General features: G+C 42.9%; 1 protein-coding gene across 1 annotated transcript; it reads left to right on the top strand.

Annotated features, from left to right (window-relative positions):
• The first annotated feature begins 34,576 nt into the window (after positions 1–34,576).
• Positions 34,577–91,740, top strand: LOC124775969. Its single transcript, XM_047250810.1, has 4 exons — positions 34,577–36,679; positions 68,232–68,358; positions 86,489–87,059; positions 91,568–91,740. The coding sequence occupies exons 1-4, from the start codon at positions 35,055–35,057 to the stop codon at positions 91,738–91,740; spliced, it is 2,496 nt and encodes an 831-aa protein (XP_047106766.1). The 5' UTR covers positions 34,577–35,054.
• The last annotated feature ends 52,439 nt before the right edge of the window (positions 91,741–144,179 follow it).

Consider the following 144,179-nt stretch of genomic DNA (forward strand, 5'->3'; position numbering starts at 1 on the left):
GAAATCGCTGCGGCCGGTAAAAGATCCTGCAAGAACGGGACCAACGACGACGGAAGAGAATCGTTCAGCTTGGCAGAAATGCAACCCTTCCGTAAATTGCTGCAGATTTCAATGCTGGGCCATCAACAAGCGTCAGTGTGCGGAACATTCAACCAAACATCAACGATAAGGGCTTTCGGAGCAGAAGGCCCACTTGCGTATCCTTGATGACTGCACGATACAAAATTGTACGCTTCGCATGGGCCCGTCAACACCAACATTGGACTGTAGATGACTGGAAACATACTGTCTGGTCGGACGAGTCACGTTTAAAATTGTTTCGAACGAGGTGTACAGGTATGCAGACAACATCATGAATCCATGGACCCTGCATGTAAGCAGGGGATTGTTCAAGCTGGTGGAGGCTCTGTAACGGTGTGTCCCGTGTGCAGTTGGAGTGATATGGGACCTATGATACGGCTAGATACGACCCTGACGGTTGACACGCACGTACGCATCGTGCCTGATCACCTGCATCGATTCCTGTCGATTGTGCATTCCAGCATGACAATGCGACACCCCATGAGTGCAGAACTGCTACATAGTGGCTCCAGGTAACACTCTTCTGAGTTTAAATACTTCCGCTGTTCACCAAATTCCCCAGACATGGACATAATTGAGCATATCTGAGATGCCTTGCAACGTGCTGTAGAGAAGAGATCTCCACCCCTCGTACTCTTAAGGATTTACGGACATTCCTGCAGGATTTACGGTGTCAGTTCCCTCTACCACTACTTCACACATTAGTCGAGTCAGTGCCACGTCGTGCTGAGTAACTTTTGTGTTCTCGCGGGGGCCCTACACGATATTAGGCAGGTGTATCAGTTTCTTTGGCTATTCCGAGTAGATCTTACGACGTTATAACTTAAAATAATGTCTAGTATGAACTGTCAAACCCAACTGTTAGCATTTCCTGTGTTAGAATGGCTGTGTGGACAAGTTCCGAAAGCCAATGAGTAAAAAAAAAAAAAAAAAAAAGCGATGACTCGGGGTTCGACCCAAAATCCGGTTTGCAGTGTCATACCTGTCCCAAATACTTGTGACAGTGTCGGCTTCTATCTAAATAATGAGTCCGCGTTTGGGTGTCCCACTTGGGACGCGCGATAGCTCCCGCAGCTAGTGCCGGAGCCTCCCGTCGTCCTAACGGCGCGGCGGCCCGTGGCCACCATGCGGGATGTACTCCGGCCCGGTCTGCCCACAGAACCACCTGCCGACACACACCGACACGCCCGCAGCTCGCGCCTAACTACCGCTGTTCAGTTCGTTGCCTGTGTGCCGAGGTGAAGGAGCACCCGCTCACACCTGTCACAGCTCCTGTGGTAGAACAGTCGCGGAGCACAGGCCGCGCTCAACCATCACCGTTCTCAAGTTTCGCCCTGATGGCTTCCTTCCCTGAAGAGCACCTATAGGCTTACACGGTAAGGCAAAGTGGCTTTTTCTTTTTTAAGAGAGAAACGCGTAAGAGCTACGTTTCCTGAAGGAATATTTATTGTGTGAAGAATCTGTTTTCGGATTATTACGGCAACATCAGCTAACAAATGGGTCAAATGGCTCTGAGCACTATGGGACTTAAAATCTGTGGTCATCACTTACAACTACTTAAAGCTAACTAACCTAAGAACATCACACACATCCATGCCCGAGGCAGGATTCGAACCTGCGACCGTAGCGGTCACACGGTTCCAGACTGAAGCGCCTAGAACCGCACGGCCACACCGGCCGGCATCAGCTAACAACTGACCGAGATCCACAGAGAATCTAACTTGCACGTCAGCAAAATCTCGACCTTTTTCGTTCGTACCTCTAGCGGTAAATGCTACACTATAGAGTAGTTAATACTATTTTACTAAAAACAGGTAAAATGAGATCGCGACTAATGAAATTCAGTTGTATTCTTAATAGAAATAAGTACAGCAATCGGCCACTACCAGTAGTTCTACTTATTAAGAAAATGCGCCACACCATCAGATGGCTGTGTGTATTTATTTCATTGCAATTATGTAGTGCTGTCTACAAGAAATCGGAGGATATGAGGTGTGGATGAAATTATGTGGGTGGAGACGCCGTCAAAGAAGCGTTGTCGAGAAAATCATTCATACTAATAATATGCATAAATTGACTTTTTCCGGACCATGTAGTTAGTATTTCAATATTCTCCACATGCTTTACTCTGAACAGATCACCAAGACCAGACAGCAGTCATATCCAGTTGATAATTCCTCGGGAAACGAAACATTTCCACACCAGAAAACAGACCCAGGCGTTACGACGGTACCACCATCGCTGTATATAATAAACCCCTTATAGTCAGGGATCCGTAAGTGAAATGAAATAACTTAAGCAATTCTTTGATGAAACTAGTAAATTCGGAGCGTTTTGAAAGATAAAATATTTAACCTTTGTGCCACAAGATAAGATATCAGTACACATTTCATAGGCCCATTTCGTATACGAGAGTTAGCTGAAAAACTCTTTTTACTCTGGCAAACCAGATTCATTTGGTTTACATACATATCACACATCAGCGCACACTGGCGCTGTTTCTTGTGCTAACAAAATAAACAAGGCATGTCAGACTCGACACCGCCTTGTGGTAGGAGGGTTAAAAGTGGTTGGTTGTCATTTTCGTTTCCAGTAAGCACATACCAGTCCTCATAAACATTCATTTATTTAAAACTATTTATAAATGAAATTCATTTCTATATGTAATCACTAAGCGTACGTACTACAGTATAGTAAAAATATGCAGTATAGTGTGCTCCATTTATCTTGAACACCCCAAATAACTTCTCCTCCAGATGCTACATAAGAAACGTATAGAACAGATGTTGTTTAGCCACTAGAGGGACGTTAAAGAGAGTGACTGTCTTTCCTGAATCTTTGTCCGTTAAGAAGACTTAAACAGCAGTAGGACTTTTTAAAATAGAATCCTATACTTTTTATTCGGTAGTCCCCTTATTTTTCTCAAGACTTCTTCAAAAAGGTAGCACGATGCACCATTTGCGCACGATTCACTTAAAGATGATGTTATAGAAACGTAATACAAAAACTGACCTTGTTTCTCCTATTCTAACACATAACTGAGGGATTCAGTTTGAACTAACTCGTCCACATGATGGTGTTGCCAGTGAGCAAATGACAACACGGGGAAGATACACACCGTGGTATTCAGTCAACGGTCTGCTTGTTAATAATATTTCTCTAGTACTCGATTAATACTACTTCTTTCAGCTTTATACATTGGCTTCCGAGGCGAAGCTGTCGTCAGGCACGTTCCAATTCAAGTTCCCAGTGTTATCGTAACAGTCTCCTGTGATTTAGATAAACCTTTCGTCATTCCTGCTGCGCTTCTTTGTATACACGTCATATGTTCTGTTAATCGCACGATTGTCTCGTGAGCAGCCTCCGTCTCACAGTATCCTACTAAACACACGAAGTCTGTCACATGATTTCTTTATAAATTAGTTTATTTGATCCTTACATTTCATTTCCCGACAATATATTACACTCAGGTGTGTGTACGAGTTGGAAGATTTTTACTGTAACTCGTAGTGTATTTAAGTCACACGGTACTACTTTGCCATGTTTTTCGAATGGTGCAGGTTAATATTTTTGGTAATTTAAGGCATACTGCCTATTTTTGAATCTTTTCGAAATGTTATGAATGCCCGACTACTTATTTGTGCAGTTTTTCAGATAGTATTTCATAATGGATGACTGCTTCATCTTCTGATTGTCGGACGTTTCCATTAATATTATCTGCCAGATCACTAATGTGCAGCATTAACATCACATATCATAAAAATTTCCTTGGCGCACGCCTGAAGTATATGACTTTTCATCTAACGTCATATGCAGCGCCATTTCTGTCAAGAAATTCTCACTCGAGTCACGGTTTTCGATTGCTACCGCATATTATAGTACTTTTTCTACATTGTTCCTGAGTAGCGCAGTGCTGTTCGCTGAGTAGAACATGCCAGTAACAAGGTGTTCTCTGCAATGAAATATTTCTCAAATGCAGGTAATATCCATATGATTAAATCAAGGGACTACCGACCTGTACCGAAAGAGGAACGTGAGGTTCGGTATTCTTCTCGTTCCTATGCCCATTAACCACACAATCATTATGCGATAATCAAGCTTTAGGGACCGGGATAATACGAATGAAATTGTATGTATCTCTTGTTTATACGAACATAGGGACACACACATGTTTGACGACTGCAAGGGCATCCTTAGTATGTTAACTTGACTAACTGTTAACTGCAATCTTCCTACATGACAGTTTCTAATGGTGTAAATGTTGTCAGTCTAAGTAATTAAATAAGTACATGTATATGGAGCAAAAATACGCTAGTCCATCTGATGGAAAGAGAGAAACAGCGCTGACAGTTAAGAAACCGAATACGATCAATAGCAGGATGCTAAAGTTTAATTTGGGCTGTCCATATATTGCGCTTATGCAGGTCAGCGATGTATCATAAAGTCATCTGGGAGACAGTAATTGGGAGAACGGTGTAGGGCAACCAGTAACAAGCTATTAGCCGGGTGACATCCATATGCCGTAAAACACAAATTACTCGTAATTTATGGACGGACCATCCTTCAATATCTGCGTTTGCCTCATAATGACGTTTTTGCTATCGTTGTACGTACAGTACTTTCGCACTTGCATTGCGAAATCAGTATTTAATAATTTCATCTGAATTAAAAAGAAATTGCTTGTGCTGGAAGATAATCTGCGGTTTAGTCCAAGGTTTAGATTATGTTGGAACTGATAGTTTTGTTGTAAGTTCACAAAAGCACGGAATATGGTAAGGAAATCTAATGTCAGTGTGAAATCTTGACTGTGGTGACACTGTAGCGTAGCATGACATGAAAGTAAGTTGGAAATTGATTTACTGCCGTCAGCGCAATGAGCTGTGCGGTTAAGCTGCCAAATATGAATTTTTAGATCTGTAGGGGCTAAACATTACTACAGGTCGTCCACGAACTAAAATTCTATTTATATATTATAATTTTCCCTAAGAGCGACGCTTTTATCCCGACGATACGTTTTGCTTACCCTCTGACCTGCACTAATTGGAGGCGTTAGTCACTACTATTTACTCTTTCAATGACTGGAAAGAAAATCACGTCACTGGCTTCCCAAAATCAACTGCTATTACTTCATATTAATTACCATGATTGCTCGCGACATACGTTGCCAGCAAAGGAGTCAAGGTAACTGCTTGTACGTCCCTTTCGTTACTTTTACCATTTGTGATGAAAACTGATATTAGTTGATGAAACCTGATATTAAAATATTGTGATCGCTAGTCGAAACAGTACCAGGTGATCATAATTAAAGTGCAGCGTGGGTTATAATTATTGAATGGAAGTGAAACTTGGTAAATATTCTAATGCGTTGACACGGAACCGATTTACGCCACAAAAAAATTAGTTACGCTTTTGACTACAGGCTGCAAATCTCGCTATGTGAATACAAGAAAGAGGTATATAAATGTTTCCTTACATAACGGACTGAGAACGGGATGTATGCAGACAAGGCCAAACAAGTGAGAAATATATAATGTTTATTTTCTTAACCGATGTTTTCACAATTTGGTCAATATGAGCACTCGAGATGCTGTACAATGCCAGATTTGCATCTAGTGGCCAAGATTGGAACCGATTTTTTTCCACCGTAAATCGGCAACTCGTTAACGCATTAGTGAATATACCAAGTTTCGCTCCCGTACGATAATTACAACCAACAACTGACTTCCATGAGTAGCTGCTGTTAAATTAAGACCACCCCCTACATGGTCAAGAGAAATAAATAATGAGACACCATCATCAGAGGGAATCAAAGTCTTGAACCCCTATAGTTGTAGGCAGCTGTAATTGTAGGCAGCTGGGAAAAGGCTCATATTCTGGAGTAAGTCGGTTCAAAAAATTCGAAATTTTTGGTAAGGTCTTATGGGACCAAATTGCTGAGGTCATCGGTGCCTAAGCCCACACACTACTTAATCTAGCTTACGCTACGGACAACTCACATACCCATGCCCGATGGAGGTCTCGAACCTCCGACGGAGCGAGTCGCACGGACTGCGACAAGGCCCTTCAGACCGCGCGGCTACCCCGCGTGGCTAAGTCGGTTCAGTGTCCCGTTCACCCATCAAGATTTAAATTTCCCTTCTTAACTAAATCAGATGCCTGTATGCGTCCTTTGAAACGGCCACTGTCAGTGTCCTCCCCATCGTTCCCACTTCTGACCTCGACATCGACGGGTTCAAATGGCTCAAATGGCTCTCTGAGCACTATGGGACTTAACTGCTGTGGTTATCAGTCCCCTAGAACTTAGAACTACTTAAACATAACTAACCTAAAGACATTACACACATCCACACCCGAGGCAGGATTCGAACTTGCGACCGTAGCGGTCACGCGGTTCCAGGCTGTAGCGCCTAGAACCGCACGGCCACTTCGGCCGGCCGACGTCGATGGGAGCTGAAACCATAATCTTTATTCCTTCGCTCTATGCAACGTCTCGTGGGATCGACAAGTGACTGTTAACGATGATCCATTCATCGTACTGGAGTGTTTAGCTCGGCGATCTTTCTGGTGCCACTCGAGTGGGACAAGGTACATAACGGCACCGGGTTCCACTCTCTGAGTTTTCACAGCTTGATTAGCATCGTCATCATCAACCTTAACAACAGAAACAGCTACACAATACTTTACCAATCAGCCGCATTAAAAATTTCGGAAAGACACCTGACATTCAAGACTCGAAAGAGGCGTCAAACTAGAAGAGTTTCTTCCAGGAAATTACTCAATCCAACTTTTTACGGTAGTAATGCTGCACAAAACGTCTTTCCTAGACTAGTAAATTGGGGTATTTAGCTAAATGTAAAACTAATGAGGATGCAACACAAACGTTTCAGTAGTCACGATCTAGTGAAAAATGTAAAAAGCTGGTAAACATCAGTAGTTAAGTTAGTAGAAAGATGTAAAAGATGAGATGAAATGCAGATTTTTGTCCATATTCATTAGGACACAACATAAAAGTGGACAGAGCTAAACTAGTATAAGCTACGACATCTGCAAAAACAGTTGTCACGTAGACAATTTTCCCGTCCAAGCGTTGGTGAAATGTACAATGGCGCGCTGAATCGTAATGCCTCCGAAATATTTTATGTGAAACCTCGTGACGCTTTTCAGATAAAAGAAGTGCATTTAAGATTATGCATGGTTATTCTTTATGTTTACAATTTTGCAGCCCTCTACCGCTAGACGGCTCCGAATTGTAGCTTGTAAACTGGCGATATGTAGCTATGTCGGTACGCGTGGAACAGTCTGCTGTAATCCAGTTTCGAATTCGAAGAATTCGTCCACACGTTGAACACCTTCTCCTTCATCATGACACTGCCAAACCACGCACAAGGACTATGACATCTGCAATAATCAGGCGTTCTGGGTTCACTGTAATCGATCATCCTCCACAAAGTACTGACTTGGCACCATCCGATTTTAATCTACTTCAGTCTTAAAGAACACCCCCGGTGACTCTACTTTGATGGTGATGAAGCGGTGCAAGCAGAGATGTGGTTATGGCTCCGTTAACGAAGCCAATCATTCTACAGCGACGGTGCCAACAAACTGGTCTGTTGTTGGGAGAAATGTGTTCTTCGCCCGGGTGACTATGTTGAGAAATAAATATGTAGGCATGAAGAATAAAGATGTATAATGTTAATAACATCTGTTTTATTTAGAAAGCTAATGAAAAATTAGGAGGCATTAATTTTCAGCACCCCCTCTCATTTGGAAGATGGAAAAATTTTATTATGCATAAAACGCTTAACATGTCACGAAGACCAAGAAAAGACCCATTGATTAGTATAACACTGATAGAAAATAAAGCTTTTACAAAGCTACTGATCGGTGCACGAAGTGTCAAAAGGGTGGCATTGAAAAAGACACCGTTCGACCGTCAAACAAAAGCAGAATCTGCTGAAACGCGAAAGAAATAAGTTCTAGGATTACCAATAAGGACGATGCGGTATTAGCTCATTCTTAGATTGCATTAATCACCAGGCTATTGGAGGTAAGATAGTCCCAAGAGGCTGCAGAAAGAGAACGTAAATTAACATGTTATACCGTACTTACGGCGTGCACTGTACGGCAGGTAAATGCCGATGCACCTAAAGAAACAAAAATCCTTTTTCGTTTAGGACGCATCACAAGTGTAAAGCGTAGCTGCCTCTATTCATAAACGACGTCTACAATAAATTTGATACGTGCGAGCAGAGAACTTCTAACTTTCAGTCATTCTCGCCACGATCGCTGACTGTCGACCAAGTATACGATGAAACTGAATGCTGATCCGGCGAATACTTAAAGAATGGTTTATAGCTGCTTCTGAACGATGAATGTTCATAGTAAGCAGACCAAATGTGGTAGATTCCATACTTGATATTCTCGACTTCTCAGGATACAGGAAGTTTCAAAAATACTTGGACAAGCTCTGGAGGCATTTTCGTGACATCAAGCCAAGTAGCAAAATGAAGTAAAAACATGTAGATGTATCATGCTGAGAGAGTGAAACTTCACTTCCAACGTGCACAGCATTTCCGCAAAAGACTATCATTTCATAGTAATCTGTAGGCTGCTGTGGCATAACCATTCGACGGGAATTGTTTCCTCATCACCATCGCCTGGAGTAACTAATGAAATATAAGCTATTATGAGAAGAAAATTGTACAATGACCCATTAAAATGCTCAGAAGTGTAAGACATATATTGCTGGAAATATATGATCACTTTCCAGCGAATGTGCGAAATCGTCGTTACTTGGACCATGGATGGTTGCATCCTTACAGTCATCCCCAAAGGTCATTCGTCAGTTTCACGAATTTCCATCACACGTTAACGATGTGTCTCTGCATTTGGGATATCGATTAACCAGTAATTCCAAGTCTACTTAATGGGGAAGTCCATTTAATCCGGTCAGAGGCGGATGCCATATTCATCTTCGCAGCTCGTGCATTCAAGTTACTGACAAGAATAATATACAGAAGAATGGAAAAGAAAACTGAGGACGCGTTAGATGACTATAAATTTGGCTTTAGGGAAGGTCATGAACCAGGGAGGTAGTTCTGATGTTGCTGTTGTTAATGAAAACAAATGGCTCTGAGCACTATGGGACTTAACTTCTAAGGTCATCTGTCCCCTAGAACGTAGAACTACTTAAACCTAACTAACCTAAGGACGTCACACACATCCATGCCCGAGGCAGGATTCGAACCTGCGACCGTAGCGGTCGCGCAGTTCCAGACTATAGTGCCTAGAACCGCTCTTCCACCCCGGCCGGCAATGAAAAGAAGACTGATGAAAAACCAAGGCACTTTCATAGGAGTTGTCTACCTGGAAAAAGCATTCGACAATGTAAATTCCTACAAGATGTTCGAAATTCTAAGGAAAACGGGGGTTAACTCTAAGGAAAGACGGGGAATATACAATACGTAAAAGAACGATATGTGAGAGAACCAAGAGGGAACAATAAGACAGAAGGATCAGGAACGAAATATTTGGATTAAATGGTGATAGACTGGCACGTACTCTGTCGCCTCTACTGCTGAATCTGTACTTCGAAGAAGCAATGACGGAAATAAAAGAAAGGGTTTGGAGTGGGGTTAAAATTCTGTGACGATATTGCCTTCCTCAATGAGCGTAAAGAGGTATTACACATTATGTTGAATGAATGAATAGTCTGGTGAGTACAGTGTATGGATTGAGAGTAGATCGGAGGAAGAGGAAATTAATGAGAATTATCAGAAATGAGAACAGCGAGAAACTTAAAATCAGAATTTGTGACCACGAAGTAGACGAAGTTAAGGAATTCTGCTACTTATGCAAGAAAATAATCCCCGATGGGCAGAACAAGAAAGATATAAAAATCGGATTATGGCTGGTAATAGAGGCATTCCTGGCCAAGAGATGTCTACTAGTATCAAAAGAAGGCCTTACTTTGAGGAAGAAATTTCTGGGAATGTACATTTTGAGCACATCCTTATATGATAGTGAAACGTTGACTGTGGGGAAACTGGATCAAAAGAGAATCGAAGCATTTGTGATTTAGCGTTGCAGAAGAATGTTGAAAATTAGGTGGAATTATTAGGTAAGGAATGAAGAAGTTCTCTAAATACTGAGCAAGGAAAGGAACATACTCGTAGGGAAAACACGGACAAGAAGGTGGGACTGCACGCTAGGATACCTGTTACGACATCAGAGAATAAATTCCATAGTACTGGAGAGAACTAAATAGGGTAAAAGCTGTAGAGGAAGATGGAGACTGGAATACATCCAGTAAATAATTGAGTACGTGGGTTACAAGTGCTACTCTGACAGGAAGACGTTGGTGCAGGATTGGAATTCGTGACGGGCCGCATCATATCAGTCAGAAGAAGACTGATCACTGTTGATCAAACCTGTCAGAAGGCTAATGGAAGCTAATACCTAAAAAAAACTTATATTGCAGTGATTGTAGTGGAGAACAAAAACTCACAATTTAAATGAGAAAGCAAAGGAAGACAGGAAAATAGAGGGAGAGAAAGTTGTACAGAATTTCACGGTTATTGAAAACCAAGGGTATTCTACAGTTATATTAACAGACAAAAGAATAGGTAATGTAGAGATTAAAGTGTTTTTCTTGAATGTACGAAAACAACTTTCACCAAGTGTCAAAAGGAAACAGTCCTTTTGTTTCTAGAAAAGGAGATAGTACACTCTAAGGCAAAAATTGCCAAGCACGACGAAGGAATTTTCCGAATAGGGGGGAAAACGTAGATACGATGTACATGAACAGACCAACAAATGATTATAATTTCAAAAAAATTGGATTCTTTATTCAAGAGAGGATGATACAAAGTTCTGCCCATCTGGCGCTTTAAATCCTGAGCTCGTTGATGGGGCCTTCGCTTAATGTTAGAAACGTTTTTAATTATGGGGGACGGATCCGGCGAACTTGTAGCGTAAGGTAGGGTTTGACAAGCACTAAGATAAGCAGTAGAAACACTCACCATGGGCGAAATGTAATTATCTTGCCGAAGCGAAAGCGCAGGATGGCTTCCCATGAAGGGCAACAAAACGGGACGAAGAATATAGTCGCTGTACCGCCGTGTGGTAAGGGTGCCCGGTATGACAACGTCAGGGGTTTTGCTATGAAAAGAAATGGCACTCCAGACCATCGCCCCTGGTTGCCTGCTGTACGGCGAGCGACAGTCAAGTTTTCAACCCATCGTTGTCTGGGCCGTCTCCAGACACTCCTCCCCTTGTCAATGAGATTAAAAGCAGATGCCAGACTGAGATTCATAGGAAGTACGAGAAGAAAATACAAGCTATCCACGAATGAAGCTGTTTATAAAGCGCTTCTTCGATCGCTTCTTGAGTATTGTTCATCAATATTAGATCCTTAACAGGTACGCGACAGGACGAGATAGCATCTAACGAAAAGTGGCGTGGTTCGTCATGGGGTCGTTTAAACGGCGTGAGAGCCTTACCGATGTGCGCAACAAACTCCGTTGGAAGACGGTACAAGAGATTCTTTGTGCATCACGGAGAGATTTATTATTGAAGTCTCGATTGAGCATTTTCCGGGAAAAGACAACGTATTACTTTACCCCACATACATATCTCGTAATGACAACGACGATAAAATTAGAAAAATTAGAGCCAATACAGAGACTTGCCGACAATCATTCTTCCCACGCGCATTCGCGAGCGGAACAGGGTAAAAAAGAAGGGAGCGGCGAAGGAGGAAGGGGCGTCAGCTAGTGGTACGAGAAGTACCCTCCATCGCATTGGCTTGCGGAGTATGATGTAGATGTAGACAAATTTCCAATTGGCTTTTGTCTAAGGATCTTAAGCCGAAGTTAGTTAAAACTGTTTTCCAAACGTTTCGCCAACGGGAGTACTGGAATGCTCAAAGATTCAGCATCAAATGCTACATCAACATCTACCTAACTTCTACGCAATTCACACTTAGGTGCTTGGCCGAGGGTGCATGAAGCCACATCCGTTTTACACACATCAAAAAACGTTTTGCACCACCCCGGTTCCCAGAACACCTGACGATAGACGTAGGCTGTGGATATTTTATCACAGACACAGTCCCTTTGACTTTTCAGAGATGTTACGAAGCCCGCCCAAAGACGTAAACAACCATGCTTGAGCAGCGCCTATTAGAAGGAGGGGGACCGACAGCCGATCATTCCAGTCGTTCCACCAGGAAGAAGGTACGCGGCTCGTGTTGTCTGCAGTTCAACTATATCTAGACGGTCAATACCGCGGTTTGATCGCGTCGGCACTGTTACTTTGTACTAGGAAGGGCTCTCAAGAAGGGAAGTGTCCTGGCGTCTCGGAGTGAACCAAAGCGATGTTTTCGGTCGTGGAGGACATACAGAGAGCCCAAGGGCTACTACTGCAGTGTATGACCGCTACCTATGGATTATGGCTCGGAGGAAACCTGACAGCAGCGCCACCATGTTGAACAATGCTTTTCGTGCAGCCGCAGGAAGTCGTGTTACGACTCAAACTGTGCGCAATAGGCTGCAAGATGCGCAACTTCACTCTCGACGTCCATGTCGAAGTCCATCTTTGCAACCATGACCCCATGCAGCGCGGTACAGATGGGCCCAACAGCATGCCGAATGGATCACTCAGGATTAGCATCACGTTCTCTTCACCGATGAGTATCGCATATGCCTTCAACCAGACAATCGTCGGAGACGTGTTTGGAGGCAACCCGGCCAGGCTGAACGCCTTAGACACACTGTCTAGCGAGTGCAGCACGGTGGAGGTTCCCTGCTGTTTTGGGATTGCATTATGTGGGGCCGAAGTACGCCGCTGGTGGAAAGCGTCGTAACGGCTGTACGATACGTGAATGTCATCCTCCGACCGATAGTGCATCCATATCGGCAGCAAATCGGCGAGGCATTCGTCTTCATGACAATTCGCGTCCCCATCGTGCACATCTTGTGAATGACTTTCATCAGGATAACGACATCGCTCGAGTAGAGTGGCCATCATGTTCTCCAGACATGAACCCAATCTAACATGTCTGGGATAGATTGAAAAGGGCTGGTTATGGACTACGTGACCCACCAACCACTCTGAGGGATCAACGCTGAATCGCCGTTGAGTGGGATAATCTGGACCAACTATGCCTTAATGAACTTGTGGATAGTATGCCACGTCAAATACAGGCATGCATTATTGCAAGAGGACGTGCTACAGGGTATTAGAGGTACCGGTGTGTACAGCAATCTGGACCACCAACTCTGAAGGTCTCGATGTATGGTGGTACAACATGCAATGTGTGGTTTTCATGAGCAATAAAAGGTGCGGAAATGATGTTTATGTTGATCTCTATTCCAATTTTCTGTACAGGTTCCAGAACTGTCGGAACCGTGGTGATTCAAAACTTTTTGTGTGTGTATAACCTACTTTCTTGCATCAGTTATGCTTCCTCCTTATTATTTTTATGCGAAAATATTTCATTATAAATATACCCTTTGCGAAGCATCTCACTTTATCGTTTCATTAATCTTGCCCTCGGTCCTCTTCTCTCATTCCCGAAGCGTCTTACCCAACCGAGATGACGCAAAATTTTTTTTTGATGTGTGTATAATCTCTGAGGAGAAAGTTTGCGATTGAAATTTCGTGGAGAAATCTCGCAGCAACGTTTTAATGATTACCACTTCAACTCGTCATTAATATCGGTCACATTTTCTAGACGGTTTCAAGAGAAAAAATGAGCTGTCCTTCTTGTACCATATTCATATTCTCTGTCTGTCCAATCTGGTAAGGATATCGTGCGGCAACAGTCTAGAACGGCACGGACAGACGGAGAGTACTCATTCTTTGTAGTAGATTTGTTGCATTGTCTAAGCGTTCTGTCAGTAAAGCTCACTCTTGGGTTTCCGTAACAAATTTCATGTGATTTTTTGAATTTAAGTTGTTCGTGTTTGGTGGAATCGACAACCTTTTAATTTGTATGACTTACTGTGTAACCGTAATTTAACGGATTTCTTTAGTACTCACGTGGTGGTCCTGGTCCTTCTCATTGTTTGCGCTAAACGGCCACTTTCACGTAGTACAAATTTTTTTTTCTTTCGTTGTTTTCGGTCACAGTCCCCTGACTGGTCTGATGCGGACTGTTATGACTTCCTCTCCTATGACAACCTCTTACTTCTGTAGTAGCACGTACACTCTAGTCCTCAGTTATTTGTTGAACGTATTCCAGCCTCTGTCTTCCACTGCAGTTTTTATCCTATGTAGCTGTTTTAGTACCATGCTAGTTATTCCATGAGGTCGTAATACATCTCCTGTCATCCGCCGAGCGGAGTAGCAGCGCGATCTGAGGCACCTTGCCACGTTTCGCTTGGCTCCCCCCGTCGGAGTTTCGAGTCCTCCCTCGGGCATGGGTGTGTGTGTTGCCCTTAGCGTAAGTTAGTTTAAGTTAGATTATGTAGTGTGCAAGCCTAGGGACCTATGACCTCAGCAGTTAGGTCCCATAGGAACTTACCACAAATTTACAAATTCCTTTCGTCCGTTCCTTTATTTTTATCAATGTTTTCTGTGTGTCCCTTTCTTCGGCAGATCTGCGAAAAACCTCTTCATTTATTAAGAGTCAATGTAATTATCCACATACTTTGGTAGTTTATTTATTTAGCGCATTGCTTACAGGAATGTTTCATAAGTACATACAGTTAAGTTGATACAAGATAAGACGAAATGTTATAGAAAATACACCTACATACATATGTAAGTATAGGTGAAAGCTGAAGAACCGGCAGTACCTAGATAATATGTGTATATTGAACAGTAGAAGAGAAACACTGCATCCCTTTAATATCCAGTAGCTTAAGAGTAATTTCCTGAGAACTGCGAACATCTTGCCCCATTTTAGATTTTCCAACACTTTTACTAGGTTATCAGATCCTGTGAACGTGTCTCGATTTTTCCGTTGTCAGTCGCCATATCAGAACTGTCTTTCAGTTGCCTTCATCTTTCTGAACATCTGGAATCTACTTTCCATTTCTTGTGTGTAATATTCTTCCCTGAAGCTTCGTCGCCTAAATTGTTAAGCTGACTTTACGATAGTAGTCCCACATAACTCCTCTCACTATCGTCAGAACTGTGTGGATGACATTTTTCCGAAAGTTTGGTGGTAGTCTGTAGTTTGATAGGTTCCCCACACTTAGCGGAATAACAGTTTGAGTCCATTTTTCCGCACCGATTACCGTCTAGTAAATTCACGAGAAGATCAAAAAAGAGTTGTAAAGTGATTTGCACAAGATATCTGTACGGTTATTTCTAGAAGAATCATTTAGATATTTCGTATAAATAATTTTGCAATCTTTTTTCATGATGCGCTTGCTGGTCAGGGAACGACAGAACCACCTGGAAAAAAAAGACGGCTGCTCAGATTATCTCCGAAACGTATATACAGCGTAGGAACAGCAGAGGGCCTATAACTCTTCCTTGGGGTCCCCAGATATCACTTCCGTTTCACTCCATGACTTCAAGTCACTTACTACCAAACGTATCCAACGGTTTCTGGAAATCTAGAAATGTGGACTCTACTTGAAATCCCATGTCGATGAAACTCATTTCTTCGTCTCAATAAGCAGCCAATTGTGTTTCATGAGAGTAATACTTTCTGTGTCCCTATTATTTATGTGTCAATAGAGCGTACCCATCGAAGTTTTTCGTGATATTCGAGCACAATATTCGAAACAGAATATGACTCCAAATCTGTATCAGTGATATGAGTTGGTAATTCGGCAGATTACTTCTGTTTCCCTTCTTGTGTACTTGTGTGACCTTAGCATCTTTCCAGTGTTAGATACGGATCTTTCGTCGAGCGAACCCTCCACCAGCAGTTGACAGTCAGTGGTGGCGGCAGTCCGTCACCAGCAATAGAGGATGAATATTGACAGCAGTCCGCCACCACAGTGAAGGGTGAGTCCTTGACAACGCACCGACTTGCGCTGGCTATCCCCTGGGATAATCAGATAATCAGAATCCGAGACTAAAACCAATAGGCAATAGGTCAACAAGTGGCTATGAACGCCTCAAAAATTTTTATTTGCGAATATATGATTGCAAAGAAGAGCTTCGGTAGTATAATGAGCACAAAACCTCAAGTACGTACACCAAGCAAGACGATGGCGTGACGAGACAGTCGTAGCCGGAAGGACAGCGTTTCAGATCGCTGTCGACCCATCCATATTAACTTTATGGATATCGTGTTTGTTCCTTCGGACATGACCAAAAAGAACAGACACCATTGAGGACCTGCAGCCGTCTAGAAATAAATCAGAATTATATATTCATATCTTCAGCTGCTGACGGGCGTTGATATATATCAACCGGGACCGGTGAAAATGTGTGCCCGACTAGGACTCGAACCCGGAATCTCCTGCTTACATGGCAGACACTGTATCCACGTGAGCCATTGAGGGCACATAGTGCGACTACAGGGACTATCTCGCGCACGCCTCCCGCGAGACCCACATTCTCACTTTATATGTCTACACACTACATTCGTAGTGTCCCTACCCAACACACTCATTACTCGAGGAAGACATTCTTACCAAGTCCCGTAAGAGTTCGGATAATATGTGTGCATCCGTACAGAAGAAGAAGGTCATGGCCGGTATTGCCAGAACTATATACTTATATGGTTATGGTTTTGTTCTTTCGGACATGTGCGTTCGGTGGCTCAGCTGGATAGAGCTTCTGCCTTGTAAGCAGGAGAACCCGGATTCGATTCCCAGTCGGGACACACATTTTCACCTGTCCCCGTTGATGTATATCAACGCCCGTCTGCAGCCGGAGATATTAATATATAGCTCTAATTTCATCGATATTAAGCTTTCTGTGATTTCCATATATCACTTTTCCACATATCACTCAAGGCAGACACCGGAAACTCGACTTTGTCCTTTCCCATTCCGAGCTTGTGGTATTCTCTCATGCCCTTGTCGTCTGTTGGATGCCAAACGGTAATTTTCCTTTTACTTCTGAACAATGTCCCAAAGAACACCACAATGATTTCCAACGATTTCATTTTCACGCTGTTCTTCGCCACTTGTTATCGTATGGTGAACACCAGTTAAAATATAGCATCCAGACAAACGTCCTCTAATCACAGTGCACGATGCACGTTTTTGTTATTGTCTTCGGCAGTGTCGGCTGTTGTATAAGAGCACAAGATCACATAAACACCCTAAGTTTTGACACCTTGCGGATTTATTGGTTATTTTGTTTGAATGCTGTTAAACGTAATGTAGACGTGGTAACCTGAAATGCACAGCACTAAACCTATCACGCTGTGCTACATTTCTTCCATAGATCAGTGAAACTTGACATCATGGACGCGATCACATTTTCACTTGGGCACGTTTTATGGAGCTTCTGAATATGCCTAACTGGCGTGACGTATTTGGCTTATGGGCCAAATAGATACAGATTTGATAAACGATGTGCACAGTTCATGGCGTGCACTGCTAGCTCTAACCACTCAATTACAAGTTTACGTCAATGCCACCGGGTGGTAGCACACTGCAACAAACTTGAACTCTGTTTTAAGTGCTACCACAAAAGAAAATTACCAGGAAAAACTAGCCGCAAAGGAACTAAGGCCTCACAGATCAGATCTGTTGATAGACAAGGTGACGAAATCCAAGAAACATGTCTGCAAGCGAACATTTAACAAAGAAGTGTCTAATAAGTATAAGTTGTTGTGTGGATGCAAAGTGAGATCGCCTGATTTTCAGCCCAGAAGTTAATTCGTTAATAACACATGAATTAGGAATCTTGTACATTTGTCCGAAAAAACAAAAAGCGCGAAAACTTCTTCTTACACAAAAACGAATTGGCAACGGGTTAACCGAGCGAGGTGGCGCAGTGGTTAGACACTGGACTCGCATTCGGGAGGACGACGGTTCAATCCCGCGTCCGGCCATCCTGATTTAGGTTTTCCGTGATTTCCCTAAATCACTCCAGGCAAATGCCGGGATGGTTCCTCTGAAAGGGCACGGCCGACTTCCTTCCACATCCTTCCCTAAACCGATGAGACCGATGACCACGCAGTCTGGTCTCCTTGCCCAAACAACCAACCAACCAACCAACGGGTTAAAGTTGTATAAAAATGTTGATAAGTATAACTGTTAACACAGCAGCTGCTGTTAATTTCCCATTCTCTTATTTTTGTCTGAATTTCAAAATTTGTGAACAGCCAGAATGTACACCTACGAACAGCCACTGGTTTCGGCTATTATGTTTTGGTCTGTCGATCGGTACGATGGTCACACTGGAAGAAAATTTAAACAGCTTGGGGAGCGAAATCACTTAAGAAGCCTAACTTCGTTTGAACCTTAAGCGGTATGCCCAGCAAGGAACTACTTCTTCCAAGATGACACCCCTATTCAGAAGACTAGAGCTGTTCAAAAATGGCTCTGAGCACTATGAGACTTAACTTCTGAGGTCATCAGTCGCCTAGAATTTAGAACTAATTAAACCTAACTAAACTAATCACATCACACACACCCATGCCCGAGGCACGATTCGAACCTGCGACCGTAGCGGTCCCTCGGTTCCAGACTGTAGCACCTAGAGACGCACGGAGACTCCGGCCGGCACTAGAGCTGTCCTATACTGGTTTTGTAATGATAATGATAGATAAATTCGACATCACTAATACAGTCGTTGTATTTCAATATTGTGGAGTCATTTTGGAATGAATCTAAAAGTAATGAATGGCTTACTGCCTCCCCAGGATCTGTCAAGCAACGGGAACTGTTTATATGTAAGTAACAGTATACAACGTTTTAAATAGTCATCATGTGGAAACGAGGGCAACATATTGGACAGGGATTCGCGCAGCTGTGCAGAAATTGTCGTCGTTCTGCTGACAGCATGTGTGCTGATATAGTCTCTTGTTTCACACGGCAGATAAAAAAGCGCGCAGTACCGAAAAACAGCGGTAAACACAGTTTTAAACAGGCAATTAAACACGAACAGAACGGCTCTGTTGCAAACAAAGCGTTCAGAGAGGGATCGTTGCGCGTATCGCTACAAAAAAATTAAAAATTACCTTCAGAGTTAATTTAAAGTTGTGAGAGCCAATATTTCCGCTGTTCTGGTGCAATGTAGCATTGCTGGAAAATTTTGTATTTGCGTCTGCGGTATGACTCAGGTGCTTGTTGCTAAAATTTAGCCATTTTTCCATTTCATGGCTGTCTCTTAATCCTTAACTACTCTGGTGAAATGCTCTTAGGGTAATACTGCAGTGGATCTTGCAGCATCCCAATAACTAAAACCAAACTGTAATTCAAAGACATTCTATTTCTAATTGACCCTTAAAATTTAATATTGTAGATAGTCTTAAACATTATAGATAATATTACAAACAGTTTTGGCGTTCTGAAAATCTGTGATCGGGTCAACAGGAATGAGAATTTCTCGCACACTATTTCGCTTTTGTTGTCCGTGAGTTTTGCATACATACAGCATCTTGGTTTCTTCATGGGTTCTGACTATGGAGACGAGGGAAGACTAATACCACCAAGCTTAAGCAACATCCCTCAGATCACGAGAAAGGGGTCGGACATCACGACATTGCATTAGGGCTTTACTGAATCAATTTCGAATCTCCGTAGATATTCTTTTACTTACAAGTCATTAGTTTGGTCGATTGTTTTGGTTCCCAGAAGTAAAACAGTGGCATTGACTCCACCTATGTTTAAAATTTCATAAAAAAAGGGCTCTGGCCATTTGAGTTTTCGCCGTGATACCGAGTAGTTGGCGATAGTTCGTCCAGTGCATCCATTCCTACTTTTGTGAGATCGTAATTAATGATAATTTCAGGTTTGTCCCTTTGAGTACTAAGTTTCTGCTCGTGGGTTCATAAATGAAAGCAACAAAATGGGTCGATCTTAGCGAGGAACTTAGGAACCACTTAGCGTTCCTTCGTTATACTCAAATAATGACGATTCCCAGGGCGCTTTCTGCTTGGTTTGATTTCTTCTTGGATTTGCAGTTTATTTAGCTTCAGAGCACTTAAGACAGTCAAGTTTTTGGCTTTCGCTTAATCCCAGCGTTCAAGTGACATGAACCAGTGTCCTATTGTTACATTTTTATTGCATTGGAAATAGGAGAGGAGGTAAATGAAGATGAAATGGGAGATATGATACTGCGTGAAGAGTTTGACAGAGCACTGAAAGACCTCAGTCGAAACAAGGCTCCGGGAGTAGACAACATTCCATGAGAACTACTGACAGCCTTGGGAGAGCTAGCCCTGACAAAACTCTACCATCTGGTGAGGAAGATGTATGAGACAGGTGAAATACCCTCAGACTTAAAGAAGAATATAATAATTCCAATCCCAGAGAAAGCAGGTGTTGACAGTTGTGAAAATTACCGAACTATCAGTTTAATAAGCCACAGCTGCAAAATACTAGCGCGAATTCTTTACAGACGAATGGAAAAACTAGTAGAAGCCGACCACGGGGAAGATCAGTTTGGATTCAGTAGAAATATTGGAACACGGGAGGCAATACTGACCCTGCGACTTATCTTAGAACCTAGATTAAGGAAAGGCAAACCTACGTTTCTAGCATTTGTAGACTTAGAGAAAGCTTTTGACAATGTTGACTGGAATACTCTCTTTCAAATTCTGAAGGTGGCTGGGGCAAAATACAGGGAGCGAAATGCTATTTACAATTTTTACAGAAACCAGATGGCAGTTATAAGAGTCGAGGGCCATGTAAGGGAAGCAGTGGTTGGGAAGGGAGTCAGACAGTGTTGTAGCCTTTCCCTGATGTTATTCAATCTGTATATTGAGCAAGCAGTGAAGGAAACAAAAGAAAAATTCGGAGTAGGTTTTAAAATCCATGGAGAAGAAATAAAAACTTTGAGTTTCGTCGATGACATTGTAATTCTGTCAGAGACAGCAAAGGACTTGGAAGAGCAGTTGAACGGAATGGATAGTGTCTTGAAGGGAGGATATAAGATGAACATCAACAAATGCAAAACGAGGATAATGGAATGTAGTCGAATTAAGTCGGGTGATGCTGAGGGAATTAGATTAGGAAATGAAACATTTAAAGCAGTACAGGAGTTTTGCTATTTGGGGAGCAAAATAAGTGGTGATGTTAGAAGCAGAGACGATATAAAATGTAGACTGGCAATGACAAGGAAAGCGTTTATGAACAAGAGAAATTTGTTAACATCGAGTATTGATTTAAGTGTTAGGAAGTCGTTTCTGAAAGTATTTGTATGGAGTGTAGCCATGTATGGATGTGAAACATGGACGATAAATAGTTTGGACAAGAAGAGAATAGAAGCTTTCGAAATGTGGTGCTACAGAAGAATGCTGAAGGTTAGATGGGTAGATCACATAACTAATGAGGAGGTACTGAATAGGATTGGGGAGAAGAGAAGTTTGTGGCACAACTTGACTAGAAGAAGGGATCGGTTGGTAGGACATGTTCTGAGGCAGCAAGGGATCACCAGTTTAGTATTGGAGGGCAGTGTGGAGGGTAAAAATCGTAGAGGCAGACCAAGAGATGAATACACTAAGCAGATTCAGAAGGATGTCGGCTGCAGTAGGTACTGGGAGATGAAGAAGCTTATACAGGATAGAGTAGCATGGAGGGCTGCATGAAACCAGTCTCAGGACTGAAGACCACAACAACAACAACAGTTGGCGTTGTATTGGATTGTGTGTTAACCGGGGACCTAGAAACGACGGAGAGGCTCCGTCTCTGCCACAGCCGCTGTGGTCTACAACCCCACGACGACTACCGCAGTCCATTTCACGACTCCGCCTCCCCACACCGAACGCAGCGTTATTGTGCGGTTCGGCCCCGGGTGGACCCCCCAGGGAACGTCTCACACCAGACGAGTGTACCCCCTATGTTTGCATGGTAGAGTAATGGTGGTGTCCGCTTACGTGGAGAACTTGTTTGCGCAGCAATCGCCGACATAGTGTAGCTGAAGCGGAATAAGGGGAACCAGCCCTCATTCACCGAGGCAGATGGAAAGCCGCCTAAAAACCATCCACAGACTGGCCGGTCCACCGGACCTTGACACAAATCCGCCGGGGGGATTCGTGCCAGGGACCAGGCGCTCCTTCCCGCGGGTTAATTGGCGTTACTGATTTCGAACTGATAACATGCTTTCGTATGTTCCTTCTGCAGTGCAGAAAAACACATTGCGTGAATAAAATGCTTACACATCACAAAGCAAATAATTTTGAGACCGTATTTGGGTGGGTTCTTAGACATACATATGTGATACTCCAGCTACCACAAAAAGGTACTAACATTTTGTGAATGATACACACGCAACACTCGTGTAAGAAATAACAAATATTCTAGAATATTACGTCAGTGTTGTGTGTTTTTCATTAAAAATGTATAAAATAATCTACCAACAATTCTGCGGAACAGTCGATCAACGTACTAACATCTAATCAATTTTCACGTTCGCTTCTAAAGTATAACAGTTTACACATTTGTCTATAAAGAGTTCAAATACATTTGTAAAATCTGCAAGTCTGTTATCAGCCGTCATAGAATCCCTTGCAGTAGCGCAATCGAAATGGAAACAAGACAAAATGAATAATAATCTACGAACGCCCACTGTAGTTAGAAACACATCACGACCAGCCCCATAATTAGAATAATGTCCAACAATATTTTCGTGATTAGATTTCATTATTCCAGGTAAATAAACCGTACCTACAAATGCTCTCCAACTGTATCTAGAGGTTTCATGAACGTTAGTTGAGGAGTTCTGTATTTGTTTGACATACCTTGTCTCTCGACGTTTTTATTGGTGAGTATTATTTGTAATAAAATCTCAGTAATGAGCAGTTCTCAAGCAGATAATATGTCAGTTGAATAAAGGGTTTTTGCTTCATGTCTTGCGCCTGGAAGGTGACTAATTATATTGTGCTCAGGTACGAGCTGTAGGAGAAGCTTTTTCAGATGAGTCATGCTGCATGTCCCATCGCAAAGATGACCTTTAGCATATACGAAGTGAAGCGTCTGAAAGCAAGGGATCCAGTTATACCTCCAGGACAATGAAACGTGTCACACAGCTCGCAATATACGTGCGTGGCTCGAAGAACACCAGGATGAGTTTATCGTGCTCTCCTGGCCCCTGTACTACCCGGATTTAAGCCCAATCGAGCATCTGTCGTACCCCGTCGATCGGGCTCTTTGCGTCATGATTTGTCAACCGAGAAACTAGTGCAGCTGACCGCTGACCGTGGCATTGGATTCGGCATGGTTCCACATCCCTGTCGAGAGATTCCTGAAACTCTCTGACTCACTTCTTGCACTTTCGCTTTGCAAAAGTTGGTTATTCAGTCTTTTAACAGGTAGTCACACACACAGACACACACACACACAATCACGAGCCAAAACTTCGACGCTGCCCACTGCGACATGGCGAGATTGAATGCCGCCTGTTGAGCACGCGATGCGGTAAGGAAGTATAAAAAAAGAGTACAGATGATCGATTCCAGCGAAGATTGCAAATGGAGAATGTCACAGATAAAAGCGACTATGACAAGGGGCTGATTGTTTTGGCCTGGCGTCTGGGAATGATCTTATCCGAAATGGCGATGCTTGTCGGCTGTTCACGTGCTACTGCCGTGAGAATGACTGTGAAGTGGTTGCAGAACGGATGGCTGAATGACAATGAAACGACGAGCAGGTGCCCAATTCCTTGATCACAGAACTTGGAGGTCGGAGGCTTGCCTACTCTATAGAGAATGACAGTAGGTGACCTTAGTAAGATCTGACGACAGAGTACAAGCGTTTTGGAGCACACCTTCAGTGCACATAGATGAAAACAAGTCGGCAGACGACCTCTACGTCTTTCCATGCTGACCCAATGAACTCGTCACGACTGCAGTGGGCACAAGATTATAGAGTTTGAACCGTGTCTCAGCAGAAGCATACCAACTGTTCGGATGAATAACTTTTCTTGTTACGCCAGGTCGATGGTCATGTCTGGACAGGCGTTCCCACAGGAACATGTCTCTCCACGGGAGCAGTCCAGGTGTCAGTATCATTCTGTGCTGTACATTAAACTGGATTTCCATGTGCGACTTATGGCACTAATCGAAAGCGCAGTCGCTGCTATGGACTACATGAGCATTAATGCTGACCACCTGCAGCCCTTCACACTAGATGACTCCCCCGATTGCGACGACATCGTAAAGCGAAATAACTATTTACGTCCCAAGACAGAAACTATCTACAGCGGAGAATGATAGTGAACTCAGGTTTCTTGGTCTCCAAATTGACCATATGTAGCGCCCGTTAACCATCGGCCCGTAATACATGTGTGTATATATGTGCTGCGACATGCCTCTGGAAACCTGTCAGTGACTTTTCGAATCCATCCTACTCTGAACTGACGCTGTATTAAGTTCCGAATGTGGACCAATACAGTATTGGTTCAAATGGCTCTGAGCACTATGCGACTTAACTTCTGAGGTCATCAGTCGCCTAGAACTTAGAACTAATTAAACCTGACTAAGCTAAGGACATCACACACATCCATGCCCGAGGCAGGATTCCAACCTGCGACCGTGTGCCCATCAGAGACAGTCAGTAACCATCTCCGAAGTACCACCATTTGTTGCTATGAAACTTACGTACGGTATTCAGTCCAATGTGTGAGAAGGACTGAACAGCATAACCTGGACAGGATAAAATAAGATTGTTTCGATATGTGTAACTCTACTGTTCGATACATCTCAAATTCCTAGTTTGGTAATTATAAACTATTATACTAAATGAAAGGGGGATTACTGCTGTCAGCTGCAGCGACGACGATTGAAAATTTGTACTGGACTGGGATTCGAACCCCGGATTTCCTGCGCCTTCCGGGACACAGCGTTATCACATTTGCCCGGACCATTTCGGCACGCCGCACGGGCAATCCACACTCCCATAGAGCGCCACAAATACGCAGTCCCTGTCCGTTTTACTCCAGTTCACTACTCTGGATTTCCCACAGGAGGTCGGACGTATTTGTGCATCTGCAATGAAGAAGGTGTATCGACTAGTCAGCTAGACATATCTGTTGTATGAACGCGTGGTGTCTGTTCTTTCGGATTTATCTGACAGAACAGACGCCACGCATTCATATAGTTATAAACTATTACGTAAATTGAAGATGGTGGGTCAGATAGGAAAGGAAACGGAAGGGACTATTGATGACAGCTCCCTCAGGACTTCATGCGGAATTAGCAGCGACGAGTGAAATTATTACCCGGACTGCGATGCGAACCTGGGATCTCCTATTTACTAAGCAGCTGCGTTAACAACTACACCATCCGGACACAGCGTTTATCGTAAATTCGAGGACTATCTCGGTACTCTCCGTGGCCAGCTCAATTTCCCATCCAGAACCACATATCTAAAGCCCCTGTCTATGTTCACCATGGTCGCTAATTTTAGATTCCCGCAGGAGGTCGGACGTAAATGTGCATATTCGGTTGTGGATTCATCGCCCGTAGAGACGAATCAATTATATGAATGTGAGACTCCTCGTATTCATATAATTATAACGCCAGACAATAGTAAATATATTGGGGTAATTTCTTGGTCTGAAGGAGGTGTAAATCGAAGCATATTCATGACGGTTTTCATGCTGAAACGAAACATTTGGAAAGATAGATCGTTAAAATACGTTGTTAGTGAATATGAAAATAGAATGTTATGTCTCACAGTTTGTGGCCGCATCACGTTCCTTTTTAGCAAATTCATACACAATCGACGTTCCAACCAATCTAATGAGATCCTCTCCAGAATGTTTTGGTGTTTCAGTGTATCTGAACCGTGTGAAAGACAAGTGTCGAACTCACTTAAAAAATGGAGTTTTCCGTGGTTATTCAGAAGGAGGGGTTATTGTGTGAAATTTTTCCAGCTGCTAGTGGTAGTCCATCGCTGTTAGAGAAATAGCGAAACAGGTAGAGCAAGAGTGGGAAATGTTTATTAAAATATTGCTGTCGTGGTTTGTATTACCCGATCACAATATTATTGCACTCTGCCTCCCGTGGCCATTATCGGAACTACGTGTTGTCGTTATGGTAAACGAGTATAAGTGTGACTAAGGAAAACACATCACACTGTGATTGCTTTCAGGACAGTTGTGCATATTCTCTCAGGTGGTTCTGCATGCTCTGGTGAAACATCACGATAAAAACTCACGATAAGCCGACCGAAGCTCTCTCACTCCCAGGTGCAATAATATTGTGGTTGTTTAATATTTATTTCTCACCGTCCATGACGACGAGAAGCCACGAAGCTGTAGGCCAATAGCCGTCTTCTCTATTGAAATTACATTCCATCTTAGAAATCGTTGCCGCATCTCGGACTCCCCCTTCTACAAATGTGGCTTTTCCTTGGCTATCATCAATAAATTGTTGAAATCTGTGTCTTGGCCGCAGTCCTGATATTCCGATACTATCGATTTCACTCTTCGTTTTAACTGTGTGGTGTTCATGCTCGTTAATATGTTTCCTTTACTGCCCTTTCTCCGGCCGGGGTGGCCGAGCAGTTATAGGCGCTACAGTCTGGAACCACACGACCGCTACGGTCGCAGGTTCGAATCCTGCCTCGGGCATGGATGTGTGTGATGTCCTTAGGTTAGTTAGGCTTAAGTAGTTTTAAGTTCTAGGGGATTGATGACCTCAGAAGTTAGGTCCCAAAGTGCTCAGAGCCACTTACTGCCCTTCCAGTTTCACTTACATACGCTTCACCACAGCCACGAGTCACTTCATCGAGGTCTACAGTGTGGAAATAAGAAGCAGATGCGTGTGATTATCTTAAGAAAAAGACTGTTATTTTGTTCTGATTGAAAATTGTGGCCTAGTGACGTGACGGTCATGTATCGCTGAGAGATGTTTTATTATTTTGCTGCTCATTTCTTGGCTATTTTTGATGATATTATAAGGCTTGCAAACTCTGTAGGACAGCTTCAAATTATCTTTTTAAGAAACGAGTGGGCCCAGGTGTTGGTCCCTTGTTTTGTCTTGACCCCAAGTCTCTGGAAGAGGGATATGTTTCCCCAGGGCACTAAGTTTGCAGTGAGTCAGTTTACCTATGTCACAAGCTTCGGCTGCGAATGAAGTTTAGTTTTTTGAAAGCCTCTGCCGCCAAGCCACTGCATTTTACAGTATAACTCAGCATGACGATTTCACCTCCCTGTACGGCGTTCTAAGAATGGATCGAGAAGTCGCTGCTCGATCACCGTGAAAAAAATTTCTCTTATTCCTCCAAATCTCGTTATCCAGTCGTATAAGTTAGCGTACCACCGTGAGTAAGGGGGAAAGGCGTGGCAATGAGTGGAACATTATCTGCAATTGAAAAATTTGTTCGAATGTTGTAAGCGTGCTCGAATTCTGACCAACGCATGGTAGGCCACAGCTGCATGTGATACTGTATACACCGGCCTTACGTGAATCTTGATCATCCCTTACCGATCCTAAAAGGGCCGTAATCTTACATATGGTGTTCGAAAAACACTCTTCACACCGGATTTGCGCAGAGTAAAGCAATCCTGTTGGAAATGCTGCCTGCGTAATGCAAACAAGGTGTAGACTTTTTCATCACTTGCTCGATTCATTGTTGGTCGATGGCGCAACGCGCGTTCCGTTTTCTTTCACTATACCCATTCTGGAAAAAGATGACTTCGAAGTGGGCTAGTAGCTGTCATATTTTCAGGAGCTGAGACGATGTGGGCCCTATGAACCAAGGCACGAGCTACCTCATCAAGCTGAGCTCAGTGGTGACCCTCAAGGCCCAGTTCAGTTCGAGTTTGCTTCTTACAAACGGGACATACCATGAACCCTCCCCCAGGCATATTTTACTCAGCTCCGTATAGGAAGTATTGAATTCAGGTGTCCTAAAGAGGTGGACAAATTCTCACTGCCATGTAGCGATACAGCATATATATGCGTTATATATTGTAAACAAAAAAATGCATTTTTGAAATCCGCCGGATTCAGGGCGAGGCCCTCGGAATTTTCCGCATTCCGATGGACAGATAACGCGTGACAAAGGACTCCCCATTGCCAACTCCATGTGTCTGTTCATAAAACTTGCTACTGAGTAAAAAGTGTGTGGAAGTCAAGATGTGTCGAAACACCAAGCACAGCCTCAGTTAACCATAAAAAATGTGAGGAATGCAAGACAGAGATTATAGCAAAATAGATTAAGACACGAGATTCATTCAAATACAGTTCGTCTAATTTATGTAAGAAACTTCCGAGCTCCTGATGTGATGTACGCCACGATCTAAAAGTGCGCTCAACTCGGTAGCAAGGTGTTCTGCTATACGATACGTCGGAGCACCACTATTAATGAAAACAGCCGTTAGAACAACATCTTTCTTTGTGGACCTTCAGAAGGCCACCTAATCTAGGAGTACAGTACGAGTTAAGACTTGATTTTTGCGACAAGGAACGTGTGGAGTAGGTTATTAGATTCACTATCACCCTGATCGAGTCAGCAGTGAGTTGGCGATACGCTGTAGAACACTGCATCTTTTTAACATAACCTTACTTTCCAATACAAACGTAAGCACTACATTTGCCCGCACGTAAGGAAACAGCATCAGGCTCCACAACGGGTGAACGTGCCCCAGTCAGCAAACGACATACTTCTACACTAACATTTTGAGCAGCGTACTGATATAATTTAAAAACAGCCTGTTCGACAGAAATTGAAAAATCAATAACTGACAATTACTTTGCCTTTGTTGCAAAGTCCAAACCTTTCCACTGCACAGTTAAAGCCTTATCGTCCAAAGACTTCCCCATGAAATTTGTCACAGAACGTCGAGATGAAAAAAAAGTTTAGCCGAATGCTGGGCAGTGACAGAATCGAATAGCCGGCCGTACTGCAATTACTTGATCGTCTAAATTTATGAGACCTTCTGGAACTTGGCCACATCACACAGTGACTCAAAGGTAAAACTCTGAATCTGTATCTTCATTAATATTTTATTTCTAGAGATTCTGAAGTGCCGTCTAAACTACTGTAAATTCCGTTTCAGATGAACGTAACAATTTAAAAGAAAGCGTATCGCTAGAATGAAGAGACGCTGACTTCAGCTCAGTGTGGTTAAAATACTGGATTCAGATTTGGGTGGACGGCGGTCAAATTTCCTATCCTACTAAAAGCAATAAAATTTCAGTGAGTTTCCTAAATCACTTAAGGGAAATGCCGGCACATTTCTCTGTGATAAGGATACGACCAAGTTCTCCCATCCTTCTATAATTCGAACTTGTGTTTCGTTCTTTGCGACCTCATTGTCAATGAGATGGTGATTTCATGTATATGTTTTCCCATTTTACTTTCATTTTTTTTTAATTCAAACTACAGAGCTGAAGACAGGTCTTATAGTCATATGCAGCCCATGTTTATAATTAATTTTATATAGTTTCTCCATACACCAGTTATTTAAGAGGTGCAATCACTAGGATTCTGGATTTTTTTTTGCCGGAATCATGGTTGAAATCTCCGCCCGCTGTTAATACTCGTACTTACATATTCCTAGTCATCTGAGGTGCATTCCTGGTGGGCATTTTTGAATACGTCACAACTAATTTCCATCCCATTTCTTTTTTATTTATAACTTACGCACCATCTGCAATGACGCCAACGTCGACTGGAAGACAGACATTATTTTCCTCTTTCTCAATTTATTTCGCCAGACACTGGTTCCTCTACAGGTACTTATGTTCGTTACGTCTTACTCTAGGACTGCGATTGACTTGTGAATAACGTTCATATGGTATCACCTGCGCGGATAAACTCTTACAATTCAGCGTTGTCAACAAGACATTTGTAAGCACGTATCGACAGTTAAACACACGACACATCAGTGTAAAGTTATCTCCATGCCAACGCGCGCTGATGTTCTCATCAGATGGTAAGTAAGGGGTTTTTGGTTTGAAATCTGCGTTGTAAAACTTCTGCTTCTGTATGCAACACAATGATATCGACATGTTTAGTTTTGTGACCTCACGACTACAGCCTCTGATAAAACAAACATAAGTTTCGTTATCAGTTCTGTTGTAAGTGCAACAAGCACAGTCTCATTTACAGTTTGATTAAATGATGTAAAGGCCAATACTATGCACATATTAATGTCTGTATTCATTTCCACATAATGGTTCTCAGTATAGTATATAGGTGTGTATTTGCATTCATTTTAACTAAAAAGGAGTTTACTAAATTTATTTGTGGTTTAATGCTTGTGCACGTCATCCTTATTCATTCCTTAGGGTTACCATGTCTTTCTCTTATATCATTTGTGTCTAAGACGTATGTTCATTGAAGAAAACACCCTCTTAAATGTTTATTACCAAAGCTGCTATTTATTTACAGGCAGACTAGTTCTGAGCTTTGCCCATATTTTCGAGTCACCTATTACAGAGAACAAAATTTTTTGTAAGCGAATGTGTTATGAATGACGATACCTATAGTCAATAATTTATAGGAGATATTGACTGCACAAAGTCCATGTTCATGACAGTTTAATTAAAGAACTTAATCCTGTTGCTAAGGCTGTGTATGACTGTTAATATAATGTTTCTGTGCATATTGTTAAACTGTTGCTGGAAGTCGTAAATTCCCTCTATTGATCCGTTAAATAGAATGGTGGTATCACCTACATATTTTATGTGGTGCATTACTATTGTTTTCCAGTGTACACGTTCGTCAAATAATTTTTTTCTAAGTATCTACATATACAGGGTGATTCAAAAAGAATACCACAACTTTAGGAATTTAAAACTCTGCAACGACAAAAGGCAGAGCTAAGCACTATCTGTCGGCGAATTAAGGGAGCTATAAAGTTTCATTTGGTTGAACATTTGTTCGCCATTTCAGCCAATAAAGTTTTTGGTCCCTTTTTCTTCGAAGGTACTACTGTAACTGGACTACAGTATCTGGAGATGTTAGAGAATTGGCTGTTCCCTCAGCTCGAACAAGAAGCACAACAATTCATATTTCAGCAGGATGGAGCGCCACCACATTGGCACTTATCTGTCCGTAACTACCTGAACGTCAACTACCCGAGGCGATGGATCGGCCGCCAGGCAGCCCGTGACGGAGCACATCACTGGCCTCCAAGAAGCCCTGATCTTACCCCCTGCGATTTTTTCTTATGGGGGTATGTTAAGGATATGGTGTTTCGGCCACCTCTCCCAGCCACCATTGATGATTTGAAACGACAAATAACAGCAGCTATCCAAACTGTTACGCCTGATAAACTACAGAGAGTGTGGAACGAGTTGGAGTATCGGGTTGATATTGCTCGTGTGTCTGGAGGGGGCCATATTGAACATCTCTGAACTTGTTTTTGAGTGAAAAAAAACCTTTTTAAATACTCTTTGTAATGATGTATAACAGAAGGTTATATTATGTTTATTTCATTAAATACACATTTTTAAAGTTGTGGTATTCTTTTTGAATCACCCTGCATATTTGCTAGCAGGCCAGACAGGCAACTACTAGTCAAAAGCCCATTTTCCTGTGAAAATATTTGGTCATTCAAACCGAAACAGTTGTGGGATGATACTATGGTACTTTTTCTATCAATTTGTGTACTTCTGGTCGAGATGGTTTTCCGTATAACGAGAGGATTGCTGCTGTGATGTCAGTAGTCTCATCAGTGGGTACTTTGGTACTGTACCTATTAGATACATTTAAGGAACAGAATGTTGTTGTCTGGGATTTTCGAGTCTTTTACTTTTAAAATTAAGCATGTCGATTTTCTGATGATATATTGTATATTCTACATGTTGTTGTCACATATAATTTTGTTAGGCTGTATCTCAGTTAAGATGGTCAGATGTGTGTGAATTCCTAAGGGATCTAACTGCTGAGGTCATCTGTCCCTAGACTTACACACTACTTAAACTAACTTATGCTAAGAACAACACACACACCCATGCCCGAGGGAGGACTCGAACCTCCGGCGGGAGTGGCCGCACAATCCGTGACATGGGGCCTCTAACCGCACGGCCAGTCCACGCGGCCTCAATTAAGCATGCAAAATATTTATATAGATTGAAACGTCGCCTTAGAAAAATTAATGAATTACTGTGCTGATAAACCTCTTACATTATTTGATTTTCAAATAGCTGAGCAAAACTGAACATACTCAGACATTTCTCTCTTTACTTATTCTGATCAACACTAAAATGACACAATATTTTTAGCGAAACGCAATCTGACTTTCAATAATCCCTACAAAAGAATGGCCCTGACTAACAATAACCTATACCTTTCATGAATCACTTACCTCACAAAAATCTTCGTTACTCAATCTACTGCAATACAGCATGTGCCAATACTGCCAGCTGAATAAGAGATTCTAACTACTGAAGGCACTAACTGCTGATAGGCATAGTTAGCAAATGAAAGATTTTGATACAGAATAAACAATGTATTTACGTTAATAATGTTCAAAAATCATCGTATATATATATATATATATATATATATATATATATATATCAGTTCATGATATCCAGTACTACAAATTTACTCTTTCTGATGGACACACGTCCAGATCGTCCGCTCTCAAAATTCTGCCATCTCTCTCCCCACATCCGCCACTCCTGGCGGCTCACCTCCTCCAACTGCGCAACGCTACGAGCTGTTAACAGCCAACTGCCCGACACTACAATAGGAAATGTTCCAACAATGCAAACCAGCCACAACTTCACACAGCACAGTCAGTGATTTTCATACAGAGAGCTACGTGGCGTTACCAACATAAAAACCTGAACAGCCCCTCTACAAGATTACATTCGGTCTAATTGGAACATTTGGTTTATGTCCTTTGGTTGTGCTCTTAGCTTGAGGCATTGTGGGTTCATCACGATATACCTATTCCGATCTTTTTGAGTTAGGAGGAATTCTGATTTTTGGTCGCTGTTTTCGTTAATGCTTCGAATCCGTAGGGTCTTTGACTGTGCGTGTAATGTTATTTGCCTTAAAGAACTCAAATGTTTTATTTATACAGATATAAACATTTTTCTTTATCAAGATGATCGTATTACCTTAATCTGCTTTTAATGCTGAGTTACTAAATGGTTCAAATGGCTCTGAGCACTATGGGACTGAACTTCTGAGGTCATCAGTCCCCTAGAACTTACAACTACTTAAACCTAACTAACCTAAGGACATCACACACATCCATACCTGAGGCAGGATTCGAACCTGCGATCGTAGCAGTCGTGCGATTCCAGACTGCTGAGTTACTATTTGCTCTTAGTTTATTATTATTTTTGACATACGCTGTAGCTTCTGTTCTTTTTTATCGTCTTTCGTTTTTATATCTTCTGCTGTATAAAACTGTGCCACTTTGTCAATTTTGCTGTCTATATCTTTTGCGCTATTATAGGCAGTTTTTCTGTGTCCAGTTGTCCAGTGCTGATCTTGCATACGTCGCTTACGACTGGTACCTTTTGGTTTTTGTGGCAGACTATATATGAGCCCTTTTTGTAGCAAATTCATTTCATTATTATTAAACACAAGGTCTGTTAATTAATTATTCAAAAACAGTCTTAACTAAAAAACTAGTTTCCTGCCGTTATGTAGACAGGAGTGACACCACCAGCAGTCGACCAATGGTGTAAACGCCCAGAAGATGACCCCTACGTCAGGTTGAAACCGGTTGGCGGTATAATAATAATAAATGCGATTAAGACTGTTTTTGAATAATTGATTAATCATACTAGTCGTTGCTTCATCTCCACAGCCATGTTGTCCAAAAAACAAGGTCTGTCACACTGATAAATTTTTCATGAAACTTAAACTCTGATTTGCTGTAAAATTAGTGAAAACACAGTCTAGATCGCCATGGTGCTTCATTGAAATGACCTGTTTCGGCCTATGCTTAGGCTCCATCAGCTCAAGTTGACGATGCGTACGACAGCCAGCCGAGCTCAGTCGCTGAAACTGCAGTGTACTTCTATGTATGTTCTTTCAGCAGGTCCAGAGTCCCACACGATGCCCTGGGACGCGCTGCTGGGTGACGTAGGCGCTGCGCTACTCGCCGTCTCCGTGGCGGCCGTTGTGTGGCTGCTGGCTCTCTGCTGCCGGCGGGAGGAGGTGGGGCTGTCCCGTCTGCTACGCTTCAGCGACGTGCTGTCGGCCGCCACGGTGGGAGGTTGGCTGGTGGGGCGCGCGGCGGCGGCTGAGGCGGGGACGGGCTGCGCCGGGGGCGGCTGGCCCGGGTCGGGCACAGCGGGGGCGAGCGGGCACGCCTTCTGGGCGGCGGCGGCGCGGGCGGTGGCGGCCCGCGGGGGCGGCAGGGCGGCCGTAGCACTTGCTGCCGCCTCCTGGCTGTGGCTGGCCCTCGCCACCGCCCTCACCCCGCAGGACGCCTGCCTTCTGCCGCCGCCGACGCTCCTGCCACACAGGGACTCAGCGCTGCTACGGACGGCAGAGGACACGGTCGCGCGCGTCAAGGACATAGTGAGAACGCTGCTACAACAAATCTCCCCCGGCGGCAGCAATTCCTCATCTTTCTCACACTTCGCTGACCATCATGTGGAGAAGAGATCCCACCAGCAAAGAGCAGGTTCGGCCATCGACGCAAACTATCCATATCGGAGTGTCAAAAATGACGAGAACTACAACTCATCTGGTCAACATAGACCTGAAACTGCTGATACTGATCTTAAAAGTCAGAGACGTCGCCGCTCGGCACCCGTTATTCGGAACACAGTATCTTCAGCACCCTTGCTCAAGACTGTCGGCAGGTACATTCCCTACACAGAAGGAAAGAAGAAGAATCTTGCAGTGATAAACCTACCCCTCGAACGTCGATTTTGCACAATCCGTGACGATGTCGCACTACACGAAATTATTTGTGCCCTACATTTCTCAAGAAACTCTGGCACGACCAGGCTGATGAACACCCATGGTAATGCTCATAGAAGAAGTGATACAAGTAAACTAGAAGCACTGAGAGCATTATGTTGCTCAACATCCAATTTAAAACTTAAAGACAGTATGTGGCATGACAAATGGTGGCGCACATTTACACTACTACCATCGACGGAGAGGGCGCATCACCATCTCTCACCACAAGAGATTATGGTAGCTGAAACTTGTCACGCATATCTGTCAGCTCTAAATGCAGACGGATTCATTCCTACAATATTACTCGCCGAAAACTCACCCGGTGCTTATATGTGGTTAATAATCGTCGAAAGCCGGAAAGCGCAGATACCGACTCTAACACTTCGTCGATATGCAGTTGTTGGCGATATTCATTACCTTGACGTTATTGCTAAACAGAACGCAGACGTCGATAACTTGCAAACAGAAGCGGTGTCTTCAAACAATGCTGCGCACGATTCAACAGCTTATGGGAATCAGCGAGATATGATTTTAGGATATTTATTTGAAATATGTTTGAAAGGGAGCATGAGTGATACACACGAGAGCCTTCTGAATGTTTTGGTTCATCGCCTTTCAGATGGAGGCAGAAGGTTTTCTGCTAAAGCAATTCCTCACTTTACACGAGATAAGAGACACTATATTTGCAACAAATTTACAACTTACTTCAATACAAGACGCAATTCTAGAGACACTTTGATACTATCAGAATTTGTGTATAAACATTCTCACATGCGCCAAAACAAATGGAAAAACCCACACGAAAATTATAAGGATTACCAGTCGGGCAACGTACATTATTCTCCCTCAGTACTGTCAAGTGTGGATAAACTTCCTCAGAGACTAGTACAAAAATACACTCTTCTTAAAATAATCAACCGCTCTGGTTCCAATAAGGCATTGCAGTGTTGCTGGAAATATAAAGGTGAAAGCGATAGTAGAACAATTCGAAATAGAGTGAAACGTGGTGTTCGTGAACGAGACGGCAAGAACTTACAGAGACAGGTCTATTCGCATGCGAAGCGGTTATTTCCAAGAGATTCCGACGACACCTTAGCAGCTGCTGGTGACCAAACGACGGACAGAGAGGCACTGCTCGACGAAGATGTACAGTCGAGTCATCTCAACCACTCAGATTCAAACTACAAACTTCCAGAAACTGCCACACACGAGATTCCTTCAGATGTGCAGGAAACCACGTATACTTCGGTAAACATTTTGTCAGATGGGTTGGAAGTCGTTACAGCTCCGAACATTGTTGCGACAGAAAATGAGCCTGAAGACGAAAAAAGTACGGAATCTCCTCATGCTGATGCTGCCGACCCCATAGAGCATGTTACAACCTCGCACCAGGAGACAGACAATTCACTGGTGCAGTCACAACTGCACGTTGTAAACATAGAGAATGAGCCCGAAGACGAAAATAATACGGAATCTCCTCATGCTGATCCTACCGACCACACACAACATATTGCCACATCGAACTTCGAGACGGATCATTCACAGATGCAGTTACAACTACCCGCAGAATTTGAATCAGCTTCCGAGGCAACCCCTACACCGCAAGATGGAAGTACTACAGTGCTAGCAGAGATTATCACTTCGACAGTCTCAAATACGGATGTGGTCACGTGGTAAGTATTAAGCGTGTGTTGCAGTACACAAACGTGCAGCTTCTTCCTGCTGGGCACGTGGGGCGTACTAAACCTCAGATTCTAATTTAGCAGCTACTGACTTTCTCCCTACACTAATCGCCCAAAAGCAACAGCTCTTCCAGCCACACACTGTCCACAGTCAAATATGAAGTTCACAGACACTCACTTCTCGGTTTAAATGTTTCTGTGCACCTTGTTAAAGACGTCATCACCAAGAGTTTTATTTTGATATCAGGAAAGAAGACGTGTTGCCTTGACGAAAGGCTATCTAAAATATATTCCAAAATATAAACCTGAGCGAAAGACATGCCTGATACAGGGAGTATAAGCAAAACGTAAATCGAACAGTCCTTGAACGATGAAATAATTGTCATTTTTGATACAGTGAAATGCTTTCAATATCCACAGTCCACACTGAGGTGACAAAAGTCATGTGATATCAAGTCGGACCTGGTCGTGCAGCAGCTCGACGAGTCGTGGACTCAACAAGTCTCCTCTTGCAGAAACATTTAGCCATGCTGCCTCTATAGGCGCCCATGTTTGCGAAAGAGTTGCCGGCGCAGGATTTTGAGCACGAACTGACTTCTCGATTATGTCCCATAAATGTTCCATGGAGTTCATGTCGGGCGATTTGGGTGGGCAAATCATTCACTCGAATTGTTCATAATGTTCTTCAAACCGGCCGCGAACAATTGTGACTTGTTGACATGACGTCGTTGTCTGGGAACATGAAGTCCACTAATGGTTGTAAATGGTCTACAAGTAACCAGACATAACCATTGCCAGGCAATGCTGGTTCATTTGGACCAGAGGATCAAGCTCATCACATGTAAAAACAAGCCACACCATTATGGTCCCACCAACAAATTGCACAATGCTTTGTTGACAACGGGTCCGTGGCTTTGTGGAGTCTGTGCGACACTCGGACTCTTACATCAACTCTTAAAAGACCGAAATCGGTGTTCCTCTGACCAGGCCACGGTTTTCCAGCACAGGGCCCAGCCGATAATCACGAGCCCAGGAGAGGCTCTGCAGACGATGTCGTACTACAGCAAAGTCACACGCGTCAGTCGCCCGGCCGGAGTGGCCGTGCGGTTCTAGGCGCTACAGTCTGGAACCGTGTGACCGCTACGGTCGCAGGTTCGAATCCTGCCTCGGGCATGGATGTGTGTGATGTCCTTAGGTTAGTTAGATTTAAGTAGTTCTAAATTCTATGGGACTGATGACCACAGCAGTTAAGTCCCATAGTGCTCAGAGCCATCTGAACCATCTTGAACTCGCGTCAGTCGTCTGCTGACATATCCCATTAAGGCCAGATTTCGCCGCGCTGTCGTAACGGTTACGTTCCACACTTCTGCTGTTTATTAGTCTTGCTTATCTGTTAACACTGACAACTCTACACAAACGCCTCTGCTCTCGGAAGTTAAGTCAACACCGTCGGCCACTGCGTTGTCCGTGCTAGGCACACTCTTGACAATGTAGATTTCGGTATATTGAATTACCCAACGATTTAAGAGATGGAATGTCTCATGTGTCTTCCTCCAACTGTCATTCCGAGTTCATAGGCTGTTAATTCCGATCGTGCGGCCATAATCACACCGGAAACCTTTTCATATCAGTCACGTGAGTACAAATGACAGTTCAGCCGGTGCACTGCCCTTTTATACCTTGTGTACGAAATGCTACCGCCATCTGTATCTCTGCATATCGTTAACCCATGACTCTTACTTGCTAAGTGTGCAAAGACTTATGTTTTTCGCCATTATCGAATTTAATACTTCTTCAATACGATACTATTAAATTTCTCTATCACATACTGTGCAGATGTTGGTACAACTTGCAGAACTTAATGCTCATGAGCCAAAACGTTATGACAACAGCCCACGTTGGGCACGTGATGCCCTAAAGAAAGTGTGTAACTGGAACAGAGACATATTGGCAATCATTCCAGCGACGATACAGGTTTCGAATGTGGAAATCGACTGACATAAATGACTCTCAAAACGGGCACGTAGTGATATGCCAGTGTCAGGGAACGAGAATCTCGGAAACGACGAAGCTGTTCGTGTGCTACAATCGTGAATGTGGCTGAAGGATGCTGAAATTACGAGTAAGCAACAACGTGTTACACGTTCACGCTACATTACAGAAGGAGTAGGACAAAACTCACCTGCTCTGTAAGGAAGGACATGGGGTGATATGTGACAGATCTCACGACATAATACAGTACTGATGCAGCCACAAGTGTTCTGCAGCACACCGTTCAGCGTACGTTGATCAAGATGGAGCTCCGCAGCAGACGTCCACTCTGCTTTCCCGTGTAGAGGTGTTGTGGATGGCAAGACAGCCAACCCACTATGAGAGGAAGCCGAAAGGCACGCGTTTTAGCTCACGCAGGCTGGCGTGAGATCTGGAACAGGTCAAGGAAATGAGACTAACAAAAAAACGTACGTAGCTGCTGGAATACATAACTTTAATCCATAATTGGTGAACATCGCTCTTGACGGTACATGTTTTACAGCATCAATAGTAACTGGTAATGGCGCCTTGCTAGGTAGTAGCAAATGACGTAGCTGATGGCTATGCTAACTATCGTCTCGGCAAATGAGAGCGTATTTTGTCATTGAACCATCGCTAGCAAAGTCGGCTGTACAACTGGGGCGAGTGCTAGGAAATCTCTCTAGACCTGCCGTGTGGCGGCGCTCAGTCTGCAATCACTGATAGTGGCGACGCGCGGGTCCGACGTATACTAACGGACCGCGGCCGATTTAAGGGCTACCACCTAGCAAGTGTGGTGTCTGGCGGTGACACCACAAGAGGATTACTGTGGGCATGGGGTCGTCGGGAAATGACCTAATATCAATGGCAACGCCCTCAGGGTCTCAGCCTCCCTTTCCTGGGTATGGGGTTGGTGACCCCAGGATTCCTGAGGTAGAGACTGGTAATCTCCTCCCGTCCTGTCACTGTAATCTCTGGGCGTACTCCAGCGACCACTGCATGATGCAGCGAGGGAATGGCTTGATTGCCCTGCTTACGATGATGATAAAATCATCTGTATAAAACTCTTCAATCTCAAGGTATGCTCCGCGTCAATGAGATTGTTACTGTTGAGGTGGAACAGTCGGCAGTGGGCAACCTCTGGGGAGTCTGCCACACTATAATACTTACCTAGGAGCAAGTACCACTGTCCAGACGGTCTTTCACTTACCCTGCTGCTCGTGGGACGGAGATGGAAGCATAGAAGTTTTCTTCTTCTGCTCCCAGCAGAATGAGCGGGCCACCAATAGGTACCAACACCCAGTCTAACAAGAGGGCTTGTGTAGCCATACCTCCCGACTCTGGAATTAGTTTCTAAACTTTTGACTTTAGTAACAGATCGCATGCTGGACATCAGCATTTATTTTTAATAGTTAATATTCACAAGTCTTAGAGGACAATGCTGGCACCTTCAAATCGGTCAAGTGATTGCGCAAGTTCCAGACATTCGACAAACCTGCAGGAAGCTGAAAGCCTAGGAGAATATTCCACTGAGGCTGAACTCCATTCCACCTTCAATTACATAAATGATGTCGTAAATTGCGGGAAACTGGTGGACATTCCCAATGATGAGCATAAAGCTGAATGTGCCGAAGAAGATATTGGTGATGACCAAAATATAACTAAAGGATGGAGAGCGATCTGGTTAAACCAGGCTCGTTTATACTTATCTTTAACAGCACAAAACTCCCACACTGCGTCAACGCAGGTTTCATTTACCTAAGCGTGTGGCTTTATGTCCCGAACCCAATGCGCTGTTTTAAATGCCAGTACTTGGGACATTCTATTCCAGTATGTAAGGAACAAGCCACCTGTGGTAAACGTGGTAAGACCGTCCACAAAGGAGTCACTTGTTCATCATATTTGAACTGTGAGAATTGCTCTGGGGATCACCCTGTCTGGACTGTGGATGGCAGCGTATAGCTTGAAGAACGGAAGAATTTCTTTGAGTTAACAGACTTCTGACTAGTTTGACGCGGCCCGCACTAATTCCTCTCCAGCGCCAACCACTTCGTTCAGAAGACCACTTGCAATCTGAGTCTTCAGTTATTTACTGGATGTATTCCAAATGTCCTAACAGATACCCTATTATCCCGCCCCTCTTCTTGTGAATATTTTCCACATATTCCTTTCCTCTCCGATTCAACACAGACCCTCCTCATTCCTTGGACTGATAAGTCCACCTAATTTCCAAAATCCGTCTGTAGCAACATATCTCAAATGATCGATTCACATCTGTTCCAGTTTACCCTCAGCTCACGTTTGACTGACATACAATGCTGTGCTCCAAACAAACAGTCTCAGAAATTTATCCCTCAAATTAAGGCCTGTGTTTGATACCAGTAGACTTCTCTTGGCCAGGAATGCCCTCTTTACCAGTGCTATTCGGCTTTTGATGTCCTCCGGGCTCTGTCCGTCACTTACTATTTTGCTGCGTAGGTAGTAGAATTCCTTCCGCGGCCATCAATCCCGTTCTCATTTCTGCTACTTCTCACTACTTTCGTCATTCAACGATATGCACTGAATCTATATTCTGCACTCATTAGCCTGTTAATTCCATTCAGTAGGTCATGTAATCCTTCTTCACTTTCACTGAGGATAGTAATGTCATCAGCGAACTGTATGGAAGATATCGCTTCACAGTGAATTTTAATTCCGATCCTAAACCTTTTATTGTTTCCATTATTGCTTCCTCAGTGTATAGACTGAACAGTAGGGTAATTTTTAATCCGAGCAATTCGTTCTTGGTCTTCCGCTCTTATTATTATCTCTTGGCTCTAGCACATGTTGTATGTTACCCGTATCTCCCTACAACTTAACCCTATTGTCCTCATATTTTCAAACATCTTGCATCATTTGACATTATCGATACTTTTTCCGTGACGACAAACGTTATGAACGTGTCTGGAGAACTTTTTAGTCTTGCTTCCATTATCAACCACAAAATCAGAATGGCCTCTCTGGCTCTTTTATCTTTCCCCTAAAGCCAAACTGGTAGTCATCCAAGACATCCTCAATTTCCTTTTCCATTCTGTAAACTATTCTAGTCACCAACTTGGATTCATGAGCTGTTACGCAACTGTGCGATGATTCTCGCTCTTGTCAGCTCTTGCAGTCTTCGGAATTGTGTGGGTGGTATTTTTCCGTAAGTCAGATGTATGTCTCCAGACTCGTGCATCCTACACACCAACGTGAATAGTCGTTTTGTGGCCATTTCCCCTAACGACTTTAAAAATTGTGATGTGATGTTGTCTATCCCTTCTGCCTAGTTTGATCTTAATTCTTTCAAAGGTCTTTTAAATTCTGATCTAATATTGTATCCCCTACCTTTTCTAGATCGACTCCTGTTTCTTCTTCTATCACATCACACAAATCTTCCCCCTCACAGAGGCCTTCAGTGTACTCTTTCCACCTGACCACTCTTTCCTCTGCCATTGACAGTGGAATCCCCGTTGCACTCTTAATGTTGCCATCATCGCTTTTAATTTTACCGAAAGTTGTTTTCACTTTCCTGTATACTGAGTCAGTCCTTTCTACATTCATTTCTTTTTCGATTTCATCACATTTTTCATGCAGCTATTTATTTCATTCATCAGCAAGTTGTATTTCTGTGTTCCTGAATTTCCCTGAACATTTTTCTACTCCCTTCTTTTATCGATCAGCTGAATAATTTCTTTGGTTACTAATGGTTTCTTCCCAATTACCTTCTTTGTACCTAAGTTTTCTTTTCCACTTATGTGATCGCCCGTTTTGGAGCTGTCCATTGCACTTCAAGTGAGTTGTTCCTGAGCTGTTTATTCTCACTGTATCTATAGCCCCAGAGAAATCGAATCATTTCTCTTGATTAGTCGTCTGTATCCAGTTTCTTTGCGCATTTACTCTTCCTGACTAATCTATTAAACTTCAGGCTACACTTAGCGATTACTAAAGTGTTATCTGAGTCTATATCGGAGTCTATATCTGATCCTGGGTACTCCTTACAATTCAGTACCTCATTTCGGAATCTCTCTCTGACCAGATGTAATCTAACCGAAATTTTCCCGTATCTTCTGGCATTTTCCGAGTGTACCTCCTGCTCTTGTGTTTCTTGAACAGGGTATTCACCATTAATATCTGAAATTTATTACAGAACTCAATTAGTCTTTCTCCTCTCTCATTCTTAGTGCAAAGCCCATATTCTTCCGTAAACGTTTCTTCCACTCTTTCCCTTATAACAGCGACTATCACATTTTCATCCCCGTTTACGTACTGCATTAGCCGTGCAATATCCTCATATACTTTCTCTATCTTACTTTCGCTATCTCATCATCTTCAGCTTCTGATGTCCACATGTATAGCTGAACTACCGTTGGTTTGCTGTCGATTCGGATGAGAACAGCCCTATCACTGAACTGTTCACAGTAACAAAGTCTATTATGCCCAACCCTTCTATTCATAACGAATCCTGCTGCCGTTATACCATTTTTTCTGATGTTTCATTACACTTTACTCTAATATTGAATCCTGTTCACTTCACTGACCCCCACTATATCTAGAATGAGCCTTTCCATTCCTCCGTTTCAGATTTTCTAGCTTCCCTACCATGTTGAAGCTTCTGACATTTCACGCCCCGACACGTAGAACGTTATCCTTTCGTTGGTTATTCAATATTTCTCTCACGGTCATCCATCCTTTGAAAACAGAGAGATCATCATGACACTGGGTAGAGCTCTTCCTGAAAGGCAACAGCCAAGATGGATGATCAATAGAGCTGACTGGACACTGTTCAGCCAGCTGGCTATTTTTGAACGCCACAACATCGGATGACTGATCCACCGTGGTGCTAATGTCTCCATCCCGAAGTCCTCGTGTCATCTTCGGAGGCAACCTGTCCCTTGATAGACTAATGAGTAACGTACAGTAATCCAGGTCAGGCATGCAGCTCTACGACGGTTTAAGTGCCACCAAACTGCGGAAAACCTAGTAGGCTTTCGATTCACGAGAGTGTGGGATCGTCGTGAGATTTTCGACTGCACGACTAACTCATGCCAAGCGTCCTTGACTCTAAAACCATTCCACCCGCTCTATAATTGTATAGGAAGCCATCATAAGAATTTCCAGTAAATACAGTCGATTACCAATAGTAGCAGTGTTGGAAAGGAGTGTCTCTAAACAAAGCCCTAAGATATTGTTCATACGTTGGCACAGCATTTTGCAACACCTGCTGCCAATGCTAGCGAAAATCTGCCATTCCGCCGCAACTGTGCGACTGTGAAGAGGAGCAAGTTGTACTTCAGATCCAACAATTTTGAGTCTTACAACTGTGACTCATGTTACTGCACGAGTCGTGACCAAATCCAGTACAGCATGTTTCGACATTTGCCAGCAGCGTCAAAGGGAATATTTCTCGAATGTTTTAATTTGATGTAGCCAGCAGCCAACTTTCCCATCTCGTGGAGCGAGGCCATTTTGCTATCTCTTCTCAAGGTAGTGGTATCCCTTAACTTCATCTACTTCGTGACCATCAATCATGATGTCAAGTTTCTCGCTGTTTCCATTTATGCTACTTCTCATTACTTTCATCTTTCTTCAAATGGTTCAAATGGTTCTGAGCACTATGGTACTTAACATCTAAGGTCATCAGTCCCCTAGAACTTAGAACTACTTAAACCTAACAAACCTAAGGGCATCACACATATCCATGCCCGAGGCAGGATTCGAACCTGTCACCGTAGCAGTCACGCGTTGCCGGACTCAAGCACCTAGAACCGCTCGGCCAACGCGACCGGCTTCGTCTTTCTTCGACTTAATCTCAATCCATATTCTTTACTTATTAGACTGTTCAGTCCATTCAGCACATAATGTAATTTTTCTTCACATACACTCAGGATAGCAATGTCATCAGCGAATCGATCATTGATATCCTTTCACCTGGAATTTTAATTTAACTCCTGATCCTTTCTTTTATTTCCATCACTGCTTCTTCGATAATAGATTGAACAATAGGGGCGATAGACTGCGTCTCTGCCTTACACTCTTTTTAATCCGAACACTTCGTTCTTGGTTGTGCTCTCTTATTTTTCCCTCTTCGCTCTTGTATGTATTGTATATTACCCGTCTCTCCCTATAGCTGACCCCTATTTTACTCAAAATGTCGAACGTCTTGCACCATTTTACATTGTCGACCGCTTTTTCTAGGTCGACAAATCCATTGAACATGTCTTGACTTTTTTAATAGACTTGCTTCTATTATCAACCGCAACGTTAGAATTTCCTCTCTGGAGCCTTTATCTTACCTGTAGCCAACATGATCACCATCTAACACATGCTCAACCTTTTTTTTCATTCTTCTGTATACTATTCTTGTAAGCAACTTGGATGCATGAGCTGTTACGAAGATTGTGCGATAATTCTCGCACTTTTCAGATCTTACAGTTTTCGGGATTGTGCGGATGACATTGTTCCGAAACTCAGATGGTATGTCACCAGACTCATACATGCTACATATCAACGTGAATAATCGTTTTGTTGCCACTTCCGCCAATGATTTTAGAAATTCTGATGGAATGTTATCTATCCATACTGCCTTACTTGATATTAATTCTTCCAAAGCTCTCTTAAATTCTGATTCTAATACTTTATCCCTTGTCTCTTCTGAATCGACGCCTGTTTCTTCTTCTGTCACATCAAACAAATCTTCCTCCTCATAGAGGCCTTCAGTGTAATCTTCCCACCTATCTGCTCTGCTGTTAACAGTCATGCTCTATGCACTCTTAATTTACCACCCTTGTTTTTGATTTCGACGAAGGCTGTTTTCACTTTCCTATATGCTGACTCAATCCTTCTGACAATCATTTCTTTTTTGATTTCTTAATACCTTTCATACAGCCATTTCGTCTTAGCTTCCCTGCACTTCCTATTTATATCATACATCAGCAAGTTGTATTTTATTATTCCTGAATGTCATTGAATAATTTTGTATTCCCTTCTTTTATCGATCAGCTGAAGTATTTCTTTTGTTACTCATGGTTTCTTCGCAATTACCTTCTTTTTATCTGTGTTTTTCTTTCCCATTTCTGTGATTTCCCTTTTTAGAGACGTCCATTTCTCTTCGACTGAATTACCTTCTGAGCTATTCCTTATTGCTGTATTCGTAACCTTAGAGAACTTTGAGCGTATCTCGTCACTTCTTAGTACTTTCGTATCCAACTTCTCTGCGCACTGAGTCTCTTAAACTGTGTGTTTCCCTAAATCGCTCCAGGCAAATGCCGGGATGGTTCCTTTCAAAGGGCACGGCCGACTTCCTTCCCCGTCCTTCCCTAATCCGATGAGACCGATGACCTCGCTGTCTGGTCTCCTTCCCCAAAACAATCCAATCCAATCCAATCTTAAACTGCAGCCTACTCTTCGTGATTATTAAATTATTATCTGCGTGTATATCCGCTCCTGAGTACACCTTGCAGCACAATATATCATTTCGGAATTTCTGTCTGACCATCATGTAATCTAACTGAAATCCTCCCGTATCACCCGGCGTTCTCCAGTTAAATCTCCTTCTCTTGTGTTTCTTAAACAGAGTATTCGCTATTACTTGTTGAAATTCATTGCGGATCTAGATTAGTCTTTCTACTCTCGCATTCCTTGTCCCAATCCCAAACACCGCAGTAAACTTTTCTTCTCCTCTTTCCCCTACAACTGTATTCCAGTACCCCCTGACTATTAGATTTTCATCTCCGTTTGTGTACTGATTTACCCTTTCAATATCCTCACATACTTTCTCTAGCTGTTCATCTTCAGCTTGCAACGTCGGGATGTATACCTCAAATATCGTTCCGGTGTTTGCTTGGTGTAGATTCTGATAAGAACAACACTATCACTGAATTGATCTCAGATTCTCTGCCCTACCTTCCTATCCATAACGAATTCTACCCTTGTTATACCATTTTCTGCTGCTGTTGATGTTACCCTACTCTCGTCTGACCAGAAATCCTTCACTTCTGTCCTTTTCACTTCAATGACAGTACGGCATCCAGGTTAGTTACCACACCTAAAGGACCTGAAGGCAAGGGCCCAGAGAGCACAGAGCGGACATTATACATTTGCTTTAGTTTTATAGTTCGTTTGTGTGATAGCGATTGCACTATGGATGCACAGAGTACGGGTCACTGACGCCTACTTGCCTGAAGATAATTGACAGTATACGTCATGAGGAGATCAGGTTGGTCATGGGTGCTTACAGGATCAACCCCATTCCCAGTTTCTATACTGAGGCTAGTGAACTGCGAATTACCATCTGGCAGCAACTATCATGGTACGTCAGGCCTGTATGTTCCACGCTACTTCCACTTCCCCAGCATACTATTCCAACTATGGAACGCCTCTTTACCAACCGACCCTTGCAACAAGGTTTGGTGTGGAGCACGTTCAACCCCAAGCACAGGGTTAACAGTCCGTCACACTGGTTACTGCAGAGGCACAGAGAAATTTTAGATTGAGTGCAGTACGGGAGAGCAAGGAGCAAGGAGAACATCAAAATCAGACTACTACTGGCTAAACCGGCATTCCTGGTGAATAGTATCAAACATAGACCCTAATTTGAAAAATTAAACTGCTGATAATGCACTTTTCGAGCACAGTATTGTATGGTAGATTCAGTGCAGTACGAGAGAGCAAGGAGCAAGGAGGCCATCAAAATCAGACTACTACTGGTAGCGAAACATGGACTGTGGAAAACAGGAACAGAAGAGAAAATGGCTCTGACCACTATGCGACTTAACTTCTGAGGTCATCAGTCGCCTAGAACTCAGAACTAATCAAACATAACTAACCTAAGGACATCACACACATGCATGCCCGAGGCAGGATTCGAACCTGCGACCGTAGCGGTCGGATTGATAAGGTAAGTAATGAGGAGGTTCTGCGCAGAAACGGAGAGGAAAGGAATAGGTGGAAAACACTGACAAGGAGAAGGGACAGAATGATGGTCATTTGTTAAGACGTCAGGGAACGACTTCCATGCTACTAGAGAGCACAGAAGAGGGCAAAAACTGTAAAAGGAAGACAGAGATTAGAACCCGCCCAGAAAATAATTGAGGACATAAGTTGCAAGTCTACTCTGAGATGGAGAAGTTGACAGAGGAGAGCAATTCGTGGTGGGGCACGTCAAACCAGTCAGAAGACAGCTGATTAAAAAAAAAAATCCTAGGAAAAAAAACAGGAGAGTTTTAGGCCTCCATATGTTTTTATTTGGTGAGATTTTAATTGAGCAACGAAACTCTGAGGCAGAGATTGTGGATGGGTCCAAACAAGGGGATTTCGTTGTTTACTCTGTTATTTTCCCTGATCGTCAAGTTACAATTGCCTGACGAGTTTACTGTATTCGATGTGGAACTATGCGTGATATTGCAAGCAATGGAGCAAATGAGATGTGTTTAGAGTGTTAAATTCCTTGTCTGTTCCCATTTCTACCCCGCAGAAAATATAGTCCATAATGTCCGGGCCGCCCTCTTCCGAGTACAAAGTCTGGGGAAGAAGGTTTCTTTGTGCTCGAACAGTCCACGGGTATACTGCCGGTTCATAGTGTCCAACGGGCACAATATTTCGGCGATCAGACATGTCGCCATCGTCAGGTGCGCTGACGAACTGAGCTCCTGAGGGCGGGCGGCCGATTTAAATCCCATCCCCCCGCGGGCCGCTCTCTTCGCCGTCCGCGCCCGCGCGCCAGCGGTCGCGAAGACGTGGGCGTCGGAATCTGCCGTAGCGTCGATGTGCTTGCTACGTCCGCCCTGGTCGCCAGTTCGTGCTTCTTCCTGAGAGTCTTCTTAACTACATTCAATGCCGGGTCCCAAGCCTTGCTGAGATTGTAGCCGCAATCTCGGTTGATAAGATCTTCCCTGATGCGAATTTCGATAGCCTCCCTTATAACGCTGTCCCAATATTTAGAGGTCTGAGCCAGGATCTTGGTACTCCCATAATCTATCTCGTGTTTCTCAGACAAACAGTGCTCTGCTACCGCCGACTTATTTGGATATTTCAGGCGAGTGTGCCTCTGATGTTCTCGGCAACGATCTTCGATGGTGCGTACTGTTTGTCCGATATAAGTCTTCCCAGAGAATTTGGTATATGCCGGCCTACCTCAAACGGAGGCCATCTTTCGCACTTCCCAGTAATGCCCGTGTTTTATTGGTCGGGCAAAAGATGGTTTTAACTCGGTGTTTCTTTAATATAGGCCGATTTTCCCCGGTAGTGCGCCATTTTACGGAATAAAGGCAGTGGCTACCTCTTCTTCCGTGACTTCATCCGTCTCCACAGGTTGTGCTGTGGTGATGGCACGGAGAGCGCGTCTAATCTGCCATTCCGAGTACCCGTTTTTTCGGAACACGGTTTTGAGGTGTTCCAATTCCTGGGGCAAATTCTCTGCGTCTGAGATGCTGCGCGCCCTGTGTACTAGTGTTTTTAGTACTCCATTCCTCTGAGATGAGAGGTTGCTCCTGTCTGCATTCAGGTACAGGTCAGTGTGCGTTTTCTTCCTGTACACACTGTGGCTCAGGGTACCATCAGCTCTTCTCTTGACCATGACGTCCAGGAATGGTAATCCTCCTTCTGCTTCGGTCTCCATAGTGAATTTGATGTTTGGATGTATGAAGTTTAGGTGTGTAAGGAAATCCAGGAGCGAGTCCCTACCACGGGGCCAGATGACGAACGTGTCATCGACATAACGGAAGAAACAAGTAGGTTTCCAATTGGATGACGCCAACGTGGCGGTGGAGTAATTCCTTCCTATCCTGCGAGACGATCCTCCATTTGTTCATTAATGTCGACAGTAATCAAGTATATATATGCTGTAAAGTGACTTATTCCAAATCAAATCAATAAAATTGATCACCGATAATTTAATAAGCTAAACATCCTGTCCCCACTTCTTATAAGTCATTTCCACATTTTCATTCCTTCGTCGATTTGGAGAACGTCTTCATTCTTTATATTCAACGCCCACCACAGCACTACATCTCAATCAAGTGGATTCTCTTCTTCTACGGATTCGCCACAGTCCATGAGTCACTAATATATAGCTGTGTACCCTAAGGGTTCATTCTCATAAATTTCTTCTTCGAATTAAATTATATGTTTGACACCAATGTATTCCTTTCTTTGCCTCTGATAGTGCTTCTTTTAAGCTGTTTGCATCGTCTGTCATGTGTAAATTTCCTTCCAAAGTAGGAGATTTTCATCACTTCGCCTCCTTCGTGGTCGCTAATTTGGAGTTAATTACTGACTTCATTTCTCCTACTTGTCGTTATTTTCATCTTTCTTCGTATACTGTCAATCATAATGTGTGCTCATTTGACAGTTCGTTTCGATAAGTAGGTCCAGCAGTTCATCCTGACTTCCAATCAGCAAATTTTGTCATTGATATACATTCCCCGGAATTTTAACACCACTAGTGCACTTACTACCGAGCGAGGTGGTCCAGTGGTTATGGTACCTGACTCGCATTAGGGAGGACGACGGTTGAAACCTGCGTCCGGCAATCTTGATTTAGGTTTTCTGTGATTTCCCTAAATCGCTTCAGGCAAATGCCGGGATCGTTCCTTTGAAAGGGCACGGTCGACTTCCTTCTCCATCCTTCCCTAATCTGATGGGACCGATGACATCGCTGTTTTGTCTCCTCCCGCAAATCAACCATTCAACTGAACTTCGATCACTATTTCTCCGATGTATAGATTGAACATTATTTTGAATTTTCGAATGCTTTTTCTATGTCGATTACTGCTATGCTTCCATTATCGAGTCCCAATACGTAACCGTTTCTCTGCTGGCTTTACCTTTCCTAAATCCAAATTTATCGTCATCTAATGGCATCTCAATTTTTCATCCTCCTCTACATTAGTATTCCCAGAAATCCGTGAGCTGTTTGGGTGGTAGTTGTCACGTTATTATCTGCCCTTGCTTGTCTTCGAGATTGTGTGGGTGATATTTTTTTCCAAAATTCTCCAGACTGATTAATACGAGAAACCAAGATGAATAATCGTTTGATTATCATTTCCCTCAATGATTCTAGGTAGGCCTAAGCATTGTAATAAATTTCATTTGCATTATTCGATCGCAAGTCCTTGAGAGCTCTTTTAGTCTGTGCCTGTAGTACTGGCTGTGTAATGTATCAATTACGAATTCTGTCATGTCACACAGTTTCTCCCCATCATAGACGTTTTTAGTGTATTTTTTTTCCACCAACACATTCTCTCCTCTGTGTCTAACAGTTGACTTTCTCTTGCACTCTTAATGCTGGAGCCTTGCTTTTAATTTCATTGAAAGTTGTTTTGACTTTTGTATAAGGGGTGAGCAAAATGTTGGTTGGCAGACCGTACAGTCCAGAATCGACATGATACTCAGGAAAAATCTCCACGACCTCTGAGGTAATCATCCCATCACCAGGCTGAAGATACCCGCTTTATAAAACACTGTCCCACTGTGTGAATAAGTCTGTAACTGATTGGTGTCCGTCACCATCCGACAGGAATCGTGGACACTTGAAGATCATTTTCAAGGGAGCGAAGGCGTGATAATCACATGGGGAGAGATCAAGGCTATACGGCAGGTGCTCAAGTTGCTCCCACTTCAGTTGGCGTAGCTTCGTAGCATCTGCTGTCCTCCCAGAAAGACCGCCGTCTTGTCTCGAATTGCGACCAGCACTGAGCCTGGCGCACCATTCTGCAACAGTAGTTTTCGACAAACATGCCGCTATATACATTCATCATTCTCCGGTGGATGTCTACCACTGTTTGTGCTTTAGCAGCCAGGGAAAGAATAACACCACGTTGGTATTGTTTTCACGCATTTTTAATAACATCGCCGTAGCTCACGTTCCCGTATTTACTGTACCCGCGTAGGAATCACACGAAAGCAATACATTGCCTACATGTCAATGCTTATATACACATATCTGAGTAGCGATACGTTGCACGTCCGTTGCTGCAAAGCCTACAAACGGAGACTTTTTGATAGCCCATTATATACGTTGAATCAAACCATGCGACAAACTTTTGCTTTTCGATGTCTTCGTATTTTTTCTAGATGTATTTCGCCTTGGCTTCCCTTCACTTCCTATTCATTTTATTCGTAAATGACTTATATTGCTGTATTCCTATCTGAAACTGAATATTTTTCAAATTCCTTCTTTCGTCGAAGAGTCAATGTGTCTCACGTGTTTCCCAGGGTTCTTTCGTTGTTATCTTCTTTCTTACTCTATTTGTCTGTCCAACTGCTGTGATTTCCCTATTAGGTTGTCCATTCCTCCTCAACAGAAATGATTACAGTGTTATTCATTATCGCAGTATCTCAACAGCTCCAGAGACCTTCTAACGCGCCTTGTCATTCCTGAATACTTCAGTACCATTCTTCTTCCCACATTGATTCTTCTGGACTACTCTCTTAAACTTCTGTCTACTCTTAATCATTACTAAATTGTGATCTGAATCTATACGTGCTCACGGGTATGCCTTCAAATCCACTATCTGTTTTTGGAACCTCGGTCTGACGAAGTATGTCTCTTCCATTGTGATTTTTGAACGGTGTATTCGCTACTATTAGCTGAAATTTATAGCAGAAAATTTGTTTTTTTTTTTTTTCCTTTCTCACTTCTGATACTGAGCACATATTTTCCCGTAGCTCTCTCTTCACTTTCTTCCCCTACTATAGCGTTCCAGTCAACCATGATTATTAGATTTTCGTGGGGGAACTAATCCGGAATCTTCTCAGTTATACACCACACGTCCTGTGGACACACGTTACGCACATTTAATGCAAGGACTTTTCTTTGCCTTCTGTGTCCCCATGACGTTGATCGTTGTTTATTCTTCGGCTCTTTAAAGGCAGTTCCATATCGTATTGGTAAGCGGATGCCCCAAACCTCTTTCCGCTCCTCCGTAGTCCTTAACACGGCGCTTGGCAGGACAAGGGTGACTTCTTAATCCAGAGGTCTTCAGTCGCTATTGCTGATGATTTTTATTCAGAGTTTAAATGGTGGATAGGTTCGAAGCAACGACCCTGAAAACTTTCAGTTCTAGCCGAAGATACTACACTGAGATCACAGAAACCCGTTGCTTGAACTACGTGAACATTATTGCGCACCACGTGCAACCCTTCATACTTGATGTCCTCCACGATGGCGATGGCATCTTCCAGTACGATAACAGTCCGTGCGAGAAGAGTAGAATCGCGCTAATATGGTTTGAGAAGCATGACAGTGAACTCACAATAACGTTTTGGTTACCAAATTCACTTGAACATTGTCAGATGGTTCATACATGGGAGACTATGGGGTACTATCAACGCTCCCACATATCGTCGGGCTGCAATTTACATTTACGTGAAATGCTTTATATGTGTGCAAACGTATGGTACCACCTATCTCCACAAAGCTACCAAGGACTTGTCAAATCCATGCCACACATGAGCACTTCTCAACAGCGTTCCAAAGGTGAACCAGCACACTATTACGCAAGAGGTCATTACGTTTCAGCTCCTTAGTGCATATCTTTCTCTTACAGTGCTAAATTCCAGAGTAAATTTTAGAACATTCTGTATTTCCTTCTACAAACTTTCCAACATTATTTGACATCTGCAGGTACCCGTGTTTGAAAAAGAGCTGCAACTGTTCTCGTCTTCTTGTAACGTTTATCCAGCTTCAGTAGGATTGGAATGATGTTTCTTCCAAGGTAACAAACTAAATTCACTTATTATACTTAGGAATATATAATTTATATATTTACACATCATTACCCCATTTCCGGTAACCTTAATTACTTTCCCCTTTGATTTGATTAATTTTAACAATAATTCCGTACGAAGTATAATTGCCGGCCGAAGTGGCCGTGCGGTTAAAGGCGCTGCAGCCTGGAACCGCAAGACCGCTACGGTCGCAGGTTCGAATCCTGCCTCGGGCATGGATGTTTGTGATGTCCTTAGGTTAGTTAGGTTTAACTAGTTCTAAGTTCTAGGGGACTAATGACCTCAGCAGTTGAGTCCCATAGTGCTCAGAGCCATTTGAACCATTTTTTTGAAGTATAATTTCCATTTGAATCAACACTTTCTGGTCTCCAACACTTGAACGTAGGCCAGTTGTGACACCTGTACACTTCTCAGTCACTATCTGCTCGTGCATAAATTTTACTTGACATCTGGATTTTTCTGCTATATCATTCGGTGGCTCTTAGACACGTAAGTAAAACAATAATGGTGGCACACTTAATCCGTGCCTTGGATCTGTTACAACGTAACTTGCTTCATATACCCGAAAAATCTATTTTATCACCAAGCTTATGATGCCTCTTTAATAGTGTGTGATGTCTTTTCCGTAGATAGAAAATTTAATTCACTTCTTGTTTATCGGATTCCTTTTTTTTCCTTTGTTTACTTTAATCAGATTCATGTTTGCAGCATATTTTCTGTTTGATTCAGCCACTCTTTTCTAGGCTGTATTACTTGTAGCCAGGTAAACTATAACCGGGTAAACTATACCACCTGCTAAATGCACAACCGAGTTTGAGTCCATCGTACCGGTTGTGCACAGCGTCTGTTGTGGATTTCGAAAAACGAAAATGAATTCAGCGATCAGTCGGAAATCCAATCTGCATTCTTATTGCAGATCTAGATCGAGGAATATAGATTCGTCAGGCTTGCGGCCAATTCAAGACTACATCGTCATTATCTGTTAGAATCTAGTCATGTACATCTTAAAGTCTTATAGTAACACGTGTTGTCAAAAGCATAACGAGTCTATACGACTCGTTTTAAACGCATTGAAGGTAGCTAATCAATACCTGAAATCTAGAACTGCAATAAAAATTCAGACTCGATGTGTGATTGATCGCTGAATTGATTTTCGTTTTCTGAATCTTTACAACTAATATCTACTCCTGTAGCTATATTATTTCTTATTTCTACATCTACATGGTTACTCTGCAATTCACACTTAAGTGCCTGGCAGAGGGTTCATCGAACCATTTTCATACTACTTCTCTACCATTCCACTCTCGAATGGCACGTGGGAGAAAGGAACACCTAAATCTTTCCGTTCAAGCTCAGATATTTTATTATTATGATCATTTATCCCTACGTAGGTGGGTGTCCACAAAATATTTACGCATTCGGAAGAGAAGGTTGGTGATTGAAATTTCGTTAATAGCTCTCGCCGCAGAGAAAACCGCCTTTGTTTCAGTGACTCCCACCTCAACTCGCGTATCATATCAGTGACACTCTCACCCCTATTGCGCGATAACAGGAAACGAGCTGCCCTTCTTTGCACTGTTTCGATGTCCTCCGTCAATCCTACCTGGTAAGGATCCCACACAGCGCAGCAATATTCCAGCAGAGGACGTACAAGTGCAATGTAGGCTGTCTCTTTAGTGGGTTTGTCGCATCTTCTAAGTGTTCTGCCAACAAAGCGCAATCCTTGTTTCGCCTTCCCCACAATATTGTCTATGTAATCTTTCCAATTTAAGTTGCTCGTAATTGTAATTCCTAGGTATTTAGTCGAACTGACAGCCCTTAGATTTGTGCGACTTATAGTATACCCAAAATTTATCGGATTTATTTTAGTACTCATGTGAATGACCTCGCTCTTTTCTTTGTTCAGTGCTAATTGCCACTTTTTGCACCATGCAGAAATTCTCTCTAGATCATTTGGTAATTGGAATTGATCGTCTGATGATTTTACTAGACGATAAATTACAGCGTCATCTGCAAACAATCTAAGGGGGCTGCTCAGATTATCACCTAGATCATTTATATAAATTAGGAACAGCAGAGGGCCTATGACACTACCTTGCGGAACGCCCGATATCACTTCTATTCTACTCGATGATTTAGCGTCTATCACTACGAACTGTGACCTCTCTGAGAGGAAATCGCAAATCCAGCCACACAACTGAGTCGATACTTCATACGCACGCAATTTGATTAATAGTCGTTTGTGAGGAATATGGGAACGATCTAGGATCCCTTGTCGACTGCACTCATTACTTCATGGGAATAGAGAGCTAGCTGTGTTGCACAGGAACGATATTTTCTGAATCCGTGTTGGTTATGTATCAATAAGTCATTTTCTTCAAGGTGATTCATAATGTTCGAGCACAGTATATGCTCCAAAATCCTACTGCAAATTGACGTCAGTGATATGGGACTGTAATTCAATGAGTTACTCCTATTTCCTTTCTTGAATATTGGTGTTACCTGTGTTACTTTCCAGTCTTTAGGAACAGACCTTTCGTCAAGTGAGCGGTTGTATATGGTTTCTAAGAAAGGCGCTATTGTGTCAAAGAGGAACCTGATTGGTATACCATCTGGACCGGAAGACTTGCCTTTCTTAAGTGATTTGAGATGTTTCGCAACACCTAAGATATCTACTCTTATGTCACTCATTCTGAAAGCTGTTCTTGTTTCGAATTATGGAATATATACTTCGTCATCTTTTATGAAGGAATTACGGAAAACTGTATTTAGTGACTCCGCTTTAGTGGCACCATCATCGGTAATATTTCCATAGCTATCGCGCAGTGAAGGTATTGACTATTTTTCGCCACTGTGCGGTATGAATCTGTCTATTGCTGTCGATACTGCATCTTTGAATTTGAGCCATATCTGGTCTACACTTTCATAATTAGCTTGGAAGGAATGAAGACTCTCTTTTGGGAAGGCATCAAGTGAATTTTTATCTGCTGTTTTAAATTGCTATATATTGCGTTTATTTTTAGTGGTTTTGGTTGATATGATTTTGAGACTCGCTACAATGACCTTGTGTTCACTAATCCCTGTATCCGTCCTACGTTCTATATTAGATCAGGATTATTTGTGGCTAAGAGGTCAAGCGTGTTTTCGCAACCATTTACAATTCGTGTGGGCTCATGAACTAATTGTTCAAAGTAATTCAATTTCGGAAGATGTTTTCTATCCACCTCCGGCTTTGAACGTGTATTTTCGCCAACAAATCGAGGGTAGGTTGAAGTCTCTACCAATTAATACTGTATGAGTGGGGTACTTATTCGTAATGAGATTCAAGTTTTCTTTGAAGCGTCCAGCTATTATATCATCTGAGTCGGGGGGGTCGGTAGAAGGAGCCAATTATTATTTTGGTACGGCTGTTGAGTATAACATCTACCCATAGTAATTCGCAGGAACTATCTATTTCAACTTCACTACAAGATAACCTACTACCAACAGACACAAACACACCACCATCTATTTTGATGAATCCATCCTTCCTGAACACGGTTTGCGCCTCTGTAAAAATTTGGGCAGAATTGATCTCCGAGTTGAGCCAGCTTTCTGTTCCTATTACGATTTTAGCTTCAGTGGTTTTTATCAGTGCTTGAAGCTCTGGTACTTCTTCAACACAGCTACGACAATTTTCAGCTACAATACCTACCGTTGCTTGGTCTATTTTCGTCGTGTATTTGCCCTGTATCCTTTGAGATTGGAGTCCTTTTTGATCTTCCCAAGACTGTCTAACCTAAACAATCGCCCAGTCCACGCCACACAGCCCCTGCTACCCGTGTAGACGCCTCCTGTGTGTAGTGGACACCTGACCTATTTATCGGAACACGAAACCCCGCCATCCTACGGCGCAAGTCAAGGAATCTGCAGCCTACACGGTCGCAGAACCGTGTCAGTCTCTGATTCCGACCCTCCACTCGGCTCTGTACCAAAGATGCACAAACGGTCCTGTCGACGATGCTGCAGATGGTGAGCTCTGCCTTCATCTCGCTACCAAGACTGGCAGTCTCCACTAACTCAGACAGCCGCCGGAAACCAGAGAGAATCTCTTCCGATCCATAGCGACACACATCATTAGTGCCGACATGAGGCACCACGTGCAGTTGGCTGCACCCTGTACACTTCATGGCATCCGGAAGGACCCTTTCCCCATCTTGGATGACTCCCCTTGGTGCGCACACGGAGTGCACATTGGCTTTCTTCCCGTCCTTAGCTGCCATATCCCTAAGGGGCTCCATCACCCGCCTCACATTGGAGATACCAATGACAAGCAATCCCACCCACTGCGCTTGTCCGGACCTCTCAGGAAGACCGGCCACTGCCGCAACAGGAGAGGCTACCCTTGCTGGCTGAGAAGTACTTTCAGCAGTGGGCAGCACCTCAACCCTTTTACGGACGTGTAAGGGTACAGCCTTGCGGCCAGCACCAACTTTCGCCTTCCGTCCAGGGATTCGCGACCCCGCTACGGTTCGCCAATCACCGTGAGCAAGTGTCGACGGCTAGGGACGTCCGAATCCGAGGGCGCAGTGGCGTCAGAGATCCCAGGCGATGCTACAGGTTCAAGAGGCGCCAAAGCACTCGCCTCGGGTGTCCCAATGTCACCGCGGCCTAGGGCAACAGCCTGTAGCCTGTCGACAACGGCCAACACAGCATCCAGCTGTTTACGGACGGTGGCCAATTCCCCCTGAATCCGTACACATCCCTAACAATTTTTTTCCTCTCTTTTATCTCACGACCCGTTCAAAACAAACAGATGACTGATGACTACGCGAATTTACACTATAAGGGTACAAAAACGCGATGATATTACTCTCAGATATTATAATAGGCCTGAAATTTATGAATTAAACTATGGAAGTACCCAAAACAACTCAAAGAAATTAAGAATTAAACTATGCAACAAATAAGTGAGCTCAGAGTACGACTTGCTGCTGCTTATCCAACGGTGGCAGGGAGCTCACTTCAAGTTTTCTTCTACTCTTTTCATTTATTCGCGAGTATTCAAGTAATCAAACAGTGGTAGCTCATTTCTTATGCATCCTACGTGTGTTTCGATGTAGCTGACTTCGTTCGGCGAGGTCTCTGGGAGAAGCGTCTTCGTAATTATCATTTGTTGATGTGAGACAGCTGTTAACCTCAAATCATTTTTATATACATTGTGCGTTACTTTTGGCGCCATATGTCTTCCATAACTCCATGCAACATTTTACGGCGTTCTCTAAGCGTAAAAGTAAGAAGAACTGGATCTTCCTTTATTTCAAAACCAGCTGCTAGATCGACGTTGGTTCATAAGTACTTGCGTGTTTTCTGGACCGGAAGTGATATTCCTTCAATATCTCTTCAATATTTCATTCCATTCTTCTGTATGTTATGCGTATTAGCAGTATAGAACTAACAATAATCAAGAGATCCTATGGTCGCCTCGTGTTATTCTTTCGAATGCATCTGATACATACACTGAAGAGCCAAAGAAACTGGTACACCTGCCTGATATCGTAAAGGGTCCCCGCGAGCACGTACAAGTGCCACAACACGTAGTGGCAGGGACTCGTCTAATGTCTGAGGTAGTGCTGGAAGGAACTGACACCACGAATCCTGCAGGCCTGTCCATAAATCAGGGGGGTGGAGATCCCTTCTAAACAGCACGTTGCAAGGACCCCAGATATGCTCAATGATGTTCATGTCTGGGGAGTTCAATCTCAGAGGAGCGTTCATGGAGCCACTCTGCAGCAATTCTGGACATGTGGGGGCTCGCATTGTCCTGTTGGAATCGCCCAAGTCCTTCGGAATGCACAGTGGACAGGAATGGATGCAGGTGTTGAGACAGGATGCTTACGTACGTGTACCTGTCACAGTCGTATCTGTACTCTCAGGGGTCCCATATCACTCCAACAGCACACGCCCCTCACCATTACAGAGCCTCTACCAGCTTGGACAGTCCCCTGCTGACATGGTGGGTTCATGGATTCATGAGGTTGTCTCCATAATCATACATATCTATCCGCTCGATACAATTTGGAACGAGATTCGTCAGACCAGACAATATATTGCCAATCATCAACAGTCCAATGTCGGTGTTGACAGGCCCAGGCGAGGTGTAAGGCTATGTGTCGTGCAGCCACAAAGGGTACGCAAGTGGGTCTTCGGCTCCGAAAGCTAATATCGAAGGCATTTCGTTTAATGGTTCGTACGCTGCCACTTGTTGATGGCCCAGCATCGAAATCGCGTTCTTGCAGGATACTTTTCCGGCCGTCGGGGGTTTGATGTTTAACCGGATTTCTGATATTCACGGTTCGCTCGTTGAATGGTCGTATGGGAGGATCCTCACTTCCTTGCTGCTTCGGAGATGCCATGTCCCATCGCTAGGGCGCCGACTTCAGCTACCCGGATTCCTGATATTCACAGTTCGCTCGTTGAATGGTCATATGGGGGGATCCCCACTTCTTTACTGCTGCGGAGATGCCATGGTCCATCTTTCGAGTTTTCAAGTTTCAATTGTAACAACATTGTATTATATCAGCAGTAACCGATCTAACAGCTGCGAGAGACACTTGATGTCTGATACAGGCGTTACCGACCGCAGCGCCGTAATCTGTTTATGTATCTCTTTATTTGCAATGGTTCAAATGGCTCTGAGCACTATGGGACTTAACATCTGTGGTCATCAGTTCCCTAGAACTTAGAACTACTTAAACCTAACTAACCTAAGGACATCACACGCATCCATGCCCGAGGCAGGATTCGAACCTGCGACCGTAGCGGTCACGCGGTTCCAGACTGAAGCGCCTAGAACCGCACGGCCACATCGGCCGGCTCTTTATTTGAAAACGCATGCCTATGCCAGTTTCTTTGGATCTTCAGTGTATAAAGTGTTGTGTGCACAATCGAACAGAAACTAGGTATTCTGCAAAGGCTTGACAAAGGTAAGTCAGTTACTGAATTGGCCTCTGGAATAGGTGTTGGAGTGCGAACCGTTAAAGACTGGGAAAAGATCCGGAAAGGGTTTTCGTTAACTGTAGATGGTGAAAATGCTGAAACTACAAAACCATTGATCAAACAGATACATGTGCTCTTGGATGACGCTGTGTGGGTTTGGTATTGCCAGAAAAGACGTAAGGGAGCCCCGGTTTGGGTCTCTATCACAAACGAAAAAGCATTCCATTTGCTCTAAAACCTGTGGCGTTAAGAACGCGCTTTATCGGAGAAAAATGGAGACGAATGTGATCATTTTGAAGCAATGAAAAGTTTCTACATAGAAGATTTGAACTACATAGTTGCTCCAGTTTGGTAAGAACTTACGAAAATCACTGTACAAAAATCACGGAAGAATGTTTGTCCAACAGTAAACCAAGAACAAGAACTTCCAGAAACTAATGTGTCAGACACTACAGATTTATCACTGATTTGCAGACTCTTCAGAACGATATCCAGTTTGCTGCTGTAGAGGAATACCTAGCAGAAGGTGGCGCAGCAGCTGTTACCAATGAAGAACTTGAAGATGATCAGATCATCGATCTTGTTTATTCGCAGTTCAGTGTTGAACAACAGGAGTCAGATGATGAATAATGGAAGAAGACGAAAATATGAGCCACTCTGGAGCACATGACGCACTGGAAACAGTCCACAAATATTTGGAACAGTAGTCAACCGGTACAGCTATATGGATATAGTGAGCAAAGAAGTGGCGTGATACGAAACAAAAATTCGTTCCACAATTTTGTGAATCGATTTTAAGTACTAAAATCTACTGTTATCGTTTCTGTTTATGACAAACGCTATTTTTCATTAATTTTGATTTATTACATTGTTTTGAGCTCTGTAAATGACTTCTTTCATCTCCTTTGACAATCCGTCCTTTTTAGCGTTCCGACCAAACGCTGCTCCCAAAAGTGACGGTTAATCGACATACTTCTGTGAAACAGACTAATTTACCATCTTGCTCTTGCGATTAATTAACCTCTCGCGGTCCAGTAGCCTGAGCATGATGTAGTACAAACAGCAGCAGGGGCCATGACCAGGCCAGAGAATTAAGATGCTAATTTACTTATGATATGCTTGGCGCGTGGACCAAGTAAATTGAGGTGTAATATTTAAGTAAGCTGTTACGGACCGCAAGGTCAGGCTACATGTGCAACAGTTCTCACGACATTCTGGATATGCAGCGACAACACTGGAGCTAATAGCAGAATGTGAAGGTTAACCACGGGAGTAAATTAAAGAACATTCTTATTGTTTTTCATAATCGAGCGGTGGAGGCTGGAAGGCGAATGAGGAGACGCGATTTCTGAATAGAATAGTCAGCTTATCATCGAAACGTGTGTGCCAGCCAGACAAACAGAAACCTAGAGTGACTGAGTGACCAGGCGTGGGTCAGACTAAATCATAGGTTCTGTGGCCTTTCGTCTATAGAGGGATTCGAGGTGTTTTTCAAATCTAAATTCACGTATCTCTTTACTTTAATTTCCGGATTCGTGCAACAATCGAATGAATTAACTACGTTCTGGTTTTCATCGAAGAAGTAGTTCGAACGACACATTTTAGTATGCCGGCCTTTGCTTTAGTTTTTTCCGTTTCGGAGCCTTGATGGTCAAACAGTGTTTGGAAAGGCGACTTTATATCGTTAAATGATTCTACGAAGGACAAAATTGTTTTGTTTTCTTATTTTTAATGATTCAGCAGTAAGCCTTTGCACTGGAAATAATACTACGATTCTCGAATTGTTTTTCATATGCTTTCCTTTACTTCTTTCCATTTTTGCAAGCAAGTGTTGGACTTTGCTTGAATCTTGCAGGTGGTTATGCTTCTGTAGAATCTTCCTTCTACTGTTATTTAACCGTGTTGGATCTTTCATATTCATCACTATCTTTCACAGCACTAACATATTGCTTCTTCCTACATATGTCTTGCGAAAATACCATCAGAGGTGCACAACTGGAGGCTTACCAACTCTCGTCCCTCACGCACCACACTGGCGACTGAAAAAGGAAAAGGTGAACGTAACATTTGCACAAAAAATACTCTCTGCCACACACCTTACGTTGGCTGCAGATTTACATTTAGAGGAAGTAGATTTCAGCGCATTTGATGACGGCTAGTGGTGAGATGTTATTGCCAGTAACGAGAGTGAACCCTGAATACCTCGATTCGATAAGCATTGTCGCTCAAGGGTCAACTCAAGGGGCAACAACGAGTAGCTGAACCGAAACAGCGACAGTCGCCTCAGTGCAGCAAATCGCCCCACAGTTCCAGTGCCGCGCTGCACCTACAGCTGGTGACACATTTCCTAGCTACGAGACAGAGGCATCACTGCACCACCAAGTCCCTCGTGCAGTTTCATGTCACATGGTGCAGATTTCAGTGTATGCGCAGGAGCCCTGATCACGGATGAGGGAAGGTTGCCTAAGCTGCTGAACAACGGTACCAGCTTGTTGGTAGGTGATAAAGGTATCGTCGGATGAGTAATATTTACGTAGGATGGCATTGGACCCCGGAAGAGTGTGTCACTGTCGCTAACCGAGGGAAAATAAAGGAGCGTAGTGTTCAAATAGGTCCATTCGTTTATTTACCTTCATCACTCCGTATGAGACCCGTTCCCTGCGATAGAAAGGTTTCATGAAGAGTCCACGGTATGGAGGCACTTTTGTTTCCTCTTCCATCTCAAAAAGAAAAAAAAATGTCACTCCGAAATTCTATACAACAACCCAACTGCTCTTCTGTCCAGCGAGTTACACGTGCGTTGGTCTCAGTTAGAATCAATGTTGAATTTTCCTAACTCTGGGATACACGGTCATGCTGAATTGTCTAAATAAAAAAGAAAACACTTTTCCATTTTCATTTGGAAAACAATTGCAGTTTCAGGTCCATAGCCCTTTTTCAAGTAATTAATTGTTATTACTGTGGAGTGGAGGTAATACGATGACTTTCATTAATTTGACAATGAAATAAAATTTACTAACAAGATACAAAACTTGAACAAAGGCCATTGTGATAGTTCTAGAGTACCTTTCGAACAACAGATTCGGTTACATAAAAAAAACGTCCAAACATGTGTGAAATCTTATGGTACTTAAATGCTAAGGTCATCAGTCCTTAAGCTTACACACTTCTTAACCTATATTATCCTAAGGGCAAACACACACATCCATGTCTGAGGGAGGACTCGGACCTCCGCCGGGATCAGCCGCACATCCATGACTACAGCGCAATAGACCGCTCGGCTAATCCCACGCGGCTCGGTTAGATAAAACAGCATACACATATTGATGTAAGCGTTAATAATTCTCTCAAAATGTATCAGAAAATACAAAGCCTCTTCATCACACATTTCAAAAATACCTAGGAAGCTTGTTTAAACTCATTGAAACCTTTCCTAACAAAGAAAAAGAATGAAACAAATCCCACAGAAGAGATAACAACGAAAAACAATACTTAAAATAACGCAGATCTTAAAACATAGAAGAAAATACAGTGTGACCCTACACAAAAGTATAATAAACCTGTAATAAATACTAGCAGCAAATAACAAGTAAGAAGTGATCAAATGAAAGCAACAGAACTTTGTCTCAAAAACAGCTAACACGACCAAGTCACTCCATTCATTAACTGTCATTACAAGTTGAGCAAAACGGTAAATACTCTTATCACACGAACGTACCAAATAACACTTTGAGACGACAAGAAGTCCGAGGAGGACAGCGGTATTCATGCCTTCGGTTTCCTGTTGCTGTCGCGGTCCAGAGGCAGTACAGTCGGCAATTAGATCCATAAAATTAGTAAACAATCCAGTGTTGTTCACACTTTTAAACCAGAGGACCCTTTTGACGTACCTGCAGTTGACTCCCCATGCGAGGTGCGGTACATATGTTGTGCCCCTTGCCACCCCGCTCATAGGCGCACCGTTATTGTTCTTCCAGGTGGCGCTGCCGCGGCGCAAGTCGCTGCGCAGTGGCCAGTAACACCCACAATCCTCAACCATTTGTCGGGTGTATTCCAATCTCTGTCCTCCTCGGCACCGTAGAACATATTCCCTCAAGTCTTAAGTCATGTAATGTTATCCTATATCTTCCTCCTGCCAGTGTTTTCCACATATTGCTACACTCGCCAATTTCGTGGAGGACCTCCTGATTTATTACCGTAAACTTGGGTTCCTTTTTTAGTGTTATACCTGACAAAGGCATGCTCTAACTTTTTCATCTTAAATACTGTAATCCGGGTTACCATCAACTGACAGCTCTGTTACAGTGTGTTGTTGCAAACTGCTGTCATTACTGGTGGATGTTTCAAGTTCGTGCATTATACTTGAGCTGTTCCCAAAGTCGATTTGTTTGTTGGTGGAGAATGTGTTTGTAGCGTTCTTGGAAAATTCCTTCCACCGTCGACAATTTTGAAGGCCTGACCAACTGAAGATTAAGAATTGATATGTGCCGCCAACTGTGTGTAAAAGTTGAAATTAAGTAAAATTTTCTTCAGCCTTTGGAAAGCGAAAAGAACTTGTTTCCATGCGTTATAGGGGTAACTTTGCAACAGCATGTCAAATTTCATTAACGAAACCAGCAACATTTGCGAGTTGTTTAATAAAAACGACAAAATTTTAATTCACATTATCACTTTGTTCCAAAATGTAACATTCCATTCTTGTAATATTGCATTATATCTTATGAATTTATTTTCTTTCGTACCGTTGAGCTTGTAAGTAAGCGTCTAACAGTGTGATGAAATTGTCTTGCTTAGAGAAAACTGTGTTGTCAATGTATTTCTTTCACGTGTGCCAGTACATCGGTCAAGTTCAGCTTACTACTGGTGAGCATGTGATTTACGAATTACGGTCACTTGCGTTAGTAGTCCGTTTTACTGCATCATAAAGAAAGCAGAGGTATACACATTCCGTATACAGCGTGGTTAGGAACGCTGGCCGTTGTGGCCAAGCGGTTCTAGGCGCTTCAGTCCGGAACTGCGCTGCCGCTACGGTCGCAGGTTCGAATCGTGCCTCGGGCATGGATGTGTGTGATGCCTTTAGGTTAGTTAGGTTTAAGTAGTTATTAGTCTAGGGAACTGATCAGCTCAGATGTTAAGTCCCATAGTACTTAGAGCCATTTTTGGCCAGGAACAGTCTGGAGAGTTTGTGATGGTGCTACAGGGAAGATTGTGCTGATAAATAATTGTTAACAAAAAAATTCAGTACACTCAATCGTTTCCAAGTGATTTAGCATTGGAGTTAGCCAATAAGGTCGTTGTGAGCGCAAATTCAAGCATTTGCAATCGCCAGAATGCAGTACGGCATAGACTTCTGTGGGTCTGTGAGTTACCACTTGTTCTAATCGTCATTTTCAGTTAAACTGTTCCTGTTTCCGAAGTGATAAATTTAAGCTACGTGAGGAAAATTTACGTTTGCTCGGTTTGAGGAAACAAAACGAAGTTCTGGCGACACCACCTCTGGCAGGCTGCTCGAGTTTCCGCGCACGATGACCTGATTTTCTATCTTCAATGTTAAATAACTGGGAAACGGTGCAACGTAACGCATTTTTTTTCTTAGCAAATATTTTAGTCTACCCTACAACAACGTAGTAAGCTCCCCAGACTGTTTCTGAGCACACGGTGTGTATGATTACATAAAAGCAATACCCCCAATCAATGGGCCACAGAACATGAAATGTGTGTCGAACCCTCCCACCGGAAGTTCGCATCCTCCCTCGGGCATAAGTGTGTGTCTTGTTCTTAGCATAAGTTAGTTTGAGTAGTGTGTAAGTCCAGGGACCGATGACCTCAGCAGTTTGGTCCCTTAGAAATTCACACACATTTGAACATTTTTTGGTGAGCTGAAAATAATTACAGGCTAAGAAATACCTGGCACGCTACTGGACCTGAAGATCATAATATATATTTCTGTACACCAGAAGTTCAGGTAACACCACAGACATAACATGGCAAGTGGGCTTGAAGGTCAATATTTCTAGTGAAGAATCCAAGTACTGGTTTGTCTCACCACATGAAAAGCCCGTTAATACCCTCTAACACTACTACACTTATTTCACCAAATCACGGGCAAGGATATCACAGTAGAATATGTCTCCAAAGAATTAAAACCATTACTTGATGTTTAACAACTGAAATCTCACCGGATTCAAAATAGTCCGGTCGCTCAGATGAAAATCCAGTGATTCGTTAGTGGAATTGTCTCAGTAACCTGGAGCCGAGATTTCAGGAATCACCTAGCGGTAACCTTCTGTCCATTACACCACATCACTTACAGAACCATACTTCCTCACTATACGCACACCCCATCCCACATGAGGTTATAAACACTGGGTGCTATCTTTCCGACGTGTATAACACCCGTTCAGCTCTAGGACTACATCACCATCAGGCAGACTGTCGAACAAGACAGAGATCGCACAAGTGCACCCGACACTAAAATTTCCGGGCCGCCTCTTTGCGTGCCGCATTCCACGAAGCAGAGAAATCCGTCACCAAGCGACGAAGTAGCAACGCCTCTTAAATCATTGATATATAAATGATGACTAACTGAAACCGTCGGTTGCCGACAGGTTTTGTGGATATACCTCGGTGTGGACAGCTGAAAATTTGGGCTCCGACTGGGACTCGAACCCGGGATCTCCTGCTTACATGGCAGACGCTCTATCCATCTGAGCTACCGAGGACACAGATGAACATTGCGACTGCAGGGACTTATCCCTTGCACGCTTCCCGTGAGACTCTCACTCCCAACTCCCAACTGTCCACAATTCTACATACGTAATGTACCTTATAGACATTTGCTCTGCCATTCATTACTTGCGCACGCTTTGGCGATTCCCGTAAGAGTTTGGGCAACCTCTGCGCATTCGCACAGACGAAGGTCAATGGCTGTAGCTCTTCTCGAAAGAACAGATTCTGTTGATGAACGTGCAGATTTTCCTTGGAATAAATGATGACTAACTGAAACCCTCAGCTGCCGACAGGTGTTCTTGATATACCTCGATGTCGGCAGCTGAGGGTTTCAGTTAGTCATCATTTATTCCAAGGAAAGGCTGCACGGTCATCAATAGCATCTGTTCTTTCGAGAACAATTACTGTCTTCATATATATATATCATCGATATATGCCGGTGCATTGCTCATATTTCAAGAAGAATGGATCAATAGATGTTCGGATGTTAAGAAAATTTTAAAAATACACCTCACGAAATTGGCAAACTTCGTGGCATACTTTTAACGTGTATAGATAAAAAACTCCTAAAACAGCTCAAATTTGAACAGAGTTATAGCACTATGTCAGTTCGTCTTTGTGACAGATAATTATGTTGCCCTGACATGGGCGGGTGGGTGGGGGTAGCTTGATCGCAATGTAATATCAATATTCCTAACACCCCACCGCACATCAAAATTTATTTCTGTCAAAATTAAAGGATAAAGATTATAAAATACCATATATGTCGAAACCAAGTGTCTCAGTACAAATGTTTGTAACGTTATGTTAGAATTACTGCTGAAAGACTCACACAGTTGTCAAGTTTTACGGTATGTTATGAGCCCAGTTAATTTTCAGGCTACCACTGTAATACGACACGTGACTCTTCAGTTTTTTCTTTATCGTTTTTCCACAGTCCATGGTTCACTTCTGTGCCATATTTTGTACCTGTTCAAAACTTTTTTACCTAAATTAAGACCTACGTTTGAAGTAGTTTCTTTTGCATCGAAGGTAGCAAAATTTCTCCATCTCGGCTCCTGTGACTATTAATTTGCAGCTGGCCACCTCTGGTGAGCGTTACACCGGAGAACACCACCAGCGACACCGCCTGCCACTGCGAAGAGCCGCCTTCGGACCCTCTGGTTGCCGCTGTGCTGCTTCTGTTGGGTCACGTAGCTCCTCTGGTGAGTGCGTAGCCCTGTCTAGTTGCTAACAGGTATTATCTGCTGCACATCACTATCAGTTTTATTCCATCCAAGAATAGTCCGATATCCGGTTTGCACGGAAACTGACGGAGCAACCATGATTAACGTAAGTTTTTTATTATTACAACGAAAATATCAACCACTGACCACGAAATTTGGTGTTGGCTTCAGTTATCTACACATTTAGAATTTAACACGTCGATGGGGGAGTGGGAGTGGCGTGAAGCTCACTGCACCCGTGGTATTCTCGATAAAGCCGTCACCTCAGAGAGAATGGACTTTTTTGACGGGATACTGATGGCAAACTCGGGTTTCCTGAGCCGAGGAGTGGTAAGTGAAGCCTGTCCTCTGTAGCCTCAAGTTACAGGGATGTTTCAACGTTCACAGGTGGGTGTAGTGGTGAAGCGGTGTGTGTCAATGGAGGCAAGATATGGCTCAACCGCTCGATTAGTGAGAGGGGTGCGAACGTTTATACGAAGAAGAGATACTGAACCTCAAAGTGTGCTTTGTACCATTGGGGCAGATCGTTGTTAAGATGAAAGAATCGCTAGCGAGCAACTTCTGGGGAACCTGCCGCACCTTAGTTGTACAAGTCTAAACATTCTGCGTGGTGTCTGTTTGTTCTATATCGTGTCTCCCTACCACTTTCACGCAACGACGCTCTGAGCGTGTTTTTTAGCGAATTGACTAGTTTGAACCTGCGACCTGTTGCTGGTAAGGAGACGCCAGACCACACATGTCATGAAGAATTCAGAAGAGTTCAATGAGACTAGCGATGATATAACCAAATGCTTAATGATTTCAGCGTCAGCTCCACTGCACTCCCTGTAAAAGAATCTTAATACTAACTAAATTTAGTGGAAGGGGTTCAAGGCTTTCCCATTTTTAGTTAGCTGGTAAAATAACGTTGAAAAAGCAGTTAAGTTTACCATTGGAAATTTTATTCTACTCACAAAACATCGTTTATAAATTGCGCTATTGATAAAAGGAAATGTTTTAATACAGGATGGTAAAAACCAACTGCGTTCAACAAAAATGTGAACGAATATTCCCTGAATAGGTTTCCAAGTTCTACAATGGATCGAAGGATGACCTACGCCATATCACATCTATAATCTAGGTTTAAATTAAGTTTCACAAAAGAGAAAACTATTAAAATGGTCTACAGTGACTCTCTATTATCTTTAATTACTAATCTAACTTGTCGTAAATTACAGTGGCTGATGTGGCTTCTCAATAACTATATAACAGAAAAATCATCGCGTTTCAGATTTTTACTTCAAGTGGCAAATGTGAACACCATGAGCTTTAGTTGACGATCGACACTAGTATTACGCAAAAAGGGGATGTAACAGATGAGACTTCTGCAGTTCTGAGTGAAGCCTTATGCGCTGTTATGCGGCATCGCGTGCGTTCATTACCTTGTCGGGGTTCGTCAGGGGGTGGCGGCCAGCACAGCTCTGTCCAGCTCGCCCTCTCGGAAGCAACTCTTGTCCTAACTTCTCCTTACCACAATTTACCGAAGTTGGTTTAAAAAAAAACTATCTGACTGTGTTTTCATCTGACCAATCAGGGTCTCAATGTTAACCTTAAGCTCCGCCTACAAAAATTCTGTCTATCTAATGAGAAACATTATACTTTTCGTGGTGGGGCAATCTTTTTAAAGTTTGCAACGTAACAGAGACGCGAAAAAGTCTCACGCTAAAACTTGCGGGTGGTGTAGCCCTTTTTGTGTTATCGTAGGATCTATACTGTTCTTCTGGAGGGCTCTAGCTTTTAACATGGGCTGGGGGGTGGTCCTGAGGTAACAGAGACGCGAAAAAGTCTCACGCTAAAAACTTGCGGGTGGTGTCCTAGTGGTTAGCTGGCGACGTGGGTGTCCGTCCGTCCCTTATCGTAGGGCCTTCCAGCTTAACACGGTTCTGCTCTCAGCTTCTGTTCTCGTTTCTCCCCTCGGAACTGCGTCTGTCCCACGGTGGGAAGGTATGACATGCATTTAGGCATTCTTGTGTTAGTCTGTGGAATTCCATTTGCTCACCCGTTACTCGTATTACTTTGGTTAATTTATGTCACGATTTATTCGGAGCTATGTGACATACTACTGAATTTGCTTATCATGTCAGGGTTTTCATGGAAGGTGTTGGATTTGCCTGACACCTTACACAAGGCTTATCGAGGCATGTGGGGCCCTGTCTGAGTGGGCTTTCGTTTGCCTGGCAGCTCGTGGGATCTTCGTGAAGCCTAGATCCAATTCAAATACTCCCAGTGATACAAGTGGTCTGATGGGTACTATTAGCACCAGAACGCCAAAGATGCTTCGGGTACCTGGCCCAGCTGAGATGTGTATCAGTACCAGACGAAGTCCTTGTAGTAACAAAGATAATGTTTTCATTGTAATTGAACTTGTGGAAGGTCCAAAGCAAAACTTGTCTTCTTTCCACAGAAATAAGGTTTGGCCGTAATTTAAGGACAAGTTAAATATATCAAAAAGTTATTTAATGGTACACTCGTGGTTAAGAATGTAAAACCTTCACAATGAAATAAGGTCTTCAATTACAAGTCACTTTGACTGTACGCAATTAACAGTGAAGTGCTCACTGCGCTAAGTTGTGTACTCTACAAGGCATTAAACTGCTGTATGGGCTTTGTAATTTGTCACAATATGATGGATGTCGATGCAAAATAACTGTAACAAGAATGGCAAAGCGAAGGTGTCATCAGGGTTAAGACTTTCGTGATAAGAGTAAATGATGAACTCGAGAAGGATCCATCTTCTCTCTTAAATTCAGTTAACGGAAATTTCCTGATTGATTTGTAGCCGGCTTTATCCACGTCGAAGTTAAACCCTAAGTACCTAATCCAAAACCGAGCGAGGTGGCGCAGTGGTTAGCACACTGGACTCGCATTCGGGAGGACGACGGTTCAATCCCGTCTCCGGCCATCCTGATTTAGGTTTTCCGTGATTTCCCTAAATCGTTTCAGGCAAATGCCGGGATGGTTCCTTTGCAAGGGCACGGCCGATTTCCTTCCCAATCCTTCCCTAACCCGAGCTTGCGCTCCGTCTCTAATGACCTCGTTGTCGACGGGACGTTAAACACTAACCACCACCACCACCTAATCCAAAGCACTGATTTAAGTGTCAATACGTTGGTCACACTACTATGTTTTGCGAAAGACAAGCTATGTGCGAATGATGTGGTTCAACTAACGACGAACCAGGCATTAAATACACTGAACCATTCATGTGCCCGAATTGCTCCCAACAGAATCTGGTTTGGAGCAGAGAATGTGAAATAATCGAAGAGGAGAAGAAAATCCAGGAGGTAAAAGTTATGTCACCCATCTCGTTATCTCACGCGAAGAGTGTGTTTAAGGCCACACGTCCGCCTAATTTAGTGAAACAGTACTCATAATCATTGACGTACTCTGTATCAAACAAGTGTTGGCAGCCAGGCAGTGAATGCTGAACAGAGCACGGCTCACACCTCTAAATATAGCAGGTAATGTGCACCACTGGTTAAGCAAACAAGTTTCTGTGCAACTGAAACAGTGGTGGAAACACACTCTACTGTCAGGAAGAACAATACATCTTCACAGCAGACAAAGATCCAGAGAAATGTTTCTGTTAAAATAGCACTACCACCGTCCCCGAAATTCAAGCTGGGCGCAAAGCATAAGAAGGTGAAACGGTTAGATGCTAATACCCCAGGGAGCCGGTAACTGTCTCATCTCAACCCCTCTCAGCTGCAAGCTCCCCACCATGCAGGAACGGCAGGAGGGAAGACGGAGAGAAAGCACACTGCGAAGATGAATCCCGTAATACAGTGGAGCGCAAGTGGGTACAGACACATGTTGAGAAGTTGAAAATCTTAGCACAGGGAAGATCCCTTCATTTTGGTTTGCAAGAAACCCATTTTACATTCATTGACGGGGTGTACTCAGGCGGCATCGCAAGGATAGCCTGACTGGGGAAATACCAAAAGAAGGGGTAACTGTCGTTGTGAATAAACCACTTCTCTGCCACTTCCCTAGCTGCTGACCTAAAAAACAGTTGCAGCTGAAATTCTTGCTTGTCAAAGGATCATTGTAAGCTCTCTTTACATACCACGACAAAAAAGAGTTACATTAAGAGGTTCTTAAAGACCATCTTCCTGAATTGGGAGACTTCAATAAACATACTGTTTTATGGGCCTCGCCCTCTATCTACCACAAGTACGAATTTCACAGTGCCCCGTAATGTTTCAGCCGCTGTTTACCCCATCACGGGCAAACCAACACAGATGGACGCTACCACTATGTCATTCTCAGTCAAAGGCCTCCCTTTGTGCTCTCCAGCAATCGCTTAGTGAGAAGTTGTTATTGACCTTCATAGTAGTGACCACCTCATACTCTGGATCCCTCTATCAGATGGAGCGGTCATCGAAAAAAAGTCGCCAAGATGAATGATCAGCAGAACAAACTGGACGCTGTAAAGTCAACTGGCTGGTCTTGTAAACCGAGAAAGCGACTTAGGGGAAACCTTGTACATTGGTGAAATGATGAGTAGTGCTAAGCCATTCGAATAAGACGTGCGGCTCTACGACGGGTCACTGTTCGTCGCATTATCAAGGAGAGCAACAAAAGGTCATGGCAAGGATTACTGCATTCCATCAAGCGTAGTACTTGGCCCTAAAAAAGGTACGGGGAGCTATCAAGAAATTTTTCGGTAAATATAGCAGGTCACCTATAGCAGCGGTACCGAAATAGAAGTTTCTCGTAACAACTCCTGGAGACATTGGATAGGCAACGGCAGAGCACGTTCCTATTGCTACTGTCATTGCTGCTGCCACTGCCGGCCAGGATCAAGAATTCTCCTGGGAAAGTAGTGAGATGGACTTCAGATACAGAAGTTCTGAATCATATAATGGCCCGTTGTACATGTGACAGCTGGATCTAGCACTTTTGGGGCTAGTTATACTGGACCCACTCATTACAGAATACATGCTGCGACACTTGAAAACGAAATCAAAGGAAATCCTCTTAGAATGCTTGAATTCGTTATGGCGGATGAGAATTTCCCAACTCGTGGAGGGAGACAATTTTGAAAACATTCCTCAAAACTAGGAGAGGACCGAACGTGCGCTACTAGGTAAAGAGGTGTAGTCTAAGAGAGTTGTGTATGGAAGATCGTGGAGTGAATTGTTAACCTTCGTCTGATCTGGACATTGGAGACCTGGTAACTAGTTATACTTCTCTGTGCTGGTTCAAGAGGTGTCAGGAGGTGTCGACAGTCCGTTGCTTTTACAGGGGTCTACGGATTTCCTACGTAGACAGAATTGAACAGGAAAATGTTTTGACATCAGTAACACTACTTACAAGGCAGCTCTGTCTATCGAGATTTAACCGCATTCATTCAGTCTTTTTTATTAAAACGCTTTTTCAGGTACAGATTTGCAACGGTGCGGTCTAGTAGTTTTATCATGAGAGTATTTCAAGTGTTACTGTCTTGCCCATAGACATTAACAACATTGCGTTCACAGTATAAGGAATCCTGCGTAATGCTCCACATTTGCGAACGATTTTGCCGCTGGTTGTACATCCTCCAAACCTGCCACAGCAACGTGTCATTCGTAGCTCACAGTTAAGAGGTTTAAGAAGTGAGGTGCAAAGATAGGTTTCAAATTTTCGGCAGATAAATCAGTTTTTCTCGTATTTTTAATTTATCAAACTTGCAAATTAGGAACACCTTTAAACATTTTAAATACTCGATGAGGTTATTGAGCCTCATATTTGATTCAAATCTGTCTTTGATACCGCACCTAAACGAACTGAAGCTAAAGACCCTGAAACTACCGAATACATGAAAGCGCCTTAACCATGGGTCTTTGGGAGCAGCGACGGCGCATCTGCACCAGTTTTATGTCTTTCGTGAGATTTCGGCTAGACTATGGGTACACAGTGTATCAATCAGGAAGATCTTCCCTCAGTATCACTGACTGAAAGGAAGAGACTGCCCACAGTTGTCTGCAGGACAAGCCCCGAACCCAGTCCCTGAGCTGAGCCTGGGGAGCCACTCCTTACAGTCCAGCGGTGACTTCTGTTCGTGTGTTCAAATGGTTCAAATGGCTCTGAGCACTGTGGGACTTAACATCTATGGTCATCAGTCCCCTAGAACTTAGAACTACTTAAACCTAACTAACCTAAGGACATCACACAACACCCAGTCATCACGAGGCAGAGAAAACCCCTGACCCCGCCGGGAATCGAACCCGGGACCCCGTGCTCGGGAAGCGAGAACGCTACCGCGAGACCACGAGCTGCGGACATGTTCGTGTGTCAGGCGTATGAGACCCTACCTGTTCCAAATTCACTCAAGTGCCATCTCTTTGCACGCCAGGCTGCAGTACATCTTAGATCGTCCAAACAGGACGAGGATATTATCGTCTGTGTAAAGCATGAGCTGGAGGCAGTTGGTGTGGGACAAATAAAAACCCAAACCCGAATACTAAGCTTACCAAGAGTAATTCTAGATTTAGTGATATCGAAGAGAAGCTACACTTCTGCATATGTTTCATGAAATTTTATCTCAGCGCCAGAACTATGTAAGTGTATTCACAGGGGGACTCCCTTGGCTGTTCTGTAGTTTTTCCTGACTATCCCATAAGATCCGGTTACCTGAGGAGTTCAACGTATACATTAAAGAAATACATGAGTTCTTAAATGCATTGTAACAGAATGCACGTTCTGAGAATGCTTAATTCCTCATCTGCTCCTACTGCATGCCTGCCCTCTACCCTCCACAGTGCATGTATACAGCAGACAAAGTAGTCCACAATATCTATGCCAACATTCTCCACCTACAAAGGCTGTGGTAGGAGGTGTCACTCAGCTAAGCATCAGGGTAAGTACCAGATGTTGCAGGGAAGGAGGCGTTTAACGATATTCGGTTGGTTCAGTGCGCCGTCCTCCTACATTCTATCACCTCGCTGTTGAAGTACAACATCATGTGTTGGTAGGAAGATGGGTGGCTGGAAGTGAGAAGAACCCGCGACTCTACCGTACCTCGTTCCAGCTACACATACGAGACGAAGTCCTTCGCGCTCGATATGCATAAGATATGTCACAATGACGCATATCTTCTTGCTCCTGCAAGAGGACGATGCAATGTATAATACTTGTGGTGAGCCTAATTTTAACTGGCTGATTTTCAGACAAGAGGACAGCAGCTAATTTACCTGCTGATTTGGCATATGACCTGACAAAGAGATTAATGCGTAGTTATGTAGAGCGTTAATGAGGTATAATCAGCGTACAATGGTAAAAATTTTTCGAAATTCTGAGAAATATAGGAGTAATCTATAGAAAAGACGGGTAACATAGAATTAGTAATAGAACCAAGACGGATCAAAAACATCATATGAGCAAGGAGAAAGTGTTCAGATCAAGAAAGGTGGAAGACAGGGCAGCAATCTATTGCCCATACTGTTCGGTCCATACATCGAATAACCAATGACGGAAATAAAAGAAAGGTTCAAGAGCGTGATTAAAATTCAGGATGAAAAGATGTCAATGACAGGATTCGCTGATGCCAATGAAATCTTCGGTGAAAGTGAAGAAGAATTACAGGATCTGTTGAACAGAATGAACAGTCTTGAGTACAAAAAACGGATTGAGAATAAACCGAAAAAAAGCGATGCGATGTAGTAGAAATGATAATAAAAGTCAAAAAGGATAATCACGAAGTAGACAAAGATAAGCAATCCTACTACATTTGAAGCAAAATAGTCCATGACGGACGAGGCAAGGACGTAAAAAGCAGACAAACACAAGCAAAAAGAGAATTCCTGGTAAAGACAAGTCTACAAGTAACAAAAATAGGCCTTAATTTGAGGAAGAAATTGCTGAGAATGTACATTTGGAGCACAGGATTGTATGGTAGCACTACAGAATGAAGTTGAAAATTAGATGGACTGATAAGGTAAGGAATTAGGAGTTTCCCTGAGGAATCGTCGAATCAAAGGACATATATAACACGCTGACAAGAAGACATCAGGGAGTAACTTTCATGGTACTAAAGAATGCTGTTGGAATACATCCAACAAAGACATCCAACAAACACTGGAGGATGTAGGATGGCAGTGCTGCCCTGAGATGAAGAGGTAGAAATAGGAGACTAATTCCTGGTGACCTGCATCTAAACAGTTAGAAAATTGACGACTCACAGAAAAAAAGATGTGGCTGGATCAGTGGCGATTTTTTTAAAAGGTCAGCCTACTACATAATAGTTATTTTACACTAGTTCTTCTATTATGCGTGTTGTAATAAATTGTGGACTATTGGACGAGAGATACAGCATTTTGAAGTATTTCTGGTAGTGTCGTCTATGGGTGAAAGTGAGAGAGATGAGACACAGTGAGTGCAATTCGAAGTTACACTATGTGATCGAAAGTATCCGGTCACTTGGGTGAAAATGACTTGCAAGTTTGTGGCGCCCTCCATCGGTAATGCTAGAATTCAGTATGATGTTGGCCTATCCTTAGCCTTGAAGACAGCTTCCACTCTCCCAGGCATACGTTCAGTCAGGTGCTGGAAGGTTTCTTCGCGAATGGTAGGCCATTCTTCACGGAGAATTCCTGGTAAAGAGAAGTCTACAAGTAACAGAAATAGGCCTTAATTTGAGGAGGATATTGCTGGGAATGTATCGATGTCGGTCGGCGAGGCCTGGCACGAAGTCGGCGTCCCAAGACATCCCAAAGGTGTTCTATAGGATTCAGGTCAGGACTCTGCGCATGCCAGTCCATTGTAGGGATGTTACTGTCGTGTAACCATTCCGCCACAGACCGTGCATTATGAACAGGTGCTCGATCGTGTTGAAAGATGCAGTCGCCATCCCCGATTTGCTGTTCAACAGGGTATGCCTGTGCTGTGATAGCGCCACTCAAAAGGCGTGCAAGCCCGCTCCATGAAAATCACCACAACACCGTAACACCACCGTCTTCGAATTTTACTGTTGGCATTACACGCGTTGGCAGATGACGTTCACCGGGCATTCGCCATACCTACACCCTGCCACCGGGTTGCCACATTGTGTACCGTGATTCTTCACTCCACATAACGTTTTTACACTGTTCAGTCGTCCAATGTATACACCAAGCGAGGCGTCGTTTGGCATTTAACGGCGTGATGTGTGGCTTATGAGCAGCCGCTCGTCTATGAACTCCAAATTTTCTCATCTCAAACCTAATTGTCGTAGTACTTGCAGTGGATCCTGATGCAGTTTAGAATTCTTGTCTGATGGTCTGGACAGATGTCTGCCTATTACACATTACGACCCTCTTCAACTGTCGGCGGTCTCTGTCATTCAACAGACGAGGTCGGCCGTTGTGCTTTTGTGCTGTACGTGTTCCTTTGTTTCCATTTTACTAGCGGAAACAGTAGACCTAGGGATGTTTAGGAGTGTGGAAATGTCGCGTGCAAAAGTATGACACCTGACCAGGTTCGGAGTCCGTGAGTCCCGCGGAGCGCCCCATTCTACTCTTTCGCGATGTCTAATGACTACTGAGGTTGCCGATGTGGAGCGCCTGGCAGTAGGTAGCAGCACAATGTACCTAATATGAAAAACGTACGGTTATTTGGGTGTCCGGATACTTTTGATCACATACTGTATATTAACTCTTAACAGTCTTTCGTAGTATTTTAAAAGTCTTAGACACAATCTTTCCCACTTTAGTAATGGCCCCCATAACCTCGACATTGAGAAACAGTCTAATGAGTACAGAAAACGGATTGAGAGTAAACCGAGGAAAGACAAAAGCGATGCAAAGTAACTGAAATGAGAATAACGAGACTCTTAAAATCAAAATGTATAATCATAAAGTAGACAAAGTTAAGAAGTCCTACCACATTGGAATCAAAATAATCCATGATGGACGAAGCAAGGACGTAAAAAGCACGACAAATGGGCTTTATGAAGACTTTGACTGTAGATCTCTGCATTTTTGCTGGTCTAGAAACTGTCTCTATCTAAATCACCTCGTTGTTATTCTGCAATGCCTGCCATTCAATAATTTCTTCTTCCGAGGTATATAAGAAGTCACTTTGTGCCACGTCAAAAGAACGTGGTTATGAGCTAAAACTTGATACACCAAAGAAACAACATCTGTAGTTCTGTCCTGGGGCATTCCCGTGCAGCGAATACGTCTCTTTGGACAGCTCCTTTCGGTAATATTTCTTGACAGTCTACCGTAACCGCATAAGAGATCCTGGTTTGGGCCTTATAAGCATCATATTGAAGTTTGAGTCTGCACCTTTTTTGGCGATGTTGAACCCCTGCGTTGCTCCTGCTTACTTTATTCCTTTGTCTTGGGAGTCATTGTGATACACCCAGAGTTTGTCTGTGGAGATTAGGCAGATAGGAAATCATCTTGAATGGCCTGAGACCGCTGCAACATTTCCTCTCCTGCCTCGATTCGGCGGAAACCGAAATCTTACACCCCGCCCCCTCGGTTCGATGGGCTTATTGAATGTCTGTCTGCAGTGGCGGTTCACTGAGGGCCACGACCTGTATTTGTCATGTTCAGAATTTCTATTAAGACTGAAAAATGACACACGGCTGAATTTCACTTTGCCCATTATCACCTCTCTTTGAATACGCTGGTCTTCGAGCACAATGGCCTCTGTTTCTTTTGCAGTTCCCGCGTCTTCACAGTAAGCTGGGTTACCACTTCGTTCTTCGTCACTCAGATTATATCTGAAGCCTCTTCGCCACCTGACCATTGAGTCAAAAAAATGGTTCAAATGGCTCTGAGCACTATGGGACTTAACTTCTGAGGTCATCAGTCCCCTAGAACTTAGAACTACTTAAACCTAACTAACCTAAGGACATCACACACATCCATGCTCGAGGCAGGATTCGGAGCTGCAACCGTTGCAGTCGTGCGGATCCATACTATAGCGCCTAGAACCGCTCGGTGACCCCGGCCTGCCATTGAGTTGTATAATGTACTGTTGGCGTATTATGTACTAACTCAATATGGATTTTTCCAACGTTATTAGCCTTTAAATGCAGAAACGGAATTACCACATAATTCAATTTATCGGTGGGCTGCGGTATTTTATTCTGGCTCCACTAACAATGAACTTAAATAGTCTGGCGCGGGAACTTCAATATGTACGTGAAATTATGTGCATGCCAAAATATTAAGATATTTAGTAAGTAAAATTATTTCTTCGACGTGATAATAAGGACTTTATGACTACCTCTTCGTACTGATCCTCTTTGAATTTTGGTACAGTGTAGAGCAGTACGGAAAATTGTAACGTTCCTCGTTAAGAGGGTTAAAACTCCACCTCTGCAGCTCCTATAAATTATAATGAACAATATCAGACAGACTGAACTTACAGAATTTAAATCATACTCTACATGTCAAGGGTAACGCAATCCTCACACAACTATGAAACTGCTGTCGATCTGTTTCCTGCACATAAAACTGTGTTCATATGACCATCTTTAGAATTACCCCATTTAACCTAAATCGCAGGCGGTTTCCCTGAGTTTCGCAACTGTTTAATCCATGTAAAAACCTATACATAGATTGTGTACATCTTTTGCTAGCTGTTTCAATAACTCTTGTGTTCGTAGCAGCATTTCTGGTATCTCTTTACTTACGGATACTTGGTGTAGAGATAGCATAGGGTTCAAGTGTTGCCTGCCTGTGCTCCCACCGTATCTATGTATACTTTATCCACATTCACTTCCTCTCACTCCCTTGTTCAGGTTTTCTTAATACTGTACTGAGTTCTTTGGTACCAGGTGGCAATTTTCCGTATCTTTATACGCTAGTAGATGGTAAAATATAAAATGAATTGTCTGGTGAAAAGTATGTGGTTCATACAGAGTCGTAACTGGAATATGGCAAGTGGTATGCTTTCCTTGGACGCCGTATCCGTGGGGGGAGAGTTTTAATGACGGGTGAAAGAAACTGGGAAAGGCAAAGGAAAATGGTATCAGGGAAAATGAGGAGGGGAAGGAACAAGAAGAAGAAGAACAAGTAGGAACTTAACTGGAGAGAGAACACTAAGATGGGAAATCTTGCAGATACTCAGACGTTGGTACAGCAGCCCCTGCAGGGTCAGGAATGACGGTGGAAGACTCTGGTATTCAGAAACACCGTTGCTCTGCCATTGGCGCTACCAAAGAGGACGCAGGGGCAAAGACTGTTCCCTCGCAACTTCTGGGCCTGGGGATAAGAAAATGCCCCTAACAGGTGAAACACTCAGGAATGATCAAGGTCATGAGGATGCAAAAGGCAGTGGAAGCAACTGCATTAAAGACAATATCTGGTCATGTTATGTCAATAAACGAATAAAGATGCTAAACCATGTGAGACGTTGTAATCCCAAGGTTTAAATCTGTCAGGTACCCTAGTTCACAGGCGCCCAAAAGTTCGACTTCTGAGTAGTGCCGTGGTTTGCTTGGTGAAGCCCTCAGGCTGGTTGCATGCACACTTCCCTCACCACCAAGCCCCACTGTCTACGCTTGGGAAGGAGGAAGTGGGAGAAAGCGTGAAAAAGCCATACTTAGATGGTAATGCAGTCAGCCTACATACAACTTGGTTCATGTTTCATATTTCTCAATAAAACAGTTCACAAGCGAAAAATATGTCCAATATTTTTTAATTGTTTTGGCGCACTGAAGACATAATATTATTCTTCATATGGTACAACTGTCAGCATACAAACAGATGCAGGCAACTTCACACATTTTTGCACTCAAATTGCCAGTTAATCGTGACTTATTTAGTTTCATTATCGAGAAAATATCTTTGACCATCCTATTTCGATCGGTATATTGTAGGTACTTTGCAACGTCATTCTAGAGACGTGGCAACTCTACCTGAGGAAAACAAACCAGACGTCCAGGGCTCTTTTTACTTAAAGGGATTCATCTTTACAACAGGAATTACACTGCATGTCAGCCAGTCCCATCCGCACATGCTCAATGGCGCTTTCAGCTCGAATGACAAACGGTCTCGAAGGCAGTTCTTTGATGGGGATTCTTCAGACCTCGAATTTTCAATAACACCAGTAAGCTTTGGGAACTGGACTGTGTTTTCTGTCAGCATTTTTCCCATCTACGGTGCGATCTTTTTAAATGCGTCCCATTCAATTCAGAAATTAATGGTTTATCGCTCCTCGCAACGACTTACTGTCGGCAGTGTGTAGTCACGTCCACTTAAAAGCCGTGTTCGATTCCCGGCGGGGTGAGGGATTTTCCTCTGCCTCGAGATGACTGGGTATTTGTGTTGTCCTCATCATTGCATCATCATTCATGAAAGTCGAGAAATTGGGCTGAGCAATGGTTGGGAATTTGTACGGGCGCTGATAACCTCGCAGTTGAGCGCCCCACATACCAAACATCATCACCATTATCATCATCCACTTAAAAGCCATTCTTCATGTTCTAATCTTCGCTTTTGCAGTCCTTTATCCTTCAAATGTTCAGCAGTAGTGGATTTCACGGCGAAAATTCGTTCCAGGCTTAGCCCGTGACTGAAACAAAATACTTTGCAGTAATATACAAAGACTCCACAGTCTTCTTTCATTTCCATCAGAAATTGTTGCAGCTCACAGCGAAATACTGCCTGCGACTTCAAAAATTGTACTATTTGTACCACGGATGCTTCAACAGCTCCATGCTTGCAAACGTAGCAAAAAGTGTTTATTGATGTACGGAACCATGAATGTCGTCTGTCGATCGTTTTGATTGTTTATCTGTCAACTAAGCTTTTAAGTTTTTTCTGCATAGTGTTGCGATGTCATTTCATAAGAATTTTACGGTTCCTGTTGATTATGCGACTGTATAATAAACACTGAAGATTCAGATCCCTCTATTGTATCATTCCCATTTCTTTTTAAGGGCTTGTAACGATCGATAGTTAGACAGTCTCTCTTTGTCCAGTGAGCCGCTGTTCATTCCACAAACAAATAGCGAATGGTAAACGGCGCTGACGCCACGGTTCTGACGAACTGAAGAGAGCCGTGCTGACTGAAAAATGCCTCACCGCAATGCTAAATGAAATGTCGCGCTCTACCGAGTACTTTCGAGGAGGACCGAGCAACGGCGAGTCAGGACGGGCTTTGTCCCACATGAACATCAGGTTCGCCTGCGGTTTGGCGCTCTGTGGTCAGCCTTTCCCTACTTACACCAGCTGGTGCAGACATACGAGGTTGTAGTATAGTCTGTCGGTAAACTGAAGAGCGAACGAGCGAGTCCCCACTCTGCCAACCCAGCTATGTCACAAGGTGTTTCTACAGGCTGTTTCACAATGTAGTATCGGTCCTGCCGCGACGCGCGCCTTAAATCTGTGGCGACGCCGTGTACAGATACGTCTCGGCTGCGTTTATCTTTAGACAAATGCATTAAGACCATAAGGAATACAAAAAGTCATATCTTCTTCCGAAACACAACATTGTACAGTAAATAATATTAACGTAAGAACGGAAGTCGGGATTCTACTACAAACATAGAACCCAGTGCCTGTTCATGTGAATGTATGTTCCTCTGTTGCTATTCGTAAAACGAACCCTATATAATCCAATCACTCTGTAGAATTTAAGGCTTGTTCTTATTTATGTGTTTCTACTAAAAGGTAAAGATTTCTTTGAAGGACTGCATTGAAACCTAACAATTCTTGCAACACAAAGAGTGTTTAAAAAGTAAGCAGAAATTTATAATTTTGTGTGGTGTATCAGTCCGATTTGCACTACTTTTTTGTCACTGTCTTCGTAAATATGTCTCAACAGTGTGTACAATGTTACGCATATTGGGTATTTACTGCGTTGTCAGCTGTCGAAAAGGTTAGATGTGTTTTGGTAGCATCAACGATTATTTGTTTTGTATAAAAATAGATTTGAGAATCTGTATAAAATTTTGTTATAAGAATGGAATAAAGTGCATGAAATTTTTAGAAATGTGAAATATTGCTTTTGGTGAGACTGTTATGAGTAAACCAAGTGGTATAAACATTTCAAAGCAGGCCTTAAAGGACAGCGGTTTTACAATCATGGATGAGATTAAAAATGCACAGTTAAGAGATCTATAAACTATCCCGAAGAAACAGCTCCTAAAGTGTTTCGGGAATTGGAAAAAGCACTGGCATAAGTGTATAGTATGTAATGGGGAATATTTTGAAGAGGATAACTTCTTAGCAAAAATAAAAGCCGGCCGGTGTGGCCGTGCCGTTCTAGGAGCTTCAGTTTGGAACCGCGTGACCGCTACGGTCGCAGGTTCGAATCCTGCCTCGTGCACGGATTTGTGTGATGTCCTTAGGTTAGTTAGGTTTAAGTAGTTCTAAGTTGTAGGGGACTGATGACCACAGATTTTAAGTCCCACAGTGCTCAAAGCCATTTGAACCACTTTTTTGAACTAAAAATAAAAACTAATGTGTGAACGCACCTCGTATGTGAAGCTTTCTGCTTGGGAAGTCCAGAATCGGTGTACATGTTTCGAAGGAAATTTCAGCAGTGTTTAGAATAGCTATTCCACACGTGTTTTAAGCAATATGTTTTAGAATCAGGTGAAGAACAATCGAGAAAGAGATTTAGTGTTCTATAAGCATCAAAGGTTTTACGTGATTTTTAAACTGTCTGTAACGTTGGGTTTCCTTCCAAAATTATTGGTTTTCCTTCGTGGCGATTCCAGTAAACCATGCGGCTTATTTTCGCGTTCCTTCCTTATGCGTCCTATTGGGCGAGGCTGACGTTTGCATAAATTGCAGCGCCTTGATTGGGGCCGGTAACATTAGCCAACTGTTCTTTTTGGGTCGCCTCTTTAATAGACGCTGTAATAACATTAGAGACGTTCAAACGCTCGTTACTCCGCAATTACCTCCTCTTCATCATATCCTGCACATTTTCTTGCAATGCTAGACGATTATCCGTAATTTCCGGATATCGAAGTGTATCAGTAAGAACACAAAGTTAACTGATTGAGGCGGCCGCGGTGGCCGAGCTGTTCTAGGCGATTGAGTCTGGAACCGCGCGACCGCTACGGTCTCAGGTTCGAATCCTGCCTCGGGCATGGATGTGCGTGATGTCCTTGGGTTAGTTAGATTTAAGTACTTCTAAGTTCTAGGAGACTGATGACCTCAGATGTTAAGTCCCATAGTGCTCAGAGCCATTTTTAACTGACAGACACTGGCAACTATGATCCCACGAACAGAAACGACGTATATCACTGCACGCCGATCTGCGACGCTAGACGGGTAACGGGCAACAGATTTTGAATGCCCCTGTAGGCGGGTGGCAACGTTCTTCCGGGAAAGGCCACTTTCCCCACCAAAAGCGCTGCTCGCACTTGAGTTTACAGTAGAGATGGGCAAACTCGCTCATCCTTGGGAACTAGTTCACTGCTGATCGTTCTCTTTTGTGAACCGTTCATTTTTACTCGTTCACCGTTCATTGGTTCTTGGTATATGGTTGTTGTGAAAAACTGAAAACTAGTAGTGCGGGTGACTGAAGGATGGAGGGCACCAAGAGGGGGCACTTGCCTCCCCCCTGGAGTATAGAGTTTTTATTCATTACAGGATTCTTACACATTTTTAGAACTAATTTCTGTGATTCTGCTGAACCTCTCCTTTAGCCAACTGCAGCCTTGTGTGGCTGATCGCTGGGAAATAATATAAGGTGGCGCACGGAAAACCGGCCCCGAGTACAGACTGCTCGCCAATTACGGACGATGTGTTGCCCGTCACGAGCAGATACAAGAAACAGACAAACACGTAATAATTAGGCAGTGAAGAAATAACAAGGTAATGCAAGCAACAATTGCGAAACAATCGATTACGATGTGTTGAGAGCTGAAGAAGAGAAAATTAAAATCTCGACTTCCACTACATAGCTATGTTACGTTGTAAACAATAATCGTTTACACCCTGTATATACTTCACGTTGTCTCTGAGTTCGTGGGCGAAGTAGGGACTTTATGGAAGCATAAAATCAAATGTGCTTTTCTCATACTTGCGTCGCACGCTTAGTAAAAATTAGGTTTTTATGTTGCATTATTAAAGTTAATGCAGCAATAATAATAATAATAATTAAGGTCGCAGTAATAAAGTTTTTGGTTTGAAAGCTCCTTCTGAACAAATGTCTTTCAGATAATAAGTAAATACGATTTTATGGCAATCTATGTTTTTTCAAATGGCGAGGCACCGCCTTTCCTACTGAGCCAAAATGACCTACAACCCACTTTTTTTTTAAAGAAACCAAGCTAGCAGGTAATGCAAATTGGAAAAAACCAAACTTAAAAATAATTAGAACCTTCCTGAATGTCATGTTTTGTATATGAAAGATACACGAAAATCGTTTTATATGAATTTTCTTACATTAAAAATGAAGGAAATTATTGAGAGTTAGCTGCTAAATCAAGTCGATGAAACCAAAAAATATATGAATAACAAACAAAAACCTTTCCTTGTTATAAGTATGTCTTCTGCTGTTCATCGACATAATGAAGTGAGCTCTTATGCCCTTTTGTTACCTGAAAAGACGTACCTATTACATACAACGTAATTTTTATGTAATTTACATAACTATAAAATACTTTTTGATTAACGGTCGTGGACGGTGAATGACCAGAACCAAGTGCAAGAACAGTTTGGAACACATGTAAAATAGGCGAGCGCAGTGAACGAAACGAACAACTGGATACTGAACTAACTAGGAGCAGTCGGCAGTGGAGCTGAGACAGGTGGCCATGCGAAGAACGACGGGTGCGGCCGAGGGAGACCGAGACTGAGACGAGCACGCGACCGAGGCTGGAACGAGAACTGACGAAGTGACCGCCGCGACCGAAGTGAACTAGTGAACTATGAACGGATCGTTCCTCGTTCCTGGGAATTATAAGTAGACCGCCGCGACCGTAGTGAACTATGAACCGATCTTCCTCGTTCCCAAGAACTATAAGTAGACCGCCGCGACCGAAGTGAACTATGAACCGATCGTTCCTTGTAATTCGTTCCTCAGTCCTTTCGTTCATCTTGGTAAACCGTTCCTTTGCACCCGCTCGTTCGCGAACTAACAATCTCTAGTTTACAGACAGACTATAATGTTTGGTGACATTTGTTGTCAGCTGTGGTCGGTGGCCGGTCGCTGCGGTTGCGGGCGCTGGCCGCTGTCAGCTGCGACGCTGGAGCTGCTGCTGTGGCTGCCCGGCCTGCTGGGGGCGGCGTCGCGGGCGGCCGGCGTGCAGACGCCGGTGCGGGGGCCCGCGTGCCGCGCCGCCACCGCCGCCGGCCTCTGCGGGGCGCTGCTGCGGGTCTTCCAGGCCGTGCTGTCGGCGGCGCGCGCGCCCTCCTCTGTCCGGCAGGGTCCCCGCTCCGCGGACTCCGCCTCCACCACGTCTGGGACGCGCAAGACTGGCTGGGTGTCCGCTGAGGAGGCGGGCCCCAGTAGCGGCGTAGAGCTGCCAGCCAACCCAGACGCTCGGGACCGTGGAGGCACCGCCAATGAAACATCAATTCAGAAACCCAGTCACGACGGAGAAGGTCCGAAGAGTGAGCACAGTAACCGAGCCCCAGACAGTGGCACTCAGGGGGCCAAATTGTCGCCGGAACTCGAGGCTGTGTTTGTTGTTGGGAACACTGAGCCCTGTACAGCACGGTCCAAGCCGGAAACACCACTCGAGTGTCCGGCAGAGAAAAGTGAACGACAATCCTCGCTTAATAATATTCCAAAGTTCTTACAAGTCGTAAGTGCATTCCTTACGAAACGCGGTAAGGCGAATGACGGTAGTGGGACACGGCTTCATAAAGATATCTGACTGTCCTACACTGCTCCGTTTAGTGCCGGTCGGGATTCAGCCTGATATACCCAAGTCCTGTATTTATTTATTTATTCATCTCGGCAACAGTTGGTACATCAGGGCTCCTCTTGCATCTAACAAGACATTTTATGTATTTTACTGTCTGTTCACGTGTCACAGATAAACTGCATTACAAAAATGTGAAGCATCGAAAAGGGAAGAGGAAATTAAGTGAAACGTAACGAGTTGAGAGCTTATGTGATGTTTGTGGAGTGGTTAGAAAGAAAACGTCAGAAGCGTGGCAATGGGGGATTGGAAGGTGCTGGTGGTTTTACTGGACAAATTTAACTCAATCATCTATTAAGGGAAATCAAAAATTACCTTTACAAATCAGTGTACGATCAAATTGACGCTGCCTGATCACAAAAGTTAGATATAGAAATATATTTATTACATTTGGCTGTAAGAAAACAAATCTTTATTCTTGTAACGGTATCATAATGTATGAATTTAATCCCTCATGTGCATTATGTTAAAACTAACAACATACCCAGGTACACACGTGTTAACAAAACACGGTGATGCACGAAAGGTGATAAACTGAGTGATAATGGCCAATATGAAAAGCCGGCCGCGGTGGCCAACCAGTTCTAAGCGCTTCAGTCCGGAACCGCGCGACTGCTACGGTCGCAGGTTCGAATCCTGCCTCGGGCGTGGATATGTGTGACGTCCTTAGGTTAGTTAGGTTTAAGTAGTTCTAAGTTCTATGGGACTGATGATCTTAGATGTTAAGTCCCATAGTGCTCAGAGCCAATATGAAAACTCAAATATTAAGAGAAATATTTCAATAAATTCCTTAAAGTGAATATACACGTAAAGCTTTAGATAGGAACATTCACTGGTGTCCCAAATTAAAGCAACAAACGGAATTTTGCAAGGTTGAGTTTATTTTACGACAAAACAGTATGAACAGGTGATAGTAACGTAGAATCAATGTAAAGAATACAGAACGTAAACAACTACACCATGAATAACAGTAGACAAAAATGTTGTGCAGTGAACACATTGCGTGTCGTGGGGCGATCACTATGTTTTTAAAATAATAGAAAAGCCACTATCGCTTCAATATCGTTTACCAGATGATCGGTTTCAGCACTCGGAAGGTGCCATCATCGGATCTGAAACGTGGATTAACACGTGCATATGGTTTTATAAATGTTAATCCACGTTTCAGATCCGACGATGGCACCTTCAGAGTGCTGAAACCGGTCATCTAGTAAACTATATTGAAGCGATCGTGACTTTTCAGTCATTTTAAAGACAAAAATGTTCTTCGTTTTCCCAAATTAACGGTTTTGCACAAAAATTACGACAACTGGTTTATGTTCTCAGTATGGGGTGTGACCATCTTTGACAGCTATACAGGCCTGACAATGATGGGGCGTAGTGTGAATGACGTCATCAGTCTCATGTTGAAGCAATAATGACCATTCTTCCTGCTGAGCTGCTCGAAGTCTTGGTGAGTGGTTGGTAGATGCTGCCGTGATGCAAACCTTCTCCCTTGTGGATCCTAGACAGGCTCGTGGGATTCAAATCAGGAGAGCGACCAGATCATTCCGTTCCTGCAATATGTTCCGTTTCCAAGAAAACATCAACCAACCATACTCTATGAGGTCGAGCGTTATCATCCAGCAATACAAAGTCTGGGCCCACAGCACCTCGCGACAAACGCAGTTGGGCTCGTCACATGACAGTAGTTATACCATGCTGATTCACTCATACAATTTCAGAAGAGGGTTCGAGTGGTAACCATAATCCTTACCCAGACCATTAGGAACCGTCCTCGGTATCGGGCTCTTTCCAAAATGTTTGGGTCCCGAAAATGTGTTCCACGTTCCATCCAGATGCGAATCCTTCGAGAATCACCCTCTAGACTAAATTGGGACTCGTCTGCGAAAACAACAGTGGCCTACTGTTCGACAGTCCAGGTGGCATGTTGATGACACCATTCTAGGCGTTCCTTTCTGTGAAGACACGTCAGAGGTAGACAGACAACACGTCTCCGACAATAAAGGCCACTCTGCTGAAGCCTTCTGCTCACCGTATGCCTCGATACATCATATCCAGTGGATGCTGCTAGCTCATACGCAAGTTGCTGTGCGGTACTAAGGCGGTACTGTCGTGCTCTTACAGCCAAATAATGGTCCTCTCTTCTGCAGTAACACGTGGTCGGCCCTGCCCTGGAATCCTGGACACAGTTTCGGTCTCTATAAACTGTTTCCATATCCGAGAAATAACAGACTAGTTCACACTAAGCCATAAGGCAAAATCAGTTTCCGACTGGCCTGCTTCGTTTCTTTCCTTGGCTCCCACCGCAGGGAGTCTGACAAGCATTTTCTGTGTGCCATACTGCAACGTCTGTGACTGTACACAGCGACTGTGGATGTGGGACTACCCGGCAAACACTACCAGGTATCATAGGTGCCCTGACGGCATCGTTGGCATGGTTGTCAGTTTACCGGAATATCCTCTTCCGTGCAGAACACGATTCTACCGACATCTGGTTGACAATTTGTATGATTATCTCGTGAGTTAAACACAGGACTGTGAAGCTGCGATTTGTTGCTTTAATTTTGAACACCAGCGTACTTCAGTTCACTTAGAAAACATGGAAATTCTTGCATACTTTTGAGCAGCTCGCGCACTAAACATTGCAGATTCACGGAAAACTCTTCAGAAGAAGATGCATGACATGTACACAGTTGACTTGAGACACATTAAAATCTTTTCACCACTGTAAAGCATGACAGTTATTTGTAGCATTTAACCACATGGTTACAGATATAAATACACTGGCACCCACACTTAAGAATAATTTTAACAAACAGGGAGAACGAGAACGAAACTTGAATAGTCCCCAGCTTCATTCTAGAGACCAACGAAGTAACATACGTAGTTAACAAGACACTAACTCGATTGCGGTAGGCTTCCTAACGCACTCCACGAATAACAGGCAAGACGACTAAACCCCCAAAATACACAACGCTGTACGAAGCATACTGACAGACAGAACAACGTAGCACTCACACGTAGTCGACCCCAGTAGCCTGAGTGAGGACCATGCTAAGACACACACACGGCAGCGAGAATACGGCAAGCCGACAGCTCACACTCGTCGCCTGAATATCCACAGCGTCCATCCGAGACCCGAACTCGGTAGACGGCATCCAGGTAATGACAGGCCACCAACCTGTCCCCGCTTCCCTTTACTCCACAACATCCAAGCGACCTCGGTTCTCCATGAATGATACCGAGAAGTAAAAGACAAATAAACGCCTGCACTCAATGCACACAGCTCAGGACTACCCTGCGGGTTCAGTGGTCGCGGTCCGGGATATCCTGGTTACTGAGATGAGATGAAGTTGGCTTTCAAGCTAATACCACAATGTTTAATCGGGAACAGATCGGAGAATGTAACTGGCCATAGGATTACCTCAGCACAACGCATTCAACTCGTAGAGACACGCGTCTCGTGTGGACGAGCATTTTCCGCTTGAAAACTGACACCACGTGTCTGACACATGGGAGATACCACGTAAGGATGCAGACGTTCCGCTGTGCCGTCAGAGTTCCCCCAATCACAGTCAGCCGTATGTAGAAGTCATACCTGATGGATACTCATATCATGACGTCAGTAGTAACATTGCTCTACCTTTCTAAGGTATTCGAAAAATGGGATGCCTCCAGATCGCCGCTATAATCGTCGACGATAGTGATGACAGGTAGCTCAGAACAGCAATTCACTGCCAATACAGTTCATTGCGATTTACACAAGTCATACCTGATGGATACTCATATCATGACGTCAGTAGTAACATCGCTCTACCTTTCTAAGGTATTCGAAAAATGGGATGCCTCCAGATCGCCGCTATAATCGTCGACGATAGTGATGACAGGTAGCTCAGAACAGCAATTCACTGCCAATACAGTTCATTGCGATTTACACAGTGCGGCAGCGAAATTTTCAGCAGAACAAAAATGTGTGGTTGTTATGTATTTCAGTGGCCTGAGCTCTTACGTTATGTGTGTGGTGAGTTTACGACTAAGCCTCAAAGACATCCCATTTCACCGATCGTTAAAATGGCATACGAGTTGTATTGTGAACCAAAGACAGACGGGGGTAAGTGTTGGTCACTACAGAACTGTTCCTTACGTTTTCCCTGCTATTTAAGAGTCGGGTTGCGTTCAACCCACCCATCTAGGCAGCTTGCTGTACAACAATTGTGGAGTGAACCTAGAGACCACATTAAAGACTGCTACTTTTGTTTAACGAAAGTAAAAGTAATCTCTAGTATCAAAATACAAAGCTTTATATCCAGATTTGGACTCTGTGATTCTTCCTTTTAGAAGTTACAAAACGACCAACGGACTGGGCGCTGGAAGATGAAACAGACGATGGTAGTGACAAACCAACAGATCACGAAGACCATGAAGATACACTGAGTACACGGGACGCCATCTGCAGCACGTCTACTGCCACAGCCATTGTCACGGACAGAACTGAACGAGTTTTCAAGTGATCTAAAACTTTGAAAGAGGCAAGCAGAATTACTTGAATTTCGTGTTCGAAAAGAACGTGTTACAACCGAACACTTTTGAGACGCCCTGCTAAACTCGCAGGACAGGACAAGTAGTAGGAATTGTGGAAGGGGGCCAGAATGAGCGGCTGTCAGTTACACTCCAAACATAACAGTTTATTTAGTTGTCCAAACATTACAGCCCAACTTCTAAGCTTGACTATCGACAGAAAACGACTGAAGACCAATGAATTAAATACAATTAAATACAGCTTTTTTTATCTTTAAGCAGAAGCCTCTAGGCTTTAACCTTAAATAGTATTTATGGCCAAGCGATGTAAGACTAGACTAGTCAGATAGATTAAGTTATTTTTTTAAAGCGGCTGAAGGCCGATAAATTTAAAACAACGTAACTACAAAAACCTTTCAATAGGCACGAGGCCCATGCTTTATGACCAATAAGAAACGGCTGAAGGCCTTTGTTAAAGGAAAAGCTGCAACCAATTTTCCATGGCAGAAGGCCCACAGCTTTATCTTGAAAGAAAGTAATACTTGATAAGTAAGAACCTTAAAACTTAAGGAGGCTGCAGGCACATGCTTTAAAAAAAGAAACAAATTCAACTACAAGAAATTTTCAACAGCCAGAAAGCCCCCAGCATACTTGATATGTAGGATCCTTAAAACATAAAGCGGCTGAAGGCGGATGCTTTAAAACAATACTATAAATTTTCAACAGGCAGAAGGCCCTAGCTTTATCTCCAGACAATGTAAGACTTGCCCAATTTAGAAAAACTTTCTTTTAAAGCGGCTGAAGGCATTTGATTTTAAAAACACAATACAATCATACAAATTCCATCCATCAGGCATGAGCCATAAAAATACACAACTAAACGCCAACAGAAAGGTAGTATAGGCAACGGCGCTCAGAAGTTTCCAGGGGGCTGGGTCTGCCCTTGAAATCTTAACGTTCGCTTAGGTGAGACAAGAACTCGGCCCAACTATACTCGATCCGCAAGCAACACAAGTAAGAGACAGTCAGGGACCCACAGACTAGATGACTTTCTATCCACCAACCAGTATACGAGAATTCCAAAGCCAAAACATTACAGACATAGCCCCCCACAACCAAAAATACATTAAAATATCAAAAACTACACACCATGTTGACAGCGACAACAGGTGAGGGAAGGACACTGCCTCAATTTACGTCAGCGACCAGGCCAGGCAACCGGAACACTAACAGCCAAAAGGAAGAAAATTCCGCTGGTGCACTTGAATTTCAAACCGACAAATATAGTAAATACCACCACACTGCGGCTAAATTTTCACCAACTCGAACACTCGCTGTTGCTCCCAGGAATACCACCAACAGCGAACCACCAACCAAGGGGACAATGTGAACAGACGTGGATTCTGTAATTAAATCACCACTCAACTTTCATGTCCTTGGTCGGTGGGACACGACGTAGCACTCGGAACAGCCCCCACACGCTCCGACACTGCATAGATACTGCCAGCGGGCCCTGCTGACTGCGCCGCATGGAGACTTGCTTGCTGATCCGCTCCAACCGACCGACCCACTGCCAGTACGCCGACAACATTTAAAACGAGTTGTCGGTGGAACCGACACCTACTACACACACAGTTGACAAACACTTGCACGAAGACTTGAACGATACTCAGTAGTGGCTGTGCAATCTCGAAGACAAATTGGGAGTCGATACACACACAAAGGCAACCCATAAGCGATCGGCGGGACAATTCACATCGTCTAGTAGGACGACCGACCGACGATCCACGAAGACCGTCCCCAGCTCAAGTGGTGCGTGGCGGCAACGGTCTTGGCCATGGACATCCAGGCCTCTCTGCTACTCCAACCCGACTGAACTAGTGCCGCGTTCCGACTCCACGACAGACGACAACCGGGAAGTAATAGCAGTGCAACAAAGATTTCACGTGAGGGCTTTATCGATAGGAACTGCTGCTGCCGCTGATGGGCAGACAAAGCAGGAACTCAGTGACAATAGAAATTGAAAGCAAAGATAACACGTGAGGGCTTTATCGATAGGCGCTGCTGCTGCCGCTGATGGGCAGACAAAGCAGGAACTCAGTGACAATAGAAATTGAAACTAACATAACGAGGTGGCAACACGAGAAAAAACAGAATCTAAAATAAGAGCTGGCACGAGCACAAACCGCGCACGGTTCAATTAGTGTTACATTCCGTAAACGACAACTTGGTCTCTCCACTTTCTTCTCAAGGTAGAGAGTTTGGTATATTGTAATGACGTAAATGGGCTACCTACAGGATTTGGGATAATTCGCAGTCCAGAAGAATGGCGCCTGATTATAGATTCATCAAAGAATCGTCTCAAAGCTGTTCTGTTACATAACGGGAACGAGAAACCATCGATACCAATGGCCCATTCCGTTCAGTTTAAGGAAAACTACGAGAACATGAGGGTACTCATGAAGTAACCCGCTTCCAGAATGAGATTTTCACTCTGCAGCGGAGTGTGCGCTGACATGAAACTTCCTGGCAGGTTAAAACTGTGTGCCCGACCGAGACTCGAACTCGGGACCTTTGCCTTTCGCGGGCAAGTGCTCTAAGATCATTTTTTTATTATTATTATAAAAACGCGAATGTTAGGAAAAAATATTCGGAATAGTCCATACGCCAACCACTGCCCTATGAAGTATAGCTTCACAGGACAGTGACGCTACTCATTACACTTTTTTTTTCGCGCTGACTCTTATTTTTCCGCGGGCAAGTGCTCTACCAACTTTTTTTTTTTTTACATTCGGTTTAACAATAACAAACATATACTGCTTCTAGCATTTTAAAAAAAATATAAGACGATGACTTTATAAAATAAAATTTTTCTGGGAAACGTAAATAAGTGGACTTTTTTTACATAATAGTGAAAAAAAATATCCTGCTTCTGTCAGTACAAAACAAGAACGGTCTACGCTCCTGGTTTAGGCGCGAACCTCGCTAATCCCGTCATACCTCTCGTTGGTATCGGGTACGTCTTCACGTGTGTTTGTGGATCCTCTCCACTGTCCTGGTCCTTTGTTGTTCTGATACTTATAGACAATAATTACATTCTCCTACCCGGGACACCCCTACTGGGTGGGGGATCAAGCACGGAACTCCCTAAAAAATTTGCGTAATATGTTCGATATCTCGGATGTCTCATAAGCTGTGAGTGATTTTCCTGTAGTAAGACCCAAAAGTCAAGCACATTCTTACTGCCGTCTCGGAAAAGATAACGCACAGTCAAACCTCGAATCCAAGTCACTGCATTTGTCTTCGTTCGGGGATAATATGTCGTATCTGGGAGAAGTAGTGTGCGTGGTTCTATTGTTTGCGGCCCCACCCGAAGGAGGAAGGCAAACTTTCCGGCAACTTCATTTTCGTCATCACGTCCGTGAGATAAGCATGACTCAGCCTGTCAAATGCGCGATCGAAGTCTATCGATACCAGTACACCCCGGAGACGACATGTTGAAGCCAGAGCGATAACATCGCGGTAGTCCCTGAGTGCCGTTTGTATATTGCTAGCTCCTCCTAGCTGGGTTTGGTCGAGTGAAATCACTTGGCGTATTACGCGTTTAAAGCGTGCTGCAAGTATGCTGGCGTAGATCTTGTAGTCGCAATTAAGAAGGGTCAGTGGCCGGTAGGCCTGTATCCCTGTGCCGCCAGATGGTTTGTGGATGGGGATGATCATTCCTTCCACGAAGGAGGGTGGAAGAGGCACGTTGGGAGACATCAATTCGCAGTACATGGCAGTCCATCGTGTAATCATGAGATCTTCAAATGTACGATAGAACTCTAACGGAAACCCGTCGGGCCCCGGCGATTTGTGCGACGCTCCCTTATCAATCGCTTCCATTACGTCGTCAACTGTGATTTCACCTGTTAACTCCAGGTTGGCCGACTCGTCGAGACACGCGGAGAGCGTTCGTCGGACCTCATGAAAGGCTGCCTGATCGTGTTCCGCTTCTTCATAGAGATGACCGTAGTGTTCCACGAATGCGTTGGCAATGTGTTTTTGCGTTGTCATGCGGCGACCATCTGGCAGTACGACCGTCTGTTTTGAGGTTCTGCGGCTACGTTGTTTTTCTCTGATAACGTGATACATCGACGGGGATTCTCCACGGACTCGTTCAAAGGCCCTTGCACGGATTGCGACACCCTCCAGTCGGCGGCGCATTATGGAAATTATTTGGGCCTGTGCTCGTTTTATACCGGCACGATGCTCCTGTGAAGGTGCTTGTACAGAAATTTCGCGGAGCATCGTGAAATAAAATTCCGTCGTGTATCGCCTCCACATCATCTGCTCTCTTCCGTATGCAATTAACGTTCGGCGCAATGCAGGCTTAACGCATTCCAGCCACCACTGCAACGTCGTCGGATATGTCGGGAGGCGTCGTTCACACACGTGCCAAGTGTCTTCGACTAAGCGTCTGCACTCAGGTTCCCTAAGGTGTGCTGTATTCAGTTTCCAAACACTGCGACTCCTCCACACTTGTTGACGACTCAGGGAGACCGTGCATATATATGCTATGTGATCTGAAAAGGCGACAGGCCACAATTCCGCTTCGAGGATCGCAGCTTCGAGACGACGTGTTACGTAAATGCGATCGAGACGACTTGCAGAGTGACTCGTGACGTAGGTGTATCCACGTCTGTCGCCATGTATCTTCTCCCATGTATCAATGAGATTCATGTCCTGTATGAGTTGCCGCAGCTCCGGGCATGAAGTATAACGTGGGTGTTGATCTTTTGGTGCGAGCACGCAGTTGAAGTCGCCTCCAAATAAGACATGTTCATACCGACCTAAGAATAGTGTTGCAATCTCCTCTGCGTAAAATCGGGATCGGTCGCGCCGTCTGTCTGACCCCGACGGTGCGTAAATGTTAACGACCCGTACTCCCAGCACTGTGAGCGCCAGTCGTCGCGCTGACGGCAGGTACACCACGTCCTCGGCTACTATGCCGCTACGTAGAAGTATCGCTGTTCCGCTGCCGCCGTCGGTAGTAGGTGTAATGTACGTATCGTACTCATAGAGGTCGGGGAAGCTCTCAACACATACTTCCCGCAGCAGAACGATGTCGACGTCTGACGCATGCAACATGTTTCGTAATAATTGCAATATGACAGGCGTTCTGATCGTATTAACATTAATAGAGGCTGTTCGATATGCCTGCCGCTGTTCCTCAGCGCATAAAGCGCACATGAACGCTTATGTTAATTTGTGTGCTGCTGCCCGGTGACATGCTGTCTGTGCGTCAGTCTGCATCTTCTGCGTGGTTAAGATCCGGTGGACGCAGCACTCGCCATTGCGGGTGCGTCGTCGGTGTGGGGGTCAGTATCGGATTCGTCGGCCCAGTTCCTGTGCTGGAGGTCCAGCTCTCGTCGTGTCTCTCCAGCCGGGCTGACCGAAGGCGGTGGCGTTGCTGCGGTGGGTGGAGGGACTCCTTCCGTCGGCTTTCCGTCCGGTGTGTCTGTATTCAACCCCTGTGTAGCATGATTCTCGTCGTACAGCTGTGTGGGAGGTAGAACCTCCCGTTGCGCATCCGGATGCACTGTATCGACGTTACAACTAAGTCCATCTGACGTGGACTGCAATAAGCAGGTATCCGACGGCGCTAGCCGTCGTTTCTTGTGGCGCTTCGGCGATCGTTGTTTGCGCGTGTGCGCCTCCGTATCCGAGTGCGGAAGTGACTCAGGGTGCTCAGGGACGAAAGCAGCTGTCGGCACAACAGCAGGATCAATTTCCATTTCTCCTACCGATCCTTTCCGCTCGGTTAAGTGCGTCGTCGGCGCCGGAGCGGCATAGGTGTGCGTCGTTTCGTCACTGGAGGCGGTCTCTGCCGCAGTCGGTTGCCGTAAACTGTCAGGATTCTGTAGCTGGTCATTCTTCGGGATGGGATCCGTTCGAAATGCGTCCGCATACGTTAGTGGCAGCGGCGTCAACGTGGACGGAGGTACAGGTTCGCCGTTTGGAAATTGCACTATCCTCCGCTGCATACATTCGGAACGGACGTGGCCCTCTTTAATCGGTAATCGGCTCTGAGAACTATGGGACTTAACATCTGAGGTCATCAGTCCCCGAGAACTTAGAACTACTTAAAACTAACTAACCTAAGGACGTCAAACACATCCATGCCCGAGGCAGGATTCGAACCTGCGAACGTAGCGGTCGCGTGGTTCCAGACTGAAGCGCCTAGAACCACTCGGCACCACGGCCGGCGTGGCCCTCTTTCCCGCAGCCTGAGCATGTTTTGAGTTGTCCATCGTAGATGACTATAGCTCTGCATCCGCCGATGAACAAGTACGAGGGTACATGTTGTGTCCTATTCTGATTTGACGCACCCCATTGAGAACGGGGTAAGTCGTCAAGTTGAACCATTTTTCCTCAACGTGGCTAAGCAATCCTCCATATGGGCGTAAGGCGTCAACGACCAAGTCAGACGGAACCTCGAAGGGAAGTTCGAAAATACGTATATTTCGTAAGCCCAGTCCTGCATGATCAATAGTTACTTCTCCAACATGTCCATCAGAGTGACGAAATTTGAATCCATGTTTAGTATCTCGGATGATTCTGTCACATACTGCATCGTTAATCAGCTTGACGTAAACAACACTGCTCACTATGGAGAGGTGGATTCCGATAAGTTCGTTGTAGTCAAGTTTAACTTCGTCTCGTAGGAACCTTTCTATTTCGAAGGCTTTCGGTCTCGCATATTCATTCGAAAAACTAATCTTGAGAGTCGACTTTCGGTATGCATGTGCCATTCTATATCGAGTCGTCTAAACGCACGAGTACGCCGAAGAGGTAAACAACTGCGCGAGCGCGAACTTCTCCGGCAGGGACGTAAACAGACGTCCGTGCCGTAGCACCGCCGAAGGCAGACTGCTGCCTTAAAACATAAAGCGGCTGAAGGCCGATGCTTTAAAACAATACTATAAATTTTCAACAGGCAGAAGGCCCTAGCTTTATCTCCAGACAATGTAAGACTTGCCCAATTTAGAAAAACTTTCTTTTAAAGCGGCTGAAGGCCTTTGATTTTAAAAACACAATACAATCATACAAATTCCATCCATCAGGTATGAGCCATAAAAATACACAATTAAACGCCAACAGAAAGGTAGCATAGGCAACGGCGCTCAGAAGTTTCCAGGGGGCTGGGTCTGCCCTTGATATCTTAACGTTCGCTTAGGTGAGACAAGAACTCGGCCCAACTATACTCGATCCGCAAGCAACACAAGTAAGAGACAGTCAGGGACCCACAGACTAGATGACTTGCTATCCACCAACCAGTATAAGAGAATTCCAAAGCCAAAACATTACAGACATAGCCCCCCACATTATAATGTCAAAAACTACACACCATGTTGACAGCGACAACAGGTGAGGAATGAACACTGCCTCAGTTTACGTCAGCGACCAGGGCAGGTAACCGGAACACTAACAGCCAAAAGGCAGAAAATTCCGCTGGTGCACTTGAATTTCAAACCGACAAATATAGTTAATACCACCACACGGCGGCTAAATTTTCACCAACTCGAACACTCGCTGTTGCTCTCAGGAATACCACCAACAGCGAACCACCAACCAAGGGGACAATGTGAACAGACGTGGATTCTGTAATTAAATCACCACTCAACTTTCATGTCCTTGGTCGGTGGGACACGAACCTCGTAGCACTCGGAACACCCCCACACGCTCCGACACTGCATAGATACTGCCAGCGGGCCCTGCTGACTGCGCCGCATGGAGACTTGCTTGCTGATCCGCTCCAACCGACCGACCCACTGCCAATACACCGACAACATTTAAAACAAGTTGTCGGTGGAACAGACACCTACTACACACACAGTTGACAAACACTTGCACGAAGACTTGAACGATACTCAGCAGTGGCTGTGCAACCTCGAAGACAAATTGGGAGTCTATACACACACACAGGCAACCCATAAGCGATCGGCGAGACAATTCACGTCGTCTAGTAGGACGACCGACCGACGATCCACGAAGACCGTCCCCAGCTCAAGTGGTGCGTGGCGGCAACGGTCTTGGCCATGGACATCCAGGCCTCTCTGCTACTCCAACCCGACTGAACTAGTGCCGCGTTCCGACTCCACGACAGACGACAACCGGGAAGTAATAGCAGTGCAGCAAAGATAAACACGTGAGGGCTTTATCGATAGGCGCTGCTGCTGCCGCTGATGGGCAGACAAAGCAGGAACTCAGTGACAATAGAAATTGAAAGCAAAGATAACACGTGAGGGCTTTATCGATAGGCGCTGCTGCTGCCGCTGATGGGCAGACAAAGCAGGAACTCAGTGACAATAGAAATTGAAACTAACATAACGAGGTGGCAACACGAGAAAAAACAGGATCTAAAATAAGAGCTGGCACGAGCACAAACCGCGCACGGTTCAATTAGTGTTACATTCCGTAAACGACAACTTGGTCTCTCCACTTTCTTCTCAATGGTAGAGAGTTTGGTATATTGTAATGACATAAATGGGCTACTTACAGGATTTGGGATAATTCGCAGTCCAGAAGAATGTCGCCTGATTATAGATTCATCAAAGAATCGTCTCAAAGCTGTTCTGTTACATAACGGGAACGAGAAACCATCGATACCAATGGCCCATTCCGTTCAGTTAAAGGAAAACTACAAGAACATGAGGGTACTCATGAAGTAACCCGCTTCCAGAATGAAATTTTCACTCTGCAGCGTAGTGTGCGCTGATATGAAACTTCCTGGCAGATTAAAACTGTGTGCTCGACCGAGACTCGAACTCGGGACCTTTGCCTTTCGCTGGCAAGTGCTCTACCATCTGAGCTACCGAAGCATGACTCACGCCCGGTCTCACAGCTTTACTTCTGCCAGTATCTCGTCTCCTACCTTCCAAACTTTACAGAAGCTCTCCTGCGAACCTTGCAGAACTAGCACTCCTGAAAGAAACGATACTGCGGAGACATGGCTTAGCCACAGCCTGGGGGATGTTTCCAGAATGAGATTTTCACTCTGCAGCGGAGTGTGCCCTGATATGAAACTTCCTGGCAGATTAAAACAGTGTGCCCGACCGAGACTCGAACTGGGGACGTTTGCCTTTCGCGGGTAAGTGCTCTACCATCTGAGCTAACGAAGCACGACTCACGCCCGGTCTCACAGCTTTACTTCTGCCAGTATCTCGTCTCCTACCTTCCAAACTTTACAGAAGCTCTCCTGCGAACCTTGCAGAACTAGCACTCCTGAAAGAAACGATACTGCGGAGACATGGCTTAGCCACAGCCTGGGGGATGTTTCCAGAATGAGATTTTCACTCTGCAGCGGAGTGTGCGCTGATACTGGCAGAAGTAAAGCTGTGAGACCGGGCCTGAGTCATGCTTCGGTAGCTCAGATGGTAGAGCACTTGCCCGCGAAAGGCAAAGGTCCCGAATTCGAGTCTCGGTCGGGCACACAGTTTTAATCTGCCAGGAAGTTTCAAATAACCCCCTGTTCGAAATCTGTAGGGATCTCAATGTCCTGGGACTTCTTCTGAGAATGCAGACTGTTTCTTGTCACTGGGAGAGTAGGGCATGGAAACACCGTATGTAGTCGAATAGTGGCCTTAGAGAAATTTTCAATTCTGGTGAAAAGAAAAGATATCGCTTGAACCCCTAGTTGACAAAGACAGTGACTTCATCTGAAATTGGGCTTTACGAAAAATTTTGTGAAAGCAGTGGACAAAGATGGCCAGGGTTTTAGGTTTTTACTATTTAAATTTCAGACGATTAATAGTGCAAAAATTAAAGAAGGAATTTTCTTTGGGCCTCAGATCTGCGACTTGATGACAGATAGTACATTCGAACATTTGCTGACAGATACCGAGAAGTCAGTTCGGGTTTCTTTAAAAGACTGATACTACAATTCCATGGTAAACGTGATGTCTGACAATTACAGGGAACTGACGAACGGGGAACTCACGGAGCTCATGCTACACTCTTACGAGGCTATGGAGTGCGACATGTCTCTGTAATTAAATTTCCTTCACTCCAATTTGAATTTCTTCCCACCCAATCTTAGACGTGTGGGTGCCAAATATGGTCAGCGATTTCACCAAGATATCGCTGTAATGGATAGACAATGTAATATAAGGGAAGACGGTCACCAGACCTTTTGGCGGATTATTGTCGCACACTCCCACAAAAAGTTTCACCATCCACCCAGTAGCGGGAAGTTTCCAGGAAAAATTTCTAACTTGTATGTAAGTTTCAAGTTTTATTCAACTATCTCCATTTTATTTTATATTCTGTAATGCAAACATTAGATTTTGTTACATGATCTGTATATTAATCAACGATAAATTAGTCCTGTATTGTCACTGAGAGGTTTCCAAGTTTCTCGAAAGTATTGGCATGTGACGGATATTTCTCATTTAATTTTTGCAATCACCGTATGTGATTTAGTAAAGAACACATACTTTCATCTCGCAGCTAGACACCAAGCGGAAATTTGTTCCTCTGTGTTACCAGTAAACCACCTTTGTCGGTCGGGAAACCACTCCAAACGCAGCCGATTATCTTTCGCTTCTCACTGTGGCCTACTCATGTGATTTTCGCAGTACGGCGGCTGCAAGGTTTCGACTAATACGAGGGTCGTTCAATAAGTAAGGCTGTTAGTAAAGAACACATACTTTCATCTCGCCGCTAGACACCTAGTGGAAATTTGTTCCTCTGTGTTACCAGTAAACCACCTTTGTCGGTCAGGAAACCACTCCAAACTTTTGTTTTTCACTGTGGCCTACTCATGTGATTTTCGTAGTACGGCGGCTGCAAGGTTTCGACTAATACGAGGGTCGTTCAATAAGTAAGGCTGCACATTTGTTTTCTCAGAACGTAATTATTGTTAACAGTCAGAAATTGGTGACAATATACATCTACAGGTATTGTCCATGTCCTGCTTTTCTACGTAGTCTCCATCATGTTCTATGGCCGTACGCCAACGTTGCGGAAGAGCATGTATTCCCCACTAGTAAAATCTCTTGTCCTGTAGGCGCTGCCATGTTTTCACTGCATGACTGACACTCTCGTCATCTTCAAGGTGTGTTCCTCGTAGAGAATCTTTAAGCGTCCCAAAGAGATGGAAGTTCGATGGCGCCAGGTCTGGTCTATAGGGTGGATCAGGCAATGAGGTGCAACCCAATTTGCCGATGAGCTCTTGGGTTCTCAGACTTGTGCGTGGGTGTGCATTATCGTGTTGGAGCAAGATTTCTGCTGGATTCTTGTCCGATAGAACACGTCGGAAACGGTTCATGAGTTTATTCAGAGTCTTTACGTATGCCTCTGAATTGATGGTGGATCCTCTTGGCATAACGTCCCCGAGAACGACGCCATCACAATCCCAGAAGACAGCCACCATGACTTTTCCGGCAGAGGGAGTTGTTTTGAATTTCCTATTTTGTGGTGAATGAGGATGATGCCACTCCATGGACTGCCTTTTAGTTTCTTGCGCTAAGTGGTGCACCCAGCTTTCGTCCCCCGTAACGATCCGTGACTGAAAGGCCTCTCCGTCGGTCTCAAAGCACTTCAACAATTCAGATGAAACGGCCTTTGATTGAATCTTGTTGTCCGCTGTGAGCAATCGTGGTACCCATCGTGAGCACCTCTGAATATCCAAGAGTCTCGATCATTGCAGACGTGCTTCCAATGCTGACCGAAAACTGTCAAGCAAATTGTAGAGATGTGATGCGCCGGTCGACACGAATGATGGCATCAGTACTATTCAGCATGTCTTGAGAAAGTGGCTGTGACAGAACGTCCCGAGCGTGGCTGATCATGGAGCTCTGTTTCTGCATTTCCTGAGGCTGTAACTTTCTTTACCCATCGCCCACCTGCACTCCTAACAACTGCAGCATCGTCATGCACTGCACACAAACGCTTATGGATGTTCTCCAAGGTTTCTTTCTCTGCACACACGAATTCAATAACAGCACGCTGCTTGTAATGTGAGTCGTATGTAGGCGCCATTTTGACGCTCTACTACGACGCTGCCATCTGCCAGAACGGTTCGAAACTTAACTGGCGCACAGAACAAACATCAAATGTGAAGCACCAACAAGGACGTTTGTCTGTGCATAGTAGTTCGCGTTGACACTGAATGCGGCAGGGAGTCCATTACTTGTTCCCGCATAGATGGCACAGGAGCGAAGCTACGATATGCTTGATTCATAATACAGCAGTCACCCCCTTGCGATGGTCAGACGTGGTCTTCGAACCTTGACGCCAAGTAAGCCTGCCCTCAATTTTCCATGGACTCCAGCATCGATACAGTTTGAACATTAAACGCCCCATAAATGTCGATATTGCGTGATTCGACCAGCTAGGCAAGTGGGTACCCCCTTTCAAACTTTGTCAAATGCTGATAACGCTGTGAAACAAGTCCGCGGCACCTCCTTGTCCCTAACAGTGATCACTCAATGTTAGATTCTGTTCACGCATGTAACACAGCCTACCAGGCCAGATAACAGTACTAAACACGAACAACACTAACTCATTCTGGTGGCCTCTCTACTTCTGACACAGAATTGTAACTCTAAATCATTTTCAAACCGGCCAGTGGTGTGTAATCCGCCCATGCCTGCTTGGTGCTTCACTTTTTTTGTCAGGAAGTGTATTTTAAATAGACTCACATTTGGTATAGGATACAATATTCCTCTCCTTCTTTCGAATAACCCATTTGGGGGGTACGATGAATCAACTTTGGCTACTCTTCATTGAATTAGATTTCCTTAGTTACAAAATTTCCTTCATCCTTTTAGAGTGTTGTTCCCTTTCTTCTTGAGACCACTTTCGTCTAGTTGTTTTCTTTCTCTCCTGAAATTCTGCCGTTTGAACTGCCTTTATGAAAAGTGTTCTGTTTTCTATCGTGGCTACTGCAATACCATCGTTTTCCATTTCTTTTTCAGTCTCCATGATCCATGCGGGTTTGGATTTGTAGCTATTGAGTAACGTGAATAGCCGCTTGGTTAGTCTGTTGTTATCCATTCACAATATATGTCTAAATACTTTAGTCTCCTCTTCCTCATTACATCAGTTAGCTCTATGTTTTATCTAAAACTTTATTCAACGTTATCGTTTCTCTTACTTCCCAGTATTTTCCTTGAAAATCTTCTTTCGACCTTGTCTAGTTTCTCAAGATCTCCATTTCTTGCTAGTTTAAGTGTTTCTGCTGCATACAGAGCTTAAGGTCTGGCCGCTGTTTGGCAGTGTCTTAATTTCGTGTTCCAGGTCATGGAGTTTTTGTTATAAACGTTTTTGGTCATATGAAACACTTTTTCCATTTTGTGCACTGTAGTTTCTATAGCTGTTTCTTCTTTTGCATTGTATGTAATCCACTCTCCTAAATATTTAAAGGAATCTGTTTTGTGTATTGTATTGTTGTCAACTGCAATATTTTGAGGGGCATAGCAGATGTTTGTCATTAACTTTGATTCTGCAATGGATATTTGTAGTTCTATTTTGGCTGCTTGTTTTTGCAGTTCTCTTATTTGTTCTTGGGCATTATCTAGCGAATCTGTAATCAATGCCACGTCATCTGCGAAGACTAAACAGTCAACAGTGATCTTTGGATTTTATCTTGTTTGGATTTCTTAATTGACTCCCTTTAGTATTGATGGCCTTCCTCCATTCTCGAACTACCTTCTCTAACACACAATTGAAAAGCACAGGTGATAAACCATCTTCCTGTCGGACACCTGACTTTATTTCAAACGATTTTGAGAGCTCTCCAATAAATTTTTCTTTCGATTTTGTATTTGTCGGCTGCCATTGTGGCGGAGCGGTTCAAGGCGCTTCAGTCCGGAACCGCGCTGCTGCTACGGTCGCAGGCTCGAACCCTGCCTCGGGCTGGGATGTGTGTGATGTCCTTAGATTAGTTAGGTTTAAGTAGTTCCAAGGCCAGGGGACTGATGACCTCAGATGTTAATTCCCATAGTACTCAGAGCCATTTGAACCATTTTTGTATTTGTCATAGTTGCGTGTATTATTTCAGTTGTTTTAGTATCGGGTCCCAATTCCTTAAGATATCAAGCAGTGTATTTCCATTAATTGAATCACACAGTATTAAGAAGTGTGTAAAATATAAACTATGGAAACTATTGGAGCTATATAGAAAAATAAAGGATTTGTAGTAGTTTTTGAAAAAGCGAAACGAAAAAAGGCAGCTTACTGTCATCTAAATTTTAACTAAGGGCACTGACAGGAAGGAAAGTGAGGGAATATGAAGAGGAACGTGACACAACCACAGGTAATGGAGAGAAAGGTGCTGGGGGAGAACGCGGCCTGGCTGATTAAAAAACGAAAGGAGAAACGAGGATAACTGCTTTACTGTGTAACGTCGGGAAAATTGTCCAAATGCATTTAAATTTTCAGTAAAATGTTATGATGTTGACAAAAAGCAGGGCTTTCGCTTCTCCATGACTACAAGAGGAAATTCAATTGTGCACAGAGTGCGGGGTACCTTGTATCAAAGGCGGACAGGTAAAGAAAGGATTGACGACGTTTTTGTGAATGATGTTCAGGACACTAGGTGACTGAAACCTTGTGTTTCGATTATGATCAGATGACAGTTACTTAAACGCTGATTCGAGTTACTGGGATGCACGCGCACTGAGGAGTGGTTGAAGCAGACATAGCGCACAGTAGTAGTAGTCTGGTCGTAAGTACGCCAACTGGACGTATACAGCAGTGACAAAGCCAAACAGACGGATACTGCAGATGTAGCGCACACAAGCATTCATTGATAACTGTAACCGTGAAGAGGGCTCGAACCCATACCGCGTTGGATTACGTCGCAGTATTGGAATTATTATGACAAGTGATTACACGTTGTACGTTTCATATTTTGTGGAAATATAATCTGATATTTTTGAAAGAAAAGATGCGGAAGTCTTACTGCACCTTTCGTCACTATTATTTGCCCAGTTGAGGTGCTCATCCAAAGTTGCTCGTAGGTTCTTCACTGTTTTCTTTGTGGTACAGTTATACCGTCTAGAAGATTAGGGGGCAATTTCTGTGGACTTTAGAACCAACCCTCTGGTTGTAAAGCCTACGGAAAATTGCCACCTAAGCTGCCAGACAGTAACCCAGTAACCTCTCCACATCAGATTTTTTAAGGAATCTAACTAATGCGTATAAAACCGTTTCAATAGTGTTATTATTTTACAATCGAGTTAATGTGTTAAATATTTAACGTTAAATACGTAAAAAATTTTCCGTTGCAGATGCCAAACATTAATTAATTTGGGTTATTAATCTAGCATTATACATCCATAGTTTATCAAAAAACTGTACAGGATGAAAAGGTAGTACCCGATTTAAAGAACACACGACAATAAGCGACAATAACCCATCCACATTTGCTGCACACTTAAAAGACACCAACCACGAAATACCTAATACAGATGGACCACTTTGAATATTAGATAAGTTACAGAAAGAAAAAATCATGGAAGAAATTGAAATTTACATCCATCTAAATCATCAGTCGGAAAGAGTTTTAAATGAGCGAAAAGACCCGCGAAAAGGGATTATTCCTATACCATTTTCTACCAGTCCTACGGCGAAGCAGCCGAGCGAGGTGGCGCAGTGGTTATCACACTGGACTCGCATTCGGGAGGACGACGGTTCAATTCCGCGTCCGGCCATCCTGATTTAGATTTTCCGTGATTTCCGTAAATCAGTCAAGGCAAATGCAGGATGGTTCCTTTGAAGGGGCACAGCCGACTTCCTTTCCCATTCTTCCCTAATCCGATGAGACCGATGACCTCGCAGTTTGGTCTGTTCCCCCAAATAGCCCAAACCAACCTACGGTGAAGCGTTACAGAAGCATAGAATGTAACATTATCGCTACGCTCATTAAAAAATATGACTGTAATGCGAAACGTCACGCAACCATAAAGCAGTTTTTACTCGACAATCTTAGTTCTCAGTACTGTTTCATTAGAGTACTGTGATAGTCTTCATATATAAGGTCTCTGTACCAACTATTTAAAAGTGACGTGCTCCTACAACAACAGAACAAATATTTACAAGTTATTTTAAATAAATTACACACAGTCATATTTACGCTAACTACGAACGATAATTAAATATAACTGACAACAAAGCATATGCAAGTTAAGTAGTAAATTTCTGTAAAATAGTTATAATCTTCCTAGTGTTAAGTACGTTATATATAAGAGCTATGCGACAACTACTCGAAAGTTACGTGCTCCTAAAATAGCGTCAACATCTCGGAGTTACTTTATGAGCATAACGTGATATCATAGGAGCAACGACGTATATGACATAATCTGCTACTAAAAATCATCCATAAAGTAAGTTATAACGGACCTAGCATTGTTGTTGTTGTTGTTGTGGTTTTCAGTCCAGAGACTGGTTTGATGCAGCTCTCGATGATACTCTATCCTGTGCAAGCTTCTTCATCTCCCAGTACCTACGGCAACCTACATCCTTTTGAATCTGTTCAGTATATTCATCTCTTGGTGTCCCTATACGATTTTTACCCTCCACGCTGCCCTCCAATACTAAATTGGTTATCACTTGATGCCTCAGAACATGTCCTATCAACCGATCCCTTCTTCTATTCAAGTTGTGCCACAAATATCTCGTCTCCTCAATTCTATTCAATACCTTCTCATTAGTTATGTGATCTACCCATCTAATCTTCAGCATTCTTCTGTAGCACCACATTTCGAAAGCTTCTATTCTCTTCTTGTCTAAACTATTTATCATCCACGTTCCACTTCCATACATGGCTACACTCTATACAAATACTCTCAGAAACGACTTCCTGACACTTAAATCTGTACTCGATGCAAAACAAATTTCTCTTCTTCAGAAACGCTTTCCTTGCCATTGACAGTCTACATTTTATATCTTCTCTACTACGACCATCATGAGTTATTTTGCCCTCAAATAGCAAAACTCATTTACTACTTTAAGTGTCTCATTTCCTAATCTAATTCCCGCTGCATCACCCGATTTAATTCGACTACATTCCATTATCCTCGTTTTGCTTTTGTTGATTTTCATCTTATATCCCTCTTTCAAGACACTGTCCATTCCGTTCAGCTGCTCTTCCTGGTCCTTTGCTTTCTCTGACAGAATTATGATGCCATCGGCGGACCTCAGAGTTTTTAGTTCTTCACCATGGATTTTAATTCCTTCTCCGAATTTTTCTTTTGTTTCCTTTACTGCTTGCTCAATATACAGATTGAATAGTATCGGGGATAGGCTACAGACCTGTCTCACTCCCTTCCCTACCAATGATTCCCTTTCATGCCCCTCGACCTGCCATCTGGTTTCTGTACAAACTGTAAATAGCCTTCCTCTCCCTGTATTTTACCCCTGCCACCTTCAGAATTTGAAAGAGAGTATTCCAATCAACATTGTCAAAAGATTTCTCTAAGTCTACAAATGCTAGAAATGTAGGTTTGCCTTTCCTTAATCTATTCTCTAAGATAAGTCGTAGGGTCAGTATTGCCTGACGTGTTCCAACATTTCTACCGAATCCAACTGCTCTTCCCCGAAGTCAGCTTCTAACAGTTTTTCCATTTGTCTGTAAAGAATTCGTGTTAGTATTTTGCAGCCGTGGCTTATTAAACTGATAATGCGGTAATTTTCACATCTGTCAGCACCTGCTTTCTTTGGGATTGGAATTATTATATTCTTCTTGAAGTCTGAGGGTATTTCGCTTGTCTCATACATCTTGCTCACCAGATGGAAGAGTTTTGTCAGGACTGGCTCTCCCAAGGCTATCAGTAGTTCTAATGGAATGTTGTCTACTCCTGGGGCCTTGTTTCGACTTAGGTCTTTCAGTGCTCTGTCAATCTCCTCACGCAGTATCATATCCCCCATTTCATCTTCTTCTACCTCCTCTTCAATTTCCATAATTTTGTCCTCAAGAACATCGCCCTTGTGTAGACCCTCTAAGTACTCCTTCCACTTTTCTGCTTTCCCTTCTTTGCTTAGAACTGGGTTTGCATCTGAGCTCTTGATTTTAATGCAAGTGGTTCTTTTTTCTCCAAAGAGCTCTTTAATTTTCCTGTATGCAGTATCTATCTTACCCCTAGTGATACGTGCTTCTACATCCTTACATTTGTCCTCTAGCCAACCCTGCTTAGCCATTTTGCACTTCCTGTCTATCTCATTTCTGAGACATTTGTATTCCTTTTTGCCTGCTTCATTTACTGCATTTTTGTATTTTCTCCTTTCATCAATTAAATTCAATATCTCGTCAGTTACACAAGGATTTCTACTAGCCCTCGTCTTTTTACCTTCGTGGTCCTCTGCTGCTTTTACTGTTTCATCTCTCAAAGCTACCCATTATTCTTCTACTGTATTTCTTTCCTCCATTCTTGTCAATCGTTCCCTAATGCTCTCCCTTAAACTCACTACAACCTCAGGTTGTTTCAATTTATCGAGGTCCCATCTCCTTAAATTCCCACCTTTTTGTAGTTTCTTGAGTTTTAATCTACAGTTCGTGGTCAGAGTCCACATCTGCCCCTGGAAATGTCTTACAATTTAAAACCTGGTTCCTAAATCTCTGGGTTACCATTATATAATCTATCTGACACCTTCCAGTATCTCCAGGCTTCTTCCATGTGTACAACCTTCTTTTATGATTCTTGAACCAAGTGTTAGCTATTATTAAGTTATGCTTTGTGCTAAATTCTACCAGGCGGCTTCCTCTTTCATTCCTTAACCCCATTCCATATCGATCTACTACGTTTCCTTCTCTTCCCTTTCCTGCTGTCGAATTCACGTCTCCCATGAATATCAAATTTTCGTGTCGCTTTACTATCTGAATAATTTCTTTTATCTCATCATACATTTCTTCAATTTCTTCATCATCTGCAGAGCTAGTTGGCATATAAACTTGTACTACTGTAGTAGGTGTGGGCTTTGTGTCTATCTTGGCCACAATAAGGCGTTCACTATGCTGTTTGTAGTAGCTAACTCGCACTCCTATTTTTTTATTCATTATTAAACCTACTCCTGCACTACCCCGGTTTGATTTTGTATTTACAACCCTGTATTCACCTGACCAGAAGTCTTGTTCATCCTGCCACCGAACTTCACTAATTCCCACTATATCTAACTTTAACCTATCCATTTCCATTTTTAAATTTTCTAACTTACCTGCCCGATTAAGGGATCTGACATTCCACGCTCCGACCCGTAGAACGCCAGATTTATTTCTCCTGATAACAACGTCCTCCTGAGTAGTCCCCGCCCGGAGATCCGAATGGGGGACTATTTTACCTCCGGAATATTTTACCCAAGAGGACGCCATCATCATTTAAACACACAGTAAAGCTGCATGCGCTGTGGTTTCCCCTTGCTTTCAGCCGTTCGCGGTTCCAGCACAGCAAGGCCGTTTTGTTTAGTGTTACAAGGCCCGATCAGTTAATGATCCAGACTGTTGCCCCTGCAACTATTGAAAAGGCTGCTGCCCCTCTTCAGGAACTTCATGTTTGTCTAGCCTCCCAACAGAGACCCCTTCGTTGTGGTTGCACCTACGGTACGGCTATCTGTATCGCTGAGATACGCAAGCCTCCCCACCAACGGCAAGGTCCATGGTTCATCCTAGTAAATCCGCATACATGACTTGTTCTTACATCAAAGTCACAAGTGTCACTAATGTATCCAGTGTATGATGCTTTCTGTTTAGATAGTTGAAAATCGCCTAACGCCGAAATTTAACAATCGTACAGGAAATAAAGAGAATGACAGTAGAAGACTTCAAGAAATCTTTCAAAAAATTCATCGCAGCTGCGGACCCTATTTCACTGAAAATTACCAAACTTCCGTTTGAAGCTTTTTGGAAGCTGCTAAATTCTCTCATTATCAAACAATGGATGAGTGTAGTCAGAGTTGTTTGAGCCCCGTTTCAAGAGAAGTTAGCTTTTTACACGTCTCGATGTTTAGGACGTCATATCTGGTGGACTATGGGTCGTACAGTGGTATAATCTTGGAGTTATATTCATAATTGCATGTGGATCATTTTTTGCGAAATGTGTGTATAGTAGTAAATAAGCAATAAAGTAAAAGGTCATGAAATTTTAGAAAGTATTCTGTAATTGCAGCAAAGCAGCAATCGGTATAAAATATTAAAAATCTAATAAAAACAGCCTCCATCGCGTTTTCAGATTTTCATTCGTTAGAAACTGATTTCGGCCCTTAAACAATCTTCAGGCTTTTCCCCACCATTATGGCCGCAGGTGGCGGCAGACGGAGAGAGATCCGTAGGAGTAAGATTTCACGGTTTATGATCAAGTTTCATTGCGTGAACAATGAAAGTGTAATGAGGGTTTAATTCCTGTCATTAATTTGTACGGATTGGTGTTGGCGAATGAAAGTTTCGACCATGTTAGAAAGTATGTGTATAGTTTCTCAGAAGTCACTAGTTGTTCTCATCATCAAATTCTGGATAAGCATAATCTGTTTAAATTTGTGCGCCGTAAGTACGCTGGCTCAACACACATACCATTACACAGCTTCTAATGTTAATAAGTGACTTACTGTGTTAACCCCTTGATCGTAAGGTTACACCTCTTACATAGTACATTATGGCAGCATTTTAAACGTTTGAATTCGGTCAATAATTATATGCAATACTACAAATCAGGTTTTTGTTGCTCCTGAAAGCCGTTAGATCAGTAATTTACAACTGGTAACATGTGTCCATTATAGCGATTTAGTAACTTAAATAAAATTTTGATAGCACACTCAAATTACAGTACTTGACTCCTTCGCATTCAGTATGTGTTAGACGAGCCCCAGAACTACTAGATAGAAACCATCCCACCACGCACTTGCTGGTAATTGGGCCTACTTGGGCGAATACAACTAGTGGGTTTTGTAAGCGAAACTTTTTATTCCCTCCACGAATCACCATTGTCGAATCTGATCGGCATTTACTAATAACGTCGATTAAAAATTTCAATGTACCGAATAGTGCCTAAGACCTGTATTCATCAATGTTTAAGTTTCTCTTTCACATGCTTGAATGATTTATTGCAACCTTTTTCCTGCATTTTATGCTGCTGATTAACTTATCTGTATTTAATAAGGTTTATCGAACTTCCAAATACCTCGTAGAAATTCTACGAGAAGCAGAGATATCCCTTTTACTTTCCCAATTTGTAAATTCACAATTTATAACAACACTACCACGAAGATATTAACGACATAGCTACACTATTCCACTCCATATCTGTTTCTTCAATAGGACAGTTATATGTTTTACTTCAGTGGCAACCTACGAAATGGATAATGAAGGATTTAATTGACAAAAATTACATAATGTATTATTTACTGTTTCAATTGTTCATTCTGAAAAAACTACATCAAGCTTCACTTTCATTTATAAAGTCCTTTTGCAACAACACAATGAACTTCTTCATAATGAAACCCCAAGTGTACTGCAACGTGGCGCGAATAATTAAACTAATCGCATTCTTGAGATGGATGCAATTTCATTCCTAGTACACCGTAACTCACGCACATCTGTACGAAAACATCTCAAGAACGCTTTGCTACCTCTGAATCACAGGGTCTCGGTTTCGATTCCGGGCCGAGTTGGGGATGTTCTCTGCCCATGGACTGGGTGTTTGTGTTGTCTTCATCATTCTATCATCATTCATTAAAATTGGCTAGATTGGACTGTGTACAGATTGGGAATGCGAACGGGTGCTGATGATCGCGCAGTTGAGCGCCCCACAAACCAAACATCATCATCATCATCACAGTCATCAAGAACGCTGCCGACCAATCCGTACTGATGACAGTATAGGCTCTAGTCTCAATAATGTGACCATCGCCTGTGTTCGAGTCAGCGTGCTATAACCTCTCACAGGCGGCAGTTCACAGCAATAGCAGTCGAGTGGACGGTACACATAGTGATTCGGCTGCTCCTACCGATTCGTTTCATGTAACCCGCACTCGTCTGCGTCAGGAACTGCATCCAGACAGGCGGTAGCCACATAATCGATATAACTTCCCTCTGAGAGCTTCGGGCGACTGTTAGCAAACGGAATCGCATTGTAAAAAATATACTTGAAGAATGGTCATGAGTTACCGCTATTTTTGGACCAGCTATACCTATTCAAGAGACTGCGATCTTTCTTCGAGTAATTAGCGTGTAGTTACACACGTTTTGGAGGTCGCTGTAAGTTTATTCAGTTTATAGTGCTTAATCATTCCTAAATGATTCGAAAATTATATACCGGAATGTCGTTATTTCCAAAATTTTCATTTTGATATCTCCTGTTAATTTCGTTGTCTCCGATGGTGAATCACTTTGTAAGGCAAGTTTCTGAATCATTTACGAAAAATTAAGTACTATAAACAGAATAAGCTTATAGAGACATCCAAGACCTGTATGTCAACACCACTTACACTACCCTCCATAAGGTACGAAAAACCTAGTAATTATAGACAATGGATAGGATGTACAGTATAAAATGCATTCTCTTGTTCTCCAAATGTTTATTAAGCTCAAATAATACACAGGAAGACGCAACAATTGATTTTCGATTCCTCAAAATAGCCACCCTTTGCTTTCATCACTGCCTTGCACACTCTCGGCATGCGCTGCGTCACTTTTGCCAAGGTTTCAATTGGAATTAATCTCCGTTCTTGCAGCAGGACCTCCCACAATTGTGACCCACTCATGATTTCCCGTTTTCGGATCCTCCTATCCAATTAATCCCATAGCAGCTCTATTGGGTTAGAATCAGAGGACTGGGGCGACATGCCATGTTTTTCAATATTTTACGAAGCTCTAGAGACTTCACATAGTTATGACACAAGCGAGATGTATGTTTCGTGTCGTTGTCTTGCTGTAAGACAAACTCTTCCCCAATTAGACGCAAACCAGATATCTTAGCATGTCGCTGGAGAATGGCATGATAATCCTTTTTGTTCAGTTTTCCATCTATTTTCACCAAATCTCCGACTTTATTCCCTCCAAAGGATCCCCATACCATCACAGAACCCCCTCCATGCTTTACGGTTGGAATTACGCACTGAGGATTTAAACGTTCAAGGGGTAAACGGCGTACAAATTGACGACGTTCATTTCCAAATATTTCGAACTTGGATTTATCAGTGAATAAGACCCTTTCCCGATCCCCCGTTGCCCAATGTTGGTGTGTCTTAGTCCACTGAACCCTTTTTTCTTGTTAACAGGGCGCAACATTGGGTTCCTTGATGCTACATAACAGCGGTGGTTGTTGTCTGCCATGCGTCGTCTCACTGTTGACTCATTCACCGGTGCATCCCTCATTTCGTTTAGTTCAGCAGTCGATTCACGGACAGTTTTTAATCTGTTACGTTTACTGGTCACTAGCAACTACTTTTCCTGACGTTCTGATATTTTCCTGGGGGCTACTGAGCGAGGACGGTCTCTGTAGGAGCCTGTTTGTCGATGCCGGTGTATGGTTTTGAAAACTCCGTTGATGGAACTCGTGAGTTTCTTTGCTATTTGTCGGACATTGTTGCCTTTTTGGTGCAAAGCGATTATCATTACCCGTGATTCTTAAGGAATCTGGCACTTTGGGGCCATTTTCAATTACTTTCGTGGCGTGTTATGCCTTTATGCAAACGCAACTACAAGTGAACAGAAATGTAAACATCTTACCTCTACATAGCCATGCGGTCTACTCGGGCCACCTGGCGTGTTTAGTAGAACTGCTTGGACAGGTAACGTCAGTCTACATAAAACGGAGCAATACTAGTGTGTTCCAGTATGTATTTATATGTACAATAATTAAGTGTACAATGCTGTACGTGTCATTATTAACCGTTATTTGAGCTTGCTATTCTGTATTCTAACCAATAACTCACATAGGTCACTTCCATCTTGCTCCGTTTGTAACCTCCCCACAAAAATTTAAAGAAAAAGACTGTATTTAAATGTTAATCGGATTACAGCCAAGTGTAGCCTCCCCACAAAAAATGTAAAAGACTATATTTGAATGTTAATCGGAATAGAGCCAAATGTTGTTGAGCTCCCACAAAACATCGTTAAACTGAAATAAAAGCGACTGTACCTTCGCTACAAAAATATTGAAAAACAATGTCCCAATGTAAACTCGACACAAAATTGAGAAGTGAAACTTAATCATTAAACCCACAATAATAGGGCAGCATCGCTGACCTTAGGCGCTGTGCAATAACTAATCTGATAAATTGATTCTGAGATGAAAAGCATAGGAAATATTGTTTCATTTGGAATGATTCTTTTCTTAAAAATGAATGCATTGAAAACAAAATTATTATTGGGGCATTTCTTGAACAAATTAGTTACAATTAACATACATTACATTATCAGATGTGCGCAATGCTGCTTCATTACCTTATTTAACAATATACCTCGTACTGAATCGTGACCAGAGACCATGTCGACGCCCGCCGACTCCTCACACACGACTACTGTCTCGCGCGCCCTACTAGCACTGACAGAGTGCAACTAGCAACTGCAACTCGCGACTCCCTACACGCAACTGCACACTCGCGCGGTCAAGCGCAGACTAGCAACGATAAATAACTCTCTGGTCAGAGATTCTGTCATGCCTCGCCATCGCTGTACTAAATACATACATGTTTCATAACCCTCCACTGGGGGGGGGGGGGGGGGGGGCAAAAATCTGGCAGCGATGGTGAGTCATTTGGACTTGCCATGAGCAACAAATTTTTTTGACTAATTAACTTTACAGTCACAGAATATACAGATGTAGAACATGAAGTAAATGTGGTGCACATACACCGAGTACATAACATATCAGACAATGACAAAAAATATATATACAATGAGTACAGAACGTATCAGCAAATCAGAAAAATGTATATACAAATCATATTGATAAATGACAAAAGTGCACACTTACTGACGTTCAGCACAAAACATATTAACACATGACATAAGTGCACATGTACTGAAAAATTCTTCAAAGTCTTCGCAACAAATGGACATAACGAGTACAAATCTCTTGACAAATGACATTATTGCACATGTACTGAAGTTCAGAACATATCAGCAAATCAAAATGCACATACAATGAGTAGAAATCATGTTAGAAAAATGACAAAAGTGCACACGCACTGTAACTCAGAATATATCAGCAAATCGAAAAAATGTATAGGCCATGAATACAAATCATGTTAACAAAAATGATTTTCACTATGTTACAAGAATTAGGATAGGAAAGGGAAGGATTGCAACATGGTTGTAGCACTTTAGGTTGCACGCAGCTGCACTGAAAGTCCATATCTTTCCACAGAAGTACAACACCAAGTGAGACAATCTGAAGTTCTTTTCCCAGAAGTGTTTATCAGCGTAGCCAAGACACTGAAATGTCGTAGTAATATTCCATGTTATCATTTTGGCAGTACATCAGGTATACCAAACAGAGGGACCATAATAACGTCTCCATCGCTCACGGTGGTGGACAGCATGTCGTGTCAACACCACGCTCTTACAAGGCACACCAACGTAGAATTAGTGCAAAAACCAAATATAGTGCTCCATGATCAAGAGGATATACAGGACAAATGGATATTACAGTAATTCAGGGTAGTTAGGTAAGAAAGTGAAGGACATTAAGTCACATACTAGTCTTCAAATGGATTACATTAGTAGTTTGCGGCATTCATAGCCCAGTTATTGAACATTTCTGTACCATGTATGTAGTATTACAGAAAAATTTTCATTAATTGATTTACAGACAACATTGTCATTGGTCATTTCAATACCGTAATCAGTAGCGTTCATTTCCCAGTTACAAAGCATAATCAGTAGCATTCATTTCCTTGTTACAAAGCATAATTAGTAGCATTCATTTCCTAGTTACAAAGCATTATTAATCATTGGTCATTTAAATACAGTAATCATCTCAATATTCAGTAGCATTCTTTTCCCAGTTACAAAGCATAATCAGTAGCATTCATTTCCTTGTTACAAAGCATAATTAGTAGCATTCATTTCCTAGCATAATTAGTAGCATTCATTTCCTAGTTACAAAGCATAATTAGTAGCATTCATTTCCTAGTTACAAAGCATTATTAATTATTGATAATTTAAATACAGTAATCATCTCAATACAGTAATCAGTAGCATTCTTTTCCCAGTTACAAATCATAATCAGTAGCATTCATTTCCTTGTTACAAAGCATAATTAGTAGCATTCATTTCCCAGTTACAAAGCATAATTAGTAGCATTCATTTCCTAGTTACAAAGCATTATTAATCATTGGTCATTTAAATACAGTATTCATCTCAATACAGTAATCAGTAGCATTCTTTTCCAGTTACGAAGCATAATCAGTAGCATTCATTTCCTTGTTACAAAGCATAATTAGTAGCATTCATTTCCTAGTTCCATTATTAATCATTGGTCATTTCAATACCGTAATCAGTAGCATTCATTATTCAAGTGACATATTATTTATAGCTGATCAGCATTACTCAGAACTCTCTTAAACTGGTATCATTATTTGGGACTGGTAATACATTTTTTGTTAGCAATGCGTTGCTTTGGGTAATTATAGGGGAAAGCAAGAAAAAAATTTGCTTCTGGGTTGTTGCTGTAAATGAAAATGTGTAACGTCATTCGTCATGAGTCCGCTGTTGCAAGATTATGAAACAAGTAGAGTATATGTAATCACATTCATAAATGACGTAGATTTAATGAACAACTGCTTATAGCACACTAATTTCATAAATAATTTCTCCTGCAAAAATATACAAAAAATGGATTATTAAGCTGAAAGAAGAAATGCATTTTATGCTGAAAAGTAGTGAACTTCGAATTAACAGGTAGTGAAATTTGTATAAAAATGTGTTCCATAGCTGTCCTTTCCAAAACCTTCTGTCATTATACTATGCAATATAACACCTGCTGTCAAAGCAAACTGCAACAAATACTTAAATAACTACATAGCATAAATACATGACTTCAACAATATCCTCATCTGTAAAGAAAATACTTCATTATCGATCACTTCATTATCATAACTCCATTATTATCATCACCTGTAAAGAAAAACTTCATTATCCATAGTAGCATATTCTTCATCATTATTCATCAGCATTCATTATCATCTGCAAAAAAAATCATTTCATTACTCATTACATAACTATTCCTTATCTCTAGCATATTCCATCACTAAAACTAAGATGTGTAGTTCTGTCTGACAGCCTGCATCAATAGCCTTGTATTCTGAAAGAAAAAATTAGTTAAGACAGCTATTCTACTTGTGTATGGTATATTCTTGTTAATCCTGATCCATTTACTCTTCATCACGAGTTTTGCATCTTCTTTCGTTCATTCCGAAGGTGAAATTCCCATTTCTGTTTAATTTATTTCTTTTACGCATCATTTCTTTCTGAAATTGATGAACAAAGATTAATGTATTGCATTTACATCATATACTCACTAAATAATGACTGGTTTATGATAACATAATTAAGCATACAGCATACCATGACAGAAAACGTAATATGGAAAAAAAATAGACAGTGTTCAAATGCAAAAATGTACACAGAATATCACAATGCAGCAGCAAAAAATGTAAAACAGTCACGATCTTGAGATATCATAGGGCAAAAATGTCAAAGTCAACGGGTGTGTGTTATATCTGAATTATTTCACAGTGAATATTAACAAAATATGAAAACAATCGTACATACATAAAAAAAATGATGACAAGAAGTATGACCTTCTTTGAGTTCACCTTGTACGTTGTGTAGTTAGTAGAGGCGAGAATTAAAGACTTTAATGGAGAGGGAATTTAATAAAATTAATATGTCACTAGATAAAATGGCATAATTATTCATAAGATACGTAAGTTTATCTAGAAAAATGTGCACAGTCTGATATGTAAAGACAAGCAGAGCGACCCGCTAACCTTACCTTGTCGGGCACTTGCCAAGAAAAAATACGATAATCATAGGTAATTAGTCATGCGAATATAATTGCATAAGTGATCATAAAATTAACAAAATGGCATTATAGCATGTTAAATCATAAATTGTCTTCATTCAATAAAAGTTTTAATGTTTGACCAGTGGTGGTTGCCTTTGGATTTTCTGGTTCTCAAAGTTTCGACATGTACAACATTGGGGTGAGGAATGCTGCGAATCCGATATGGACCTGTGTATAGAAGCTCAAATTTACTGCACCTATCTTTTCCTTTGTTGGATAAATGGTGTGCACGTACTAATATTTTCTGTCCAATGTGAAAGTCACGGCGTGTACAAACCTGTTTTTCCTGTCTTCTCCGGCGCTCTGCGGCACGTTTGATGTTGTTCACCGCAATGTCGATTATTTCGTGGTGTCGTAATCGACGAGATGTAGGAAAGTTTACTAATTCTGTAATTTTGTTAGGTGGTTCAACATTTTTCAGTATAACAGACGGAGATAGCATGGTGGATTCATTTGGAATGGAATTAATTTCATCTTGGAATGAGAATATGTGTGTGTCCCAATCAATATGTCTTTTGTGGCAGTATATTCTACAGTTTACCAATTTCTTTCATTAATCGTTCGCAAGGGTTCGAAGAAGCATGGTACTTGGATATATAGATCGGAGAAATGTTTCTAGCTCGTAACATGCGTGTCCATATAGCAGATCGAAATTGTGGTCCATTGTCGGAAATTACTTTCAACACATGCCCTACATGAAATAGAAAATGTTTTACAAATGCTTTCGAAACAGTTTTAGCAGTAGCTTTGCGTAACGGAGTGAAAGTAACAAATTTTGAAGTGAGTTCAACAGCGACAAAGATGTAGCAAAAACCTCTATTAGTTCTGGGAATCGGACCAAAAATGTCTACAGCGGTCATATGTCTCAATTTAACAGGTACAATTGGATGTAATGGAGGAATATGTGAAGTTGTGTCTGACTTAGCTTCCTGGCAGATTTTACATGACGCTAAAACTCGTCGTATACGTTTCTCCATGTTGGCAAAATAACAGTTCTGTCTCAGTATAAGAAAACATTTTCTTGCTCCGTAATGTGCGTAACTTAAATGAGTATACCAGATAAATTTGTTAACCAGTTCGTCAGGAATGCATAATAACCAATTGTTGCTGTCAAGATGAGAGCGGCGAAACAGAATGTCATTGCGTACAGTGTAATGGTTTCTAATCGTAACATTATTCCTACCTTGCCATAGGTGTTTAATTTCTTTCCACACGTTGTCTTTAGTCTGCTCTTGTGCTATGTCCTGTAGTGACGACGAAATAAAATTTTCAAATGCAACTTGTTGAATGTACATAACGCTGAAATTTGCTTTGCAGAAGTTGGTTGCGATGTCTTGCTGATTGTTGCTGAGAGAACGAGATAGTGCGTCTGCTACAACATTTTGTGTGCCGGGAATGTGAACAATTGTGACATTAAATTCCTGTAAATAAAGTTTCTTCTGCTTAATCTGTCGTGTGTGAATTTAGCTGAAAGTCAAAATTGTATCGCTCTGTGATCTGTGTAAACGGTGGTATGTCTGCCATAAAGAAAGTGCCTAAATCTCGTAAAAGCCCATACTACACATAATGTTTCCAGTTCTGTAACGGAATACTTTTGTTCAGCAGGTGACAGAATGCGGCTTGCAAATGCGATGTTTTTAGTTATTGTAGAACCATCTTCTTCAATTTCCTGAAAAATATGTACGCCTAAAGCGGTGTTGGAACTGTCGGTGGCAATGGAAAAATTTCTGGTAAGATCTGGGTGCGATAAAAATGGTACATTCAACAAAGCATGTTTCAGATTCATAAATTCAGAATGTGCTTGCTTATCCCAGGACCAAATAGTGTTTTACCTGTCAATTGGCATAATATAGGTGTGTCTAAAGCAGAGTGATGAATAAATTTACGAAAAATGTTAATTAAGCCCAAAGAACTGCGTAGTTGTTTCTTCGTCGTAGGAACAGTAATGTCACGTAAAGCTTGAAGTTTTTCCGGAACAGGCGCAATGCCTTCTGCTGAAATTACGTGTCCAAGAAATTTTATAGAAGTTTTGCCAAAGTGCGGTTTACTGAGATTAACTGTAAGTCCTTGTGCATGAAAAGTTTGTAACAGACGTTCAAGAATCATATTGCGTTCAGACCAGTTAGCTTCTGCAATAAGAATATCGCCTACATACCTCGTGATTCTGTCTTTAAGTTCTGTCGGAAGTATTGTGTTCAAACCGCGAATAAAGGCTGCTGAGGAAATAGTTAAACCGAATGGTAATTTGCAAAATTGATAACAGTCGCCAAAACAGAGAAACGCTGTGTACCTTCTGCAATTCGGATGAAGCTGAATTTGCCAAATTCCCGATTTCAAATCTAGTGTGGAATAAATAGCCGTACCATGAAATTTCTGTAGAAGTCCCTCTAATGTCTGTGGTTGATCTGTTTCATTAATAATTATGTCACTGATGTCACGCGAATCAAGTACGAGGCGAAGTGAGCCATCATTTTTCTTAACAATATGTAGCGGGTTTATGTACGGACTAACTGCCGGTTCTATAATTCCTTGGTCGAGCATATCTTGCAATTCTTTTTTAACTAGTTCTCTGTGGATATACGGAATGGGATAATGCTTTGCTTTAAATGTATCATGCTGTTTGACTTGAAATTCATATATGAAACTGGACATAGTACCAGGAATGTTGTCGAAAACTGGAGCTTGCTGTAAAAGAATTTTGTGTAGTTACGTGCGTTCGTCGTATGTATTTGCACAGCTCTCCCTAACTTTATCAGAAATCATCTGCATTACGTCGTAGTCAGCTTCGTCTAGAGTGTTATAGTTATGTACGTACGTATCGTGAACAATGTGGAATTACAGTCTATGCCACGTGATACGGAAATGACCTCTGTACGATTAATTGTTTGTTCTTCTGCAGACAAAGAGTGCTGAAATTCTAAAGCCAATTGTACATTTTCATCCTTCAACATTAAATAGGAATTTTGAAAGTCAATAATGGCATCGTGTTGAACCAGAAAATTCGTACCTAAAATAATGTCTGTCGTCAATAACGGAATAATCCAAAAATTTGAGTGAAATGTGTGACCTGCAATGCAAAATGATAAATGTGTCTGTAATTTAACGTCTACTCCTTTACTCGATACTGCTCCTTTCACTTTCGCTTTGCCTAATGGTAATGTAGGATAGGTATTCTCTTTGTTACACTCGTTAAAAGTTTCCTCATTTATAACAGACATAGGTGATCCAGAATCGATTACTGCTGAAAATTTCGACGAACCAGTTTTAATTTCGATGACAGGATGTGAAATGGATTTTTGCACAATTGGTCTTTCCCGCAAAAGAGTGTCTCGGATGTCGTCAAAAGTAATAACATTTTCGTGAACAACATTCTGCGTGTCAAAACTAGTGCTTGTGTTACTGGAAGATGCGACCTGTACAGTATCTAGTCAGATTCTATCTGACGTGTTATTATTTTCAGGAGGATTCTGTGGCATTTCGACTATTCGAACTGTTCTGTTATTTCTTCCAGACATATTACGTTCTGGATGATATCTACTATCTGGCTCATTCATGAGAATATGTTCTTGCTGATCATTTTGCCATTTTGCCATTTTGGTAAGACCGACTGTTATTAAACGTACGCTGAAAATTGTCCTCATTATTTTTACGTCTGTCGTAATAGTCATTCCTATACGGTGCATTGCGATAGGAATTGAAATACTGTGTTTTCTGTACGTAGTTGTTCCTTTGCTGCCGTGCGTTACTATTTGTTGTACCAGGGACTATACGTCCACGCGGCGAAACAGTAAAGCCTGGTTGACCTTGTGCATTACATTGTTGGTTGCGTATGCTAACCGGTTGACTTTCATGCTGTTGCGGTGAAAAATGTCTATTGTTACTAAAATGTGGTTCTTCCTGCTGATAATTTTGACGACCTTGATAATTGAAATTTTGTCTGTTATTAAAGTTCTGGTGGCTGTCGTTCCTAAAGCGTCTATTACCTTTGCTATGAAAATTACGTGGTTGATCGTAATTGCTGTACGTTTGTTGGCCTTGGTTGTTATATGAAAAATTTTTGTTAACGAAGGAATAATCCGATTGCTGTACTTCTAAAAGCTGCAGCAGATCCATGAATGCCGAAATATTTTCTTTTTGCTGACCTGTTAAAAGTGACACACTTAATGATCATGGCAAATTAGAAATACATAATTGAATGAGTGCAGATTCACTATATGGTTCATTTAAGTACTGGTTTTGTTGGACCATATGCTCGAAAAATTGCGTGACACTAGGAAAATTTGTGTTCTCATAATTTGGTAAACTAATTAGTTGATCTTTAATTCGGCGCTGTGTCGTCTTCGACCAATACGCTGATAGAAAAGCATTCTGAAACTCTTCTACCGAATAGCATTGTCTCGAGATCGGTCTCATACGAGTTGCCGGTTCGCCTTCCAAAAAACTGCAAATAAATTCAATTTTATGCATTACGGGCCAAGTCGGTGGAAAAGCAAAGCTAAATTGTTGTATCCAATCCAGTGGGTGAATCTGTGTTCTGACATTTTTAAATACTTTAAATTTTCTCACTGACAGAAAATGTTTGTAATCAAAATTATCGTCTCTGTATGATGGAACAGGTTCAGGATTGTATGAGAATCTGTTGAACTGTGGTTGTTCGGAATCTAAGTCCCGTACTCTCTGTAGATTACCCAAATTATACGCGCTGCGTGAGTCTGACAAATGTTCGAAAAGTGGCGTCTGCTGTGATGTGTTATTAACTGAAATAATTTTCATCTCTGTTACTTCTTGCTGTAAACTTGACAATTGTCTACGCAATGTGTTATTAGACGAGTCGATCTCCTTGATTGTTTGCTGTAAATTTTGGAATTCAGGTGTTTGGTTAAATGAAACCGGTGAAGTATCTTCTGATTTGTTGTCATTATAACTTTCAATAATATCAATACGACTGGCCAATTCATCACATTTTTCAGTCGGTGTTTTTACCTGATCATCGGTTTTAGTGTCACACTCATTATTCTGTTTTTGCATTTTACGTGTGTTGTTCGAGTCTGTCGGTCACTGTTTGAAAATCTGTTGTGTATGTGTCTGTTTTCGATTTAAGATCGGAAATTTCGTCACGTAATTCTGTGTTCGACTGTTTGATGGTATTAATTTCATCGGACACTGCAGCAATATTGCTGTCCACGTATGTTTTTGCCTTCGCGAACAGTTTACGTTTGTCTTCTTGTCTCTGTGCTGTGATTGTTTCCATTACTTGTCGTTTTACTTTATTTTGATCCTGTATAAATTTGCGGAAACGCGTATCAGTGTTTTGTATGTGGTGATTAAAACGTTCGTCAATCTGTTCTGTTGCTCGAATTTCCCGTGTATCTTTGCATCCATTGTGCGCGAAAGTTCTGCTGTCATTAATTTAAACTCGTCGTGTAATTGTGTTGCTTTTTCAGAGCATTGTTTACCGACTGCATTAATTTTCTCTCTAAGTGTTTCTGTTGTAGCTGTTTGCATATCCCTTAATTCATGAGCAACAGACCTAATTTCTTCGCTACTTTTCCTAGCACAAGCCTCAATTTCTACACGTAATTGTTCCTTAGTGTCATGACACTGCGCGGCAACGGCTCTAATTTGTTCACTAAGCTGTCTGGAATTGTTGTCAAATTTCTCTTTAAAGTATTGTTTGAGTTTTTCATTATCTTCATTAAGTTGTTTGAAATGTTCTTTAAATTGTTTGTTATCTTCACTCTGTTGTTTGGTAATCTCGTTTTGTTCTGTCTTAAACTGTAGCAATACAGTCATAATTTGATTCAAGCCAAAAGTAACCGCTGCATTCTCTGTGCCGTGTGATGCTGTATGTGCGTTTGTCACGTTTTCTGTATCCATTAGGATATTCTGTGATTTGCTAATCGGATGTGCACAGTTAGTCACTATTTCGGAATCAAGTAAATCTGTCCTACTTTGAGTATCCTGTTCATTTTCATTAGAAAGATTTGTCCGTTCGTCACGTGAATTTTGCGAACCGGTTGTATTAAGCTGGGCAGCGCTCATTGCAACAGAACGCCCCGCGTCATCAATTGTCGTCAAATTAACAGAGGAGACAATTGAGATCGTTTGTTCATCATTAAGATAAAAATCATCATTAGTGGTTGGAACGCACTGATTGTCAGTGAACGCAGGATTGTCATCATTACACTGCGTGTCACAAGTACTATCGGTGAAGTTGTTTCAGTCGGTAATTTCATTCATTACACTTCGCGATGTGTTATTAATAGTTTTTCGCGGCATTTTTACACAAATCACAATTATTCACAAATGAGACAAAGACAATGCAAAATCCAACAAATACAAATACAACAAAGAGCAACGAATTGTCGATGATCTGAGGAAAGAAAGTCACAAAATTAGTAAAAGCGTTGCGCCAAATGCTAATTATATTTTAGTAAATAAGAGCAGACATCTGGCTACTTTTCAGAAGATTCTCAAAGAAATACGATCCTGGACCGGATGTCGCCAAGTGTAACCTCCCCACAAAAATTTAAAGAAAAAGACTATATTTAAATGTTAATCGGAATACAGCCAAGTGTAACCTCCCCACAAAAAATGTAAAAGACTATATTTGAATATTAATCGGAATAGAGCCAAATGTTGTTGAGCTCCCACAAAACATCGTTAAACTGAAATAAAAGCGACTGTACCTTCGCTACAAAAATATTGAAAAACAATGTCCCAATGTAAACTCGACACAAAATTGAGAAATGAAATTTAATCATTAAACCCACAATAATAGGGCAGCATCGCTGACCTTAGGCCCTGTGCAATAACTAATCTGATAAATTGATTCTGGGATGAAAAGCATAGGAAATATTGTTTCATTTGGAATGATTCTTTTCTTATAAAAGATTGCTTTGAAAACAAAATTATTATTGGGGCATTTCTTGAACAAATTAATTACAATTAACATACATTACATTATCAGATGTGCGCAATGCTGCTTCATTACCTTATTTAACAATATACCTCGTACTGAATCGTGACCAGAGACCCATGTCGACGCCCGCCGACTCCTCACACACGACTACTGTCTCGCGCGCGCTACTAGCACTGACAGAGTGCAACTAGCAACTGCAACTCGCGACTCCCTACACGCAACTGCACACTCGCGCGGTCAAGCGCAGACTAGCAACGATAAATAACTCTCTGGTCAGAGATTCTGTCATGCCTCGCCATCGCTGTACTAAATACATACATGTTTCACGTTGTTCTACGCAGCATGGTGTTTCCAAACCTATGGAGGACAGTGTAATTACAAAAACATACACTGGACATACTCAGATAAGTATGGAAGAAGTAAGATATATCTTATGCTAAAAATAACTTGTAACTCATAGCCAAACCCTACCTGTTTTTTTTTACAGGACGGTTCCGTGTGCTAATAGTCGCGCAAATATCTGAGAGGGAACTTGTTTTGATCACGTGGCCGTCGTCCGTCTGGATACCGTTCCTGATACAGATGCAGTGCGGCTTGCATTAAACTAATCGGTCGGGGCAGCTGAGTGTTGTGATTTTCGGGGGGGAGGGGGGGGGGGGGGTGACAGTGTGCAGTCGTTGTCATAATGCAGAGACTGGGCGATTTATCTGACGTCCAAATGGGCACGACTGCTAGATTTTGGGCTAAGTTTGTAAAATGCTTGGGTACTTAAAATACATCGTCCGTGGAAAATTGGCACTACCTGAGACAACTCTAGTGCACCACAGGCCATGTCTGGGAGGCGAAGCGTATGGGCAAATAGACGTGCAGCTGTTGAACTACTGACCACCCACATGAACCAAAGGCTAATAACAGCGTATCATCAACGAGCGGTCAGCAAACGTTGCTCTGTACGGGCGACCACAGCTGCCACCTAGTTCACACAGCCGTGCTGGCTGCAATTTGCGCTCGTTCACTGAGTGGCAACAGGTGGCTCTTTCAGATGAATCACGTTTTATGCTCTATCGTACAAATGGATGTTGGCGTGTACGGCGTGGAACGTCTCAAAGGAAAAATCCTGCAGCAATTTTCGGAAGTGTTCAGGCCAGAGGAGGAAGCGTTATGGTCTGGGGAATGTTCTAGTGGCATTACCTAGATGATGCCCTCATTCGGGAAAGCACAAAGTGACAGCACCAGATCTGTGGGTGCTACGTCCACCCATACATGCAGTTTGTTTCTTCTTGGCACGGTGGTATCTACAGCAGAACTATATAAAGTGTCACACAGCTTGCAGTGTACGTGCGTGGTTCGAGGACCACCAGGATGAGTTTACCGTACTCCCCTGGCCAGCAAACTCCTCGGATTTACACCCAGTCGAAGATCCTTGGAACCACCTCCAAAGCGCTGATCGCACCATGCATTCAGCAGACGAACCTAGCAGCTGGCCATGGCACTGGAATTGGCTAAGCTCCAGATCCCTCCCCATGTCTTCTAGAAACTCTTCCTGCACGCCTCGCAGCTGTGATTTCTGTGCAACGAATGAACAACCTTGAAATAAAGCTGTTTTGCCCTGACGGGAATGGTTTCTAACTGGTACAGAAATACACACATCAAAAAAAGTATTGCATCGCCTCTGTTCCGAGAGTTCCTGAACCTGTACAGAAAATTGGAATAGAAATCAACATAAACATCATTTCCGCCCTTTTTATTGCTCATGAAAACCACATATTCCATGTTGCGCTACATTGGACTGTGTACAGATTGGGAATGTGTACAGGAGCTGATGACCGCGCATTTGAGCGCCCCACAAACCAAACATCATCATCATCATCATCAAGAACGCTGCCGACCAATCTGTACTGATACCAATATAGGCTCCAGTCTCAATAGTGTGACCATCGCCTATGTTCGAGTAGCTTGCAATAACCTGTCACAGGTGGCATTTCACAGCAGCAGCAGTCGAGTGGACGGTACACTTGGTGATACAGCGAGACCTTCAGAGGTTGTTGTCCAGATTGCTGTACACACCGGTGCCTCTAATACCCAGTAGCACGTGCTCCTGCATTGATGCATGCCTGTATTCCTCCTGGAATAATATCCACAGGTTTATCAAGGCACTGTCCAGATTGTCCCACTCCTCAACGGCGAATCGGAGTAGATCCCTCAGAGTGGTTGGTGGGTCACGTCATCCATAAAAAGCCCTTTTCAATCTTTCCCCGGTATGGAGGCACTATAGGTCGGAGGATGGCATTCACATATCGTACAGCCATTACGATGCCTTCTATGACCACTAGCGGCGTACGTCGGCGCTTCATAATGCCACCCCAAAACAGCAGGGTACCTCCACCTTAGTGCGTTCACTGGACAGTATGTCTAAGGAGTTCAGAATTACTGGGTTGACTCCAGACACAACTCCGACGATTGTCTGGTTGAAGGCATGTGAGACACTCATCAGCGAAGAGAAGTTGATGCCAATCCTGAGCGGTCCATTCGGCATATTGTTGAGCCCATCTGTACCGCGCTTCATTGCGTCATGGTTGCAAAGATGGACCTGTCCATGGACGTCGAGAGTGAAGGTACGCATCATGCAGCCTATTGCGAACAGTTTGAGTCGTAACACGACGTCATGTTCGCGTTGCTGTCGGGGCTACTCCGAGCTATAATCCGTAGGTAGCGGTCATCCACTACAGTAGCATCCCTTGGACGGCCTGAACGAGGCATCTCATCGTCAGTTCCTGTCTCTTTGTATCTTCTCCAAGTCCAAACAGCGTCACTTTGGTTCACTCTGAGACGTCTGGACATTTCACATGCTGAGTAAGTAAGAATGCAAACGTGATCGAAGCGCGGTACTGACCGTCTAGGCATGGCTGAACTACAGGCAACACGAACCATGTACCTCCTTCCTGGTGGAATGACTGCAACTGGTCGGCTGTCGGGCCCCCTCCGTCCAATAGGCACTTCTCATGCATCGTTGTTTACATCATTGGGCGGGTTTAGTGACATCTCTGAACACTCAAAGGGACTGTGTCTGTGATACAATGTCCACGGTCAAAGTCCATCTTCAGGAGTTCTGGGAAATGGGCTGATGAAAAACTTTTCTTGATGTGTGTATGTTGGATGTGATAATATTACTCACAGGTATAGAATGCACAGTATCTATACATGTAAGCCAAAGTTCTCATAAAGTATGCTGATGTAGGCATGCAACTTTTAAAAAATTTTGATTTGTTTCTGTATATGCAAAGAGATAAGTATATTTTGAACACGTTTCAATATTACTCGTTTAGTACAACCGTTACTAATATTGTAATTCCGTAGCAACAGTTAATATTAACTGAAAGCATTACATAATGAAATGCTGGAACAATATCTTGTCAACATGAAATCACTTTTAAAACTGCGTCGCTTCGGAGCTCATCTTAACCTTTTCTCCGTCACATATTTTCTCTTCAGATAAAGTACTGCTTCTTAGTTTACTTTATCTAGCGCTTATAATGAGTTTTGGAGGATTTCTGTTTCTTTGTATTCGTGTATTTGAAAACTCTGACAAGGCAAGTGCTTGTCAGATCTCTGAAAGGATTTTACAGATTCTTATAAAGGCAGTTGTTTCTTCGGTATTTAATTTATGACTGTTGATGAAGAAGACGAAGTCTTGAAAAGTCTCATCAATAAGTGCACTCGTGGAAAATAATAACTCGCGTAAAACTTCAAACTCTTTGTTCCGCTTGTATCGTCTCGACTGTTGTTTAATGGAAGCGAATTGTCTTTTCAAAAATGGTTTAAATGTTTTTATTAGTTGAGCGTAATAGTTTTACGGTGTAGGGGCAAATTTGTTTTAGGACATGCACTATCTAAACAAAGATATTCAGAACATCTATGTAATGTGTAATTAATCACTAGAAGTAACGAGAGGCGGATACCCAAAATAAAGCTGGGAGCATTGTGTAGTCAGTAAAGAAGCATAACAGCAGAATTTGTCGGTTAGTAGAGCTGAGTGACTTATAACATGGAGTAGTCATTGGATGCCACCTGAGTAACAGATCCATCAGAGACATTTTAACCTTTCTAAAGCTGCCCAAGCTCACTGTTGGTGACGTGTTTGCAAAGTGGATTCACGAAGGAGTAACACTATAGCTGAATTTACACCAGGAAGCTCATGTACTGGTGTACCCGTCGAGTATTAAGGCAGGTGGTCGTAAAAGATCTCGTGAAATCAGCGGAAGGAGTCAGTCATTAGTTTCAAGGTGCTTCAAGCAGTCCAACACAATGACTGTGCGTAACGAGTTAAGAAAACGCACTACAGTGGTCTAGCAGCGCCTTTTTTGCCTCAGCCTCCTTAACTGAATGCGTCCTCATGTCACAGATTGCATTGGTTAAATGAGCTATCGGATTGGTGACTCCAAGACAGATAGAGATAGGTCAGAAACAGCCGAACCATTCCTCTCTTATGAACCACACTGTGCTACCGCAGCAGTCTTTCACGTTTGAGGGCAGGCAATGATTGTGGTAAGGCCAATGTCTCCGTCTTCAGTTCGTTCAAACGCAAAAAAAAATTTAGTAAATTATATTCCCATGAAATAACTGTAACCAAACTGCTATATGTTACAAAAACGTTTTCTTTTACTTGTTGCAGGTATGTATATTACCTGTACGTCATAGTAACATATTGTAATAGCTGTGAGCGAAGTGATGATTAACAGGGGATAAGCAAGAATACCAGCAAACGAAGTGAGAAAGTGCATACCAATATTACAAGTTTTGTATCAATAATGAAAGCAACAATGAATACATGCTGGAACATCATCGGACGTTCGTAACCGGAGAGAAACAGATTTTGTTCAAAAATTTGACGCCATTTTTGATACAGCACAGTTTAATTCTACGAATATCATTACTGTTCAAAAAAATAAACAGTTTTTGATAAACCAACGGTTGAAAGGACGGCCATGGTTGCTGTATTTAATCAGTTGCCAGCAACTAGAGAACGAGAAAAGAGCACCTGAACGAACACAGACAGCTAGGAAGATGCGAGACCTAAGTAAATACGAAATTTAACAGTTTGAGAGATCATTTCCTTAGGAATACATATACAACTTTTCGGATTGCCTGCATTGTGATCTGAAAATGGAAAAGAGCAGAATGCAGCTGTATATGAAACTTTCAGTAAATGGGGTCTTCAGCTCTATGTTAAAATTTCAGCTTTGAACACAACAGCTTTAAATGCGGGAACGTTTGGAGGTGCGTTTGTTTAATTGAAAACAATTTGCAAAAATTACAAGATGCACATCAACGAAATCGTTCTCAAAATATTTTTTTTTTCCTTGAGAAAAAGATGGGAGGCAGAAACATTGATTGGCTTATAAAAGTCTTTAAACTTTTACACACGGGGCCTGGAATCGATGTTAATAAATTCCAAACTGGAAATCAGTAGGTGTATTAGCTACACTTTGAGGCACTTATCAGAGTTTCGCCTCTACCCAGCCCTGTAACAGAAATATAAAATATTTTAATTTCATTTAGAAAAGATAGCATTAACCTTTGTGTGCCGCACTCTCTTTTATGAAATTAGAAAGACTGTTTTGTCAACTAAGGTTCCCCAAATGTGAAAAGTGTTCCGAGGACAATATGGTCATGTAGCTAACAACAAATATTCTTTTAAACCTGTAATTGAGAAGAAATTGACGGTCCCGTAATTAATAGTCTGTATGTTACTGTACTACTCTACTACAAGCCAATAATCAATAACTGAAATAAAATTAAGAAGACTATCAAAAACCAGTTAAAAGTTAAAAACACTTTGAAACAGAATCTGAAACTAACACAAATTTTGATTTTCGAGACAGGCACAATTGTTGAGACCTTAAAGAAACTAAGTCCACTTGAAAATACCGCGTGTTTCATGGTAAAATGATCTTCCGTTTCAAGGTACAAGGCGATGCAGGGCTGAGGAAGTTCGGCTTAACCACCCCCATATGTTGTACCTAGATTTTAAAAATACGCAGAATATTACGGACCATAAATCTTTGTAACTGAGAAAGTAACTAGATCCTGAAATAGCTTTAATATATTATACAGCACTTAAATATGCAGAAATTGTAATATTTACGAAAATAAACGAAGAAGGTACAATAGAAAATGGCAGAAGTTGCAGTGCTGCAGGTAGTTTTGAGGTACCGAATGTTTGTTCTGTAGTAGCTGCGACGAACAGGTGCCACAGCCACAATGCTCACGTCAACACGGAACAAGTTGTGAAGTCATGCCCTCGCTGTAATATGGTACATAATCGCCGACCTTGGCCGTCGCATGGAGCAACTTGCTTTTTTTTGCGGCAAATGGGGACATGTACAGTCTGTGTGCTTACACAAGCTTTAGGCGACTCCTCCTTCTACTCCTTCACGCAAGTCTAGGTCACAAACAGAGTGTAGTGTGTTCTCAAAGACCCACAGTGTCGTTACTACGAAACTAAAGTGCAATAGTCGTTCAGGAAAGGCACTAAACTCATCTCTAATGGTACGTGAGGACTTACTATTGCTGGATGGTTCATATGGCTCTGAGCACTATGGGACTTAACTTCTGAGGTCATCAGTCCCCTAGAACTTAGAACTACTTAAACCTAACCGAGGCAGGATTCGAACCTTAGACAGTAGCGGTCGCGCGGTTCCAGACTGTAGCGCCTAGAACCGCTCGGCCACCGCTGCCGGCCTTATTGCAGGACAATCACTCCATTTGCAACTTGGCGTTAGCGTTTTGGTGACTTTGCTCAACCGTAGCACTTACGAATTACTTGGCAAACTTAAGTTGTGCACATTGTGCCACACGCAGACGGCTTATAACGGCCGATACATTCCTATCTTAACCACTTGTAGCCGAGCGAGGTAGCCGTGACTTGCCACGGTCCGCGCGGCTCCCTGCTGCCGAAGGTTCGAGTCCTCCAAAATGGTTCAAATGGCTCTAAGCAGTATGGTACTTAACATCTGAGGTCATCAGTCTCCTATACTTAGAACTACTTAAACCTAACTAACCTATGGACATCACACACGTCCAAGCCCGGGGCAGGATTTGAACCTGCGATAGTAGCAGCAGCTCGGGCCCTGACTGAAGCGCCTAGAACCGCTCGGCCACCGCGGCAGGCTTAGGTCCTCCTTCGGACATGGGTGTGTGTATTGACCTTAGTTATTTTAAGTTAGATTAAGCAGTGCGTAGGCCTAGGGATCGATGACCTGAGCAGTTTGGTCCCATAGGAACTTACCACAAAATTTCTTAAGCACTTGTAGCCTTCTTACAACTTTCCGAAATCAGATGAATACAGTGACATTTACAGTGATTTCCTCCCAATAAAGTCCTATTATTTTTGGTCTAGGCTCTTTAGAGCTGTTTGTGTTTAGCATTCAGGACAACGTCGTTTCCGTTTCTTCCTCTGACCCTTGGAACAGTATCGCTGAGCTATGTGCGGAAATTCAGGATCTGTTTTCCGAGGGTTTAGGCAAAGGTAATACCTTCGTTGGCCATGCCACAATGAAAGACATTGCACAGCCAAGTTCTGTTAGAGCTGGTCCTGTTCCTCATGCTCTTGAAGGACAGGTGGCTCATGAACTTGCTGGTTTGAAAGACGGCGGGGTGGGGGGAGGTAGGGGGTGGGGGGGGGGGAGGGGAGAAGAGGGGCTCGTTAGCAAAAAAATGGCTCTGAGCACTATGGGACTTAACTTCAGAGGTCATCAGTCCCCTAGAACTTAGAACTACTTAAACCTAACTAACCTAAGGACATCACACACATCCATACCCGCGGCAGGATTTGAACCTCCGACCGTAGCAGCAGCGTGGGTCTTAACTGAAGCGCCTAGAACCTCTCGGACACCCTGGCCGGCACTCGTTAGCACCTAATACTGTCGGCCTATGGGCTTCCCCCCTTGTTATTCTAATGAGGCTGCCCGCAGATTCCGGTTGTAAGCCGATTTTAAGAAAACTGTGACTCCTCAATCATTTACTAACGGTGATCACTTGCAGCACCCACAAATTTTATGGATAAATTGGGTGGCGCTCGTTACTTTTCCAAAATTGATTTGCACATCGCTTGTTTGAAAATCGTTCTAGATGAGCAGTCGCAAGAGGTCTTTGTCATTAACACTCATGTGTCTCTTCAAATTGTTGAGATTTTCGTTTGGGAGTGCTTCAGAACCCGCCACATTTCAACACTTTCTGTAGCAGCTGATGCAAAAGTTCCTTTATGCTCAACCTATTTAGATGGCGTTGTCGTCTCAAGTCGTACCACAGAGGATCGTATTAGCAATCTCCGCACTCTGATTCAAGTGTTGCCTGCGGCTCGTCTCAAGTGTAACAGAGACAAATGTGAACTTGAGTACTTAGGACTTGTCATTAATTCCCAGAGAGTCCACCAATTGCAACACCATTGCTTGTTATTTATGACCTTCCACCCCACACAATGTGTGGGAATTACATGCGTCTTTAGGAAAGCTCAAGTATTATATCCGATTTATTCTTAATACCGCTCAAATCGCGGCTCCCTTGCATCGTTTGCACAATAAGGATATTCCTTTGTTTGATCACAAGAGTGTCAGTCAGCTTTCCAGACGTTGAAGCTTTGCTTAATGATCGATTCCTTGTTAATTATGATCCAACCAAACCTATAGTACTGACTGTGGATGCTTCTTCGGCATCGGTGCAGTTTCGTAGCAAAAATTTGTTTCTTTTGACAGACTGATTGCCTTTGCTTCAAAGTTTTGAACAAAACTCAATGTAATTATAATTCTTTGTGAGTACAAAAGGAGGCTCTTGCAACTGTCTATGGTGTCACAACGTTTCTCTAGTATCTTTTTGGCCGAAAATTTTACTTGGTGAGTAACCTTAAACCTCTATAACCTTTGTTAAACACTACTCAGTCAGACTCAACCCACATAATGAAGAAGTTACTACGGTGAGCTCTTCTTTTGTCAAATTACTAATATCAGAGTGTGCATGAGCCGAAGTCTAAGCTCGCCACTGCAGATGATCTTTCTCGCCTCCCCATTGGCCCAGATTCTGCATTCAACGACTCTTCTGCTTCTAGTTGCTATACTAATCTACAAGAGACAGACGTTATGCAAAACGTTCTTCTTAACATCGGAAAATTGCCCAGGCCAGGACAACGGATGCTTATTTTCAGGTTTTGTTGCACTACATCCACAGAGTCGGTTGCATTGAGACATAGAGACTCGTAGCTCGGTGGTTCGATGATATTTTTCTCGTTAGCACGCCCTTGCAATTCACCAAGGTGTCATTTTGCTTCGCACTGATACTGACCAGTCACATATTGTAGTTACCCACGCTCTCCAGCCTTACGTACTTCGTTTACTACACCAAGGCCAGGGGGCATCGCTCGCACCACTCCGTTGGCGTGAGATTATTGCACTTGGCAAGATCTGGACGCGCAATCTGAATATTTGGCTTTCCAGTACCAAGCCTGCGCTAGACATCAGTTAACCACACCTCAGAAATTCTTTGAATGGACGAGCCGTCAATGACCTTAGCAACGTTTGCACTTGGATTTCATGGGTCCTTACTGCAATACATGTTGACTCAACGTCATTGATGCTTTCGGGAAATCTCACTTCATGGTTCCTATGCACTCTACTACTGCTATTTCCACAATCCAGGTCTTCTCATTGATGTTTTGCCTCGAGGGGTGGCCTGAAGTGATTGTGAATCACAGTGGACCCCAGTTTGTTGTCGCAGAGTTAGAAAAGCCTGCCGCTGCCTCCAACATCGCCCACGTCACGAATGTACTGCTCCACCCGCAAGCCAAATGCAAAGCTGAACGCTTTGTACGAACATTTAAGCAACAGATGGGCACACTTCATACCTCCCACACACGGGATGTTTTTGTCGTCCTACCAATCCCACTCATGCGATCGACCATCGGCGACGGAGTTCTTACATGGACGGCGCCACCGCATCCTTGCTTCAGTTTCTGCACCTGCCGCGGCGGGCGGCGCCCATTCCTCCCAGGCAGGCAAAGTGTCAAGGTCACGATTCGGTCTTTTGCAGATTGTACGGCGGACGGACACGCTGGGAGCGAGACACATTCGTACAACTTCCCTCTTTCTGCTGCTGGAACTGCGAGGATTCATGACACACCCTGTGAATTTCCTGATCCTGCCGCAGAATTTGTGCTTTCGGATTCCGTGCCTGCCTAGACGCACCAGACTTTGCTGCATCCGCCTCCCACATGCCTCGCGCCAGTCCTGGAGCCAATGGAAGTCGACGCTTTGTCACGAAGTCGCTGTCTCGACAGCCACTGTCGTGTGTAGATGGGCCCCTCTTTCAGCGGCTGTCCCACATGCCACCCCAGAAGCCTCTGCAGTCATCGAGATGCCTCCACCTCCGTTGCTGTGGGAGTGCGTCTGCTGTCCAGGTTTTCGGCTGGTGTTCGCAGGCTGGCTCAAGGGCACGCACTGGGGCGTGGACAGGAGTTGGGCATCACCGTTTCGACCCCTGCCTCCTCGTCGGTCGCTCACCTACACTACACTTTTGGGGGAGCTGCGTGGTATCATAAATCAGTATTACCCAACGGCGTATCACCGTCAGAGAATGACAAGCTTTTGTCTGACACTGATAGTGGTCGCACGGGATCTGGAGGACCCAGTCCCCACTGAGTCTCACCTCCTGCAGCTGTGGACAAGAAGCGTCCTCTGCTGCCACAATACAGAACAGCCGGCAGCAGCCTCTCAGATCACTAGCGCTCGTAGTAGCCACTTCGCTATAGGAGGCTACACAGACGCCGCCTAGTCGTGCCACCGATATCATCGTCCGTGCGTGCTTCAGTACAGAGAGACTTTTCCCACTGACGCTGAGAGCGGGACTATTTCTTGTTGCATTATTTGTAACGAGTCTACATTCGCTTGGAGAAATACAAGTAAATCTTCTATTTATTGTGTTAACTTGTTAACTAAACATTTTGCAAACTCCTCACTACATTTTTTTCTGTCTGAAATTTAGCCCAACTCTACCTCCTACTTGATAAAAGTCTATGTATTACCGAAATTATGTATTTACAAAGTGTTATCCAACTTCATGTCGTATGCTAAACTGTGATTAGACAGAACCTAATACTAACTGAACGGTAAATAATATGAATGAAACTTGTCTTTATGTCGAATGCGCAAGTAAGGTAAAACAATTATGTGGCACTAATCAAAATTTAAACTTATCTCGCTTCTTGACAATACCGTTTCAGATTCATGCACAGCAGCTGACATTAGCAGGTTCATATTCCAAAATGTTTCACATGGTAATGCATAATGATAAACACTTGGGGAGAGTGACTGTTCCTATAAAATGATATTCCAAGACTTCAATTTTAGAATGTCATACATATTCAAAAGGGAGAGTAAGCCTTCGCATGATCTTCACACATAACATTGGTCTAAAGAATGCTGCTCTTAAGAAAGTGAGCAATGATCTAAAAAAGGTACAATGTCAACAGAGAATTTCTATAAATGTCAGGAAGCTTGATCAGTTAATATGTTAATCCATGGTTCAGAGAAGTGGGGTGGTCTTTCTCTCATCCCTCAGCAAGTTAACTAGTTGACATTAATCATTCCGACAAATTAGGTGCGCAATGCTGCAGTCTTACCTGAAACTTCTTCTCTTCTAAAACAATCAGATTACTCAAAATTCATATTCAAAAATGGTTCAGATGGCTATGAGCACTATGGGACTTAACATCTGAGGTCATCAGTCCCCTAGAACTTAGAACTACTTAAACCTAACTAACCTAAGGGCATCACACACATCCATGCCCGAGGCAGGATTCGAACCTGCGACCGTAGCAGTCACTTGGTTTCGGACTGAAACGCCTAGAACCACTCGGCCATCAGGCCGGCTAATTCACATTCCTTTCACCTTTAATTGCTTACATCATATTCATGCTTGCTGTCTTTTCTTCATCTAACAAAGTCCACACAGCACTATTAAATACGTCCGTAACCTACCACACTTCAGCCATTAATGATCCGACTGCGCAGAGGCAAAGACTGTGCCACGATAAGTCCAAGGATTGTGTAACAGTGACGTAACTTGCTCTCTCTCTCTGACGTGCACATCGATGACATATAAAAATCAACATGACACAAACATGTTACAATTTCTGCTCCGGTCCTATTACGACTGTTGCCACATTACTCTGCGGTCCACCTCTCCTTACCACTATGTATGAAGTAGTACACAATGCAGTGCATTCCATTTCTCTTTCGGGTCTTGCAGATATGGTTGCGTCTGCATCGTGCACTGTTCTTGCGAAGTTGTGCACTTGTCAACAGTCTTGATCACGTGCTGATAAATTTATGTTTACCTGTGTTAGTCGATCGGGGTGTTAGTGTTTCAACATTTTAGTATTGCAAAATATTGTCCGGGTGCTGCTCATAGCGAGCCCCGGATGTTAGACAACATTAAACCAGCAAGCACTGTAGTGGCTGATGCGCTAGCAGTGGTACGTTTGGAAGACAATCTCTCCAGTAAAGACATGAAAATCATCGACGCATTTGCACGAGAAGGTTAAGCCAGACGCGTGCAAATATTCATAAAGATGAGCAAAACAGCAATCACAAAACTATGAAAACGACAAATGGTCCTGAGGTGGCTTCCTATCAAGCAGCCTGCACAGCGACGGTTACTTCCTTCAACGAAAATCATCACCAGCAGAAGGTACGAAGCACTACGTAAATGTCTATGAACTGTATGGGGCTGGCGCCTACACTGTATTCATTGAAACTTGGCAAAAAGAGAATGTGGTGTCACCGCCAGACACTACACTTGCTAGGTGGTAGCCTTTAAATCGGCCGCGGTCCATTAGTATACGCCGGACCCGCGTGTCGCCACTGTCAGTGATAGCAGACAGAGCGCCACCACACGGCAGGTCTAGAGAGACGTACTGGCACTCGCCCCCAGTTGTACAGCCGACTTTGCTAGCGAAGCTACACTGACCGATACGCTCTCATTTGCCGAGACGATAGTTAGCATAGCCTTCAGCTACGTCATTTGCTACGACCTAGCAAGGCGCCATAGCCTTTGATAATTAATATTGTGAAGCATGTATCATCAAGAGCGATGTTCTACAAATGTGGATTAAAGTTAAGTATTACAAGATATTGGTACTTTATTGCAATTCTCAAGATATTGTCCTGTTCCAGACCTCACGCCAGTCAGCGTGTAATTAAACGCGTGCATTTCGGCCTCCTCTAGAAAAACAGTGTTGGCTCTTCTGCCAGCACTATAGAGAACGCCATTGGATCCGATCTATATCGGCTGCACTGAAAGATGTGTCCGAAAATCGTAACGTTGGACGGAAATTACCTCACCAGGTCGCAAGCGCTTTAAAATCGTATTAAAGGCAGCAGCAGCTGCTAGTTATGTGGTTAAAAACGCTGTTTTAGAGCACAAAGGTCTTCAAATATATACACAGTAGTTTCCAGTTGTTAGCACAATTTCTGTGAAATTCCAAACTGTAATGCTATATCGTAACGAGTTGCGGCATTAGCTGGCCGTTGTGGCCGAGCGGTCCTAGGCGCTTCAGTCTGGAACCGCGCGACCGCTACGCTCGCAGGTTCGAATCCTGCCTCGGGCATGGATGTGTGTGATGTCCTTAGGTTAGTTAGGTTTAAGAATTTCTAAGTTCTAGGGGACTGATGACCTCAGATGCTAAGTCCCATAGTGCTCAGAGCCATTTGAACCATTTGCGGCGTTATAATTTTTTAAGTTTCAACAACAGCCACGCAGCAGGGGTCCTGGCCGAGTACATAACAGTATGTGTCTGACACTCTTCGGAAAATGACGGTTGGCGAGAATTTGTTTAATTCGACGCGAGTACGGAGATGCAGATTCCTGGTCGCTTCACCACGACAACGTCCCAGCCGACAATGTGAAGATCGTGTGCGGGTTTTTGACCGCTAAAAGAATCACAGACCTGGATCACCCTCGTATGCACCGGATTTTGCCACAGCCGATTTTTGGTTGTTCCCTGTGTTGATGTTGATGATGAAAAGACACCGTTAATACGCAATTGAGGACATAGAGGGAAATCATATTGCAGTACTTAATTCATCCCCAAAAAACGATTGGAGTGTCTGTTTCAAAGCATTTCTAGTACGATGCAAACTGTGTGTTAATTCGTGATTATGCGTACGTAATCCATGATTTTCTTTCTTCATAGCCACTGTCCTAACGGAAATGGGACACACTGTGTATAGAAACTTTTTCATGGCAAACAGCTGGGAATAATAAAAGAATTAAGCTTTGAATTGTAGAAATAAGTTCTATGGGACGTTACTCATTGTCAGTATACAGTACCCCAAGTCGAACAGTGTGTCCAGAAACTGAAGGAAAATAACCAGATTAGGGAAAATATTATGGCCAATGATTTGTCTCACCTTGGAAGCACAGAGAAGGATGGGCTTGCGTATATGGATGATGTGTGCTTTTTCTGCAACGCTTTAGTAGCCTACGCTACGGTCACCATAGTAAACCACGTCACAGTGCGTAACGCTGTGCACAGGGCTCTGGGCTGCACTACTTTAAGGAGCGCGACAAACACACACTTCTATTTTGCGTCCGCTTCTCAGGAGGGCATCCCTTAGTAACAGAGAAAAATAAACCAGCGCATGACATCAGAAGCAAAATTTAGCGGCAAGCAGCCTCCCAACTAAATTTTGTGACTTATGCAGACGTAGTTACAAGATACTTTGAGCCAATACTGCAAGTTGTTGATACTTACGGGAATTGAACCTTTCATTTAGCATGTAACATTAGCTGGAGCATTACATAGTGACTTTTTGCAGTAACATTTCAATGGCTTGCTGCAAGACGTTGCTCTACGCGTGAGTCAGAACATAGTGGTCCACGCTCTATGAGACGTCATCTCATTTTGCTCTCCAAGCAAAAACACTTTTAAATCAGTGTTCTCCAAACAAATGGATAAAATTAGTGTTTCTCAGACAAATGGGTAGGTCTAGAGGCTGCAACGACTTGGTCTTCTTTATCTCCCGATCTCAATCAATTGGATTTTTATTTCTGGAGGAATTTAAAGGATATAGCGTAGTCAAGATCTACTGCAAATATTCTCATTCTTTGCCAGCGTGTTGAAGCATTTTCGCACACACAGCAAACACGTGCAATATGTAAGGGAGTTGGCCAATCTATGATGCGGCGTTTAGAGGCTTATGCTTGCGCTAGAGCTAATGGTAGACATATTGAACACTTCATTTAGCCATCAGAAGATAACATTTGAAAAGAAAAACGTAGCTGTAGAACCAAGCTGGAAATGTGAAAACAAAAAAAATGAAGCAAACATGTAACAACAACGAAATGTATCTAGCCGGGGAAATAAAATAATTGACCTTACAACTCTTTTGCTTCTTTTTAAGTGCTCTATCCATTCCCAAGAGGTTATACGCATATTAGTTACAACCCTGTATTTAGCAAGCCTCTTGCTGTATGAAGCTGAAAGTGTGTAAATCAAAGTGAAATAATTATATTTACTGCGTAATCTGCGTCGTGTGACAGTCTGAATGATGACCTTAGTAATAGGCATGCCTGACAAAATACTGGTAGCGTAGTAATGTATGTTGCTTTCCTAAAATAAAATAACAGTTCTATAAATAAGGAATGAATTATTGAAATTTTCGTAAATATTTAAGTGTATTATTGTAGATCCAAAAGAAAAGTAACAAAAATCGTCTATGTACCCTACAATCCGTATCTTATGTAGCGTGACTACAACTTTTAACAGGGAGAAAATATAAATCTGACGAGAATTAAAATATATTCAGCCTCTTATTCTTTTAGACAGCCGTCTTTGGTTTTCACTGTTTACTACTATAACTAGATTTACAGACATATACAACAATATTCGGCGCCAAAGACGAATCACTGCGACGTGTCCTTGGCTTACTTGAGAAGCTGATTCTGTCGCTGCAATTCACAGTCTCTGAGTCATAGTGTGGCCGATGTTCGGCAGTCCAAGGAAGCGGACGAGAAGCTGACGCTATCTTGTCAACGAAAAACTTAAAATATACAAAATGAATTCCCCTCCCCCCTCCCCCCCCCCCCCAAAGCACTGACGAACTATCCCGTCTTAAATTACTCACTGTTAAAACTCTTTAAATTGTTGTATAAGGGGCACGGGATGTTCTACAAATCACGTATGAAACTGTTATAGTCACACAACAATGCATGCCTTTCCTAGCGAAGTAATTCAGTGGCATGAAGTCGGCTTTTTCCAAATTTCTCACTTTTACAGCGATATTTAGGACACTCAGCTCCGTTGTTAATCATGTTATTATTGCCACTTGTTTCGGGACAACATTTTCCAATTTTCAAGTGCTAAAACCAGGGAAATCAAATAATGAAATCCTCCTTACAGGCGTTCTCAGTTATAACATACCTTCATATTTTTTATGTCATTAGGCCTCTTCACAACTTAAAAACAAACTGCACAGGTGCCTTGTCAACTCAAACCATAAAGCATAAAACATCAGAAGCCGGTGAGTCCGCCGTTCCCGAGATATAGCAGCAAAACTGAATGCCGTTGCCATCACCTGCCAACGATGGTATTTACTTAAGCCCTAATGGTCACCAATAACAATACTACTGTCTGTCATAAAATCTTCCAGGAATGCCTAATGGTTCTAGTCCATTCTAACATAAAACTACCTCTACGCAGCAATCCGAACGGGTATAGCATGCGAAATATCCTATGTCACTAGGTAAAATATGTTAGTAGCTACTTCTTAAGTAGGATATCACTAAACTATGCCCAGTACTGCCCTTTAGATACTTCAGTCCTCTCATGTAAAACTCCGACGCACTACTCTTTCAAGCCACAATACATCTCTACCTCCTCTTAATTTGATAGCAACCACCCTTTTTCCTCAACTTGCAAGGTCCTAATGCTTTCCGTTATATCCCTCAACGAATGCTGCTATTTCTTGAGATGCTTTCCTACAGCAGACGTACCGCTCTCTCTGTTATTATGCTCTTTTTAAAATTCCGTCCCGTCTGACCCAAATGTCTCGCTTCACAACCCTGACATTTTACTTCATAGACTTCCGATTATTCAACCAGTTCTGATCTGTGTCCATTTTATGCCTAAACCTCTGTCCTAATTTGTTGTCGTTCTGAAAGCAGTTCTAACCGCTTTCTTGTTAAACAACCTCGCTAATTTATGTGTGATGGTCACCCAGTACTACATGACTAATTTTGTATGGATTTTTATCATTTTCCTGGTTACCATGTCTAACAGCCTCATTCAACCTGTCAAAATCATTTTCTACCTCTACTTGTCGAAGGGTTCTCATTTCCTCATTCTTGTTTTCCGGACTTAGAGGTATGGGATTAACCCTGTCCACCGCATTTTTGAAAAATGCTAATTTAT

Source organism: Schistocerca piceifrons, chromosome 2 (genome assembly GCF_021461385.2).
Source record: "Schistocerca piceifrons isolate TAMUIC-IGC-003096 chromosome 2, iqSchPice1.1, whole genome shotgun sequence".
Lineage (NCBI taxonomy): Eukaryota > Metazoa > Arthropoda > Insecta > Orthoptera > Acrididae > Schistocerca > Schistocerca piceifrons.

What these genes read in the sequence shown, in the direction of transcription:
- LOC124775969 (XM_047250810.1), top strand. Translation starts at nt 35,055, where the DNA reads ATGAACACCCATGGTAATGCTCATAGAAGAAGTGATACAAGTAAACTA. An exon ending in TGGGTCACGTAGCTCCTCTG is followed by an intron (nt 68,359 to 86,488) that starts GTGAGTGCGTAG and finishes ATTTGTTGTCAG; the next exon opens with CTGTGGTCGGTGGCCGGTCG. An exon ending in CGAGTGTCCGGCAGAGAAAA is followed by an intron (nt 87,060 to 91,567) that starts GTGAACGACAAT and finishes TCTTCCTTTTAG; the next exon opens with AAGTTACAAAACGACCAACG.